The 144,179-nt window shown below is 42.7% G+C and overlaps 2 protein-coding genes across 6 annotated transcripts; one reads left to right on the top strand and one right to left on the bottom strand.

Moving 5' to 3' along the window:
* Positions 1–10,220: 10,220 nt before the first annotated feature.
* arl6ip5a (ADP-ribosylation factor-like 6 interacting protein 5a) lies at positions 10,221–56,253 on the bottom strand. 3 transcript variants are annotated; one of them, XM_080026468.1, is made up of 4 exons: positions 56,070–56,253; positions 16,027–16,112; positions 15,504–15,721; positions 10,221–12,521 (listed from the first exon to the last, which is right to left on the bottom strand). In XM_080026468.1, the coding sequence occupies exons 1-4, from the start codon at positions 56,151–56,153 to the stop codon at positions 12,346–12,348; spliced, it is 564 nt and encodes a 187-aa protein (XP_079882594.1). In that variant the 5' UTR covers positions 56,154–56,253; the 3' UTR covers positions 10,221–12,345. The 3 variants fall into 3 exon arrangements, with proteins under 3 accessions (XP_079882594.1, XP_079882593.1, XP_079882592.1); XM_080026467.1 differs by lacking the exon at positions 16,027–16,112 and having other exon boundaries at positions 10,221–12,518; XM_080026466.1 differs by lacking the exon at positions 16,027–16,112.
* A 164-nt stretch (positions 56,254–56,417) lies between these two features.
* Positions 56,418–117,153, top strand: trnt1 (tRNA nucleotidyl transferase, CCA-adding, 1). 3 transcript variants are annotated; one of them, XM_080025586.1, is made up of 8 exons: positions 56,434–56,472; positions 56,719–56,848; positions 61,105–61,298; positions 90,820–90,958; positions 91,145–91,271; positions 108,050–108,243; positions 109,912–110,165; positions 116,409–117,153. In XM_080025586.1, exons 1-8 carry the CDS (start codon positions 56,440–56,442, stop codon positions 116,652–116,654), a joined length of 1,317 nt encoding a protein of 438 aa, XP_079881712.1. In that variant the 5' UTR covers positions 56,434–56,439; the 3' UTR covers positions 116,655–117,153. The 3 variants fall into 3 exon arrangements, with proteins under 3 accessions (XP_079881711.1, XP_079881712.1, XP_079881710.1); XM_080025585.1 differs by lacking the exons at positions 108,050–108,243; positions 109,912–110,165; positions 116,409–117,153 and adding an exon at positions 106,172–107,520 and having other exon boundaries at positions 56,418–56,515; XM_080025584.1 differs by lacking the exons at positions 108,050–108,243; positions 109,912–110,165; positions 116,409–117,153 and adding an exon at positions 106,172–107,520.
* The last annotated feature ends 27,026 nt before the right edge of the window (positions 117,154–144,179 follow it).

Consider the following 144,179-nt stretch of genomic DNA (forward strand, 5'->3'; position numbering starts at 1 on the left):
ATGCCACAGAGTTTGACTAAAGGAACATTCCCAAAAAAGATGTTGTGTTGTTTCATCTGTAGTCTCGCAAAGCCAGACCAAACTACAGCACGTAGTATGGTCTGGAAGCACTCTGTTTAGAGCCGTCTATTCGGGTGGGGAAACCGGGGGAAACTGGGCTAGCCTGTTTGTATTTGTTTAAACCAATCACAATCATCTAGGGCGGGGCTAACCCCGGGAAGCAGCAGCGGTGTCCTGCAAAATAGTGCCGGGGGGGGACTTATTTTGATGGAACGTCTTCACGTCCAGAGAAATGGCTAAACCCGCAAACGCCACACAAAAACTATTAAAGACAAAAGGAATATACATAGTGTGTTGCTTTCTAACCAGCATGTCAAGACACCATACACTTTAGCCCCCGAGGAGCTCACGGGATAACTTAACCGGAGTTAACTAGCCACGTAGTGTTATCTCTGGTAACATCATCGGCGGTTGAGAGGACGGCTACGGCGGTCGAGTAGAATTTTTAGCATTCGAGAACTTATGTCACCACCTCCTATCGCTGTAGTCAGAGCCGTAGTCCGTCTGTTTACAGGCAGAACAGGGTTTTGACGTTGTGAGCGCTACACCAACTGCAGCAAGTAGCCGTAAGAGTTGCTAGGTGATAGTGGAAGCCGCTGGAATCTTTCCCCGTCGCTAAAACACCGCTGCTTAGTCCCTAATTCACCAAAGAAAGGGAATGGCGGATCTTAATCTAGCTGGTTATAAGGTCCGGTGCTCAATTCAAACCCCCACGCTTCATTTTCCAGAGTTTATGAGGGTATTTCTGCCCGGGGGTAGTTGTACAATGAAGTTGGACAGCTAGGCTAGGCTAATCTAGGCTGCGTCCCGGACCGCCGCCGCCAATATTATTATCCCGAAGTATCGCCACACTTTATTTCTGTCTACAGTAATGTGACTTCTCACACCCTGTGTGTGTGTGTGAGAGAGAGCGCTGCACATAAGCACACGGGTTGACTGTGAGCGAATTGTTTCCGAATTTGAGGGGGATCACAATAGGGGAAAGCCAGCAACCGGAAAAGGAGGGGGCTGCGTCAGGGCTGCGTAGCTTGCCGGCGCAAGCGAATAGACGCTGGCGGAAGTGGTCATGCCAGACTATTTCATCTGTGACGTGACAAAATGAGCAGAGAGGATCAACATCTAACATATATCTTACAATAACAGAATTAACAGGGTAACATCTGTGCAATAGTTTCAAAGACACCTCTCGCACCTTATTTGAGACAAAAAATTTCCTGGGTAATAACCATGTTTTTTCCCATTCTATATGTAAATACTGATTATTCCAATAAAATACAGAGGCAGTTTTACTAATTGTGCTTTTTTGTATTAATTCCCTTATACATCTATTGTTTGTTTTTACACTCAAAAAAGGATCTGAGTTTCCTATATAAAGCTCTGGCATAAAGGTTTGCTGGACAGTATCTCTTATTGACGATGAAAGTAGAATTTTAACACCTGAAGGAATTGCATCAAAAACAATAGCAAATTCCCGAGGAAGCACAGGAATGTTATATTCTGATAAAAATTCATTATATGTAAACAAATGACCCTCCTTATTAAATAGTTGACTGACAAGTAGAATTCCATTATCAACCCAATTCTTCAAAAATAACGACTTTCGTTTAAAACAATACAACAACAATATTTGGAACAACTTGGTTGTTCCAAATATAATATTTTTGAGGGGAAAAGTTATGTTTATACACTAGGCTTTAGCTTAAAAGTAGCTGTTTATGGAAATCAGAAAGTTTTATGGGAAGCTTTTCTATTTTAAAATTACATCTTAACAGAAAATTAAATCCTCCTAAGGCTTCAAATATATATGTTGAAATGAAATTCCATAATGAGGTTGGATTAGCTAAATATCTTTTTAACCATTTAATTTTAAAAGTGGAATGAAGAGTATGAAAATCTAAAACATTGAATCCACCATTGCTTAGTTTGTTAATCATAACATTTTTTTGAATGAGATGTGATTTTCTTTTCCATATGAAATCAAACAAAGTTTTATACATTTTTGTACATAAATCTTTGGAAACATCAAGAGCTGAGCTAGTATAAACCAGTCTAGAAAGGCCCTCAGCTTTGGAGAGCAAGACTCGACCAGTTATCGTTAAGTCTCTTTGGAGCCATGAATTGAATCTTTGCTGCAGTGAAGAGATGAGTGGATTAAAATTTTCATTCATTCTTGAGTTTTGTTCTTTAACAATTATAACACCAAGGTACTTAACTTTATACTTCACAGGAATACCTGAAACTTCTAAGTCATTGCAAGGCTTGATGGGAAGCAACTCACATTTGGATAAATTAAGTTTGAGACCGGAGGCTGCTGAAAACTTGTCAAATAAGTTTACTGCATTAACAATCTGAGACCTGTCCTGTAGAAATAAAGTCGTATCATCTGCCAGTTGGCACAAAGAGATTACCCTTCCAGCTATTGAGATGCCTTTCAAGCAACTATTCTGAATAAATATGGCTAATATTTGCATGGGAATCAGGAATAAATATGGTGAAACAGGACAGCCTTGGCGAATCCCTCGTTCTATTCTAAATCTCTTTGTGGTTCCATAGGGCAATTTAATTGAACTATTCCCAAAAGCATATAATGTGCGTATTGATTTTTTTAAATGTTCTCCAAATCCAAACATATCAAGGGCTTTAAATATGAATTCATGTTCTATAGAGTCAAAGGCCTTTTGAAAATCAAGAAAAAGAATGAAACTATCATCTAGCACTAAGTCTGAATAGTCTAATACATCAAGGACGAGTCTTATATTATCTATTATGTGTCTACCAGACATAAAGCCATTTTGGGATTCACCAATAATGCAGTTTAGAACATTTTTAATTTATTAGCTATACATATTGCAATAATTTTATAATCATTATTTAACAATGAGATGGGACGCCAATTATCTAACTTTAAGATATATTTCTGGGGTTTTGGGATTAAAGTAATTAGGCCTTGGCATAATGAAGAGGGAAGTTCTTCTTTGTTGATACTCTCTTTAAAGACATTAAAGCTACTACGAGTAAGTCGGCACGTTGGCGACACCTTTGAACAAAAGCGGTAGTATTTTTACGACGCCAGCTGTTTTCTAGCTCGTGCGGGGAGAGCAAGATTCAAATAATCAGGAAGCAATATGGTGCGTGTCCGTGTGTTGAAAGTGTGATGGCACCGGACTCTTTTCGGCTTCCAGAGAGTGGTTAGTGACACAGCATCAACTAATGCCAGTAAGTGCTAAACACACCTGATTGCAATGAGTTGATGCATTGTCACCTCTCACGTAGCTGAACGAGTCCGTGTCCGTGGGATGGCAGTTAGTTAGTAGTCTATGGATCACGATGAGGTAATGTGTTTATGTTGTTGTAAATAATGACTATTTCAGATGAATAATGGTCATCTGATGATGCTGGTGAGGCAAAGTAAACTTTGTTTTAGAAGGCTACCGCTCATTCATTTAGGAGTAAACACTGCAGTCTAGGTTCGCTCCGTGAAATTGTGTATACGTTGCTTGGCAACGCCCTCCCACCCGCCTATCACTCTCCCATTTAGCTTTTCTTCATTGCATTTTTTTTTTTTTCTTTGATGGTTCAGCCCCGTTATCAGTCATTATGACTACAAACAACTGTCTCAAACAAGGCTCCCGCTCCCCTTCCCTCACCTGGAGCCATAGGCTTCTCAATTCACGTTGCTGCGCCACACTGAAATCTGCGACCAATGCGGATATGTGACCATAGAGCATGCACGCGTGAACCGAAAATCGGACTGGGTGTACGACCAGATCAAATGCAGTAATAAAAACTATATAAAAACGTCTTTCTTTGCACTGATGGTCTCGTTTGCTGTTAAAGGTAATTTATGATTATGAGAGGAAACATGAGGCTGTTTAAAAGATATTTAAATGTTACTCGTTGCCGCTTTAAGCAAAAAAGGGGAAAGCTCTTCGGAAAATATTTTATAGAATTCAGAAGTCAATCCATCAGTTCCTGGTGATTTATTTACTTTAAGTTTCTTAATAGCATCCTTAATTTCTACAATAGTAATTGGAGAATCACAGATCGCTTGGTTAGCAACTCCAATTGTTTTAACATCCCCAAGGGAGTTAAAGAATTCACCCATCTCAGCTGGTAACAACTTTGATTCATATAGAGTTTTATAATAATTTTCACAAATGTTAGAAATGTCTGTGGGATTATCAACATCTGTGCCATTAAAAGAGTCTGGTAATTCCATTTTTGTTTTGCCTTTGTTTCTCTAGTTTAAAAAAATAACTGGAGTTCTGTTCCCCCTCTTCTAGCCACTTTGCCCTTGAGCGAATAAAGGCTCCTTTTGCTTTGCTGATATATAACTGATCTAATTTAATTAGCAATGTTTGTAACTGTGCTTTTTGACTATCAGACATATTTTCAGGTAAGATAGAAGATAGTGAGATCAAATTTGATATCAAAGTATTTTCTTCCCTTTTCTTGTCTTTTTTAACATTTGCACCTGTTTCCATTAGGATTTTCCTTCATTCAAATTTTAATAAATCCCAGTATTTCCCATAAGCCCTCTCATTTTCTGCCAGTCTAAGAAACTCAGTTATCTTATTTTTGATAATTAAATTTAGAGGTTCACTGAATAAGAGTGTATTATTGAGCTTCCAGTACGCAGGGGTTCTTTTATTTACTCTATCTGATGACATATTCAACGTCAAAACAATGGCTTTATGGTCCGTAAGGGGTGTGGGAATAATCTCAACTTTACAGTGCGAGTAGGGTAAGGATTCAGAAATTAACCAAAGGTCTATTCTTGATTGTAAAGAGCCAGATCTATTTTTTCCAGGTAAATTCTTTAGAGTTGGGATTGTTAACTCTCCATACATCAATTAAGCCCCTCTCATTCATAAGATCAGTTATAATAGAGTTTGTTGTATGTCTGCTTGGCCATCTGTCAACATTATCATTAACAGTAGTATTGAAGTCTCCACCTAAAATAATTTTCATATCAGGGAATCTTTGCAATAGGGCATCTATATTCGAGTTTAGCTTTTCAAACAGCTCCTTGTTTTCCTTGGTGTTATTATAGCCATAAACATTACCTATTAAAAAGGTCTGGTTATAAAGATAAAGAACCATAAGTGCATAATGTCCATGTGGATCACTTTGTGTAAGGATAATTTTTCCATTAGGATTAGTGTTCCTGCTGATCGCTGGCTTCCATGTGACATCCACAAGTCTTCTCCCCATTGGGATTTCCAAAATTTATTGTCCTCAACAACAGAATGAGTTTCTTGGATTAGACAAAAGTCTGCATTAAAATGTTTTGCATATAAAAATAAAGCCTTTCGTTTTGTAATGTCTCTCAAACCTCGAGCGTTAACTGAAAAAAACTTAATAACAGAAATGATTAAACAGAACAACTGTCACTCGCTTTAACCTTAAAACTGGTTATATGCAGACAGCAGAACTCATCCTCCTTTAACTTAAACGTGAGCATCAGATCAGTCAGTGAATTTCCTTGTTATCCACAAAGGCTCTCCCTCCGACAAAAAAGGCAATCTTCTTCTCTTGACGGGCTTGCTGGATTATTGGCCACAGCCGGCTCCTTTTATCGCGATCCTCTGCAGTAAGATCTTCCTTGAAGCGGAGATTTTTCTGCTTCAGATATTCAGAATTTTTGGCCATCTTCCAAATCATGTCACGAAAGTGCCTCATAGAGAACTGTATTATGACATCGCGGTCTTGTGCTTTGGCTGGGTTTTTCCTTCCAAGCCTGTGTACCGAATCGATCACTTCCAGAAACTTCTCATTATACCCCGGGGCGACATTTTGACAAATGTCGATAACTTTCATTCTCACCTCCTCCCCATCTACTTCAGGCAGACTGCGCAGGAGGAGATTCCATCTTTTCTTGTAGCGCGCCAAATCAAGCACTTTGTTTTCCAGCGACTGGATTTTTTCTTCAGCTTTGCTAACTCGATCAACAGTGTGTTGCATTGTACCTTTTATTTCTTGCATGTCAGCAGAGAGAAAGTTGATGGAAGACTTGAGCTCCTCGATAGACTTTCCAATCGAAGAGCCTTGCTTCTCGATAGCTAGCTTTAGCACAGCTACTATGTTGTCTGCCGTTTCTTTTTCCATTTTCCCTTTTTTTAAGAGAGGTATTTTCGTAGGAGAAACGGGTGGGCCACCTTCAGTTTTGCGTTTGGTAGAGGAGATGTATGGCATTACTGCAATTCCTCGTGGAAAAGAACTGATGCGTTTTCTTTAAAAACAAGTTGGAGGAGAGTTCCGTTTGAACAACTTACTCCGTCGTCATCTTGACGCTGTCCCCATATTGCTTTCATGTAAGCCCTGGCACGCCCAAGTGTATGACGTGGCGGCGCCATCGACCTATCAAGAAAGAGGGGGCGGCAACGGGCGGCAAGCGTAGCGGACTGGTAGCGGATGTAGAATCCTCATCCTGGTTCTGTAGCATTGTAAGCTAAAGGTTTTAGCCTTTTGCGAGCACAGTTGCTATAAGTCACTACCCCCCCCCCCCGATGAGTCGCTATATGTGATATTTAAATTACACTCCGCTTTTGGAAAGTAATATAGCGGTTAACAATTTCTTAACAAAGATTCCTCTGTCATCTGGTCAACCATTATTACCTAATGAAAGCTAAACCAAGCACTGTTTTGATAGCGTGTGTTACATCTTTATAGGTCCATGGTGCTTAAGTGAAATTCATTTCATTTAACTTTTATTTATCCTCGAGAGACCAATTGAGGGGTGAAATCAACCAAACAAATATTCAAATGCTGTGAGCTTTTTAAAGTTTACTTATAAGACTAATGTTGCAGCTTGAACAAATGGATCAATAAATGGTGAATCGCAATGATCGCAAGCAGAGGGACATGAGAGTTATTGAGCGCACACGTCAAACAGCTGAACTAGTCCTACAAATCCCTCGGCGACTTAAGTGTTAAAAAGTCACCAAAATGCCAAAAAACTATCAACGTCCTTCATGTTAAGTAAAAGAAAAAACCTCAGACACGAGAAGGTAATGGAGCCGTGCACTGAGCATGGACCTATAAAGAAAGCACTGAGCCTTCTCGGAGACCGGGCCGAAAACCGAAACATTTGTTTCACTACGACTCTGTTCAGCTGCCCACGGCTGCCCACTCCCTCCTCCTCCCTCGAAAACAAACTGAAAGCCGTTAAAAGCCGTTGGGCTAATAAAACGCTTGATGTGGCGTTTTGAAATGAAAAAACTTCAGTTTTAATAGTATATGGTCTAAAGATAAGTTTGAGCCTATGATTGATATCCAGAAAATGTTTGCGGCGACACAATCTTGTTCGCCGCTTGTATTGGTGTGGACAGGGAAATCTGCCTTAGGGCTACCATGAAAATAAGCTCCCATTCACAGCATGCAGTACCAATGGGTTGGCCACTAGTCCATGCTGTCTGCTCGGAGAAGGCAGCATCCTGGGGGCCTGGAGTACGTGGGTACAAAACAAAGTATTAAAAAGGCACTTCCGGTTTAACGGGAATAGAGCTGTTAAGCGGAAGTGGCTTACTTCCGGGACATGGGACCAGCATGGGACCTCACGGCTCGAAAAATTACAACGGTAGTCAATGGAAAGAAATGTATTATTTTCTGGTCCCAGTCATGAAATGCCTTCGATTACACATATGTTTTGTATGGATTTAGATTGTATTTTTTCATGCAAAGAATGGAACAATTTAGCGAGTAGAAGCTGGATACGGTCAGGTTTTGTGCAGAGCGCTTTTGTGCACTACAGCTCTTCGCTGCTCTTGACACTTATGATATAGGCTACGTCACCACCACTCGCACCCGCTTAGCTCAGAAACATGGCTGTGGCTGTGTCCGGACTGCCATACTAACGTCCTACTCATACTCATTTTGACTTCAATTTGAGTATGTGACGGTTGGGTATGCGAGTTTGGGTATGTGAGAAATTCCCGGATGAGTACTAACTTCCGGGAAGATTTTGGGTATGACTCGATTGTATACTTTTCCTACTCAACCGCCCCACAATGCATTGGGTCAATTCTACCCGCCCAGGAAAATGAAATATTTTCAAGCAAGTTGCTAGGCAACAACATTGTTTGGGGTTCCGCGATCTGACAACTGTACGTGCAGTCATTCATAAACTCTTACAATAGATAAGAGATGAAGATAAATACCTAACAACGTTAGGGTCACTAATGGCGCTTTTCCACCGCAAATGTAGCTCGACTCGACTCAACTCGACTCAACTCAACTTGGTTTGGTAGCAGCACGGGTCGTTTTCCACCGCAAATAGTACCTGCTGAACGTGGGCGGGGTCGTCGTAAGGGGCTGAAAGCCTACTCCGGAGCAAAGTAGCAGAGCAGAAATTGCGAGCAGTTGTTGCACTATTAACTGAACCAACCGCCAAAAACACGGATGAAAAATGTTTAAGAAATACCCCCCTTGTATCTGTTTGCTAAAATAAGTAGAAGAATATTGCTACGGGCCATTAAAAGGGATGGTTGTTGTCCCGATGTGTGACTCTGCCACACAGTCAGCTGTAGGGATGCGTCACGTACATCCCTATGCACGTAAACACGGGCATGATAAAGTTGACTGTTTAGTGCTTGTTTCAGGATACGTGTTTTCAAATGCAAGCCGTGTCTCAGCCTGAATATTTTATTGAGGTAATCAGTTCAGTCCGAGGCTTGTAATGTAGTCGCTCGTTATCATGTCTGTCCCAGCTGGCTACTATTAGCCTAGCTGCTAGCTGCCCTACATGTCTCCTCTCGTATGATAAGTAACTTCCCCAACAACCAACACTGGCTGAGCTTAGCGAATATATGGAAAATAAATTCAGATCTGTGATGCAAATCAAATGAAAGAGAGCCAGAGAAGGCTGCACGCGGCGTAAATACTCTCAAAAGTCCCGGAGAGTTGGGGAGAATAAACAACAGAATGAAGCCGGTAGTCTCTGGCCACTGATTGGCCAGACAATAGTCTCTGGCCAATCAGTGGCCGGCCGTCTGCCGACGTCACCTTTTAGCATCGGCTCAGCTCGCTTGGAACCTAGAGCGAGGCGATACCAAAAAAGCAGCCGCTACGTGGTACCAGGTACCATGAAATTGCGGTGGAAAAGCCAAAAATGCGAGTCGAGTCGAGCTGATACCATGCGGTGGAAAAGCGCCATATGTGAAATGAGTGAAGTGAGTCTGATAGTGGAGAGAGATCAGAACAGATTGCTGTTCCACACACCGCGGCTCGTCCAGCTCAACTCACAGACAGCTGAGTGCTGATGAGCCGGACAGAGAGCGTCGGAGGGATCCTCCGCCTCAAAACATAATTATAAAACAAGAGGTCTAAAACACAGATGATGAACACAGGACTGTAAAAATCTAGTTCAATATCTAACCTGTAGAGGGCGGTTATAAGCTTAACAGTGTCTAAACTGCCTGAATCTTATAAGAAGAAGAATAAATTCTTCATTGCTTGAGTATACTTCAACTGAAAACGTTTCGACGCAGCTCGCATACACAATCGATCTTTGAGTAGAGAGTATGCAGTATATAGATGGTGAGTATGTAGGATGTCGGACGCTAGTATGGCAGTCCGGACACGGCCTGTGTCTTTAATGCACTTTACCGCCTTCTTTCAATGACAAGACAAAAGTCTTCAGCGTGGCGAAAACCACTACACAAGTGGACATGTGGAGAGTTTCAATTTCTCGAGTGGGGAGATTGTTGGCGTTGTCCACGCCAGCCATTAGCATTAGCATTAGCACTGTCAGTCGAGAAGTGGAGGGAATGTGTTGAGGTGACAAGACTTGTAGTTGTTCTCGTAACATTTTTTCAAAAGCCGTTAGACGAATAATCATACAACATACCGTCAAACTCTTCACATGAAAAATGATCATTTAGACCCATACAAAACATATATGTAATCCAAGGCATTTAATGACTGGGACCAGAAAATAGTACATTACTTTCCATAGACTCCCATTAATTTTTTTTCAGCCGAGAGGTCCCATGCCCCGTAATTCCGCCACTTCCGCTTAACAGCTCTATTCCCGGGATCTCCCGGATGGAGGCTCTTTTTTCCCGGGAATTGAAAAGGGTCAATTCCGGGAATTTTCAGCAACCCTAGTGCAGAGGTCATGAAAAGGTTTTACAAAATACCACACGCTCCTTACAGGGCAATTCATCGCTTTTAATTGTTCATGAATGCAAAAAAGGTTAACAGGGACACTATATTACAGTGAAAAACAATTTTTAATACCCATCATCCTTAATATCTTCATGTTTCCACCAATCCTTAAATGCTGCTGCCACCAAATAATAGAGCATTACGTTCCAGATGGATTCTTGTTATCTGCAGTCAATTTTAAATGGATTCCAATACCGAAAAAACATGTTTTTGAAGAGCAGAAGTAGCTGACGCAGCGATTAACTCAGGATTGGAGGTGAATGACTACAGTGTAGAGAGCTGTTGAGTGGATTCATCTGCAATCTACTGCAGCCCATTGATTAGCATTGGGTTAAGTGAAGGGAAAGCAAAGTTAGCCAATCCATCACCCACAGGGCATTGTCAAGAATAAACAGTCACAATGGGTAGGAGGAATACTGATAGGCAAAGGGTTAAGACCTCTTACTCCTTTGAAGTCGTTATTTTAAATATTGACAGTGATCCGACTTTGTGTTCGGAGTCTTGTAGCTTTTGTCTAGTTTTTTTATTTTATTTGGATTTCAATACTTACTTAAAAGGTGAAGTAAGGGCTTCCGGTTTAGCATGTGAAGAGGAAGAACGTGTTGCGCCGGGGGCCGGGGCTCCTAAGCGTTCACTGCTTTTTTACATATCATACATATCACACACTACCCGAAAGCCATTTTTTTTGCTTGGTTATTGATATTGTTATTGTTTGGTGATGATGGGCCGCAGCAAGCAGAAGGAAAAGGGGCAGAATTCGCCGGAGAAAGAGGCAGCCACGATGTCGGACTGTCATGGCTGTGCTGCTAGCCGACCTAACAACAACCCTTACTACAACCATGAAAATGGTAGTGAGTGAAGCCTTGAGGCCCATTTCTGCTGCCTTAGATGCCGTCAAGTCGACCACCGACTCGCTCAACCTGAAGATGACCGCCATGGAGACAGCACTGTCTGACCACAGCGACCAGATCACCGCCCTCGAGCTGACATGTGCACGTTTGCAGTCTGAAAATACACAGCTGATGGCTAAGACCGAAGATTTGGAATCACGGTCACGTCGCAATAATCTACGCGTGATTGGAATCCCGGAGAAGACCGAGGGAGCAGACCCAGTAAAGTTTATGGCTGCCCTTTTTAACGAGGTCCTCGGCGCCGGCTTTTTCTCCTCTCCTCCAGTTTTGGATAGAGGTCACCGCATCGGTCCAGCGCGCTCGGCGGAGGAAGGCAGGGGGTCCAGACGAGAGTATTTATTGTCCAGTTCCACTACTTCAGCGATAAGGAGCGTGTTCTGAGACGAGAGAGGGACGCACAGCAGCTCAAGTACCATGGACAGAATGTTTACTTTTTCCCCGACATGACCGCCAACGTTTATGCGCCTACAATGGCGGAGCAGGTAAAAATCTTTCCTAATGTCTGTTTTGATGGTTTTTATCATGTTTTATCACACTTATGGATCTGAGATGATGCTAGAAGACCGCAGTGCATTAATGTGGTGACGTAGGGACGAGCGAGGGGACTGCTAACTGCAGTAACTGACAGGAAGTTAGCTAAAAGAACCATTCCGCTTACAGCACCTTTAAGTAAACTGTTCCAGTTTTTTGTAAGGAGTCACTATTCAAATACTTGAAACACACCAGCCTTTTGGAGTACCTTGGCAGCAATGAGTGTCGAGTGTGCACATTTTCATTCTCTGCAACTGAGTTTTGAACACTTGCATTGCTTTCACAGTTTTAGTGGAGCGTAACCAAGCAGGACTGACAGCGGTTTTCTGAGACCGATTAAACACACGTTTCATACCTACAAAGGAGGTGGCCGCCTTTTTTCAAAGGCTCATCGATACATGCATAGCAGAGATGTGAGGCAGCTGCTTAAATGTCCTTGTCACTCTTTTTAGAAAAGTGCCCTAACAAGTTCTGTGAGTGACATACCGTACACCCTAGGTAAAGTTAAATATATTAAGATTACAAGCTTTCTTTTCAAAACACACATAAGTGACACATAGGTAGACATATGAAACAAACAGAATTAAAGAGAATTTTGAAACATTCAAAAGAAGAGAAAAACAAGTCAATATCTTTGGCCAAAAGATGTTCGTCCATCGTGCAAGTGTGTATCCAGTCACTCCTTCAGTTTTCCCTCTAAGAAGCTCTGGATCTTTTGAAAGTTCTCCTCTTGCTGACCCAGAGCCTCAAGCAGAATGCCCATCGGTGACCTCTTCAGTCCAGCCCCTTCAATCTTGTTCTCCAGCTTATTCTTCATGTTGCGGAGGCGGAATGAAGCATGCGCACAGACTACTGAAAAGCAGATGGTAAAGTGACTGTTAAAATATTTGAAATGTTTGGCACAAACAAACATACATTTTAATGGTTCATTGTCAAACTATAATAACTGCCTTTGAGAACAGAATAGTGAAATCAAAAATATGTTTGCCTATAAGTTAAATGCACTGATCATTACACTAAAAAAAGATAGAACGATGAAATTAATGGGCATTTAAAAAGGTGGAGTCAGCAATTCTAGAGAATGCTTGTTTTTAAAATCACTGAATATCATCTCACGATATGCTACATGTACATACTCGGTGTGTGCTGAAAATAAAATCCAGTGTTAATACCCAGCATAGGCCCTGTTAACGGGCATGTTGCTAGCTACCGAGGGTCCTTTATGTAAATATACCCTTTGTTAACATACCAGTTTACAGAGCCTAGGCTCTGTATTAAAAGGTGCTCTGAGGAGCTTCAGTTTGTGTTAACCCATTGATGACGGCTGCTGCGCGATGCCACATTGCCTCTCCTGCCTGATACTGCATCGTGCAGCATTGTTACTCTTGAAAATCTAATTTTCATGGCATGCGCAACATAGAATGCACCGTCATTGGTTCAAATACACATGAGGTGGGTTTTGTTGATTTTTTAAGACCACGTGACCACCCAAAAGTTGTGTGGTTTGCCGAAAATCACATCAATCAAAAAAATAAAAAATAAAACAAAATAATAAAAAAAAATAAGCCGGCTGTGTCAGCGATAGTGTATTACATAACAGTTAGTGGCGTTTGGTGCGCAGAATCAAGGTCCACTATAGGCTACTGACGAAAATCACACTAAATATTTTATATTATTTATTCTTTTTTTTCTCCCCCATCTAATTTTGACGATTTTTAGAAAAATGTGTTGGTGTGTAATCGCTAAGGGAGCATGTTTAAATAAAACCTGTGAACCTTAACTTTTAAATGTATTTTATTTCATGTTTCTATGTGCTACACAGGCTTAGATATTAAGGTTTTGGTAGACTTGACAATTCGTACTATTTTTTCAGAAAACCCTCAGGCATTCTAGGCATGTATCCTAGATTGCCATAGTCATCAATGGGTTAATTATTGCACCCCCTTTTGACAAAAGCAGTAGTGTTTACTTTGCCAGCTGTTCATCCTGGGTGAGCGTACCCATGACAAAGGCATTATGAAAAACTATATAAAAATAGCACTCTGGTGTGATGGTCTCGTTTACTGTTACATGTAATTTATGACCATCAGAGAAGTTGAAGGGACAGTACAGACTTTAATCAGATAACTAATTTAACAGAAGTCTGTACTGTTTTTCACATTACAAAAACAGATACAGTGGCTTGCAAAAGTATTCATACCCCATGGAATTTTCCACATTTTGTCACATTAAAACCACACGCGTACATTTATTTTATTGGGATTTCATGTGATAGACCAACACACAGTGGTGCATCATTGTGAAGTGGAATGAAAATTAAATATGGTTTTAATTTTTTTTTATAAATAAAAAACTGAAAAGCATGGCGTGCATAAGTATTCAGCCCCCCTGAGTCAATACGTTGTAGAACCACCTATCGCTGCAATAACAGCTGCAAGTCTATTGGGGTATGTCTCTGCCAGCTTTGCCCATCTAGAGACTGATATTTTTGCCCATTCTTCTTTGCAAAATAGCTCAAGCTTCAGATTCAGCATCAGATTGGATGGAGAGCATCTGTGAACAGCAATTTTCAAGTCTTTCCAGATATTCTCAATTGTATTGAGGTCTGGAGTATAGTATAGTAGATCTGGCTGTATGTTTAGGGTATTTAACCTTCTGGAAGGTGAACCTCCACCCCAGTCTCAAGTCTTTTGCAGACTCTAACAGGTTTTTCTGCCCTGTATTTGGCTCCATCCTTCTTCCCATCAACTCTGACCAGCTTCCCTATCCCTGCTGAAGAACAGAACCCCAACAGCATGATGCTGCCACCACCATGTTTCACGGTGGGGATGGTGTTTTCTGGGCGATGTGCAGTGTTAGTTTTCTGCCACACATTGCACTTTGCGTTAAGGCCAAAAACTAAAATTTTGGTCTCATCTGACCAGAGCACCTTCCTCCAACACTTGCCACAAGCCATGCGGGGGACACAGCATATTCAGATGAGACCAAACTTGAAGTTTTTGGCCTGAATGCAAAATGCAATGTGTGGCAGAAACTAACACTGCACATCACCCTATACACACCATCCTCACCGTGAAACATGGTGGTGGCAGCATCATGCTATGGGGATGCTTTTCTTCAGGAGAGAAGAGGGAAGCTGTTTAGAGTTGATGGGAAGATGGATGGAGCCAAATACAGGACAGAAAACCTGTTAGAGTCTGCAACAGACTTGAGACTGGGGTGGAGGTTCACCTTCCAGAGGGACAACTAGCCTATAATACAATCAGATCTACTATTGAATGGTTTAAATCAAAGCATAGTCATGTGTTAGAATGGTCCAGTCAAAGTCCAGACCTCAATACAATTGAGAATCTATGGAAAGACTTGAAAATTGCTGTTCACAGACGCTCTCCATCCAATCTGATGCTAAATCTGAAGCTCAAGCTAAAGAAGAATGGGCAAAAATGTCAGTCTGTAGATGGGCAAAGCTGGTGGAGACATACCCCAAATAGATTTGCAGCTGTAATTGCAGCGATAGGTGGTTCTACAAAGCATTGGCACAGGGGGCTGAATACTTTTGCACGCCACACTTTTCAGTTTTTTATTTATAAAAAAAATGTAAAACCATGTTTCATTTTCATTCCACTTCACAATTATGCGCCACTTTGTGTTGGTCTATCACATAAAATCCCAATAAAATAAATGTACGTGCGTGGTTATAATGTGACTAAATGTCGAAAATTTCAAGGGGTATGAATACTTTTGCAAGGCACTGTAAATACTTAATTTATGGGATTCGTTTTCTCCTCTCAGTGCCATATAAGTCATAGTCCAACATTATCATGTTAAACTTACAAGCCAGGGGTAAAGTGATTGCAGACATAAACACCATGACACTCCCCATCATAGAGATTAAAAAGTAGCTGGCGACCATGACGGCGATCACAAACGCTGTGGGGTTCTGCCTCTTGAAGTTACTGATGACGGCTCTGTTCTCTCCGGCCCACACCGAACCCAGGAAGACACATGACACCACTGCCATTGCTGTGAACATCCCCAGAGGGTTCAGGAACCTGCAGGCCAGTAACAGACATTGAGACCAAAACAGCCTTCATACAATTCAAACCAGACATAGGCAGAGGGTTCCTGTGTTTGTTTGTGTCTGGCGCCACCAAGTGTGTACAAAAAAGTACTCCAACACAGCAAAATCAACCAATTGAAATTTTAATATCTTCTAATTTTTAAACTATTTATCTGCCAGTTTTTATTATCTCTTGAATGCAATCTCAATATTTTCTTACGCTTTAATTTTTAATGTATTTCTATGCCCCTATAAAGACAACTTGTGTCTGAATTCTGCTATAAAAAATAAACTTGCCTTGCCAAAGCTGAAACAAGAGTCAACCAATCAATGGTTTCTGCTTCTCCAACATGATGATTAGCTGATTTTTCGGAGGGTTTGGACTGATGGACAGATTAAACAAGGAATTTAAAGTCAATACCGGGGCTCTGGGTGATTATAATGTACATTTTCTAAAATTGCATTAATCAAATAATTAACATAATAATCTGCAGATTAGTTGAAGCCCTCAAATCCTGAAAAAATAAAACAGTATATCAAATCACAAGTTCACACGTATGCAATCATTTTGTTGTGGCGCACACACAAAAGAAAAAAAGAAGTTAACTTAACATATTCTCATCCATGTCACACATCTCCTGTTGTATTCTCCCTGGACAGACACCTTTGATACAAAAGCCTTTTCTGATAAATCCAGCCTTGGCACTACTACACTGATGTCATTGGGCCAAGTTTTATGACCTGTGTGTGACCAAGGGCTCACAAAACAAGTTCAACTTACTTACTCAACTTACTTGTTCACAAAGATATTTGGCTTAACAGACATTGGCGATATCTGAAACTTGCAACGAATAAAGCATATACGGTGCATCTATTTTTAGCGGGCCGAGCAGGAGCTGCGACCGCGTTTTTCAGAGCAACGCGGTTCCCAAGCCCTGCTGGGCAGGGAACCCTATTGTTTTTGTAAGGATTCTTATTAGGCCATTAGCTTAGCCCCCGGTCATAACTGCTTGCAGTTCTAGTTATTTTTGGTCACCTAGAAGTGTGTCCACAGCCCAAACCGTAAATGGTGCGGACATGCCACTTGCATGACTAGATCCAGGTCCGTGCCGTGTACGCAGACCACAAAATTCAGACATGCCGGCCACTAGGTGGCGCTACAACAAACGCAAACACTTTTGGGGTTATAACTCCCTCACCGAACATCCCTTAGTCAGGCCCGGATTAACCCCTTAAGGTACGGCCACACCGAACGTGTTAGGCGCGGTAGAGGCGTAGAAAATCGACATTTTTGTATAGGGAACCATTGGTTTAGGCACGATGATGCGTTACGCACGGTAAAGCGGTGCCTTGGGTGCGGTAGCCACGTTACCAGCGCGCCTACCGCATCAACGCACAAGTTAAATTTTTTTTACTTTTTACGCTCCAACGCGTGACACTTAGCCGCGTTAGCCAATCAGCTCGGAGAATGACCCGACGTCACGGACATCGGCACGGTGGGAGGACAGTGTACACAGAGGCTGAGAAACACCAAGGAGGAAATGTAGCGGGCGGCTGGTGCTGTATGAAGCCGCTCGGGGTTAGAAGACGTGGGGAAAGTAAACCAGGAGAATGGGCTTCCTGGTTAATTCAGTGAATATGTGCGGCTGTGCTTTAGCCGATAAACCAAGTTAGCACCGGTCAGATAGCATTAGTTAACTGACCCGGCTGTGTGCAGCTACCACCTCCATATAATGAACCCAAACATAACGGCTAAGTCCGGGGAACTTTCACGACAAGTACAGCGAAGCACCGGTGTTTATATCTACGCCAGCCACGGTCCCCTGTCACAGCCAGGTAGGGTAATGTAGGCTACTTGCCTTTATTTTGTACCGCCGTGTGCACACAATGCTGCTGTAAATATGTTTGGTATGGTGCTGCCTTGCTGTTTGAGTTCATTTCCGAGCGGCGTGAATATGCAATGCTGTTGTAAGGCTATTTGTTCCGTTCAGTTGCTGTTTATTTGTCTTTTGGCACAATTGTTGGTCGTGTTGTTTTTTTTGTGCGGACATGATCGCTGTTGTGTCTGGTCGCAGCCATGGTTAATTAGGGGAATAAATATACCAGGAGGGAGACTAGCTGCATAGGTGCGTTCGGCGCGTTTGCCACCGCACCCAACGCGTTTGGTGTGGGCGCACCTTTAGGGTGCCCCAGGGTGACTTCACATGAAATGCCCCTGTCCTTCAACTTTACACAAATATTTTAAAATGTACTATGGCATTAAGGCCACAGATTTACAAGAACGTGTAGCTAAAGACAAGTACAGAGTGACTCACCACACAGACTACTACAGAAACATTTATATCCAACCAAAAATCCTGACACTGACAGGAGTCTCATACTAGCCTTGCACTGATGCTCAAATCGGGGGCGACTGTGGCTCAGTTGGTAGAGCGGGTCGGCCCTGCCACCTGTGTCATAGTTGTTGTGTCCTTGGGCAAGACACTTAACCCACCTTGCCTTGTGTGAATGTCGATAGTTAGCCTGCTATCGATGTATGAATGTGTGAGTGAATGGTAACGTGGGAAAGGAAAACAGGTCTCCCTTGCAACAGAGTCTTCGGTCTCAATGGGATATACCTGTATAAATAAAAGGTAAAAAAAAAAAAAAAAAAAAAATCAGAATGCAACCCCCCATCACCAAATAAATATTTCCATAATAAATGACCTTAGGGCATACAAAAACAATAATTAGCATGCAGGTTTAACTCTCCTGTATAGATTTATTTAAAAGTGAAGACAACCTAGAGTCAAATTACTTTGTAGTGAAGTGATATCTTTATATCCTTAAGATTAAATCATAGCCTAATTGACATTGATCTAAATGGTCTCTGGGAATTGTAGGCTATGTTAAATGTTAGACATTAGCATAATAAAGTTCATCATGTCCATCTTTAAAAAAGGGATCTTTTATTAGGCCTATATACACTTCATCAACGTTACATTCTTACTCTGTTTTGATATTTAACCTACTTTAACTTTCTTTAGGCCTATCATATTTGTAATGCAAAGGGAGAAATACTAAACCTCCTTTGTTTGGATCGAATAGGATTGTTTTATCACTTAAAAGTATACTTATCTCGTAAAATAACAAGAAAGATAAAAATGTGTGGGGAATGGGGATATATCTTGTTTCTTGTTGTTTTGAAAATGGCGCTTACTTTTGAAGTGTTTACTCCTCTGGGTTTTATATTCTGCTTCTAATCGGTTATAGTATGTGTAGCTCTTCTACGAATATGTTTCTTTCTTTCAAATTTTTTTTTATTAAATCGCAGAGTAGCAAAGCAACTGCAGTACAATGGATTATACATTTTTTCCCCGTTTTTTTCCCCCCCGAACATACCCCACCCATATCCCACCCTCACACCCAATCACAAACAGTCCTGCATTAAAGGCCTACTTCACCGGTGGGAATATGAAGGTGTATTGAATTCTGAGATCCTATGTAGTATAAATGTGCAAAAAAAATAAAAATCGGTTCATCCTAGCCTGAGAAAAAGGCAGAAAGAGTGTTTTTTTTAACCCTATATTAATCTTACTGTGACATCACAGTAAGATAAATATAGGGTTAAAAAAAAATTACTTTGTAAATATTACTGTGATGTCACAGTAGGAGAAATCACAGTAATATTTACAAAGTAAGGTTTTTTTTTTTAACCCTATATTTATCTTACTGTGTCACAGTAAGATTAATATAGGGTTAAAAAAACGCTCTTTCTGCCTTTTCTCAGGCTAGGATGAACCAATTTAATTTTTTTTGCACATTTATACTACATAGGATCTCAGAATTCAATACACCTTCATATTCAAACCGGTGAAGTAGGCCTTTAAGAAATCAGTACACAAAACAATACACAACGTCAAAAGTAGCAGAAACAAAACAGAAACAGAAACACACACTTCAAGAAACAAAAACAAACAACCAATATGAAACAAAAAACACAAAGAAATAAAATTGAATCAAATAAAAGAGGGGAGGGGGTAGCTACTCTTCAACTATTGTGGTCGGTTTCTCAAAATAGTTTAGGAAGGGGCGCCATATTTTATGAAATTTAGTCTCAGATCCCTGGGTAGTGCAACGAATTTTCTCCAGATTAATACATGACATAATGTCTCTAATCCAATGTGAGTGGGAAGGAGGAGCAGGATCTTTCCATTTAAGTAAGATAGCCCTACGAGCAAGTAAAGAGGTGAAGGCCAGTACCTTTAGCTTCACTTGCCTGAATTGGGAGCGATGCCAAAAATTGCAGTGAAAGGGTTCGGCTCAATTTGATGCTGAAGTACTTCAGAAATTGTTTGAAAAACTGATGTCCAGAACTCAGTCAAGGTGGGACACAGCCAGTACATGTGAAAGAGTGATGCCGGTGCGCTCTTACAGCTATCACAGGTCGGGTCTACATCGGGGAACATACGAGCTAATTTAGTTTTAGATATGTGGATACGATGTACTACTTTAAATTGCACAAGAGCATGTCGGGCGCACATGGAGGTAGAGTGTATCCGATCCAGGACTGAATCCCTCATGTGATATGTGAAGGCAGAACCTAGGTCCTGCTCCCACAGGGTTCTTATAGCTGCTAATGAGGGGCTATGCAACTTCGAGATAAGGTTGAAAAACACAGAGATTGAGCCTTTTAATGTGGGGTTTACAGAAAGAAACAAATCGACATGATTGGCTGGCGGTTTATAAGGGAATTGGGGAATTAACTTCTGCGTAAAATGCCTGATTTGCAGAAATCGGAAAAAATTAGTCTTTTCGATACCAAAATGTTTTGTCAATTGAGAAAAACTAGCAAATAGATCATTAATAAATAAATCACCGATGCATTTTAAGCCTTTTTTATGCCAGATATTGAATGCACCATCCACCGTCGAGGGAGTAAACAAATGATTAGCTGCAATTGGGCTGAAAAGTGAAAAATTCTGCATTCCAAAATTCTTCCTAAATTGGGTCCAAATTCGAAGGGAGTGCTTAATCACGGGACTACTGTTGGGAATAGCCAAAGAGAGTGGAAGTGCGGCGCTTAAGAGGGCAGATAGAGACAATGGGCTAATAGCGCTGGACTCCATTGTTACCCAGACTGGGGCTGAGTCGTCCAGGTGAAAATGCACCCAATACACTAAAGAACGGATATTAGCAGCCCAGTAATAGTATTGGAAATTAGGGAGGGCCATTCCACCTGTTTGTTTGGGTCTTTGAAGAAAAGCTTTCCGTAACCGAGGGCGTTTACCATTCCAAATATAATTTATCATTAAAGAGTCAAGGGCCTGAAAAAAGGATTTGGGGAGAAAGATGGGGAGCCATTGGAATAGATATAGGAACTTTGGGAGTAATGTCATTTTAATTGAATTTATTCTACCTATGAGAGAGAAAGCCAGAGGAGACCACTTCGATAATATTTGCTTCGCCTGATCCAATAATTTGAGGAAGTTCGATTTAAATAGGTTTTTAAAATTTCTGGTAAAACATACCCCAAGGTAACTCAGCTGATCTGTCACCACTTTGAGTGGGAGAGCTGTATAATCAAGTTTAAGAGCTTCTTTATTAATCGGAAAGAGTTCGCTTTTACTCAGGTTAAGTTTATAGCCAGAAAACTGACTAAAGACCTCCAACACAGAAAGTGCCTCCGGTAAAGAGGTGGCTGGCTTGGCGACAAACAAAAGTAAATAATCGGCGTATGCCTTATGTTCAATTCCTCCTCTCCATATCCCCTGAATCTGTTTGTTACCGCGAATGGCAATCGCAAGTGGTTCGATTGCAATAGCAAAAAGGAGCGGGCTCAAAGGACAACCCTGCCGGGTCCCACGGTGCAGATCAAAACTACTTGAGTAACGGCTGTTTGTTAATACTGAGCCAGGGTTCGTACAGCTTTTTAAGAGTAAAATTCAAGCACTTTTCCAGCACTTTCAAGATAAAATGTCAACTTTTTCAAGGAAGCCGAAGCTTTAAATATATAAAGTATATGAATAAATGCTTATGATTTCATACATTGCCTTATCTGTAAAATGGGAGTGTTCATAATATAATGTGTATGGACAATCACCAAATTGCAGTATGGCCCTAAGGAGACCTTTATCAGTTTAGTTCATATGCCAAAAATGACCATCTATCAGGTTAATAACATCATGACTATACTTGAGCAATATCACATGAGATGGACCATATTGTCACTCTATATCAGTGCTGCTGTGATTCGGTCGAAAATGCCATAATGGTAATCAATAGGTCTTGATGTAGGAAATGGTTACTAATTAATAACTTATTTCACACACACACACACACACACACACACACAATGTAAGAAACATGTAAGAATAACAAAGGGCAAATACAGCCTTTGCACTCCTTTTTCCCCCCGGCTGAATTATAAAAATATGTATAAAAGTATGCCTAGATATTATATATTTAAATACATTCTTGAGCTTGTGTATGACCAGACATTTTCAATATTGCTAGGTTGCCAGATTACAGTTTGTGTATGTTGGTGTATTGCCAAAAAGTGATCCTCCCAAAACGGTCTTTCAGTCAAATAACAAAAGGTATTTAAGCCAATATATGTCCATGATTTCAGAACGTAAATGGGACTAAGTGGGCTCTGGTCCAATAAAGCATCAGTACAAATGGCTACATAGCGTTAACATGCTGAGACTGTGGACTGAAATCTCTTTTTGGCAGCCACCGCAACGACTGACAGCAAAGACCGTTCTCCACTTCGACAACTTCACAAAATTAAAATGTTGGATCTTGGTTCTGTAATTTATCACTACAGTGTGACTAATGGATTAGGTTATACAACTTGTTATGGGAGCTGCATCGAGCTAACCCCGCAGAGTGTAACATCACGTTACAATGAAGTAACCCCCGAGCTTACGTTATCTAGCTAACAACATGAATTTGGAGCAGGGCTCCAGACTAACCAACCTGCAACGCAGCTATTCAAATGTTTCCCAATTTGAACTATATAGGTCAACTGATACTGTATTGCCAGCATGTTTTAAAACACACTGACAACAGATGATACAGTTCATTGTGTTTTTGATTTTGTATCACCATGTGAAATCCTTCAGACATTCCTTTAGGAAAAGGCATTTTTTTTACCTATTTTCACCACAACCCCTTCTACATCGGATTTTTCCTCTATCCCTGCTTCCTGTAAGGAAAATCGTTATTGGCCCAAAAGTAACTAGAAACTAGATGAACTTATCAACTAATTTGCATAATATTACAAATTAACTAGGACGATTAACATATTTACACACTCACTTTACAAACTTTTTTGTTGCCATATATAATTATAAGGTTGTCTTTTTTATAGGAATGCAGTGGCCTATTGAAAGTGGACCTATGAAACAATTTACTAGTTTACAAACGTCACCTGGCAGCTGTTGTACAGAGCGGACACGGTGCTGTCTGTCTGTCTGCCTGTCTGCTGCAGGTGGCGGGGGGCTGCCCAAGTGAGTGCTGTCAGTGCCGCGGTGAGGAGGAGAGTACAGCCATTGCTACTCTGGTGAGCGCGGTTTAAAAAAAAAAGTTGCGAGGTGTCTTTGGCATTTAACAGCCTTATCGCTATGGCGGAAAGTCGGCAAATATAGCGGGGAAAGTCAGCAGTTTGTAACATGTTAAAGACAGCGGGACACTGAGAGGAGAGAAGGTCACGTCATCCGGGGCGTTGATTGTGTCGCTGATCACTCGCGGACTGTCCACTGTCTCTCTCTCAAAGCACAATAATTTAAAAACATTTTGTCTTTCGGTCGCGCGTGCGTTGTGAAATGGCGCTCGCACGGTCGCAAAAATTTGGTCGCAGTCTGGAGCCCTGATTTGGAGCAATACATTATTGAGAACTAGCAGGTCAGCTAATTGCTAACGGTGTTGAGCATCAATTTAGCATGCTATTTAGGCCTATTTGTATCAACAAGTCATTAACACATACAAACTCGGGATTTGGTGTAACTTACAAAGGAGAACATGAATGAACAGTCATCCAGAGTGACATTGTCTGATAAGTTTTACTGATTTACCTTTGGCATGACTTCTAAGTGCCGATTCCCCCATTGTGAACAGCTGGAGGTAGGCTACTTTTTGCAGACAGTACAGTCGCCTATGCCTGCCGGTTATTAGGGCCTCGTCATAACCAAATGGAAACGGATATTTGATATGGAAGTATCGGGAGCAATAGGTCCATGAGCAGCGACTCGTGGTTCTGGATAATTCCTGGAGCGATCGCCAGGTGTGGCGCGTGTCCCAGGAAAGAAAACACGGGGAGCAACTGCACTCGTGCATACAAGACGGCGGCTAAGAAAACATTGCGACAGATTTTTTATTTTATTCACAGAATAAAAAAAATTCAAATACGAGTTGAATTACGACACTAGTCAAAGAGAAAATCCAGCATTTTCCAGCACAGTGTTCAGATTTCAAGCACATTTCAAACCTTGAAAACACTCGATTGAAAATCAAGCATTTTCCAGACTTTCAAGCATCTGTACGAACCCTGTGAGGCAGAAGGGCATGCATACAAGTGAAAACAGGACCCAAACCGAATTTTTCAAGGGTGAAAAACAAATAATTCCATTCTACTCTATCAAATGCTTTTTCAGCATCCATAGAAGCGAGGCATTCTGATTCAATATTTCTGGGGGAATATAAAATTTTCATTAGCCGGTGGATATTATAAAATGATTGGCGTCCCTTTATAAACCCAGTTTGGTCGGGGGATATGATAGAGGGGAGAACATCCTCCAATCTGTGGGCGAGAATTTTAGCAAGTATCTTCACATCTGTATTTAATAGTGAAATTGGTCGGTATGATGCACAATCTAGAGCAGGGCTATTCAATTAGTTTTGAATGGGGGCCGGTTGGTGGAAATTATCCAAAATGAAGGGCCAGAAAAAAATGCCTAAAATTGATGAGCATCACATCAATAGCTACATATACTATAAAACACTACAACGACATAGGAGTGCATATATTGTCTTTATTTTATCAAATAGAGTTCACCAGCTTATCAAAAAAAAATCCCTATTTGATTAACATAGGTTGCCTGTTGTTTAAGTGTTTAACAATCTTATCAGTTCAGGAAAACACAATAGGCTAACTCTTCAACAGTTTATCAAAATACATAGAAATAAATGTACTCTAAGTGCAACAGCTTATCAAAATACAGGTAGGCCTAGGTTTACTAAGAGTGCAACAGCTTATCAAAAAACATATAAATAAATGTAGGCTACTCTAAGTACAACACCTTACAGTGGTTCCCCCCAAAAATGTGTTTGTCAAGGGGTCACTGTCCAGGGTCATGGGAGGCGCGGCAAAAATTTTGGCTGTATTTTGCTCAAAGATGCCAATGCACAGTACAGAAATAAACAACTGCTTATTTGAAAAAAAAACTACAGACACTGACTTTACAGTTGTGCAATTTTGTTTGCTATGTGAAGGTACAAATTTTGTGCAAACATGCAAAGTTCTACTGGTGCAATATTATGCACACTAAATACAAATAATGGACAATACACTTACACTGCGGTACAATCGCGCCCGCAAAGCTGCATACACAGAGCAGCTGATAGAGAAAAGCTTGGAGACACATGTGCACATCTATTTACTGCAGATCGCGGCCTTTCGTGCAGTTATGACCATGCAAAAGCAGACTTCACACGTGCTAGTACATTGATTGTGCACCACTAAAAAAAAAAAATTATTATTTTTTTTTTTGGGACGGTCGGTAGTCAAGGCGGGGGCCAGTAAATATTCCTTCGCGGGCCGCACCTGGCCCGCGGGCCGCCTATTGAATAGCCCTGATCTAGAGGATCTTTATCCTTTTTTAACAACAGGGAAATACAGGCCTGATAGAACGAAGGCGGGAGTTTACCTGAGTCAAATGAGTCTGAGAATACTGAACATAAAAAAGGCGACAATTCGGCTGAAAATTTCTTAAAGTCAGATGGAAGTCCGTCTGGACCAGGAGATTTGCCTGATTGCATAGATGTTATTGCTGCAATAATTTCCTTCTGAGTAATAGGTGCCTCAAGGCTATGTCTCAGGTCTTGAGAAAGGGAAGGCATGTTTAGATTATTTAAAAAGGTTTCCATCACCGTTACGTCTACTGTACAATCAGAACTATACAAATTTGAATAGAATGTTTTGAACTTTTCGTTTATCAATTTCTGATCTGATGTTGTACACCCACTGTCTGTCCGTATTCCAGGGATGAGTTGCTTCGCTCTAAATCCGCGCAGTTGATTGGCCAGGAGTTTACCAATCTTGTCACCATGCTCGTAAAAAGTACTTCTGCTCCTAAGCAACTGGTCTGCAACCTGACGAGAGGAAAGAAGGTTGAATTCTGTCTGAAGTTTTAAACGTTCTTTGTAAAGTTCAGATGAAGGTGAATTAGCATATTGTCTGTCTATGTTCAGAATCTGATCAGCAATTTCAGTTTGTTTCTGTTATTACAAACTTATTTTTGTATGCTGCAAATTATATAATTTCACCTCTCAAATAGGCTTTCAGGGCTTCCCAAATTGTTGCATTGGACACATCTGGTGTTTTATTTATACTCAAAAAAGTTTTAATATGTGTAGAGATGTGTGAAAGAAAACTCTCATCTGTGAGCAACAATGGATCCAGTCTCCACTGCCTTCTTGTATACTCAACGTCAGGGAAAGCCAGTTGAAGGAGCAGAGGAGCATGATCTGAGATCACAATACTTTCATAACTGCATGACTTTAGGTCTGACATCAATGAATTATCAACAAAAAAATAGTCAATTCGGGTGTAAGTGTGGTGGACATGTGAAAAGAATGAATATTCTCTTCCTGTGGGGTATAAAAACCTGTATGGATCAGAGAGGCTATAATCAGCAAGAAATGATTTGATATAACCTGCAGATCTGCTAAGAGTGGCAGGTTTGGGGGAAGAGCGATCTAAGACTGGATCTAGATAACAATTAAAATCCCCACCAAGAATAAGAGAATGGGAATTAAGATCGGGGAGTTGAGAAAAAAATCTCTTAAAGAATTCTACATCATCGACGTTAGGCGCGTAGACGTTGGCCAAGATGACTGACTTATTGTAAAGTTGGCCTGAAACAATAATAAAACGTCCATTTTTATCTGATATAATGTTTGAGGACTCAAAAGGAATGTTACTATCAATAAGGATAGCTGTGCCCCTAGCCTTACCCCTTAAATTAGCATTTACTTAATCGCCCATGGTCAGAGTCATGTAAGTGGGTTTCTTGAAGGAAAACTATTCCAGCCCTGAGCCGTTTTAGGTGGGTTAAGACCTTACCCCTTTTCACTTGGTGATTTAGCCCCTTGACATTCCAACTAATTCAATTAAGATTGCCCTTCATCTAGCTCAGTTATAGTGAGAATAAAAAGAGTTGCTCCGATAAGAAAAAGAGTAGCAAAATACAGAGGAAAAGAAAAACACACAAAAAAAAAGAAAACACAAATAACTGAAAACACAGCAGGTGATAACTTATCAGCTAAACCCCCAGTTAACACCACCCCATCCCACCCAGAACCCACCCCATATATTGCTCTAAACAGCAAACCCCAAAAGACCCTTACTAGTCTCACAACAAACATTCCAAGCCTTAACTTTCTGACCTGTGCTAGCTTCCCACATAAATCTTGTACAATTCACCCCATAACAGCTAGTAACACTATGAACAATCCAGCAAACTGTCAAAATGACAACACACTGAACAAACAAACAAACCGTGCTCACCCAACAAATTCGAAACACAAAAAAAAAGAACAAGGCGTGAGTTAGACAAGCTGTCCAAATGGCAAAAAAAAAACAGACACGCTTATCTAGCCGTTTTAAAATAGAGATACAAATAAAAAAAAGCGAGTGAGCTAGACAATACGTCAAAATGACAAGCAACAAGCACGTTCACCCAGCTAATTTACTCATTTTAAAAAAGGGAGAAAAAAATGCGTGTAGTAGGGGAGAACGGGGTAAGTAGGCACACTTTTTACTCTAGTGAGAATTGCTCATCACCAAAACATCTGTCAATAGCCATTCCTACATTAAATTGAAGCTTAAGGTGTTGGCTAGAAATGTGTGTCTCTCTTTTTTTCCAACTTATTGTAATGAAGAAGTAATTTACCATCAAAGACACTCTGACACATTGTGACAACCAACCCCATCAAGGGGTCGGTTGTCACACACTATGGGGTTGTTTGTCACAATGTTATCTTAATGGGAAAAATCTTAAAAAGAAGGCAAGGAGGCAGAACCCAATTTGAATGTTTAAATGCATTGTGAAGTTGATGTAATGGGAAAATTAGGCAATCGTGATACGTTAATAGTAGCATTAGGTTTTATTTCAATCATACAGCAAGGATCTCCGCGGAGAGGTCACTAATACAGACACAGAGATTGTATGAGCAAGAGTGACAAATTCTTCCTTAAAACGTCATGTATTTAAGGAACATTTGCCCCCCAGGGGGGAGGCGTCTAACAATGGTTCGAAGGGGAGATAGGTAGAGAGGCAGACAGTTCTAATGTGCATAACTTAACCATAGGAGGAGTTTGGGCATAGGACAATAGGAGACTGATACTTAAGCACATTGCTTTTCGACCGAAAGACAGACTAATTGTACATAACTTAACCATAGGCGTGGCTGTCCGAGTGGTCGTTGGGTAATCTACATTTCAGTTACAAACCACATGCAATATATCCAATAATATATCCAATTACACTTATAAGTCTATATAAAACAATGGTTAAGTAAGCATTCCAATATCTGAGTCCAGAGATATATTATATGCAAAATCTGCTACCACATTGACAAATAGGCCTACATAACGTTCTGTAGCCTTGGCAGCTGGTCTAGTTTGGGATGCACTGGGTTGTTTTGATTTTGTTGCCCTTTTTTCTTTTGCTTGCTAGCTGCCTTTTCCTGCTCTATTCTTTCCTTCTCTGGGGTGTCAGTGAGGATACAGCTTGACAATTTATTTCGTTATTGGGTTCCTTTTCTGGCTGCAGCCTTGAGATAACATGTGACAACCAACCCCCCAAAAAATTTGACGACCAACCCCAACTTGAATTTCTTGCTAGCATCAAGGCCAACAACCATCTGACAACTAATTAGCTTGCTAACCACAATCTAAACTATAGTTTACCCTTCACACTTTCTGAGGGTAACAAGTGTTTTGTTATAAACCCATTGTGTAAAAGCCTAGAAGAAAAATACTGAGAAGCAAAATGTTTTGAATTTGACATGAAAAACACAAAACATCCTCTCACCTGAAATGCAGCTGTCTTCCTCCAAGGAAGTCTATGTATGTGACCTCTGATCCCAATTCTGGACCTTTTTTATATCAACATTTCAGAGCTAGCGCGCTCTGGTGGCGAGATATAACGAATGTGACGTCCAACCCATGTGACAAATTACCCCGTTCTCCCCTACCATCAGTCTGAGAGTTTGGCTGGGGATATGAAAAGAGCATTTGTCCAAATTGTATACTCACAGCAGGCAATCGTATTCACTACGGACTCGCACCCAATGTAGATATGTAGTTAGATGTTTCAGAGACAGACCTCAACCACTTTCTCTCGCCGCTCTGGAGAGTAATGCGAAGCCTTGCAGGGTAAAGAAGAGAGGGACGGAGACCGCGCTGATAAAGCCCAGCCAAGACCCCCCTGTATTCAGCCCGCTGCTTCACGACCTCCGCGCTGTAGTCCTCGTAGAACCGGAGCTTGTGGCCGTGGTATTCCAGCTCGCCCTGTTTACGTGCCTCTCTCATGATCTGGTCTTTAATCTGGTATCGGTGGAGGCGTATGATGACGGGCCGCGATCTCTCGCCCGGGCCAGGTTTGGGTGCCAAAGTGCGGTGAGCTCTGTCCAGTTCCGGGGGAGAAGGGAGAACTTTATCACCAAAAACCTCGAAGAGGAGCTCGGAGAAAAAGGCGGTGGGGCGTGCACCCTCAAGTGACTCTGGTAAGCCCACAATACGAACGTTCTGTCTCCTGCTTCTCCCTTCCAAATCCGATAGTTTAGCTTTCAGCAACTTGTTATCTTCCTGCAGTGAGGATTCTCCTCGAGATCGGTTATACGTTTCCCCTGGCCTGAGACCACGGCCTGGATGTTGTCCAGCTTAGTGTCCATGCTGGCGAACGATGATTTAAACTCAGCGGCAATGGAATTAAACTCAGCGGCTATGGCTGCTCTATTCTGCTCGAGCAGATCCGGAATGGAAGCCATTGAGCTAGCACCAACGTCCATGCTAACCACGCTGTCCGATGACATATCTGACTCTGCCGAATCTCTTTTTGCGTTTTTCTTGCTTCTAGGCATTTCTCCAAAACAGTATCAGTGTTACCGGCAACACAAGCACAAAAAAAACGATGAAAATAGGGTTTAATCAGTTAGGTCTGAAATAGTTAGTGGGAGCTATAGAGCGATCGCACCTACCCCATGCTCTGTAACCCGGAAGTCCTACGAATATGTTTCTAATAGGCCTTCAAAATAATACTAGAAAACAAACTGCATCCGCAATAAAGACGCTTCTTCCGACGGCACATGCAAGTCGAGCCAACTCGGAGCTGTCGAGCTTCAGTCAGGCTTTTTGCTCACTCCCCCGTCTGCACTCGGCTACTCTCAAGCCGCAACTGGGCTCTAATGGGCCTAGTGTCTCTCTCTTTGCCACTCTCCACACCTTTGTAGGGCTGGCCCGAATACCATTTTACAGGCTTCGAATATTCGTTCGATTTTCCGAGCGAATATTCGAGTACTCGTTCTAAAAAAACACACCATCAAAACCAACATTAATAATCCAAATGTACACCCTGAAACCGAGTGTGTGAGCCGAGACAGTAAGCTGCGTAGTTTGTTGATACTTTAATCCATCCCAGGGCAGCTGTGGCTACTCTCGTAGTTTACCACCACCGGTATGACTGTGTGTGAACGAATTGAACCTGGAACCTTGTAAAGCGCTTTGAGTCACAGAGAAATAAAGCGCTATATAAATGCAATCAATTATTATTATTAATTATTAATAACTTTCGAACGGTAATAAAGTCGGAGTTCCTTACTTTTTCCCCGTGGAAGCGAACAGCTGTTGTTCCATTCCAAATCCGTAACCCTTACAGGAGCTTTTCAATTAATCCCGGAACATGCATCTTTTCGGGGATTTATAAATCCATACAAAGGTCCAATATTGATAGTCTTTTGTGTCCATATTATATCTAGGGATGCACCGAAATAAAAATTCTTGGCCGAAACCGAATAAAATTAAACAGTTGGCCGAAAGGCCGAAACCGAATACCGAAAGAGGCTTTTGCAGTTTTGTTTATTATTTAGTCAATTATTTCAACATTGCATACATGAACTCCCAAATGTTCTCCTCAAACATAGCCTACAACTAAAAAGTAACCCTAAATAAATAAATAAAGTAAAACCTTCAAATCTAAGAGTAAAATTAATATTTTACTAGGAATTAATTTGTGAACCACTCACTGATTTTTTACCTTGACTTATAGTTATATGAGGATGAATCTACAAAAAGATCGACTTATTGCCTTTCTTAATTTTTTGCAGTGCAGTGCAGGTTGAGTTGCTCTAAAAAAAACTGCACCACAGCTCCCACCGTAATGTCCAGACTTCAGAATTTGCATCAAAGCCCTGATCATAACAATGAGAGGCTTTAAACGATGTCCATGCTTAGGAGGTGATAGTAACTTTTTCGTCTGTAGACTGAAACTAACGGCGGGAGGCGGCTCACTGGACATGTAGTCGCGCTGTCAGTTTGCCGACATGGCTGTGTATTCAGGCTCGAGAAATGCAATCAGACCGTAGGAGCCTTTTCCCCCCAACAGCGCTAAAGGACAGGATATCTCCCGTTATCATTTTAGCTGTCAAACTAAAGTTTTTTTTGCGCGGCGGCCCTCACCGGCGAGGTGTCACTGTGAATGACACCGTTACCAACTGTCACACTGTCACAGAGTTGCACCGGGTGAATCGCTGCTTCGCTCGCGCAAGGCTTTTGTGTTTCTAAGGTGATTAAACATCAGTCTTGGACGAGCGTTTTAACTTTATGCTGCATAAAGCATTGCACTGTCTGCGCCGTGTTTCATCCAGTTGCTCCCACACTGGACTCTGACATTTAATTCATGCACGCTCCAAACTGCTCCTGCTGCGCGCTCACAAAGAGACGTGGACTCGCATACACGGTTACGTCTCTCTTTACTGCCATTTCCTGGTTTACAAGCGCGCAGCTCTTTTAAAAACATATTTCCTTAGTGTCATTTAGTTCGCCAATTTTCGGTAATGTTATTCGGCTTTTTAACTGTTTCGGGCCGAAACCGAAAATGACTTATTTTGCCTTTTCCGGCCGAACTTTTTCGGTGGCCGAATATTCGGTGCATCCCTAATTATATCCGTTATTGACCGCGTAGTCCCATGATGCAAGCAAGTCAGTGTTGATGATGGGCGATAGCAGCAATGCATTAGGCCAGTGCTTCTCAAATGATGGGGCGCCGTGAGTTGTCAGGGGGGTCGAGGGCTGCCTTGATTTTTTTTTTATGTGCTAGCAAGCGCGATGTGTGCTTGTGTATGGTCATATCCGCGCGAAAGGCCGCGATTTGCAGTAAATAAATGTCCACATGTGTCTCCAAGTGTAGGCTATTTAAAAAGAAATCAAGCAAGTAGACTAATAATAACATTAATGAATTATTGGTTATCTCATCACAGAAGGCCTATTGGCCTATAATAATAAAAAAACACCACACTATGTTTACAGTTTAAAAATGTTTTGAATGAAATGGAAACCTCAGTGAATCATTTGCTCTCGTTTCTGAGATTCACACAGACTGAGCGGTCTTGTTTAAATGTTACAAATTGAGCAAATAAACTGAACTTTTTTTGCTGCAGAAGTTATCTCAGCTCATTTTTGTTATCTAATTTGATAATAAGGTGATTATATGTAGAATGCTCGTGCCAGAAACGTATACAGTGGTTTTGTACAGATAAATAAATAAATATTAGCAGGAAACATTTCTGTCCCCTAGGGGGGGGCATGACAGAAAATAATTGAGAACCACTGCATTAGGCTACGAACGTAAACAAACAGCTAAGGTAAGCTAACGTTGGCATTACGCCAAGCATTAGGCTACTTTTCCTTCCAAAATCGCGCTAATGTTGTGTTATAGAGTTAAGAGGAACACATAATCTATTCTTCCTCCATCTCTCTCTCCCTAGAGAGAGAGATGCCGCTTTATTTTGCCTCGCTCTGGTAACATTACATAGCCTACAGCTGATATCACCGGTTGCGCTTTGAAAAAGTTCAAATAATTCGATAATATATTTTAAATTAAAGTCTAATGTGTATTTTACAATTGTTGTATAACTTGTGTATCTATCATTATTTGCTGACGAAATATGTTACAGTTTGAGGTGCTTTTGCAAAAAAGAATAAAAAAATTTTTTTGAAAAAAAAAAATAATAAGAATATTACGAATACTGAATTGAGCTCCGAATACTAATTTATCAAAACGAATAATTCGGGCCAGCCCTACACCTTTGTGGCGTCACATCGGCTTATAAAATCACCACAGCTACACATTAGCAGATAGAAATAATGGTCGATAAGCCTTGCCTTTTATAACTTATTCCTCCATTTCTTGCTGGCAAAAAAAAACTTCCGACTGAAGGAACATTTTGAATCTCGGCTTTTGTTTATATAAATTTGGCGCCGCTGCCGCCGTGTCTTTATTTGTGATTAATTAAATCATGACAGATTGCACAACAACCCCTTCATGAAAAAAAATATTGTGAAAAAATATTGATCTTTCATCATTTTAATGCAATTTAAAAAGGTCAAAATACACAAAATGTACCGAACGGACCCAGTGTAACTTTTTTATTCAATCTGACATTATACAAAAAGTAATAATGCACCAAATTCAATTTTCTCATCCATCGTTCAGATGGGTGAGAAAATTGTGACAGTTTTAATTATTATATAATTTCTATATTCATATTAGGCTATTTAACGAGGCTCGTTTGTGACTTTGTGATCACGCAAGTGAACAGTAACGATCGCGTGCAGCCGCAGAATGAGATAAGCTACATACAATACAATAGGTTTATTAATCCGAACACAGTTAGCATTAGCCTGCACTGCTGCAACAAGGCTCCAACTGACACTACGTAAAGGCTATTTACAGCTTCGTTTAAGAGGAAAAGACAAGCATTCGTTCATCTTCTACCTCACCATCTACTTTGTACCACCGTCCTGGCCACTTGGGACCCTTAACAAACTGACTTATTTTACTGTCTACTAGCACCATAACCGGTGGAAACTGTGTCTTGTTATTATTCACCGCTAGGTGAACGCCGGCAGTAAAACAAAAGAAGAAGAAACGCTGGGTGATCGCCGCCAGTAGGAGGTGAGAGGACGCTGGCGCGTTTGGCTGCCGCTTCTCCCTCTTGAATTATTTTATTTTTATTTGTTTCCTACGGCCCTTACCTGGGTCTTTAGACTACGCACTGGTGCTTCTGCTGCTGCTTCTTTCGGCGTGCAATCCTTGCTGGGTGACCACCGTTAACGTTGTGGTTAGCCATTGCTCGGTAGGACCGCTGCCTTCCAGCAGTCAGCCACCGCGTGACAACCGCTGCTATCCCCGACAGGCAGGCTATCCACCTGCTCACGGCTAGGACCGCTGCCACCGTAGCCCAGGCTCGGCTACTTCATCCGCTATGTTCCGGTTGGTATTCCTTTGCCTGCTACTTTCCTTCCATCTGTCACAGCAATCCACCTGCTCCATCAACCCGGCCATGGCTCTACGCTACACAACTTCACAACTTCTCCGGCTAAATCATCAAACGCCTCTCACTAAGGAACTCACCACTGCAATAAAAACCGCTGGACTTCTAAAACGACGCCGCTACATCCACCGAGGCTCCCGTCGAATGTTTATTCTCAATTCCATAAACGAAAACCATCTCACATCTCTCTGGACCGATCACAGCTACCGCACTTCCTCATTCCGTCATCACAACAATACACGTCATCAGAGCAACCTACCGGTGAATGACTTCAACCTCCGCCCGGTACCCACTTCCTCCACACACATTTCAAAACAAAAGCCTCTGAAAATAGCCCTGTTCAACGCAAGATCCCTCAACAATAAAAGCCTCATCTTAAATGAATTCATCACTGATAATAAACTGGACTTACTCTGTCTCACTGAAACCTGGCAAAAACCCCTGGACCACATTGCATTAAATCAAACCACCCCTGCTGAATATTCATACCTGGACAACCCACGCACTAAAGGCCGGGGGGGAGGAATTGCTGCCATTCACCGGCAAAACCTCAGCCCTCGGCCCCTCCACATCCCTGCTGCATCATCTTTTGAACACCTGGTCTTTAAACTCCCCGGCCCGCAACCTATCATCATCGCTGTCATCTACCGTCCTCCAAAACCCAACCCATCCTTTCTGTCAGATTTCTCAGACTTCTTCACCCAACTGTCCCTCATCTCTTCATCCATTTTACTCCTAGGTGATTTTAATATTCACATTGACTCCCCGGACTGCAAACAGGGTTCAACATAACTTTTTTTTCCTACTGGCCCGCCGGGCCAGTGGATCCGAGTTTTACTGGCCCCTTGTATATTTTCACTGGCCCTGCACACACTTTTTTTTTCTTCATAATTTAGTGTCAATAATCATAATACCTGTATTAGAAAAAGAAAGAAAGATAACCAGATCTAAAGGGAATATCTATACTGTAACAGTATAGATATTCCCTTTAGATTTGGTTATTTTTCTTTTAGTTAATTATATGAAATGTTGATATTGCTCATACACATAATATAAAACCAGGCAAACATATTGAATTAGAAGCCTACAACTGAAAGTATGTTGAAAGATTCGGCCAGTATTTTAAAGTCCAGTAGTTTGATGGTTGTTTTTATTCTTGAATTTGGGCAGTTTAATGAATAGTTCACCTGCAGAAGTCATGTTCAAACATAAAAAAAAATAAGAGATGAAGGTCTGATCATTCTTTGTGGTGTGGTAGGTTGTTTTTATTACTTTCTCTATATGCATTAGGGATGTGAATGTGTCGACCGAATGACCGGTTTTCCACTTGCGCTCAAGTTGACTTTAAAAATAGAATAGAAATCCGAAAATCAGTGGGTTATGCCGTTTTTTTAATGGGAGATTTCACCGTGTACGAGTTCACGTCTGGTCGTGAGCGCGCTGCAGGAGTGTCACTTCTCCATGAAGTGTCAGCTTCACATAAGAGTCCGGTGTGGGACCATTTTTTCAAACTATTGATAAAAAAACAATGCAGTGCAAAATATGCAGCATAAGTTAAACGCTCGTCTAAGACTATGACGTTAAATCACCTTAGAAACACACAATGCCTTCGTCCGATCACAGCAGCGTTTCACCGTGTGATCTCGGCAGCGAGTGAGCCGCTGCGCAGATGAACTGTGGTTTGTGGCTAAAATAATAACCGGGGATATTCTCCCCGTTAGCGATTTCAATGGGAAAGACTTCCGCGATCTGATTGAATGTCTCGAGCCTGAAAACACAGTGCCAAACTGCGCGACTATAGGAACTGTACAGTGAGCGGAGTCCCTCCGTTCGTTTCTGTCTACAACCGACACAATCACCGGATACGCATTCACAGCGTTTAAATAACGCCTCTCATTTGTATTACCATTGGGGCTTGGATGAAAATACTGTAACATTACGGCGGCAGATAAAGGAAAAGCGCAGTTATCATTTTCTGCACCTCAACCTCTGCTGTGGGAAGAAAGAAAGGGGCAAAGCAAGTCGATTGATTTGTCGACTCGCAGGCGGACGGTAGGCAGCTCTGCCAACGGAGCGAGAGTGCACCTGCTTGTTGCTCCGCCTAACGCCCACGCATCGGTTGTCCACTGGCCTTTCATTAAAACATATATTTTATATTAGGTTTATTATATTGAGTCTTAAATAAACACTGCTTTCATTACGCGACTCTCAACGCGCATTTCAATGAACCATGATGTAGTCTACAAAAAGATACTGAACTGTGATTGGCCAGTCACTGGCCCGGGCGGGACAGTGACTGGCCAATCAACTTGCCCTGCATATGATTTTACTGGCCCCGGGCCATCGGGCTATACGTTATGTCGAACCCTGTGCAAAGCTACAACCGACTTTCTGGATTTAATCAACTGCTTCAACCTGACCCAACACGTAAATTTCCCCACCCACAGCCATGGACACATTCTGGACCTGGTCTGTTCCATCGGCATCAACATAGGGAAACTCACACACACCGACCTCACCATCTCCGACCACCTAGCTATAATTATAGAAATCAGTACTCCCACTCCACAACCTAAACCACAACGCTCTATCACATTCCGTAATCTCAAATCCATCTGTCCATCTCCCTCTCCACATGTATATCCAACACCCTTGCTGACTCCAACCTCCCTGAAAACACAACTCAAACGGACCTCATCAACCTCTACAACCACACTCTGTCCACCAGCCTCAACCAGCTGGCCCCCATAAAAACAAAAATGGTCAAATTCACTCACTCTGCCCCCTGGTACACTCCTGAACTACACAAACTCAAAAAACAACACAGACAACTGGAACGCCTTCGCAATAAAACTGGACTCACTGTACACACCCAAGCCTACAAAGAGCACACCCTTCTGTACCGAACTGCACTCAATCAAGCCTGCTCCACCTTCTACTCCAAGATCATCCACTCCGGCTCCTCAAACCCCTGCACTCTGTTTTCCACCATCAACAAATTCCTAAAACCAATGGACAATATCCCACACTCCTTCACCCCAGACAAATGCAATAATTTCTTATCATTTTTCCACTCAAAAATTTAAAACATTCACAGCCAGCTCACCACCTCCTCTCCCACCTCCCCTGACCCGGAACTATCAGACCCCCTACCTACAAAGCAAGGTTTTTCCTCTTTCTCACCCATAACACCATCTGACCTCACCAAAATGCTAACTGGCATCAAATTCTCCTCCTGCCCCCTGGATCCCATCCCCTCTGTCCTTGTCAAAGCCTGTCTCCCTAATCTCACCCCGCTCATCACTGACATTTTAAACTCCTCCCTCACCTCTGGTACGGTACCCCCTTCTCTCAAGCTTGCTGCCATCACACCCATCCTCAAAAAGCCCGGCCAGGACCCTGAAAACCCTGACAACTTCCGGCCTATATCAAACCTCCCATTTCTCTCCAAATTACTTGAACGTTCTGTCGCCATCCAGCTCAAACACCATCTCCACTCAAACCAACTATATGAAACATTTCAATCCGGCTTCAGAACTCATCACAGCACAGAAACAGCTCTACTCAAAGTTACAAATGACCTCCTGCTTGCATCTGACTCTGGCTCACTCACCTTTCTCCTCCTCCTTGACCTCAGCGCCGCCTTTGACACCATCAACCACACCATACTCCTCAGTCGCCTGCAATCATCCATTGGCATCACCGGCTCCGCACTTTCCTGGTTCAGATCATACCTCTCAGACAGATTCCACTTCATATCCATCAATAACTGCAAATCCATAACCACCCCAGTCACACATGGTGTTCCCCAAGGTTCCGTTCTGGGTCCCCTTCTGTTCATCCTATACATTCTTCCCCTTGGTCACATCATTCGCCACCACGGACTACAATTTCACTGTTACGCCGACGATACACAGCTTTACATTTCCACAGCAACCATCACTCCTGCCATTCTCTCCACCCTCACAACATGTCTCACTGCAATAAAAACCTGGATGAACAACAATTTTCTCAAACTCAACTGCAATAAATCAGAAATCATCATCATCGGCCCCAAATCCCGCCTCCCCTCCACCCAAGACTTTTCATTATGCATTGACGGACACTCAGTCACTCCCTCCCCCCTGGTCCGGAACCTTGGAGTCCTCCTTGATCCCACTCTCTCCTTCAAATCCCACATCAAAAACATCACAAAAGTATCTTTCTTCCACCTCCGTAACATTGCACGCCTTCGACCCATTCTCTCCCCCTCCACTGCAGAAACACTCATTCATGCCTTCGTCACCTCCAGACTGGATTATTGTAACAGCATCCTCTACGGCCTCCCCTCCACCCACCTCCACAAACTCCAATATGTCCAGAACTCTGCTGCCAGATTACTCACCCACACCCGCTCAAGAGAACACATCACTCCCATCCTCAAAAAACTTCACTGGCTCCCAATACAGCATTGAATTAATTTCAAGATCTTGCTCATCACCTACAAAGCCCTCAATAACCTTGCCCCCCCTACCTCACCGACCTCCTCAAACGTCACTCCCCCACTCGCCAACTCAGATCATCTGACACAAACCTTCTGACCCCCATCACAAGATCAAAGCACCGTACCACAGGAGACAGAGCTTTTGCCATTGCTGCCCCAACCCTCTGGAACTCCCTCCCCATAAACATCCGAAATGCAGACTCAATCAACTCATTCAAAAGCCAACTCAAAACTCACCTCTTCAAGAAAGCATATGACCCCTGACCCATCCCCATCACACCTGACCATTTCAAACCTCTTTTTGAATCTGTATTTTGTTTTTCCGTAGTTTTTGTTTTGTTTTTGTTTTTCTTATGTAGGCCTATTGTATATTCTATGTGATGTAAAGCGTCTTTGAGTGACCTCCAGAAAAGCGCTATATAAATCTTATCAATTATTATTATTATTATTAAAAAAAAACAAAGAAGAAATTTCGTATTTCCGGTGGAGCTCCGTTTCTCCATGGGTCTGCAAATAGGTACTCTTGACAATGCCTGCGACTTAAAAAAACTAGCCTAGCCTTCAAACCAAACCGGAGGACTCTGAAACTAAATATTCTGGGCGTGAAGAGGACAATCTGGACGGGAGTGACGTATCTTTGCTGTGGACAGGTTGTGCGGACCGGGACCCTGTCCTATTCTAATGCACCACCTCCTGCAAAACGCACTCGGGTACAGGTAAGACTTTTAACGTATTTGACTATATTTCTGTTCACACAGTATGCAATTATAGCTGCTGTCAGGGGGGGCACCTTGCTAAACTGTTTCAGAAACAAACTAATGCAGCAACCGTATGTTTGGAATGTGTTTGTAATGCAACTAAAGAAAAAACTTTTCATCAGACCATATTTTTTAGTGAGTGCTCACAGCTAACATTTCACTTATAGAAGCCTAACTGTTGTATTTTATGATGACATTTCAGAATCCGATGTCTACACCCTCCATGTCAGCTGGCTGTCTCCAACTCAACTGCAACCAGTGCCCACACCAAGGCGGCTGCAGTGATGCTTCTGAGAGGAAATCTGTCCCCTACATCAAATTCAGGAGCATCCCATCTAAGGCTCTGCTAATATGTCCTCACACCTCAACCTGTGCCCTATCAGCCACCAGTCACTCATTTAAGGCTAAATTGTAAATATTTTTTGTTTATAGCTCATCTTTTGTATCTTATATTTATCATGTTCGTAAATTGGACAGTTGGTGACAATGGTAACACAGTGATTGACAGGCTGACTGAAATGCTCGAGCTGGACAGAAACTCCCCTCTCCCAACCCAACACCCCTCTTAAAATACACAAACCGTTTGCCTTTACTGTCGCGACCCCAAAAAAAGTTGGTCGCGTACTGACCCCCCAAAGGCCCATTCTGAGCCAGGAAAAACCCTGGTTTCCCCATGTGTTAATTTGAGAAGTCACTCGTAAATTGAGCAGAGAAGTGATGAAGATATTTTTCCTTTTTGTATTTTGAACCGGGTATTTTGCAGAAGAAACCTCATTCCCTCACGGTTATGTGCAGCCAGCGAGGTATGTGTATAAAGTGCATAACGTTTATTTTCGGAATATTTGCGTTTACTTTTTACAGTGTATGTATGTGAACGTGTCTATGTTTATATTGTCATACTGTTTAGTTTGACGGTGGATAATTGCTGTGGATATTGAAGTGGATGATCGTGGATATGATGACGGTGAGATGACAAGGAGCAGCAATAAAACCATCAGTATCGAGAACCATGGTGTCGTTTATTTCCTGGAGGGAGTGATAGTCGAACTCGGACCTGCGTGAACGTTCCAGAACCTGCGTGCGTGCCCGGACCTGCCCGTGCCCGACAACTCATCAAGACGAGATACACAGATAAGCCCATGTTTGAATAAAGGACACTCACGTTCAACAGTTTTTTCATTAAGAAGTCCATAAGCCAGACACTAAAGTTTGTGTTCTGAAAGGTGACAATAAGTTCAAAAACTACAAGGAACATTGTGAAGCCTTAATAATAATACTGTGGTTTAAAGTGTATAAAGGGGCATTTATTGATTTTGTCAATTGAAGAAAAATAAGTGATAACTTGAAGGAAGAAAAGTATTGTATATATTTAAAGCAAGCCAATATTTAAGTATTTGTGAAGTTTTATTATTTTCTAAGCCTGTCATTTAAATGTGACCATAAGCATTTTTCAAGTGTAATTGCTATGTGATTTTGCCAAGCTTTTACAACTTTGTTCTCTTTAAGAGGTTATTCTGAAGGATATTAACCTAATTTATTTTGACTGTTAAATTCAGTATTTGTGAAAATATTTGCTGCTACCTACACTGCTAATGTTAATTGCGTACAGGCATTCACAAATAATTCAAGATGTCAGAAACAAGTGAAAAAGCACTAGTTGAAGTAGCCGACCTACAACAAGTGTTAGAGATAAAGCAGACAGAAGAGTCTAACATCGTACAACAAGCAGTACAACCCGAAGAGCCTCGTCGAAGTGAGAGAGCTCGAACATTAATAGAAAAGGGAAGGGAATTCCAGAAAGAAAAGGTGAAAGAATTGTCACTTCGCTTTGAGAGCATTTATGACTGCTGGAAGGTCCTGACTAAAATGGCTAAAAAATCTGTAATCAAACAAGACCCAAGTAATATCCTGCAAGAACACATTGAAGGTATTCAGAGAGAAGAATCTGAGCTTAACTGTGTTTATGATGAATACACAAAGATTGACAGCCCAGCTCATAACATAAGACGCAAGTTGGACAAATGTGCATCAGTCACCAAGATCGTAATACAGAATGCACAGTCTCAAATACAAGGAACAGAAGAGGAGCTTATTTGGCCTGATACTAGCTCTGTATCTGCATCCTCAACCTCTAGTGTCTCATTTCCTGCCTCTAACCGTTCTAAAGCTAATTCCATTCGCTCTGGTGTATCTGCATCCAAAATACAAGAAGCTGCAGCTGAGTATGCACACACACGTGCTGTATTGAAGATTATGGCTGAGCAAGACAGCCAACAAGCAGAGCTGCAGAGACTTGAAGCTGAGGAGAAATGTATAGTTGCAGACCAAGAAGCAGCTGCAGCAACTCTCCGTCTTCAAAGAGAAAACGAAGAAATTGAGCGCAAGATAGTGAGAGAAAAACAAGACGCTGCTCTTCTAAAGAGACGGTATGAAGAAAACACTGCAAGAAGAAAGTCAGTTGAACATTTGAAAAGAGAGCTTGAGCGTTTGGAAGAGCTAAAGAGGCTAAACGCAGCCAAAGCAAAGCTTCAAGTGTATGATGTAAGTGAGTTTTATCCAGCCCAAGACTTCGTTCCACAGAGCCAAGAGGCTGAACTGCCTACACGTGTGCATGCTATCGAGCAGGTGAGTACTGCTGATCAGCATCCACCACCATTCAGAGACGCGACTCCAAGAAGTGTGCTCCCAAACGACATGGGAGACCTGGTGAAGGTTTTAGCTGAAGCTATATCAGCAAACAGGCTACCAATTCCTGAGCCGACAATCTTTAGTGGAGACCCACTCAAGTTCAATCATTGGAAATCATCGTTTCACACACTGATTGAGAAAAAGAACATCCCAACCGCAGAGAAAGTCTTCTTCCTTCAAAAGTATGTCGGAGGAGCTGCAAGAGAAGCTATAGAAGGTCATTTTCTGATTGGCTCAGAAGATTCATACCATGCAGCTTGGGACCTGCTCAATGAGAGATATGGCCAACCCTTCGTTATTGCCAAGGCTTTCCGAGACAAACTACATGCGTGGCCAAAAGTGGCTTCACGAGAAAGTGCTGATTTGAGGAAATGTGTTGACTTCTTACGCAGCTGTCAAAGTGCTATGGCTAACAATGACAGCCTTCATGTTCTTAACGATGGAATTGAGAATCAGAAACTTGCAGCCAAGCTACCTGACTGGCTAAAGCTGGGAACACACCGCATTGGCCGCCTGCGGCGGTTGGCCGCGTGAACGCAGGAGGTTCGCCGCTTGGTCATATTGGGCCATGTTCACCGCAGTCGCCGCCACGGCCAACCGCCGCCTCATCGTAGGCGGCGGTTGGCTGCGTGACCGCAGGAGGCTCGCCGCTTGATCATATTGGGCCATATATTCCTGACGCCGACGCCGAGATCAGACCTGTCACACTTACGGTGCAACAACAACAATAACATGGTCCAGCTGTGCCAAAAAATACAGATGTAGGTTCACTGTGTAACCAGCGGCAGTCTTGTCACAAATATCATTAAAACAGCCTGAACACGCACCCCGATCGCAAATACACACACATTAACAGCAATTCAGCAACATACTAAACACATTAACAACAGCAGTGTGTGCTCAGCAGCACAAATAAAGGCAGACATCAGCCTACCTGAAAGTGAAAGTGTGCCGGCTGACGGAGGACAACACCGGTGCTTCGCTGTACTAGAATTCCACACGGACACTGCCATCAACTTTGGGTTCATATTATCCTCAGGAGCAGCACACAGCTGGGTGAGTTTCACTATGCTAACCGGCGCTACCTTGGCTAAAGTACAACCAACAGCTAAACAGATGCAAAATACACATATTTGCAGAATGTATTGGAAGCCCAATGTCCTCACTCCACACGCCCACCTCGTCTTGCAGACCACCACCACCGGGCAATCTCAACGCTGATTGGCTGTGGAGGCGCGGCGCCCGGCGGCGCTGCAGAAAAAGATGAAAATTTTCATCTTTTTCTGCGGCGCCGTGCTCGCCGCACAAGCCTTCGATTCACGCTCCTTCGATGACACAATTTCTATGCGCCGCTAATGGCCGCGCTCCCGATTCACGCGCCTCTCATGAGGCGCGGCCACGCGCCGCGCAAGCCCCCGCCGCCGATTATTGGGTGGACGCGCGGCCACGCGCTAGTACATTGACTTTGTATGTAATCTCGCCGCACGGCCAGTGCGGTGTGTTCCCAGCTTAAGTCCTAGATGGAACCGAAGAGCCACACAATATCAACTTGAACATGGTAGGTTCCCAGACTTCAGTTATTTTGTGACGTTCCTTTCAATGGAGGCTAGCATTGCTTGCAACCCCATTACGTCTTTCCATGCATTACGGCAAAGTGAATCTGAAAAGCCAAAGTTCACAAACCAGAACATGATGACCTCCAAGAACCAAACTGCAGATGCCAAGATCTTTACAACAAACACCAGTGAAAGGAAGATGGTCACATGTGTGTTTTGTAAGAAACCAGGGCACAGCCTACACAAGTGCTACAAGTTATTAAGTGAGAAGCCAGTTGCTGAACGCATCAAATTCATTCAAGGTGAAAGACTGTGCTTCGGCTGTTTGAGTCCTGGCCACCAATCCAAAAGTTGCAGTAACCGGATGGTCTGCGATACGTGCTCAAGGAGGCACCCCACGTGCCTGCACGAAGAACGTTCAAAAAGAGAACAAGAACTAAAGAAAGAACAATCCAAGGAAAAGGTTCATGCCAAAGAAAGAACTCAACCACAAGACATCACTAAGGAAACAACATCTAACAGAGTGGTACACGATGGTAATAGTACACAGACATCAGCTATAGTACCTGTCTACGTGTCAACACCAAGTGATCCGAACAATGAAGTTCTCGTTTACATACTGTTAGATTCACAGAGTGACTCTTCATTCATTCTTGAAGAAGTGGCAGATGTTCTTGATACAAACACAGAACAAGTGAAGATAAAGCTATCTACAATGTCGTCAAAGGGGACAGTTGTACACTGTAAAAGACTCAATAGCCTACAGTTAAGGGGCCTATTCTCCTCCAAGAAGATAACAGTGCCAACCGCTTACACACGCGACTTCATCCCTGCTAATCGCACGCACATCCCAGTGCCTGAGACTGCAAAGGCATGGCCTCACTTGGAGCATCTTGCAGAACACATCGCGCCTCAAAAGAAGTGCGAAATCGGTCTGTTGATTGGGTACAATTTCCCACAAGCACTCATGCCAAGAGAAGTCGTCTGTGGAGAGGAAAACCAGCCATTTGCCCAGAAGACAGATTTAGGTTGGAGCATTGTGAGTTACGGCCACCCAGGTGAACACTACGGTGATGCTATTGGAGTAAGTCATCGCATCATTGTAAAACAAGTTGTGCCTGAAGTGAAATCTATCGTCAAGCTTAAAGGAGAAGTCCAATTTGTTTGCAATACCGAGGTCAGTGAAATGGTCACCCCAGACGATGTGATTAAGGTGCTTGAGTCCGATTTCAGTGAAAGAGGCTGTGAAGAGACAACCTTCTCCCAGGAAGATCTTCAGTTCTTGGCTAAGCTGAAATATGGAATCAGGCAGAAGCAAGATGGTAATTTTGAAATGCCTTTGCCTTTCAAACAAGATCAACCAAGTCTACCAAATAATAAATCATGTGCTGTCCAACGCCTAGTGTCCTTGGAACGAAGGCTCAGAAGAGACGAGCAATACTGCACTAACTACGTGGGCTTTATGAAAGATATCATTGCTCGTGGTGACGCAGAAAAGGTTCCAGAAGAAGAGCTTGACAATCAACCTGTCTGGTATATCCCCCACCACGGTGTATACCACCCCCAAAAGCCTGGGAAAATACGTGTGGTCTTTCATTGTTCTGCTAAATTCCAAGACACGTCACTGAATGACCACCTTCTCACCGGTCCAGAGCTCACGAACACATTGGTGGGAGTCCTTTGTAGGTTTCGCAAGGGCCCGATTGCCATCATGTGTGACGTGGAAAAAATGTTCCACCAGTTCCATGTAAGGCCTGAACACCAAGATTATCTCAGCTTCTTATGGTGGGAGAACGGTGATCTAGGGTCTCCGCCCTCAATTTTTCGGATGAAAGTTCACCTATTTGGGGCAGCCTCCTCACCTGGCTGTGCCAATTTTGGATTTAAGCATCTAGCCACTCAAGGTCAGGATAAATTTAATCCCAGCACTGTTAAGTTCATCCAAAGGAATTTTTATGTTGACGATGGACTGGTGTGTGCGATGTCTGACGAGGAAGCAAGAGAGCTTTGCAGATCAGGCAACCTAAGACTACACAAGTTTGTCTCCAACAGCAAGGAGGTGCTGAAGTCAATACCGACGGAAGAGTGCGCTGAAAGCGTCAAGGACATGGATATGGCCTTGGGAGAGCCGCTCATGGAAAGAGCTCTTGGCGTTCAATGTTGCGTATCCTCTGATGACTGTCAGTTCAGAGTGACGGTCAAGGAGAACCCAACTACCAGAAGAGGAGTGCTTTCTACAGTAGCTTCCATCTATGATCCGTTGGGGTTCGTATCACCTTTTATCCTCCGTGGAAAGCAGATCTTACAACAACTATGTCGAGACGAAGTAACTTGGGATGAGCCACTCCCAGAAGAGCTGAGAGCGCAGTGGGAAATATGGCAAAAGGACAAAAGAGATACGAAGGTTAACGACATTGTCATCCTTCAGGAGGACAGTTCTCCACGTAACCAATGGAGATTGGCAAGAGTGACAGAAGTGTATCCAAGCAATGATGGAAGGGTTCGAAAAGTGAAACTGTTGATCAGCGACTCTACCTTAAATAGTCAGGGAAGACGCACTTCTAAGCCTGTCTACCTAGATAGGCCTGTACATAAGACCGTTCTACTGCTAGAAGCAGACTAAATGTCATGGTTTCAATTTGAGAAATACAGTATTTTGGTTGACTGTATGGTTGAAATTCATGTGTGGAATGTTTATATTGTGAAGTGAAATGACAGGTGTCATTTGGTGGGAGTTTAACTGCCATAAATATTATTTCTGTGATTATTTAATATTTTGTTACATTTATGTATTTAATTAGTTTTTCATGAATATTGAGTTTGTAATATTAGGTAGGAACTAAAGTTCAGTTTCCGTTGCACATGCACACTTTAAGGTGTTACAGCCAATGCACGTGAGCACAAACATTTCCCCATGTGTTAATTTGAGAAGTCACTCGTAAATTGAGCAGAGAAGTGATGAAGATATTTTTCCTTTTTGTATTTTGAACCGGGTATTTTGCAGAAGAAACCTCATTCCCTCACGGTTATGTGCAGCCAGCGAGGTATGTGTATAAAGTGCATAACGTTTATTTTCGGAATATTTGCGTTTACTTTTTACAGTGTATGTATGTGAACGTGTCTATGTTTATATTGTCATACTGTTTAGTTCGACGGTGGATAATTACTGTGGATATTGAAGTGGATGATTGTGGATATGATGACGGTGAGATGACAAGGAGCAGCAATAAAACCATCAGTATCGAGAACCATGGTGTCGTTTATTTCCTGGAGGGAGTGATAGTTACCTTACCTTGGACTCCTGTCTACACCCATGTTCACCACTACAGACTTGTTGGTTGGAGGCTGAACAATAGTTACCGATTTTGATGCACAGATTACTGTATGTCATATTGTTTTTAAAATACAATTTATGAGGTAAATGTTATAAATTCACAAGGATGCAAGGTAGGTTCATCATACTGATAGAAGCACAGGAAAAACACAGATACACAGAAAAATAACTAAGCTATCAGTTTTCTTACCAAAGCTAGCCAGAATATATTTCAATTAAGTACTTAAGGTCACATTTCTATATGGATAGCAAAAACATTTGCTTATTTATTAAGTCTGTCCTCAACCTTTTTCCCCAGTAGAAATTAGTATTTCTCTAATAGTACTACAGTTGAACAGCACTCTGGTTAGTAGACAAACCACATCAACCAACTTGAGTTCAAAGTTTTAATCGCAAAAATATGAACAACTATTTATAAAAATAAAATGTGTAGGCTCAGGTCATTCTGGTCACAGCTGCTCGATCTTGTTTCTTGATAGCCACGGTACTGCTCATCAGGTGCATGGTCAGGTGATGGGTCTCTCTCTTTGCACGCCAGGAAACGGCATGAATCGGCGATATTGTCTATAAAACATTGAGCAAAACATTAGTAAGGCAAGCTAATTTTAGCCTGCAGTAGCTTACAGCGCATACATGAAAAAGAACTGCAAGGTTATGTCACGTTAGCTTTGCTGCCCATGTTACCAAAAATAGGAAAACATAGTGCCAATAATACATTTTAGAACAGGATTCAAAACTCTAAGGTATAACACTTGTGCCGTGTTTACGCCCGGGTCACATCCTACGTCTGTGCAGTGCATCTAGCTCGCAGCTTTTTTCCCCCACACAGTCAGTGTCTCACTTGATGACAATGAGTTTTTCTTTGATAATTCCCATTAATAAAGCGCTGTGTGGCTGCTCTGATCTGCTAACACAAGCGCCAAGAGAAAAAAGAAAGGCAGACGCAAACGCAAGATGTGTGATGAATGAGTAAAAATAAAAACTTACTGTGTTGTGGTCGACGTCCATCTCTCCCCGCGGCCTGTGGCTGGCGCCTCCAGTTCACCTTCTCAATACTGAAATATGTCTCCAGGGTCCCTCTGTCCATAATGTGGAGCAAAGCTACAGTGAAGTTTCTAATGGCGCTTTTCCACCGCATGGTATCAGCTTGACTCGACTTGCATTTTTGGCTTTTCCACCGCAATTTCATGGTACCTGGTACCACGTAGCGGCTGCTTTTTTGGTATCGCCTCGCTCTAGGTTCCAAGCGAGCTGAGCCGATGCTAAAAGGTGACGTCGGCAGACGGCCGGCCACTGATTGGCCAGAGACTATTGTCTGGCCAATCAGTGGCCAGAGACACCGGCTTCATTCTGTTGTTTATTCTCCCCAACTCTCCGGGACTTTTGAGTGTATTTACGCCGCGTGCAGCCTTCTCTGGCTCTCTTTCATTTGATTTGCATCACATATCCGAATTTATTTTCCATATATTCGCTAAGCTCACCCAGTGTTGGTTGTTGGGGAAGTTACTTACATATGAGAGGAGACATGTAGGGCAGCTAGCAGCTAGGCTAAATAGTAGCCAGCTGGGACAGACATGATAGCGAGCGATTACATTACAAGCCTCGGACTGAACTGATTACCTCAATAAAATATTCAGGCTGAGACATGGCTTGCATTTGAAAACACGTATCCTGAAACAAGCACTAAACAGTCAACTTTATCATGCCCGTGTTTACGTGCATAGGGATGTACGTGACGCATCCCTACAGCTGAATGTGTGGCAGAGTCACACATTGGGACAACAACCATCCCTTTTAATGGCCCGTAGCAATATTCTTCTACTTCTTTTAGCAAACAAGGGGGGTATTTCTTAAACATTTTTCATCCGTGTTTTTGGCGGTTGGTTCAGTTAATAGTGCAACAACTGCTCGTAATTTCTGCTTTGCTACTTTGCTCCGGAGTAGGCTTTCAGCCCCTTACGACGACCCCGCCCACGTTCAGCAGGTACTATTTGCGGTGGACAACGACCCGTGTTGCTACCAAACCAAGTTGAGTCGAGTCGAGTTGAGCCAAGTCGAACTACATGTGCGGTGGAAAAGCGCCATAACAGTACACGCTGTGAATCCACCAGTTCACACTGGCTCGGGCTCCTCGTCCTTGCTACTCGTCCTCACCCACAAGCAGCTGCTGGTGCAGCAGCTAGCTTTTACTCTTCCTCCTGTTTGACTAACAGCTCTCTTCCTCGCTGTAATCAGGTTTATACAGGTAGACACAAATTTCCGTTCACTGCAGTAAACATTAAAAATCCACTTCAGGGGGGCGCCCTTAGCTCAGTTGGTATAGGGCGTCCCCCCCCATGGGCCTCGGCCAGCAGCGGACCCGGGTTCGATTCCAGCCGCTTCAGGCGTTGCAAATGGAAAATGTCCTTGGTCGGAGTTTTTCGGGATGCTTGTCGCTAAGCGGGGAAGAAACATGGCGGACATTGTGTTTACATCTCGGGCGCGAGCTCCCGCCCCCCTCATTCCTTATTGGTGGGCATAACAATTTGCGGAACTAGTGGTTTGCGGTGACACTGCATCAACTCATTGCAATCAGGTGTGTGTAGCACTTACTGGCATTAGTTGATGCTGTGTCACTAACCACTCTCACGGAGCCGAAAAGAGTCTGGTGCCCTCACACTTTCAACACACGGACATGCACTATATTGCTTCCTGATTATTTGAATCTCGCATGCCCGGCACGAGCTAGAAAACAGCTTCACGACAGCTGGCGTCGTAAAAATACTACCGCTTTTGTCCAAAGGGGCTGCCAAGGGACCAAGTTACTCGTAGTGGCTTTAATGATTTTTTTTTTTTTTTTGCAGGGGTGCACATAACTGGTACGCAAGTACGCATGCGCGCCTATAATCAGTGATGCGTAACGTCACTTGTGTCACTACCACGCTTTTGCGTAACTAGCCGTGAGGTCATCAAAACAAAACTACACGTGTATCTTGTCACCACTCAATGGAGTAGAATGCTGTGGAAGATGTCGAAAAAACAAAATACATTGAGCAGCTACTTTGGCATTTTGCCACCTGCAAAGAAAAGGCAAACGGAGCCGGAGCAGAAGAAAAGAGTTTTTTCCGAAAAGTGGCTCCAAGATGTGCCGTGGCTCGAAACTAATGATGAGTGCACTGAAATGTGGTGCAAAATATGCCGCTCACAACCACAGCAAGCAAACCGAACAGGTGCGTTTTATATATGGTCAAAAAATGTCATAAAGCTAAACATGCTCGCTCCCATGTCTTCTTATGCCGAGGATATTCCTTTACTGAAGCGGGTAGTAGGAGTAAATGTCGGGTGCGCATATCACTCACGTGAAGGGGGGACACGGATAATGCAGACCATCGCGCAAACCATCACGAGGAGTTGCGACTCAAGTTGAAGTCGGCTGAATTTTGGGAACTGCTTTTTGACGGATCTGAGGACATCACAAAAACCGAGCAGGAAATCGTTTACATTGTGTCCGTGTCCAGCAACAGAGAGTTTAAGTCTGACTTTCTAGGGCTGATTGAACTGGATGCCAAACTGCGCAGGCAATAACAGACGGGCTTGTGAAGCTTTTTTAGGATGCAGGCTTGGATGACTGGAGGACAAAGTTGGTCGCCGTGTGCACGGACGGGGCTGCCGTCAACGTCAGTGTGTACAACGGAATTGTGCCAAATCTACGCCGGCTGGCTGCGGTTGGAGACTCCCTTGTCCACATTCTGTACACTGCGCACACACTGGAGAACTGCGCTAAATCAGCTGATCGCAACGTTCCTTACTGTGAGACATTCAATCGCTGCGTGGTCAAGCTTCTGCAGTTTTATTTACCAAAAGGGTGAGCAAGTGCATTATCTACAACACAAGAAGCTGAAGCAGAGGACGGTGAAGGAGACACCGAAGAGGACAGTGAGGAAGACTGCACTTATTAAAACAAAGCTACATGTGGGGTGAGTACCAAACACCATCTCCTGGTACTCACCTGAGTAACTCACTAAAAAAGTTATGTGCACCCCTGAATATAAGTGTTAAATCGCTCTTTATTCATACAGTGATCACTTACATGGTGTGCGCGTTTCATAGAGCCGATCTCCCAGTCACTCGCTCTGCATGTAATCGGCAAATAAACTTTTCGGGGATCCCGAAACTGGTATCCAATCAGAAGAGAGAACACTACAAACCGGCACCTGTCTCATTGCCGGTGCATGTGCAGAGTGACAGAGGGGCGTCATCTGAGATGATGCTAGATAAATCGCTGCTCGAAAACCGCAGTGCATTAATGTGGTGACGTAGGGACGAGGGAGGGGACTGCTAACTGCAGTAACTGACGGGAAGTTAGCTAAACTGACCATTCCGCTTACTAACCTTTAATCATTTTAATGCAGTTTAAAAGGTCAAAATACACAAAATGTATCTAACGGACCCAGTGTAACTTTTTTTTAATAGGGCATAAGGGTTAAAGTTAAAGGCTGATCGCAGCCTGACAGTTTCCATTTTATGCATTTGGCATTATATTATTGAGTTTACAAAACTGATTTATAACAAACAAACAAGTTTTATAGTATAGTTGTTTGAAGAACTGTATAAAGAGACCAGCAAACATTAGAAGTTCAGTGAATACAAGTTGACCCTGTGATCTTTCCAACACAGAAAAACAGTAATCTGTGTGAAAACTAGGGGTGTGAACGTGTACAAAAATGCCTAACCGTGTACACGACAATTTTTTTTTCGTGTACACGGTTAACCGTGACGTCATTGTCCTCGTGCCCCCTGCCGTCTTGTAGGCGCGCGCGCGCACACACACGCGTTCGTTCGCCTGTAAACACACAATTGACATGAACTACGCTCGTTTACACACCTCTTATAATAGGTCCATGGCGCGCGCACACACACACACACACACACACACACACACACACACACACACACACACACACACACACACACACACACACACACACACACACACACACACACACACACACACACACACACACACACACACACACACACACACACACACACACAAAATCGCGCTTCATTCATTTCCTGATTAATATAGCCTATCGCTTTCTACATGTCCACGTTAAATGCATGTTGAACAGGTGTTATAAAGTTCGGGCTACTTACGAGCGTAGTTCACGTCAACCGGGTAACTTTAATCTTTAGGTTATCTTTCATCACTCTTCCGTGGCTGTGAGTCGAGCCCCAGCACGGCGACTACCCGTGTGTGTGTGTGCGCCGATACACACACACTCACTCACACACACTCGCCGAGGGACAGAGATTCTCGGCAGACTAGCTTTTATCCTCCCCAATTAGTTTATTAGTGATGTAAAATCAATAAACGCGTGTCTCCAGAACATATTCAAAAACTTTGAAATTTGAAGAAAAAAAAAAAAAAAAAAAAAACGGTTTTCGTTTATTGATTTTTCCTAAACGGTTATGATTTACTAAACGTTTACACGTGTACACGTGCACACCCCTAGTGAAAACCAGGTCAAAAAGTGAAAGGAAAATCTACATTTGTAGGACAATATTGCTGTGTTAGACGGTTAATTAAGTAAAGTTAAGTCTTTATTTTGTCAATTATACACACATGGCAATCGAAATTACATTTCGCTTACCCCTCCTACATCTCTAACACACATGTCTCCAGAACATATTCAAAAACTTTGAAATTTGAAGAAAAGAAAAAAAAAAAAAAAAAACGGTTTTCGTTTATTGATTTTTCCTAAACGGTTATGATTTACTAAACGGTTACACGTGTACACGTGCACACCCCTAGTGAAAACCAGGTCAAAAAGTGAAAGGAAAATCTACATTTGTAGGACAATATTGCTGTGTTAGACGGTTAATTAAGTAAAGTTAAGTCTTTATTTTGTCAATTATACACACATGGCAATCGAAATTACATTTCGCTTACCCCTCCTACATCTCTAACACACACGCATCTGTACGGAAGGGGATCATCGCTTACGCCTCGTTTCCACATATGTCACTCGTGTTTGTTTTACAGAGGTTGCTTCTATTGTCCAACGGAAGGAAATCTCAAGAGAGTCTGGGCGTCCGTGTCTCTGGCGATGCCACAGCGATCGCGGGCACTCTCACTTGTGTCATTAAACTAATAAATCTGACTGTATTTCATATCAAAAGGACACAGATGATGACTGTATTTAATATCAAACTGATAAAAAACGATCCGACTGTAAACAGTGTATCACGTATATAAATTATTTAATATTTTAGCAGAATAACATTCACTCTGATTCACAAAGTGTTATGAACTACTATATGAACAAGTACTTTTTAATCATCAAACTGACTTGACAATCAACATTAACTGAGTGGAAGGACATCGCATGTAAGCTAACCTAGCAAAAATGGTAAAATGGTAAATGGACTTGACTTATATAGCGCTTTCTAGCCGATTTTCTCAGCCCCAAAGCGCTTTACATATCTTACCACATTCACCCATTCATACACACACTCATACACCGATGGCAGTAGCTGCCATGCAAGGCGCTCTCTGAACCATCGGGAGCAATTTGGGGTTCAGTGTCTTGCTCAGGGACACTTCGACATGTGGCGGGGAGACGGGGGATCGAACCTCCGACCCTGCACTCCAGAGGCGATCTCCCTACCCACTTCGCCACTGCTGCCCACGGTGTGTCCGTAATCCACGTAAAAAGTTCAATTATTTGAACGTATATAATACGGATACCGGACAGAAACAGGACAGAAATATTACGGAGGGGAGGAGTTTCGGAGGCAAACGGACATTACGGCAAACGGCTTCACACATGTCATCAGACAGTGTGGAATCCTTAGACTTTTTAGAGATTTTAACCTAAAACATTAGGCACCGCAAAATAGGTCTGTGTAAAAGCAGATTGTTGAACTGTTTAGAAACGGGATAAAAGTAGCATAATTAGCTTTTTACGAAACAAACTGAATGCGTTAGCGTTGTTGGTTTAGGTATATTGAGAAATATTCCAAAACTGGATTATCTCCCTTAGAGAAATTGACCTGCTGTTTTCTCACAGCTTTGCTGCTCTGCAACAGCTGACGAGACAAACGGAACACGAAGCCTCAATGTCCATAGCAACCATATGTCATACAACTCTACGGACGGACCATGACGGTTGCTGCACTATTTTTAATAAGCTGGGGCCTCATTTATAAAGCTTGCTGCGCACAAAAACCTTGCATAGACAGGCAGAAATGGCGGTAAAATGTGCGGTGGCAAAACGTTGGTATTTGTATTGGTATTCCCACGCCAACTTTTGACCATGCGTAGAGCTCACGCAAGGTTTTCCTGACTTGGAGAATCAGCGACCCTCAATGGCAATGGCAACACCATGAAATAAAGCTCAGTCATCAGAAAAACACACACCTATTACTGTGAAATGCATGGCACCCAATATATTTAATCAATTATATGTATGAGCGTACCTATAGTTGCGAATATAGGCCACTGTAGTATATTGCATGCAGTTATGATGTTGGTTGATTTACTTATCAAGTATGTCTTTAAATGTTTTGGTTATATCTTTTAATTTAATCTTATAGCGCTACTCTATAATAATATACGTCGGGAGGTGTGTCCGGGACTTGAGTGGCCAGCGGGAGAGCAAGTCAAGCCAAGAGAGGCCCCTGGGCTTTAGTTGGAAACAAAGTGCCAATTTAAAGGCCTACTTCACCGGTTTGAATATGAAGGTGTATTGAATTCTGAGATCCTATGTAGTATAAATGTGCAAAAAAAAAAAAAAAAATCGGTTCATCCTAGCCTGAGAAAAGGCAGAAAGAGGGGTTTTTTTAAGAATTTTTTTTTAGAAATATAGGGTTAAAAAAAACACTCTTTCTGCCTTTTCTCAGGCTAGGATGAACCGATTTCAATTTTTTTTCGCACATTTATACTACATAGGATCTCAGAATTCAATACACCTTCATATTCAAACCGGTGAAGTAGGCCTTTAAGCCCAGATATCTGCGTTAAACCTGCAGTGTGTAGAATTTTGGGTTTTATTTCCTAGCAGATTTTGTAAAAAGTAATTATAATATCCATAAGTAAATTTAATTTAGTGCATAATAGCTGAACATTTTTTTTTTAATTATTTATTTTTCCCTTAGAAAGGGTCTCATATATGTCCATATTTCTGCATATTTTGGACCAAGGCCTAGTGCCGCCATCTTGAAAGTGTCATAGTTGGAATGTCATCAGGTGCAATGTTTAAAATTTAGAATTGTTCTTGTCCTTGAAGGCCACTGTAGCTTCTGTTATTATTCTAAAGGGGTGGGGTTACCCAGGGAGTGTTGCATTCTAGAACTTTGTAGAACTTTCTTGATGATGTCATATTACACACTGCACCTTTAAATTGTGTCTGTGCTTGTACAATGCTGAAATTTTTCTTTCTCACAGTAGGTCTATGAGTAGGCTACTGTATAACAGAACAAGCAAAGTAGCCTATACATCCTGTTTGTACCCTCATTTAAAATGCATTTAGGGTAAAAGTAGGCTACATCCTGTTTTACACTAACAGGGCAAAACTAACGAAAACAACGACATACAACTTTAAAAGACAATACAATTCAACTGTAGTTCAAAATTTTAAATAATTTCCATACAAAGAGCCACTATAATTAGGCCTATATCAAATCAAATGTCAACACAACATATCCCTCATGTCACTTACCCAACAATGAGGAAAACAACGATGGCCATAGCAAAATAATTCGTCTGATAGTAAAGCAGGTTGCTGACAACTCTGTTGTTCCATTTTGCCAAATCTTTAAAGTCTGGTTTGGCGAATCTTTCCGTGTTGGGGAAGAAGTCGTCCCATAGTCTTAGCGGTGTCAGCTCTACTTTAGCCATTTGCCTCCTGCTCGGCTCGGTACGACTGCGACGGAAACAGCCGGAAAATCAATCGACGTAAGCTCCGAACTTGAGTCTCGCGAGAAGACATTGGCTTATATATTCTCATAAACCCCGCCTCGAGAGCATCACAAAACCTCGCGCTATTGGCCAGCAACCACGCGTTACGGAAACACTTCCTGCGAAGCTGCATGACAGAGAGAAGGATAACCGAAACGACAACTGTAATGCGTTGTATGTTCATAAAATCTCCTATTGAAGTGGCAGGTTAGTTATGTGTGTTATATTTGCTTTGTGTGCCTTAACATGTCGATTTTGTTCATGTGCTAGAAGTGTGTGAACAGCGTGATAAGTGCACGCGGACCTCTAGAGCTAACGAGCATGTAGGTGACATGATGCTAACTGTATAAAAGCTTGACAGACAATCATAACAGATGCACGTGACGAAATGTTTTGTTGTTTTTATTCAGATGTGGAGAAGAATATTGAGTCCTCAAGTGATTGGTAGAACAGGTTTCTGTTGGAGGAGTCTCTTCACAATGAAGCTGAAGACCAGTGAGTTCCAGTCACTGCTCAATGATGGACTAAATGGACTTGCAGGTGAGATTATTACTCCTCGTTTAGCCGTGTTGCCTAAAGACATGTCGGCAGTGGCGTTTCTCGGTGTAAAAAACAGGTGGGGCTCACACCAAAAAGGGGTGTCTGGGGGTCCCCCCCAGGAAACATTTGAGCTTCAAAGACACTGTTTCTCGCATTCTGGCGATTTTATAAACACAAAATGAGTTGTTCACATCATTGTGCACTTTCAAATTTTAGCCAAAGAAGGAAAGGATTGCTCCCTTCATCTTTACTAACATTTAAGTAAAAAATAGACAGGAGAAAATTCAATGTGCCGCTACAGTCTTTGGCCTCTTGACAGCCAGATACAGAAATTTCAAGGTGGAGTTTTCCTTCATGTTGAGGTGATAGCTGACTATTATCGTTTCTCTTGCGTGACATAACCTACACAGTACACTTGAATGAGGACTGGATCTTGAACGATCAAAAAATGTATATCAATTTCAAATAGATTATATAAACTGCAAATATTAAATTTTTCTCACGTGAAGCAAAAACTTCCGGTGGCTCCAGCAGCAGCTGTGTGGAGTGTGAACCTCAAACTGCATCTTAACTAACTGAGTCAAGTGACAACACAGCATCGGACTAACTTAGTAAAGCCTCATTCACGCAGCCTTTGTGACGTTATGGTCACCGAGTGGACTCAATGTGGCTACACATCACAGACAATCTGCTGAAGTACTTCTTCATTTTCTGACGACAAAACAGCTCAATAATTCCTAATAAAAATAAGAGGCTTTATTTAAACGCTTTCCATGCGCAGGTGGTGGTTATATTAGCATTGTAGGCTGTAGACTGAAGTTCCTATCGTGCAGTCAGTTCGGGGACATGTCTCTGTGTATCCAAGGTTAGGGACAAGCAATCGGATCGCGATTTTCAGAGAGAAGCTTTCGTTTCAGCACTGCTATATAATTAACTATGAGCATAAAATAAATGCTGCATCTCAAATGCCTTGGACAGCAGCGAGGATGAGCCACTCGTGATTGCTAACTTTCTGACTTAACAGCTTCATGGAAATAATATTCTAAAATTCTTCATGTTAGAAATTCGTTAAAGCAAGTCATTTGGTGCTTTTAATGCTGTGATTTTAAACAGACAGATTCCATTCAGTAGGTAGTTTGCGCGCTGCAGGCTGCTGCGGTGTCAGATAAAGGCAGGCTAATAAAATCACAGATAACTCTTTAGTTTTCAAAGTAATAATATATGTTACGTATATAAAAAAGCTCTCACTCTTCACAACATACACTCCGATGGCATCGGCAACAACAACAACTATTGCTGATGATCGCCCATAACATAATCACAACCAGCAGCACACAAACCTTCAAATGCAATGCTACTGACACATGAAAACACTGACACTCCGACTCAACGCCATGTTCAATAGCAATTACAATCGATAGCAAACAGAATAGCATTATTTCACTCACCAAAGCACTTATTAGGCTATTTGAAGAGAAAGGCGGCCCCGTCAATACAGCAACGTTCACTCGTCCAGCATAGACAGCATCCAGCTGACTATTGCTGCTCTCATCTCATCCTCTCAGAAAGGTTTTTAAAATCCTTGTATCCCGTCCTCGACAAAATACCTTCTCCACCGAACAGCAAACAAGGGAAGCAGAAGAGTGCCTTCTTATGATCGATAGCCGTTAGCCTCCTTTAGCATAGCTACCACTCCACATTATAGGCTATTGTCCAGTGGATCGTGGGTACCAAGCGGTTTTACTAGCCACCAATTTCTCTTCCAGACTAAAGGTCTCAAACATGTGCTCCAAAAATTATCTACTTCATTCATGTTGTCGACTCGTTTTCGTTTGTGTGCCTCTGACATCTTTGTGTTAGCAAAGTTATCCTTCTCCGTCCTTCTCTTCTTCGGGCTACATGACTTTTCGCGGCACTACTGTCACAGTATTAGTGGAACGAAGCAATGACCATATACAGTATGTCCTTTCCCTTTCCAGGGGCAGCGCCCGTTGAGGTAAAATAATCTCCGTCCACTATAACAGAGAAATACTACGAGCACGCGCATTCGCAGTTATTCACGTGCCATACACATTGCATTGCGTTTAGGGGCAAAAGGTGATCTTGTCCCTTAGCCCTTCGGCCCAAATCTGACTGGCTCACACGGCTGCCGTAGTCTTACTGCAGAGACCATGGACATGGCAGAGACACAAATCAGACAAACGCAATCTGCCCAGTCGCCACTGCATGTTGGGTAGAAATTAGGGAGCATGTTTTTTTTCGACTATGAACTGTTCCATTCAGTGCCAATATTTGTCAAAAATAATAAGTAAGAAATAATTTGTATAGTTTTATAATGCCAACAAATGCATATCGACTATATTATTTTGTGATGTCAAATTAAGAAACTGCCTCAAGATCAGGCTATATTAATTCTAAATCGAAAGGCATTTCCCCAAGGCCGTTTACTACTACTTATTATTGTTCTGAAAACAGAATTTATATATATTTTTTTAAATCATTGTTTTCAGTTCGAACTCTACAATGTTGCTTTTTGAGCTCTAACCGCTCAAGAACTAAAAAAAAACTGTATCCTACATTTCATATAATTCAAACGGTAAAACAATTTTACGAAACCTTTGCTGTCTTGTTACATTACACCTCTGGTTTGATACACTGGCTCCATTAGAATTCTCCCCAAACTGAGATCATTCGAATTCGATAGGCAAAGTGAGAACTGCAGTTAAAAAAGCAATTGCAATTAAAAATTTTATTCATGGCAATGCAATTCATTCATGCAGGAAAGCTTAATCTCTGCTTCTGCAGTGAGATTGCTCATATTTCCAGAAACCTATTTCCTATAACTTTCAGTGGCGTGGCGTGGGGATTTTTTTTGAGGAAGCCAAGTGAGACAACACCTTTAATCTACATGTTTATTGGAAGGTGGGGGACAGAAAAGGGTAGGCTACGTAGCAGCTTGTATTTAATGTAACTACAAGAGCTATTATAGCGCCTGGTCACTTTACCAGGATTTACACACGCCTGTAATCTGTCCGACACCGCTCGTTCGCTCTCTCTCTCTCTCTCTCTCTCTCACTCACACACCTCCTTATCGTCTTATTAAATTATACATTTTATTATAAATGCAACCCCCACCCCGACCGGAATGCACAACTAGCCGCTTAATGCCCAATGCAGATTCGAATTCATTCACAATATAATTAGGGGACGTTTTAGGCTATTTTAAGTTTCACGTTCACGTGAGACACGACTCACACAATCAGTTGTAGGTGCTTGACATACACACATACTTTCGAGACATCCTTTTCGTTTAAGAACTAGGCCAAATATTAATTACAGCACTATAGCCTACTTAAGACAACCCAGAACAACTTCAGTGGATATACAGTAGGCCTACCAATGCAACTTAATCCAGGCAATCAAGGCACAATTAGCAATAAAATAACACAAAACACAACACACATAGCTACACAGACAGTTAAGGGAACAGTTAACCCGCGCCGGGAGAAGGTGTGTATTTTACTCACTATTTGTAGAGGAAGGCCATTAGCTGAAGTTTGCTGCTACCAGCTAGCCACTCGGTGCAGACATAGTTCTCCTCACGGAAAGTGCGATAAACTTTCTTTCTCTCCACACGCCTTGGCCTGCCGTCAGATTTGATTTTTAATGGCTTCTCAATTGGCAGTTTGGTAAAATAATTTGTTACTAAATACTCAAAATCTCCACCCTCCATAACTGTTCTTGCTAATATGATAACAATGCAAACATGCTAATCTCCCGCTATTGTTATTGTTGTTAAATTTCAGTGACGTTGATAATGATGCTTTGATTTGATTGGTGTGAAGCCAAAGGCCGAGTGGCTTCCCTTGGCACCCTCCTGACACCCTCCTGACCAATCACAGGAGGGCAATGTCCTCACCTGATTGGTCAATTCTTTTTCTTTTTTTTACCAAGGGAAGCCAGCTCGGCCTGGCTTCCCTTGGCTTCCTCGCAGACATACAGTGTGCAGTGTCGTGTTTCGCCGCGTCTTCAGAATCTAAATGTAAAGGGGCGCTGTTTCGCGCATTGTGAAATGCTCAACGAGAGGAGAGAAATGGGGAAGAAATGACAGCAACACAGCACCAAAGATTACCGAAACTGTTAATATAAATGTTTTTATTGGATGACAACTACAGCCTTAAAAAACAGGGAAGCCTGGCTTCCCTTGGCCTCTGGGAGAAAACGCCACTGATAACTTTGAGTTGTATTCTTTGCAGAGTTGTTTAAGAAGAACCAGTATGAGCTGAGGATAGCTGGAGGTGCTGTGCGGGACCTGCTGTCTGGAAAGCAGCCCGAGGATGTGGACTTTGCCACCACTGCAACTCCAGAGCAGATGAAGCGCATGTTCCAAAGTGCTGGGATCAGGATGATCAACAATAAAGGAGAGCAGCATGGGACCATTACAGCACGGGTAAATCACCAGCTATAAACAGATATTGAGAAAATATGTGACCACATACATCCAAACTAGGGCTGGCCCGAATAATTCGAATACTCGTTTTGTTAAGTTAGTATTCGAAGCTCAATTCAGTATTCGGGATATTAGGGCCCTATGAAATCCGTTTTATTTTTTTCCAAATTCCGTTTTATTTTTTCACAAATTCCGTTTTTTCCGTTTTAATCTCATGACTTCCGTTTTTTTACAATTAACACTCATTTTGTCATCAGAACGAGTGTCTAATTATTGCAAACAAATAATATTCTAACAATTTAATCAGATATAAGGCTAAATTTAAAATACATCACAACATTGCACTGTTTTTTGTGCTTAAAAAAACGAAAAAACAAATTTGTTGGGTATAGGCAGGGCTGTACAGTGCGACAGTTTTGATCGCATTTGCCACTGAAATTGATCACGTGCGATGATGAATACAATTCCTCTCGCACGAGTGCTAATGAGGAGAGGCTGTCTTTGAAACACAGAGGAGTGATGCACAACACTGCTTAGAGGGCTCTACATTAACACTCGCCAAATGCGGGTGAATGTAGTCTTAGGCGAGTAAGTTATTAAGTCTACCCTCCACTTTGGCTGGTGAAAGATGTGTGCTCGGGATCTGTGCTCGGCGATTATAGCGTCTAACTTCACCAACGGTAAAAACCGGAAGGACACGGCTCTTAACGCAGTTAAGTTAGCGCGTGTGGAAACGGAACATTTCCTGTGCCCCTTCACAATAAAAGCCTGTTACTAGCCAAATGCGAGTTGACTTTTATTTTGAAGCAGGTAAGAACAGGAAGTTAGCGCTTCACAGCCCTGCAGTGCGCTAGCAAGAAAATCAACTGCTTCAGCTGCAGAGAGCAGTCAACAGTAGTCTATTTAAACAAAGTTTGACACAACCTATTTAACTTGGCCTAAATTGTATAAATATGTTTACTAATTTATTTAATAGGCTATTATGTTCAATGTTTTAAAGTTTGGTTTTCATTAAAAGAATGAAATGTTCTAAAAATGTTTGTTATTATTAGCCTACTATAATAATTATATTTTTATTTAAAAAATATATAGATATAGACATTATTTTTATAGTTCTATTGGGGGAAATAATTCTGAATCAGCAAACAAATTGCCATTGGCAGGTTAGACTCTTTTGTCTAAATTCCAATCAGTGCACCCCTATTCATTCTTCTATAATTATTACTGCACACACTAGGATATTCATTGAGAATCTCAAATAAAACCAAGATGACATGCTCAAAGGTAAGTAGAGCGAAATGCAAGGGTTAGGGTCATGCAAATTTTCGATCATACTTTGTGTGCTACCAAATTTATTTTTGTGCTACTGAATTTTTTTGCTTGCTAGCACCAGTGCTACGACTTTAAAAAATAAGCGTACAGCCCTGGGTATAGGCTATAACAGAAAATAAGTCATTCATTTTGTGCTTCAAGTGAAACATTAAATATTATTTTTACATAAATAATAAAGTCCTTATAAACTTTTCAAGAGCTGGACTAGAGTGAATATTGGACAGGCTTTATAGGTCCATGGCTTTTACCTGTGGGACAGCGCTTCACCTAACAGCTGGCTGCAACACCAACCTACAGTCTATTGTGCGACGGATAGCTAGTTATCATTAGCATCAGCGTTAGCCGACATCACGGCAACAGCTGAATAATGTAACACATTACACAAGTTACACTACATGAAAACAACGGGCTGTAGATGCTAGAGTTATAATTGCGTGTAGGAAACATTGTTGAGACTGGAATTTCGTACCACAGCGGCCGTTCCATAATACAACACTCCCTTTAGCAATGGCTGAATATAAGACCTCCCTGTGCTGTGTATCTGCGGGAGCGAGTGGCATTAATAACTTAAAACCAGTAAACGTTTAACATGATTACGTTCTTTTAGATGCTTTAATCATATGCCGAATTTATAAACAGACCATATTATTAACAATGAATTAAGTTATGTACATGTCAGAGTTACGTACATGGATACATTCATAAGTAAACATTGAATAGACATATTTGTGAAGGGGGTTTGGCGCTGTGTGTTACATTTAGTCCAGGCATTATATGACCTGACCTTAAACAAATTGCAACAGAAACCATTGCAACTGTTTTTGACTCATGAATATGTAATAAATAACATACTAAAAGTCTTAAGGAATCCATGTGGTGGAAAGTTATTTTTTAAGGGTTTTCTTAACCATACCTTTTATGCCAATTTTCGGCTTCCTAAAGTACTGTTTTATGGTAGAGGGGATATGTGCCAAATTGTTAACCTTTTCAGAAAAGCATGAAACTTGGTACACTTATACAGTTTGGGGCCCTGAGCAGTTTCAGATATTTAGCCATTGCAAAATCTAATCATGGTTGCCGTGGCGACCATTTTACTTTCCGCCATAGCCTAATTATGCATTTTTCCTCATAACTCCTGAACCAAACATAATAACACATAACTAGTCATGTCTAACCCTATGTTTTCATGGTCAGGGATGACAATGATACCACATACAACATCAGAAACAGTGAAGGTCAGTAGTTAAGGGTGAAAAATGAAAGCCCAATATCCGAAAACATCGCTGTGACTTTATAATTTGGGCCTATGTTGCATAGACATTGTGTAGCATTTTATGAGTTTTAATTTTGTTCTCTAACAAAAGACATAGGCTTAAATGTTTGTAAAAAACTACAAAAAACCCACAATTTCCAATTGTGGCCCGTGTTATTTTTATTTATTTATACATAGGCCTACATTCCTTTATGATACCTACACAAATAGTTCAGTGCTTTCCAAATCAACCGACAACTTTGTTTAACAAGAGATATGGTGTTGGATGCAATGCAAATCAATTATTAACTATTAGGTCATTTTATTCATTTTATTTAATTTTCTTGCCATCACTTTATGAAAAGTTTTCCGGATCCTAAAAAACAATGTCAAGTTGTTTTTTGGTAATTTTTGCCTTTATTGGTTAGAGAGAGAGAGAGAGAGAGAGAGAGAGAGAGATCAGAGATCACATGACCCGACAGCAGACCTGGAACTCATATGGAAAACAGCCATCCTGTTTGTCTCACAAAGTCCAGCATGGTTTAGTATGATGCACAGCATGGCAATAACTCGGGGAAAACAACATTTGTGTTTGTGGTTGATATGAGACATAGTGACACCAAGTGCATCTACTCCACATGTAAGTGCCTATGTGAACGTGCCCACTGCCACAATTCCACCCCAATCATCACATTTAATCAACCACTGGTGGAAGGCCTTTCTTATGAAAGAAGCTGAGCCAGAGGTTATGTTAGTGACTTTGGGGCTTCCACACTGATATTAGTTTTTAGGGGTCCATTGGGCATGTTATGGCTGGTGCTGGGAAGAGGAAGTGATGGAGATTTTGTGGATTTTTTTTATGCAGCCAATGCCGTTGTGCACATTATGACAGGGAAGAGGATAAGATTGACTAGCATTGATGGTGTCCTCAATGGCCTGAATCTGTGTGATGCACTTGTTGTGACTCCCCTTCAGCTGCATACAACATATAGTGATGCAGAGATGTCATCAGCGGATGATACCTGCTGGAGATCGATTAAAAAACTCTGGTGTCAATCTATGCAAAGCTGACAGAGCGATGTCTGCAGAGAAGGCTTGCCATTCTGATGTGATTCTCGGAATAAGATTTCTCAAAGGCTAATCTGAATCCTTAAAATCCATTGGTAGACATATTTAGCAAGTTTCTGAGAGCTGAACGTACTGGGAATTGGGAACTTCACTATGGAGCATTATCAGAAATGCTTCCTTTCATGGCAGTATCAGGGCATAATCTCTACACACAATCAGCCCACATCTACAGTATGTGCAGTGGATGTGCAAGGTCCATTTGGAACATCCAGATTTGAACCAGATATTTCTAGAGGGATTCCATGTGGTCAGATGGAGTGATCGCCTATGGGCTGGCATGTCTATGGATCTTGAGCAGGTTCTAATGACAGTATGAAAACCATTGGTGGCCTCACAAGAGTGCTGGGGATGACATAGCTGCAACATCTGACATGGCTTCACTCCATGCCAGCTTGTGCTGAAGTTAACTACGCACACGGTTCTGAACAATCTCCAAGAAAGACACAATTACAGGGGGCTCTCGTGGCACAGTGGTTAGAGTGTCCCCCTAGAGGCCCAGGCCCCACAGAGGACCCAGGTTAGAATACGGCCTGGTTCAGTTCTCTGCATGTCATTCCCCTCTTTGCCCCATTTCTACTCTGTCTCTTCAAATCTAATTGAAAAAAATCTTAGAAAGACACAATTACTGCTTGGATCCAAGCTTGTGCAGTTTCTTGCACCTATCCTCAAATGTTGCTAGGTCAAACGCCATCGGAAACAGCATTTTGGTTAGCATGGATGGACAAACTACTGCTGAGAACACGTTCAAGAAGAGGGGTCGGGTGATCACCATCAGTACAAAGATCCTCAGTGAAGATCGATTGTGAAGCAGTGCAGACACATAATTGCTGCAAAAGGTTCACAAGAACTGCACATGCAAGACAGACTGTAACAACTGAAAGTGCACATGCAAGAAGCATGGCATTGAGTGCTCTGTTGCATGCGGTACCTGCAAATAATCTGGGGGTGCAAAATCATCTCAGGTAGGGGGTGATGATGAGGAAGACAATGAGGAAAACCACACTGTTTAAGAAAACTTGCTCCAAGGATTTATACAACTATTACATAAACGTAAAAGTCTATCTGAATACTAAGTTGAGTTTCTTTTATTAGTCAATTACACAAGGCTACATTGAAATTAGTCTTTTCTCATCACCCCTCTCAAGTTACCACACTCCAGAGGGGGTCAGAGGGTAATGCATACTCATGGTATGCATTGATTTACCCCTTTCACATTGCATTAGTGCTCTGGCTGCACTTTGAACTAGTAGTACGTCTGTGCACCAAAATATTTTCATATTAAAATGTATGTTCATCAGTTCAAAAATTTATCAATTTGTGCCAGTTTAGCATTCACAAATATTTGTGTTTTCTTATATTGTTATAGTAGGCTATTTTACAAACATTTAAGCCTATGTCTTTTGTTAGAGAACAAAATTAAAACTCATAAAATGCTACACAATGTCTATGCAACATAGGCCCAAATTATAAAGTCACAGCGATGTTTTCGGATATTGGGCTTTCATTTTTCACCCTTAACTACTGACCTTCACTGTTTCTGATGTTGTATGTGGTATCATTGTCATCCCTGACCATGAAAACATAGGGTTAGACATTACTAGTTATGTGTTATTATGTTTGGTTCAGGAGTTATGAGGAAAAATGCATAATTAGGCTATGGCGGAAAGTAAAATGGTCGCCACGGCAACCATGATTAGATTTTGCAATGGCTAAATATCTGAAACTGCTCAGGGCCCCAAACTGTATAAGTGTACCAAGTTTCATGCTTTTCTGAAAAGGTTAACAATTTGGCACATATCCCCTCTACCATAAAACAGTACTTTAGGAAGCCGAAAATTGGCATAAAAGGTATGGTTAAGAAAACCCTTAAAAAATAACTTTCCACCACATGGATTCCTTAAGACTTTTAGTATGTTATTTATTACATATTCATGAGTCAAAAACAGTTGCAATGGTTTCTGTTGCAATTTGTTTAAGGTCCACCCCTATTTTCTCACAAAATGCCTGTACTAATTAGCGATCCTGCAGCCAGGCTCTACTTTTCACGGCAGTAGTTTGGTCTTTAGATGTCGCCAAACCAAAACTCCCTAGTTCTGCTTTAATTTCAACCGTGTTGTTTCCCTTTGCCTTGGAAATTGAATTTCACCAAAATAATGGCGAATTCCGTGACATTCCGTGTTAAACAGTAGATTCCGTTTTTATTGCCCGATTCCGTGATTCCGTCCGTGTTTTCGTTATCGCGGAAATCATAGGGCCCTAGGATATTTCTTCTTCTTTTTTTTTTTCATAATTATCTTAAACTGCAATAAATGTTGTCAGCAAATATTAATATTCAGGGACGTATTCACAAAACATTTTATCTTAGCGGTTAGGTTTCCCATAAATTTGTTCACAATTAGCTTACAATAGCGCCACATAGGCCTATTCATTTTAAATTTTACAATCATTTGAATTAGATAACATATCCTCATTGAAGAGCTGCACGCCATGCACTCTCACTGTATTTCTCTCAACGGCGGACTATGAAGCAATAGTCAGACAGCGACGAACCGGGAAATTCACCATTTAGAAACAACAGTCGGCGAAATGGTAAAGTGCATGCGGAAGGAAAAAGGCGAGACACAACTATACAGTAGCGGACCTTAAGGTAGGAAATGCCGTACATCCCACCCGCTCTGCACTACAGTCACTCTAACTTTTTGGCTGACCCAGGATCAGTAGCTGTGGGCAGCCAAACATCAATCAAGTTGTATTCAAGAATGCACAACCTATGGATTCACCAAATAAATGCCATTTTATAGCCTATATTTGCTCAAAGACATAGCAAAGAGACAGACAAATGTAATTATGTTGAGGTAGGTATATACAGTATTTTAGTTTGATTTTAATTTATTTTCAGTTTTAAAACCATAATTTGGATTTTCTTTTTGATTAATACAATTTTAATTTTTTTAAATGTATACTGTTTATTTATTTATACCTTCTGTCATTTATCTTTCCGTTCATACATCAATTTACAGAGAAAATTAGAATTTTTCAGGCATATTTCGAATGGTTGAATTAATTGTGATTAATCCACAGCAACCTGTGATTAATCTGATTAAAATTTGTAATTGTTTGACAGCCCTACTATTAATACAGTCCCCTACAAAAGTATTGGAATGGTGAGGCCAATTCCTTTTTATTTTTGCTGTAGACTGGAAACATTTGGGTTTGACACCAAAATATGAATATGAGACAATAGATCAACATTTCAGCTTTCAATTCCAGGTATCTGGATCTGATTCACAACTGAGAAGATAGCATTATTTGTAAAGGAACACCACATTTTTAGGTGAGCAAAAGTATTGGAACAGATAGACCTAAAATAAATTAAAATTAATAAGACTTAATATTTTGTCACAAATCCTTCGCTTGCAATAACTGCATCAAGCCTGTGACCCATTGACATCACAAAACGTTTGCATTCTTCTTTTGTGATGCTTTTCCAGGCTTTCACCGCAGCCTCATTCAGTTGTTGTTTGTTTAGGGGGGTTACTCTCTTCGGTCTCCTCTTTAGCAGGTAAAATGCATGCTCTTTAGCGTTTAAGTCTGGAGATTGACTTGGCCAGTCTAAAACCTTCCATTTCTTGCCCCTGATGAACCCCTTTGTTGTTTTTGCAGTTTTTTTGGATCATTATCTTGCTGCATGATGGAGGATCTTCCAATCAGTTTGGTTGCATACTTTTAAGTTAATTTTGCTGCTGCTATCATGTGTTACTGTGTTGTTGTCAAAATGAACCTTTTCCAAAGTGATGGAAAAGCTAAAGTTTGGAGAAAGAAAGGATCTGCTCATGATCCCAAGCATACAAGCTCATCTGTGAAACACAGTGGAGGCAATGTCATAGCTTGGGCTTGCATGGCTTCTTCTGGGACGGGCTCATTATTCTTCATTGATGATGTAACACATGATGGCAACAGCAAAATGAACTCAGAAGTTTACACAAACATTTTGTCTGCCAATTTAAAGAAATATGCAACCAAATTGATGGAAGATCCTTCATCGTGCAGCAAGATAATCACCCAAAACACACTGCAAAAACAAAAAAAGGAGTTAATCAGGGCAGGGTTTTTCCTGGCTCAGAATGGGCCTTTGGGGGGTCAGTACGCGACCAACTTTTTTTGGAGTCGCGACTATGTGCAACAGTAAAGGCAAATGGTTTGTGTATTTTAAGAGGGTGTGGGGTTGGGAGAGGGGAGTTTCTGTCCAGCTCAAGAGCATTTCAGTCAGCCTGTCAATCACTGCGTTACCATCAACCTGTAGATATGAAGTCAAAATACTAATAATGACTAGGCCTACCTATTTAATACTTTAATTGTTTCTAATTGATCTAAACCATGGAAATTACAAGAAGAAAGAAACAATCATAATCACGATTATTTTGAGTAATCGCATTGTGTTATCACGAATATTAAAGACAGTTAATCATTGATTTAAGAACATTATGCATTTATTTTACTTTTAACAAGGTTTTTTTCTAATAACACCATGACTTTGGACTTTAAACAAAGGCCTAATTGAACTGAAAACGGGGAGAATAGAAATAGGCTAAATAAGTGAAACATATTTTGAATAATTTAATAAAATAAATATGTCAAAATGAAAATAACCAGTTGTAAATGGTGTTGATAGGGCACGTCTTTTGATGGCATTAAATGTAAGGGCATGATTTATTTATGTCATGGAGCTGGCTGGATAGGCAGTTGCATTGTAGTGTTGACAGTTGTGGTGGCAGGAATCAAGGAGCTTTAAACTTCCTGTGTTTTTTATTCATTGATTGCTTGGTCATAGACCACTATGATTCGACTTAAAGTGAATAAACAAATTGGTCGGGATGTTTAGAGGTGCAGATCAGGTCGTATATGCCCTTTTCTCTCTCTCTCTCTTTCTCTCTCGCGGTTGCGTTACTCCCGTGTCCGCGCGTGACATATCTTGCACATTATTTTAGTTTGTTGTGAGTCTGAAGTGTTTTCAGACAACATAATTAGTTCAACCTTTATTCTCGTCATCTAGAAGTTTTTCAAAACACCCGGTAATGCGCAACATCTCCCTCCTACTCTCTGGACGAGCCGATAGCTAAACTCAGGTAAGGGAGGGGCCGAGCGGAGCTCACGGCTCGGCTGAAAGGGTGCGCTGCATTTAACAGCCTGCATGCCCCGGCGTGCGGAACAATGATAGTTTAATAACGATTATTTTGTTTTCATGATTGAGGGAAGCCGTAATAGTAATCGAAAATGAAATTCAAGTTATTGCCCAGCCCCTCAAGAAGGATGACTTAAATTGGGCTGAATTTGGAGAGGTTTTAAATAGCTTTGGCGCTCCTGATTTTCCTTTGGCGCTGGATAAATCCGCTTTGGCGGGCGCCATAATTTTCTCTATGCAGGAAAAACCCTGCAGGGACAAGAAATGGAAGGTTTTAGACTGGCCAAGTCTATCTCCAGAGTTAAACCCTATAGAGCATGCATGTTACTTGCTAAAGAGGAGTAACCCTCCAAAACAAACAAAGGTGAAAGCCTGGAAAAGCATCACAAAAGAAGAATGCAAAAGTTGTGATGTCAATGGGTCACAGGCTTGATGCAAGCCCCAACCTCAGCAATTTTTACCAGCATCCAATAAGGAAGTGACCACAACTGTAGTAACCGGAAGTGCCACTGGGGGGTGGTGCCAAGACCGACCTTTTCTTTGACTCACTTGTTAGACAGGCCGTTTTCAAAGTCTTATTAAACCTTTTTACAGCCTGGCCCACAAAACCATTTTAGTCTGTATGTTTAGGTCATATCTCCATGACAACACTGAGGGGGTGAATTTTTTTGGACCACGCTAGTTTATATTCTTTTGGAGGTTAAAATGTATTTGCACGATCTCTTGAGTGACAGCTCTCCGCCCGTTGTCCCTCACTTTGCGTTGGAGGTATACGTCAGCTATCTACCTCCCCCTCACAAAATGGCGACACGCACAAACCAGGATTATTGGATGCCATGTGAATAACTGAGGTCAGCCCGGATGCTACATCCATTTTATTTACTATCTATGGATTGATGCAGTTATTGCAAGAGAAGAATCTGCAACAAAATATTACGTTTTATTCACTTTAATTAAGGGCCGAGCACCGACTGGTGCGAAGCCCTATTGAAACCGCCAGGATTTTTATTAGGGCCCGAGCACAGACATGTGCGAAAGCCCTATTGTAATCGGTATGATTATTCTTCCCTATTATTCTTTTTATTTATAGTCATTTTTGGCACTTTTCACCCACTTCCCCTCATGCATTAGTTGAAAAAGTTTGCGCACCCATCAGACCTGCAAAAAATTGCAATGTATCAGTGGTTCAGGATTTGATCTCAAAAATTGCGCCCCCTATGGCCAAAAACTGTTTTTCAGGAAATGCATGCTCAAAAATTGGGCTAGAAGCCTGAAATTGCCGGACAACATGTAATGGCCCAAGGCGCACATAAATGCAATTTCATGTCCAGGGCCAAAATCAACAGGAAGTCGGCCATGTTGGATGTAGTGCCTAAAACCGCCAAAACCATCTTTTCGCATTTCGACGAACTCGTCCTAGAGTTTTAACGCCAGCGACGTCAAACCACTTCTCAAACCCAAAAGACCCTTGCCCGATAAGGAATTGCGAAAAGATTTCAAACTTGTCCGAGAACCAGGGATCTTTTTGGGGTCAAAGTTCGCGTAAATACGCACCTCATGAAACTTTAATTCATCATAACTCAGGCTGTGTTATACCTAGCTGCACCAAATTACAACCCCAAATGTATCTTTGCAGGCCCCACAAAAAAGCCTCTTGAAGCCCCGCCCCAAAATCAACAGGAATTTTTTTAATATGAAATATGTGCATTTCTGACTCAAAAATCCTCACAAAGTTCAAAAATTCCTAGCTCCTAGCAGGAACATATTTAGCAAAACGACCAGAATAGGGACACTCACAAGACATGGAAGATATACCAAAAAAAAATTTGTTTGATTCCGAATAACTATGACGAGGTGGGAGCCGATATTCGCCAACATGGCGGCAAAAGTCAGAACTCCACATTACTCTGCAGGATTGCAGAGCAGAGTGAACTCATAACAACTTTTTGTGCAAAAAAAACATGATAGGGTATGTCCTCCGACATGGAAGATGACATACCCGAAAGCTCGTTTTAATCGGAACCACCGTCTTGCAGCACCGGCGCCTGATTAGCTAAAAAACATCACAAACGCACGTCATGAACCCTTTGATTGATCATAACTCAGGCTGTGTTGTACTTAGAACCACACAATTTCATACAGCAATGTACAATCCCAGTACAAACAAAAAAGCCTCTTGACGCCCCGCCCCAAAATCAACAGGAAGTGTTCTTTTTAGCAATATTCGCCCAAAAAACAGGAAGTTGCCCTAACTCCACCATGCTCTTACTTAGGACAGCTAACCACTAGATGGCAGTGTTGCATTACAATTAGAGGGAGTGAAGACTTCTCTAAACATTTCTTAATCTGTGAGGTAACCCTTAAAGCAAAGTCCTGGAAAAGCAATGAAAGTATCCTGGCAAATGATAAAATGTTTTTCTTGTCTGAGAGTAGAACCGGTCTGGACGCGAAATCCTTTGGGTTTGAATGAAGCCCCGTTGTGTGCTCAGAGTTGGAGAGGGTGTATCACGTGACTTCCGGGGGAAGTAGAGGAATTCTGGGTATTGTAGTTATCATAGGCTACCATCACCCAAATTTCTTGGTAACCTTTATTTTACCACACATAATAACCAAATATCAGCCATTTCAAACATTGCTGTTTGCAATTTCTATTGAAACACTAAGAAGGTGACTTCTTTTGAAATTATTAGTGAACATACTGAATGGTGAAAGCTCTAAAATACTTTTTTATTGTTAATCATGGTGTCTAACTGAGAGAGGCAGGGTTGAGGGTGCCACGCAATCTGCAAAGGTCTAAAGTTGCATCTTTAATACAAATTTCCCAGCAAACAAAAACATAAGAGATGGACCCTTACAGTAAAAGACAACTTTACAGGAATTGATTTATTTATTAAAATTATAGAATATTATAACATTTGTTGCAAATGTTATCAACAAAATATTAAAAACAGTTTTTCACAATTGCTTATATATCATATGACTCATTGAACACTGGTGTGCAGAATGGAAAACACTATAATATAATTGCAAAACACTATATGAATGCTTCATCAATAGGATTATGCCTTTGCATGTTCATACATTTTCACCTACAGTAACAACATATACTTTACAGTTTTTGCCAAATGCTACTACACATGTTGTAGAATAGTTTATTTAGCAATTTCAAACAAACAAAATGAATAGGTAGGAGTGAAGTTATAGCAATTCTGTGTGTCTGTATAAACTGTAAGAAAAAATTACAGTAAAGTTATCAAACAATGGTAAAACAAATCCAGTGTTTTAAGGAATTGGACAGATGGATTATGAATCCGTGGCCTTCACAGTTTCTCGACATCATTGCCACGAAACAGGAAGTCGCTGTAATTTCCCTCTGCACCGTCCCATGCGCTCCAAACTTCACCCGCCTGCTGAGAGCCCAGGCCTGAGGTCGTCCTCGCGTCCGTTTCGAGCGCGTCGCCGACACTTCCGCGCTTCCGGCGTGCGGCATGTGTGGGCGAGGGCCCGGTCATCACTGCTTGCAGTTTTAATTCTTCTTCTTCTTTATTATTTTTGGTCATTTTTGGCACTTTTGAGCACTTTCCCGTCGTGCAAAAGTTTAAAAACTCTGCGGGCAGGTCAGACCTGCAAATAATTGCAATTTATCAGTGGTTTCAGGATTTGATCAAAAAAAATTGGCCCCCAGGGGCCAAAAACAGTTTTTCAGGAAATGCATGCTCAAAAATTGGGCTAGAAGCCTGAAATTTTAGGACATGTATTCGCCCGGGCGACACCTATATGCAATTTTATGTCCTGGGCCAAACTCAACAGGAAGTTGGCCATTTTGGATTTAGTGCCTAAAATCGCTATTTTACAAAATTTCACTTATCGCCGAAAGGCTCCTAGAGTTTTTACGCCAGGGACGTCGAACCACTTCTCAAATACTCAAGACGCTTGCCCGATGTTAAATTGCGGAAAGATTTCAAAATTAGCATAGAACCAGGGAGCTATTGGGGGTCAAAGTTGACGTAAACATCATAAAAAACAAACCTCATGAAACTTTAATTCATCATAACTCAGGCTGTGTTATACCTAGCTGCACCAAATTTAAAACCCAAATGTATCTTTGCAGGCCTCACAAAAAAGCCTCTTGAAGCCCCGCCCTAAAATCAACAGGAAGTCTTTTAATTTGAAATATGTGAATTTCTGACTCTCAAATCATCACAATGTTAAAAAATTCATAACTCCCAGCAGGTACATATTTTGCAAAACGATTCCGAATAACTATGACGAAATAATGGCGAATATTCGCCAAAATTGCCTCAAAAGTCATAACTCCACATTACTCTGCAGGATTGCAGAATCACACAACCGGACGGTGTAGAAAGTCCCATCAGTTAAATATAGTAATCCAGTTTTCAAATCAATGTTAAAATCAGCAGGATATAGAGCTACACTCAACAAAAATATAAACGCAACACTTTTGTTTTTGCTCCCATTTTTCATGAGATGGACTTAAAGATCTAAAATTCATTCCAGATACACAATATTACCATTTCTCTCAAACATTGTTCACAAATCTGTCTAAATGTGTGATAGTGAGCACTTCTGCTTTGCTGAGATAATCCATCCCACCTGACAGGTGTGCCACATCAAGATACTGATCTGACATCATGATTAGTGCACAGGTGTGCCTTAGACTGTCCACAATAAAAGGCCACCCTGAAATGTGCAGTTTTGTCTCACAGCAAAATGCCACAAGCATTGAGGGAGCGTGCAATTGGCATGCTGACAGCAGGAATGTCAACCAGATCTGTTGCTTGTGCATTGAATGTTCATTTCTCCACCATAAGCCGTCTCCAAAGGCGTTTCAGAGAATATGGCAGTACATCCAACCGGCCTCACAACCGCAGACCACGTGTAACCACACCAGCCCAGGACCTCCACATCCAGCAGGTTCACCTCCAAGATCGTCTGAGACCAGCCACTGAGACAGCTGCTGAAACAATTGGTTTGCATAACCAAACAATTTCTGCACAAACTGTCAGAAACCGTCTCAGGGAAGCTCAACTGCATGCTCGTCGTCCTCATCGGGGTCTGGACCTGACTCCAGCTCGTCGCCGTAACAGACTTGAGTGGGCAAATGCTCACATTCGATGGCGTCTGGCACGTTGGAGAGGTGTTCTCTTCACGGATGAATCTCGGTTTACATTGTGCAGGGCAGATGGCAGACAGCGTGTGTGGCGTCGTGTGGGTGAGCGCTTTGCTGATGTCAATGTTGTGGATCGAGTGACCCATGGTGGTGGTGGGGTTATGGTATGGGCAGGCATCTGTTATGGACGAAGAACACAGGTGCATTTAAAGGCCAGGACACACCAGCCCGATAATCGCCGTCGTCAAAAAAAAAGACGAATCTGTTTGGTGTGTGCCGTGACGTCGGCCGACGTTGAGGTCGTCGGGCTTGTTTTGAGCCTGTCGGCCGCCGATTGAACATGTTCAATCGGCGGCCGACCGTCTTTCATCTCGAATCAGTGAAGCCCGGAAGTGAGGCGGGTAGCACAAACGGCTAACAACAGCTAGCCATCGTTTTAATGTGTTTGTTCGTTTCGTTTTGCGAGTACTCACATGCATCAACCCTTGTTGACTGCTCGACACCATGCTCGACACTCTCTGCTAAAAATTGTGCTCTTATGGTCCATAAATATAAATACGTATTTCTATCTATGTTTATGCTCTAGAGAGCTGTCCCATCATTTCCGGCTCTCGTATTTTTTCGGGCCACAATACAGATTAGCGCCGCCTGCTGTTGTGGAGACATTACAAGCGCGGGACGTATGGAAAATAAGCAGTCGTCTCGGTGTGTTTTTGGGCCGCGACGGAAAGACTGGAGCTTCCTGAAACGGCGACTCCAGTTTTTGGGTAGTCGGAACGTGTCGGACTGGTGTGTCCTGGCCTTTACTGATGGCATTTTGAATGCACAGACAGTGGTTGACACTAACGCTTGCCCGCTTGCCCGGGGCAAGTGAAAATAATGTTCGGGCAAGTTGATATTGCTTTTTGGTTGCCCGACCGGGCAAGTGGATTTTAGATGAGTTGTCAGTAGTCTAAGCTATTTATTCATGTGTCTCACTCACTCACTCACTCACTCACTCACTCACTCACTCACACAACAGCCTGTGTGCGCGCAGTTTCGCTGTCTACGTTCCGAAAGCCGGCTCTATTAGGCTACGGACCTGGTTCCGCTATATTCAAACCCCAGAAATCAATAACGTTTGAGCTTATCGATACCGCTATGGAGTCCAGTAGGTCACATGATGTAATTTTAAATATCGAGTAGAGTCGGGTCATCTTCAACTAATTAGGCCTACTTTGGCGAATTATTCCATCACTGGTCTGCATCATAGACTGTAAAAGTGTTGTACCTTCGACTGTCTTGAAGAAACTCCTTCAACCCGCTTCAACTCTGTCTCCAAAAAAAAAAAAAAAAATCCGTCCGCTGAGTCGCTGCCGCTGCAGACCATGCTGCAGACGGGCTCGGCACCGTCTCATCATTCATTCAAAGCAGCGGTGATCAACAAACGCAAACGAGAGACCAGAGCTGCCAAGTCTCACTCACACTTGGCCGTGAGACACACGTAAATCAACCAGTTCACACTCTCACACGCCACACCTCAAATTTCTCACGCGGAGAAATTAAACTCCAAAATAAAATTTTATTTTAAATTTCTTATTTTGAAAAGCTAACAGACATGAGTGCCGTGACTTCCTCTTTCTGAACACTCGCTTAACGTTATGCTTTGATGTGCACTGTGCATTCGAAGCGGGAGGCGAGCATGGACATATAAAGGAGGCGAGCCCACTACCCGCACCTTCTCTTCCGAGGTGTGTGTTGATAGCGTGCCAAGTTACCGCTGATAAGAATTGTGTCCCCGCCGGCCGGTGAGCGCGCATGCATCAAACCTATTAACCCTTAAATCTCACTCAAGTAAATTCAGAAGATCTTTGGATCGTTTTGTATATTGTTTTTGGTAATTTAGTTTGAAAATTAGGTTTGCAAATTAACAATTGGCTCATCCGCCAATAAAAAAGCTTTTATTCTTCTGTGTAATGAACTGTAGCCTATGTATTGCACTTTTATAGCACTTTTCATAACACAAATCAAGGTAGCCTAAGAGGAGGGACCAAGTAACCCAGATGTTTTATTTTAGCTTAGTAGTTTGCATTGGTGTTGAACTGTTCCCTAATTTTTTTCTTCTTTGAATAAAGCCTAATGCTGCTAGTAAAATACCACCAGCCACTCAACCCTCAATAGTAGACATGATATAGAATAATTACCTCTATTACAGTTTAACCAAATGTTTTAACAATAGGCTACAGGAGATATTTGAAAGCACTACACATGCATTGTAGGCTATTCAATTAAATTTGTGTCAGCGAAACCGTGACACAAATTTACTTTACATAAAAATGAATGCAGAAAAGGCACACATTGCTTCATAAAAATTCACCAGAATGCAGGAAATTAAGTGTTTAATGCTCAAAATGTTATGGGGGGGTGACCCCCAGACCCCCAATTATAATATGTCCGCACCCAATGTTTAATTAAAACCTGTCCTATGAATTCGTATATTTTAATAAGATTTTTGATGTTTTATCACATTTTCCAATTGTCTTTTATTTCTGATTTATTATGAACAATATGTAAACTTGCAGGACACTAGCAAAAATGATTGGGTGGGAAAGAGGACACGGTTTTGGGTCCCTCGGCCAAAAAAATCTCACTCCAAACTTTTGGTGAAACTTGGCAGCCCTGGAGAGACTGTGTAGCAAGTCCCGCAGTTAAAAAATGTGATAGTTTTTAAATCCATATTAAAATCTGCAGGATAAGAACTAGTTGGCTTTAAAAAAAAATCGCAAACGGTTCAAATGTGATGTGTTCAGGTCGGCTCAGTAAAATGATTATTAGGCACAGGTCAATAAAATGACATCATGATGTGTTCAAATGTAACATCAAGAAAAAAAGAAATTTAAGTTTTTCGTGAGAAGCTTGAATAATACAGTTTGGGTGAAAAACTTGTTTCCCCAGCAATATAACATTATTAGTAGGCCTGAATATGGAATTATGACCTGTTTAAAGTCCTATCCTTACCTCTTATAAGCAATTAAAGCAATAATACCAGTTCTCTTTTAACAAAATAATAGAAAAGTATCAATAAAGATTTGGATTGTGGAGTCTTTATAATGGTATCAATATGAATAGAAATTAATGATCCCCCTCCCTACTTACAGTATAACTGGGCAATAGCTTTAACATGGTGGACTTTAATAATTTTATGGCAGACTATCACTTTTTCGCACAATGTGACCGTTTTAAATAAGTAAAATAAGTTAAATTTTTCTGAACACTTTTGTGTGGAAGCTTACCTTCAGCTTGACTCTGAGCTAGACTGAGTTTTCTGAGACCCCCAAAACCAGGCCAGGTGCATGGCAAAAAGAGGCCCTTTCACGATGCTGCAGCAGGACCAAGCTCTTGGTGTAGTGTGATGTCATGATATCTAGGCTTATATGAATTGTTGTTGTTTGTATGTGGTCAGGATGAGACTAGTAAGCTGTGTTTGCATTTAAGAGATACGGTTCGCTGAAATGTACAATTTAATTAGCCTATATATATCATTGTTTAACAGTTTTTTTGGGCAAGTGAACACGACATTCGGGCAAGTAAACCATTACCTGTACTTGCCCTATGGGCAAGTGCTTTTGAAACCTTAGTGTCAACCCCTGACAGAGATACCGTGATGAGATCCTGAGGCCCATTGTTGTGCCATACATCCATGAACATCACCTCACGTTTCAGCAAGATAATGCACGGCCCCATGTTGCAAGGATCTGTACACAATTCTTGGAAGCTGAAAATGTCCCAGTTCTTGCAAGGCCAGCATACTCACCGGACATGTCACCCATTGAGCATGTTTGGGATGTGCTTGACCGGCGTATACGACAGCGTGCACCACTTCCCACTAACATCCAGCAACTTCGCACAGCCATTGAAGAGGAGTGGACCAACATTCCACAGGCCACAATTGACAATCTGATAAACTCTATGCGAAGAAGATGTGTTGCACTGCATGAGGCAAATGGTGGTCACACCAGATACTGACTGGTTCTGAGTCCCCAGACCCCCAATAAAGCAAAAAAATTCACATTTCAGAGTGGCCTTTTATTGTGGACAGTCTAAGGCACACCTGTGCACTAATCATGATGTCAGATCAGCATCTTGATGTGGCACACCTGTGAGGTGGGATGGATTATCTCAGCAAAGCAGAAGTGCTCACTATCACACATTTAGACAGATTTGTGAACAGTGTTTGAGAGAAATGGTAATATTGTGTATCTGGAATTAGGGCTGGGCGATATGGGCTAAAATCAATATCTCGATATTTTTTTACTATATCTCGATACACGATATATTTCTCGATATATTTCAAATCTCCTCTAGAGCACATCCTAAATGCTCAATTTAATACATTTTTTGCATAACATCACACCAGTAATATGATTTAAATCAGGGGTCCCCAAACTTTTTTCACTGAGGGCCACATACAGAAAAATCTACGAAGGGCCGGGCCACTTTGCAAAAATAACACATTTATCAGGACATGTAGCTGCTCTGATGTTTAGTTTCATAGTGTCTTCGTAAATTGTAATCCTTCTTCACGGCAACACTTTCCTTGCACATTAAACGGACACATTTCCCCTCTTGTTTATATGCCAATGATACACCCAGTGTTTTCTGCCTTTGCGTCCAATGTCCAGCAGGGTGAAAATAGTATCCAGCCGAGGTCCCGACCCTCCTAGAGGGGTCCGGGGGTATGCCCCCCTGGGAGATTTTTTAAAGTTTTTAAAGCGAAATGCATGTATCTGGTGCACTTTGAGAGGGAAATTAAGAGGCTAAATCTGAAGAATTTTGTATGAAAAAAAAATGGAGACACTGTGTCACAGTGTTAATTTTGGCAGCAAATTCTGATTTAGTCTTAGTCTTTTGAATATCACACCATTTAGTCTTAGTCCTATTCTAGTCATCTAAAATATTTTAGTCTTAGTCTAGTCTAGTCTACTAAATATAAGCAGATTTTAGTTTGACTAAATCTACAGCGGACTTCGTCGACTAAGTTTTTCTTCATTGAATGGTATTAAGGTTTGAATATGCAATACAGACACAGATTTAATGGTTGTAATACAAAACATGTATTCTATTTCATTAGTAATAATCTCACATAAAATCAGTGTACCTGACTGGATAGGGGGGAGGGGGGGCTTTAAGAGCCTGTGCCCGGGGGTCCATTATCTCATGTCTATGAACCAACTGGATTCCACAATCTTTTTTCTTTTTGCGGGGAGCATGCACAAGCATTACTTATAAAAAAAAATAAAATAAAGAAAATATTTTAAAAAAGTGGGGGGCCCCACACTAGGTCTTGAAACGGGCCCCGAGATCGTTAAGGCCGCCCCTGGGCAGCAGCACGCAGTTGAGGTGCTGATAAATTTGAGCAACTGCGCCTTCCTTTAAGCAACACTGCTGCCGCTGTGTGTGTTCGGACTTATTTTGCATCAAAGCCTTTTAGATAATACAATTAGAGGTTTTAATTGAACGCTGTCCATGCGTCGGAGTTGATTGTAACTTAAAAACAGAAACAAACGGACGGAGGCGGCAGTTTCACATGGCTCTGTGTATTCAAACTCGAGACAGAGCCTACTACAAACAGATCGCGGAACTTAGCCGTTCCCCTAGACATCGTTAACGGGCAGGATATCCCTGGCTATCATTTTTGTCCATCATACCGCAGAGTTTTTCAGCACAGCGGCTCACTCCACCCGCTCGCACCTGCGCGGTCTCCCGTCGATTTTCACCGACACAGTGTTGAATTCGCTGCTTTGCACTGATTGGATTTCTTCCCAACTTGTCCCACAAAAAGAGTAGTTCTGATTGGATCTCTTCTCCATTCGTCCCGCCCTAACAGTTTCGTCTAGTTCCTATTCGTAGACTATAGTGTCAGTTAAATTTGTCTCAGTCTTCGTCATCACATCTGCCTTTTTATTTAGTTTTTATTTAGTTTACGTCCGTGAAAAAGGTTCGTAGACGAATATTTTTCGTTCTAGTCTTAGTCTACGAAATTAACACTGCTGTGTTGCATAGATTTTCCATAATAATATTAATTTAAAATAAAATATTATGCAGGGTCCTCTGGGATGGGCTTGTTGCTCATTTTCTTTTATGGGACATATTTTTCTGTAATATAATGAGTGCATTTAAATTATTTAAAAATTAAAAGCGCCATATTACATTATATTTTTAAAATGTGCCACGGGCCAATCAATCAGTGTTTGACACCCCTGCACTAGTGGGTTAACTAAGAAATGCAAAAAAAAAATAAAAAAAATCAAAGGGCCATATTACATTATCTTTTTAAAATCGGCCGCGGGCCAATAAAAAGCGGGCCGCATTTGGCCCGCGGGCCGTAGTTTGGGGACCCCTGATTTAAATAGTCCCTGCAAAATGTGTCTGCACTAACGATGCATTAGGCTACATGAAACAACATATTGTTTATATTATTTAGTGCTTTCTATTGGAACAATTTGATACTTGCACATGGCAAAGAGTTTGCACATCGTATTGATTATTCCACATCCTTCCACTCCCATACAATGGATCCAGCATTATTTTATTTGGAAACAGTTTCTTCCATCTTCTGTTAATCTGTAAACTGAGAACACTAATTATGACTCATTACAACCACTTACTAATTGTTTATCACCACTAACCCCCTGAAGATAGCAGCCCAACTTTAAATGCAGAACAGGTTTTGCTCCATAATAGTAGTATATGTGTATAAAAGGCTCTGACATTTATAATGGTTACTGTCGCTTTAAGAGCAGTTGCTCCTATAGTGTATAAGTTAAGTTTCGTTTTCTGCCTGTTAGTCCGAGAGAGAGATTCATGCGAGCGCAACCAGCAAGTGGCTCATCGTCCCTCTGTTACCTGCCTTATTGTTTAATTCTCCTGTATTGAGTTCATGAAAATAAAACTGGAAGACAATCGGAGGATTTAAATAAATATCCTACGGCTGAGAATAATATAGTCTAAAGAAAGCAAAGTCTCATCATCATCATTCCTTGCATTCTAACCGATGCACCATTCCTGGATGCTATTCATACTGATCTAGCCCTCCTGCATTATCACTAAAACACTATTTTTTATTTTAGAAAATAGGCCTATACTCGCAAATGTAGCCTACTTTACATAGACTTTTAGTTAATAAACGGTGTGCACCTCCCTTGGTGCTGATAAGGACCTATTATAAGAGGCTGCCCGTAATAAATGTGATGCCGTGGTTGTGTGACGTTGGACCAAAAACTCTCCGTGAAGTCGGAGTAATCGCATTCCTCTCATGAGGACCAGGCTCTGTACAGCGGTCGCTTATGCTGTCAAGCGCCCGCCTCCCCCGTTCTTTTGCAGGTGTAGCCACTAGCCTTCCTCTCATAAGGACCAAGACCCGGTTTCCCGATAACGTCCTCTCTTAGCGAGCTACGAAGACTCCTACGTTATGACTTACCAAAGTTGTTTACCTCTGTAGTCGTGGTTCCCGAACGGTGTCTTAGGAGAAACACTCCTTACGTCGTTCGTACACTGCTGAAATCGGTTGCTCCGAGTTCGATTATCCATTTCCTGCTCATTTCATGCGCAGCTGCATCTGTATGCTGTCTAATCAAATCTACTCGTGCATTTCTAGTGTAATATAAAGTCACAAATTAGTTTGTTGAATCATCATCTGTGTTTTGGAACTCTTGTTTTATAATCTAAGTATCTTTAAGAACACTAATCACGTTACTTGGTGGGTCAGTAATGAAACTGAAAGTAGATATAATATTGCCAATAGCCTATATAAATAAAAACAGACTGCCCAAACAGCGTCCAAATGAGCTAAAATCCTAAATACAATAAACAGTAACATGGCACACTTATTTTAAGGTAAGCTCTAATTGATTATTCATTTATTTTTTTGCACGTTTACATGTTTTGAGGCGGAGGATCCGACGCACTCTGCCGGGGCTCAGCTAACGGCTCTCAGCTGTCAGCTGAGCCGGTGTGGAACACAGTGCGGAGGTTCTAGTGTTAACCATGTCGAACATACTACCATAGCCTATACTAATTTAAAAAAAGATATAGAAACAGCGGAGGAGATGAAGATTGTTTACAGCAATTATTTTCATCATGAATGACTTGTGGCAGTTCCATGCGCAACAGGGATGTCACTCGTGTCCGTTTTACGCATGGTGCTTTACGGAAGGAAATGTGGGGGTTTGTATCTCTGGCGATGCCACAGCGATCGCAGGGACTTTCACTTGTGTCATTAAACTTATACATCTGAATTTCATATCACAGGGACACAGCGATGACTGTATTTAATAACAAACTGATAAAAACGATCCGACTGTAGGCTATAGTGTATCACGTATAAAGTATTTTCATATTGACGGACATCGCATCCAATCAGTTAATAAGACTAAAAAGTAGGCTACTTGTTCATATAGTTTGAACACATTGTGAATCAGAGTTAATGGTATTCTGCTAAAATATATAATAGCCTAAGCCTACTTTAAATATACGTGATATACACTATACAGTTGGATCGTTTTGAACAGTTTGTTATTAAATACAGTCATCGCTGTGTCCGTTTGATATGAAATACAGTCAGATTTATTAGATAAATGACACAAGTGAGAGCTGAAACATCCCTACGGTTGAGCTAAGAAGGCTCTGCAGGCGCTCCAGACCAACCTTACCAACGTATGACGTACGAAAGAGATTCGTAGCAAAGAACGTTTCGGGAAACAGGCGAAACGTTAAGTAGGAACTCTACGTAGGGGTTACGAATGACGTAGCGTTAAGAAGGCTCTAAGAAGGCTTCGGGAAACCGGCCCCTGGGCAGGCTGTGCTGTGTACAGCGGCCGCTAATGCTGTCATGTGCGCCCGCCTCCCCCGGTCGTTTGCCTGTGTGCTTCTTCTCATAAGCATGGACCTACAAAAAAGGTCCATGCTATGAACGACGGCCACCATCGCCGTCTTTCGTGCCCCCTCCACCCGCTCGTTCGGCTGTCATAAGAGCACAAGAGCCCTCGTCTTTTTCTCCCCCTCTCGTTGTTTTCACATGGCGATAAAAGCATGAAGTAAACACACACAGGGCGCACTGCAGACTACGTCACAGGTGCGCGCCCAGGAGACTCTGGTTGGGAGGGGGGAGTGAGTGAGTTGCTAATGGATGTGAGTCTGTGAGGCAGAGAGCCACAGGAAAGAGCGAGAGAAGCGAACACCAGCGAGTTTGCCGGTGGCGGCGGCGGCTAAAGAAAACACATTACGTGCCAATTTGTATTCGATGGTCGAGATAGGGTCATTTTATACATCCCCTGGAGAACATCTCGCGATACATCGCATATATTCGATATATCGCCCAGCCCTATCTGGAATGAATTTTAGATCTTTAAGTCCATCTCATGAAAAATGGGAGCAAAAACAAAAGTGTTGCGTTTATATTTTTGTTGAGTGTAGTTAGCTTAAACAAAAGTTGTTAACGGTGCCAAATGTGATGTGTTTAGGTCGGCTCGGTAATATGAATATTAGGCAAAGGTCTATAAAAGGTCATCAGGTGTGTTCAAATGTAACACAAAAAATAAGAAATTTTAGTTTTTGGCGTGAAACTTGAATAATGCAGTTCTGGTGAAAAACTTGTTTATTCCGCAATGTAGAATATTTAGTGAAGATGGTTTATGACCTGTTAAACGTCCTATCTTGAGCTCTGATCATCTTATGGGCAAATAAAGCAATAATACCAGTTATCTTTCAACAAAATAATAGAAAAGTATCGATAGTGGTGTCGATAAAGACTCGGATCGATAAGGAGACTCGATAATGGTATCGATATCAATAAAAATTAAAACTGCGAGCAGTGATGACCGGGCCCTCGCACCTGGCCGGCGTCGGCGCTCCGGGCGACCGCGTGGGAGAACGCGCCGCAGTCTCCTCCTCTTCGCAGCACGCGGCACAGTAATACCTGTCACCAGAAGTGTGGAAGTTGACGCGACGCGCTTGATACGGATGCGAGGAAGTCCTCAGGCCTGGGCTCTTACCAGGCGGGTGAAGTTTGAAGCGCATGGGACAGTGCAGAGCGAAATTACAGCGACTTCCTGTTTCGTGGCGACGACGCAGAGAAACTACGAAGGCCACGGAGCCGATAGAACCGGCTTCCCGTGTTAACGTTGTCTCTAGACCTCCCTGAGCTGCTTTGAGTTTGATTTGATCCAAGTTTGTAGGATGTGTATTTAAATAACCAAAATGCAGTTTTTACATTGTCCAGCAGGTGGCACTGTCTTCCTACTTAATGTAATGTAATATTGCCATCTAGTGTAAGTAGAGAAAAGTCAAAAAAATTAACACTAAAAAATAGCAGACTTTCTGTGGATAGAGGTGAACATGATTTTATTTGTAATTGTACAGACTGTATGAGAATATATTGTGTTATAATATTTTAACTTACTGCAATGCTTCATAATTGAAAATGTGTAGTTTATCCTAGAGTGTTGTTAAAGAAGAATGAGTATAATGGAGTTAGAGTGTCTTCCTGTTTTGTGGCGAATAAACCAAGTTATGGCAAAAGCATCTCAGCCGATTGAACCAGGATCCCGTGTTATCATGGTGGCTGTCTCCAGAACTCCCTGAGCTGCTTTGAGGTTGATTTGATCAAGTGTGTAGAACTTGAAGGTAATTAACTTTCATGCAATATTTACTTGACCCAGTAGTTGGCGCTCTCACTTTTTCTTAATATTATTATGTGGGCTTACTCAGGCCTCGGGTCTCATTAAGCATATTAAATGTTGAGAAGATCAGACTGAGTATAGTGGAGTTACAGCTACTTCCTGTTTACTGGCGAAGACGCCAAGCTACGGCGAAGGCGTTTAGACAGGTGGCGCTCTCACTTTATATGAATATTAGCGTGCGGGCCTCCTCAGGCCTTGGGTGTCATTAACCATAACACATTTGGAGAAGATGAGACAGAGTATGGTGGAGTTAGGCCAACTTCCTGTTTTTTTGGTAAATATTTCAAATTAAAAGACTTCCTGTTGATTTTGGGGCGGGGCTTCAAGAGGCTTTTTTGTGGGGCCTGCAAAGATTACATTTGGGGTTTAAATTTGGTGCAGCTAGGTATAACACAGCCTGAGTTATGATGAATTAAAGTTTCATGAGGTTTGTTTTTTATGATGTTTACGTCAACTTTGACCCCCAATAGATCACTGGTACTACTGTGATTTTGAAATCTTTTCGCAATTTACCATCGGGCAAGCGTCTTGAGTATTTGAGAAGTGGTTCGACGTTCCTGGTGTAAAAACTCTGGGACGAGTTCGTCGATATGTGAAAATTTGTATTATGGCGATTTTAGGCACTAAATCCAAAATGGCCGACTTCCTGTTGATTTTGGCTAATGACATAAAATTGCATTTATGTGCGCCTTGGGCCATTACATGTTGTCCTAAAATTTCAGGCTTCTAGCCCAATTTGAGCATGCATTTCCTGAAAAACTGTTTTTGGCCATAGGGCCGTTTTTTTGGCCCGGACTCGAAACCAACGATAAGTTGCAATTTTTTGCAGGTCTGATGGGTACGCAACACATTTTCAAGTTATGCATGACGGGAAGGGGGTGAAAAGTGCCAAAAACCATTAAGAAAAAAAATAATAAGAATCCTGGCGGTTTCAATAGGTCTTCGCACCGGTCGGTGCTCGGGCCCTAATTAACGATCCCATCCCTAATTATGAGCCGTGTATTCAAATGTTTTTAGTTCTAGATTGTCATTATTCATAACCCCTGAGATATGTGGCTATTGTCTACAGATGCATATATAGGACGTCTCTCTGCTGTTTTCTCATCTCCGCAACTTCCGCAGATAGGAAGTCGGGTGATCTTTAGATTTGTCGACTGGTAGCCTAGCAGCCAGATGCTAGTTGTCACTAGCTCTGCTACAATTTCTCAGTCCGTTGATCAAATCAGTCGTTAACCAGGCAGGGGTCTTTACCGTTAGAGCAATCAGTCCAATGTCTGTAGTCCAAAATCGGAGGTCGATAAATCCAGAAAATAGTCCAAAAAGCCAAACACCAAACAGACAGAAAACTACAAACTTACTGACAGTGTTGTTAGAAGAAAGGGGGTTGAAACACTGGTAAAAAAAAGCCCCTGTCCCAACCTTTTTGAAATTTTTTTAAATTTTTAAATTGTATTTTTGTTTATATTTTCATGTATCAGTTTAAACAAATACATATGATGTATTTGTACTGTTATTTAGGGCTGGCCCGAATACCATTATACAGGCTTTGAATATTCTCTGGATTTTCCGAGCGAGTATTCGAATACTCGTTCTAAAAAACACGCCATCAAACCAACATTAATAATCCCAATATACTCACTGAAACCGAGTGTGTGAGCTGAGACAGCAAGCTGCGTAGTCTGTTGATGCTTTAATAACTTTCTAACGGTATTAAAGTCGGAGTTCCTTACTTTTTCCCGTGGAAGCGAACAGCTGTTGTTCCGTTCCAAATCAGCTGTCCTCTGTTCCAACGTAACCCTTACAGGAGCTTTTCAATTCATCCCGTAACGTGCATCTTTTCGGGGATCTATAAATCCATACGAAGATCCAATATTGAAATTCTTTCGTGTCCATATTATATCCATTATTGACCGGGTATTCCCATGATGTAAGCAAGTCACTGTTGATGATGGGCAATAGCAGCACCACGTAGCGAAAGTAGCCTACACAAACAGCTGAGCTAAGCTAATTTTAGCATTACGCCAAGCATTACTTTTCCTTCCAAAATCGTGCTAATGTTGTGGTATAGATAGGGATGGGAATTGATAATAATTTAACGATTCCGGTTCCGATTCTGCTTATCGATCCGATTCCTTATCGATTCTCCTATCGATTCTCATTGGGTGAGAGAATAAGTACAAATTAGTTTGTTTGTATTATCTCTCTTTAATATCTGATCAGAGGTGTGTCTAGTGTGTGCCTTGAAAGATTATCAAGAGTAGGCTATTTAGGATTAGGAAATTGTCAATTTTCACATTAATTGGTCCAAACAAAAAAATAAATGTTTGGCTTTTAAGCCCAAATGCCATTATGTGCCCTAAAAACTAAAAACACAGACTGAAAACAGTCAAGGAAGAGCTTGTGCTTTTTGGAATATTAACAGTCTTTTGAAAAGCAGCAAGTTATCTAGCATCATCTCAGAAGTGTGATAAAACATGATAAAAACCATCAAAACAGACATTAGGAAGGATTTTTACCTGCTCCGCCATTGTAGGCGCATACACATTCACCGATCTGTTGCTCTGGCGTGCACCGGCAGTGAGACCATGGAGTGTATATACTATATATGAGTGAGACGAGTTTCGGTTTGTAGCGTTCTTTCTTCTGATTGGCTAAAAATTTCGGGATACTACAATAAGTTTATTTGCCGATTACATGCAAAGCAGCTGACAAAGAGATCGGCTTTATGAAACGCGCACATTATGTAAGTGATCACTGTATGAATAAAGAGCGATTTTACACTTATATTAACATAAATAAACCGCTTTCTTCACCTTAAGTGTGTCTTACTGTCTTTATAAAGTGTATTGTTAAACGTTTTCTTATCACCGGACCGCCGAGTCCCGCTGTGTGTTGTTTTGGGTTTGTCGCCACCACCGTGCGTAAGGCAGCATTTTAACAGCTGATGAACGAGAGTAAACAGCGGGCCTTTGGCAGCGGTTAAGAAATCCTTTTTGCTTTATGCTGCTCTCGCCTTTTTTATGTATCTCCCCATTTCACTTCCCCACACCTAGGCCTACACACACGTTAATTCTCATACATTTTATGTTCAAATCCAAGTGATGGGCAATTCTGGTGCCGACTAGTAAGGCAGCGGACGTTTAACCGTCAGGATCGCAGTCTGCGCACTTGCTTGTGCTCGTGCTCGTGCACGAGTCGTTTGACGAAATGGAAACTTTACAATTGTTGCAAGTGGCCGTATTGTCGCCTTATTGTGTGAAATACAACCACACTTCTGCCTCGACGTCATGTTTGCTGCGTTCTGAACCAAAACAAAGCAGCGCGTGTCTGAAGTCATGACGCATTTGCAACGAGCGGAACAGATAAGCGGCATCGTTAAGCAGGCATGTTAACGATTCCAAGGAATTGGTTGACTCGGCATCCCTAGGTATAGAGTTAAGAGGAACACATAATCTATTCTTCCTCCATCTCTCTCTCCCTACTGCGCTTGGTGCCGCTTTCAGTTTGCCTCACTCTGGTAACATCACGTAGCCTACAGCTGATATCACCGGTAGCGCTTTGAAAGGTCAGCGGCCAAAGTTCAAATAATTCGATAATATATTTTAAATTAACGTCTAATTTGTATTTTACACTTTTTGTATAACTTGTGTATCTAAATATTATTTGCTGACAAAATCTGTTGCCATGAAAATTGTGGGGGTATTTTGCTCAAAGATGCCAATACGCACTAAAGAAATGAACAACTGTTTATCTGGATACAAAAATCTAACCGACACTGACCTTACAGTTTTGTGCAGGTACACATTTTGTGCAAACATGCAGACAGTACAAAATACAAATAAAGAAAAGTGATGCGATAGCCTATAATTCTTTAATGGTTATTATTAGCCTACTTGCTTGATTTCTTTTTAAATACAGAGGTTATAGGTCGTTTTGGAACATGTATTTCCCAATAAACATAAAAATAAAGCAGCATTGAAAATTCAGAAAAGTTGTAAGACTACACTACACTAGCATGCTGTTTTAAAAATAACTCAATAGTTGAAATAATAAATACAATGTGGTTTTCCCTGAAAAATAACTAAATGCATTTCTCCAAAGGTCAATGACAGTAACAGTGTGGAACTTTTGTAAACTTATTGAAACTTGCCTGGCCCATCACTGTCATGCATTCATCAGACTTTTCTCTATGCAGTTCATACCGATAGATAGGTTTTGTTTCCATGGTGATGTAGAGTCTTCAACTTTACTAGTTTTGCAAAGCACTTCTTTCTGTTTAATGTCCCTGTACCTGAATCCTAAATATCTCCATAGAGCAGCACTGCGTTTATTTTTCGCCACCTGCCCGTTTATGCTCCCACATGCATGCCGTAGTCACCTGTGTCGCGTGCACACACACACACACACACACACACACACACACACACACACACACACACACACACACACACACACACACACACACACACACACACACACACACACACACACACACACACACACACACAGCAGCTGAGAAACGCTTTGCACATTTATTTACCGCAAATCGCTGCCTTTTTGTTGGTCACTGATATGCTACATTGTTCTAATGCTAAATGTTGCTTCACCCTGTTGGTGACACAACTGTATATTTCTGTGACCTCTGAAATTATAGCCATAATGAATTATAGACACAACTGTATATTTCTGTGACCTCTGAAATTATAGCCATGCCATGTGTAAGAGTCTTTGCTTTGCCTGCTGTCAACTGTTTTCTGTTCACTGGTGGTCTTTCACAGCTACATAACGAGAACTTTGAGGTGACCACGTTGCGAGTGGATGTTCAGACAGATGGACGTCATGCAGAGGTGGAATTCACCACGGACTGGCAGAAAGATGCTGAGCGCAGAGACCTCACCATCAACTCCATGTTTTTAGGTATTGGTGTGTTCATCGTCCGCTAAATGAAATTAGCCTGATGATGAGTAATAATGACTCAAATCTGTTCATGATATGGAGATGCCCAAGATGTGCTTCAGGTGCATTCTGTGGACATGATTGTTTATGAAAATGTTAACACTTGTTTAACAATTCTTTACCATGTTTTGTTGACTTTTTTTTCAGGGCTTGATGGCACATTATATGACTATTTCAAAGGCTATGAAGACCTGCAGAACCGGAAAGTTCGGTTTGTTGGCAGTGCTGAACAAAGAATCCAAGAGGACTATCTGAGAATACTGCGTTATTTCAGGTGGGCTGCACTGTTTCACTTTTAACTTAGTTTTAACCAAAATATACACTCACCGGCCACTTTACTAGGTACATCGGTTCAATTTCTTGTAAGCACATATAACTTATCAGCCAATCACATGTCAGCAACTCAATGCATTTAGGCATGTAGATCTGGACAGGACAACTTGTTGAAGTTCAAACCGAGCAACAATGGGTGGAAAAAAGGGGGTTTAAGTCAATCTATCAACTTTTTTTGTCATTACACATACAGTATCTCACAAAAGTGAGTACACCCCTCACATTTCTTCGAATATTTCATTATATCTTTTCATGGGACAACACTGCAGAAATGACACTTTGATACAGCGTAAAGTAGTCAGTGTACATCTTGTATAACAGTGTAAATTGACTGTCCCCTCAAAATAACTCAACACACAGCCATTAATGTCTAAAGTGCTGGCAACAAAAGTGAGTACACCCCTAAGTGAAAATGTCCAAATTGGGCCCAAAGTGTCAATATTTTGTGTGGCCACCATTATTTTCGAGCTCTGCCTTAACCCTCTTGCGCATGGAGTTCACCAGAGATTCACAGGCTGCCACTGGAATCCTCTTCCACTCATTCATGACAACATCACGGAGCTAGTGGATATTAGAGACCTTACGCTCCTCCTCCTTCCGTCTGAGGATGCCCCACAGATGCTCAATAGGGTTTAGGGTCTGGAGACATGCTTGGCCAGTTCATCACTTTTATCCTCAGCTTCTTAAGCAAGGTAGTGGTCGTCTTGAAGGTTTGTTTGGGTTTGTTATCATGTTGGAATACTGCCCTGCGGCCCTGTTTACGAAGTTTGAGTGCACGTGCTCAGCGTCATATCCAGAGGTTGGCTTTGGAAAATAGACGTATTAGTGCTGCCAGCAATGCTGCAGGGCTTGAAGGGTGGGGGTCAACCTGTCGGTGCTCAGACCATACGCCGCACACTGCATCATACTGGTCTGCATGGCTGTCGTCCCAGAAGGAAACCTCTTCTAAAGATGATGCAAAAGAAAGCCCACAAACAGTTTGCTTAAGTCAAGCAGAGTAAGGAGATGGATCACTGGAACCATCTCTGTGGTCTGACGAGACCAAAATAAACTTATTTGGTTCAGATGGTGTCAAGCGTGTGTGGTGGCAACCAGGTGACGAGTACAAAGACAAGTGTGTCTTGCCTACAGTCAAGCATGGTGGTGGGAGTGTCATGGTCTGGGTCTGCATGAGTGCTGCCAGTACTAGGGAGCTACAGTTCATTGAATGCCAGCATGTACTGTGACATATTGAAGCAGAGCATGATCCCCTCCCTGGTCGTGAGCGCGCTGCAGGAGCGTCACTTCAGCATGAAGTGTCAGCTTCACATAAGAGTCTGGTTTGGGACCATTTTTTCAAACTATTGATAAAAAACAGTGCAGTGCAAAATATGCAGCATAAGTTAAACGCTCGTCTAAGACTATGACGTTTAATCACCTTAGAAACACACAATGCCTTCGTCCGAGCATAGCAGTGTTTCAACGTGAGATCTCGCCAGTGAGTGAGTGAGTGAGTGAGCGAGTGAGCCGCCGCGCAGAAGAACTGTGGTTTGTGGCTAAAATAATAACCGGGGATATTCCCCCGTTAGCGATTTCAATGGGAAAGACTTCCGCGGTCTGATTGTATGTCTCGAGCCTGAAAACACAGAGCCATGTCGGCAGACAAACTATTAAGTGCGCAACTATAGGAACTGTCCAGTGAGCCGAGTCCCTCCGTTCGTTTCTGTCTACAACCGACACAATCACCAGAGACGTATTCACAGCTGTTAAATAAAGCCTCTCATTTGTATTACCATTTTTGCATTACACCTTTGATGCAAATAGGCTACTGTAGGGCTGGGCGATATGACGATATCATATCGGGGACGATATGAAAGTGTCTACCGGGAGAGATTTGGCCATACCGTTTATATCGCGGAGAAAAAAAGTTGATGTGGCGGGAGCATAGCAGGGTTTTTCCTGGCTCAGAATGGGCCTTTGGGGGGTCAGTACGCGACCGACTTTTTTTGGGGTCGCGACAGTAAAGGCAAACGGTTTGTGTATTTTAAGAGGGGTGTTGGGTTGGGAGAGGGGTGTTTCTGTCCAGCTCAAGAGCATTTCAGTCAGCCTGTCAATCACTGCGTTACCATGGAGCTCACTGACGCTTATGAAATCACAATAAACAACCTGTAGATATGAAGTCAAAATACTAATAATGACTAGGCCTACCTATTTAATACTTTAATTGTTTCTAATTGATCTAAACCATGGAAGAAGGTAGGGCTGCTCGATTATGAAATAATCATGATTATTTTGAGTAATCACATTGTGTTATCACGATTATTAAAGACAGTTAATCATTGATTTAAGAACATTATGCATTTATTTGACTTTTAACAAGGTTTTTTTCTAATAACAGCATGACTTTGGACTTTAAACAAAGGGCTTATTGAACTGAAAACAGGGAGAATAGAAATAGGCTAAATAAGTGAAACATATTTTTAATAATTTAATAAAAATATGTAAAAATAAAAATCACCAGTTGTAAATGGTGTTGATAGGGCACGTCTTTTGCTAGCATTGAATGTAAGGGCATGATTTATTTACAGTCATATGAAAAAGTTTGGGAACCCCTCTCAGCCGGCATTATAATTGACTCTGCTTTCACAAAAAAAATATAAAAGTGGTATGTCTTTAATTTACCAGGAACAGCTAAGTACTGGGATGTTTTCCAAACAAAGATTTTTTGAAAAGCAGCATTTGGTTGTATGAAATAAAATAAAATGTGAAAAACTGGCTGTGCAAAAATATAGGAACCCTTGTGGTTTTGTTGATTTTAATGCCTGTAACAGCATGTAAAACTGATGACTTTAAACACAAAGTTGGTTGGATTATGTTGTTAAGCCTTGAACCTCATAGAAATGTCTGTTTAATCATGAGAAAATGTATTTTAGGTGCCTAAATGCAAGTTGCACTTCTCTTTGACTCCCTGCTGAAGTGAGACAGAATGGGATCATCAAAACAGCTCCCAAAAGATCTGAAAAACAAAGATTGTTCATGGTCATGGTTTAGGGGAAGGCTACAAGAAGCTTTCCCAAAGGTTTCAATTGTCAATTTCGACTGTAGGGAACGTTGTCAGGAAATGGAAGGACACAGGCATAGTGGCAGTTAAACCCAGGCATGGCAGACCAAGAAAAAAACAGGAGCGGCATAGGTGGAGGATTGTGAGAATGGTTGCACACAACCCACAGATCACCTCCAAAGACCTGCAAGAACATCTGGCTGCAGATTGTGTATCTGTACATCGTTCAACAATTCAGCGCAATTTGCACCAAAACATCTGCTTTTTATAAAGACCAAATAACTTAATTTTTGTCTCATCAGTCCAAAGCATTTTCTTCCAATATGAAGCTGGCTTGTCTAAATGAGCTTTTGCATACTCCATGCAACTGTATCTGTGGCGTGGGCGCAGAAAGGGCTTCCTTCTCATCACCCGGCCATACAGATGTTTTGGTGCAAATTGCACTGAATTGTAGAACCATGTACAGATACACAATCTGCAGCCAGATGTTCTTGCAGGTCTTTGGAGGTGATCTTTGGATTGTGTGCAACCATTCTCACAATCCGCCGCATATGCCACTCTTGTACTTTTCTTGGTCTGCTAGACCTGGGTTTAACTGCAACTGTGCCTGTGTCCTTCCATTACCTGACAACGTTCCCTACAGTCGAAATTGACAATTGAAACCTTTGGGAAAGCTTCTTGTAGCCTTCCCCTAAACCATGACAATGAATAATCTTTGTTTTTAAGATCTTTTGGGAGCTGTTTTGATGATCACATTCTGTCTCACTTCTGCAGAGAGTCAAAGAGAAGTGGAACTTGCATTTAGGCACCTAAAACACCTGTTATCATGATTAAACAGACCTTTATATGAGGTTCAAGGCTTAACAACATAATCCAACCAACTTTGTGTTTAAAGTCCTCAGTTTTACATGCTGTTACATGCATTAAAATCAGCAAGACCACAAGGGTTCCCATATTTTTGCACAGCCAGTTTTTCACATTTTATTTAATTTCATAAAATTAAGTACTGCTTTTCAAAAAATATTTGTTTGGAAAACATCCCAGTACTTAGCTGTTCCTGGTAAATTAAAGACATACCACTTTTATCTTTTTTGTGTGAAAGCAGAGTCAATTATAATGCCGGCTGAGAGGGGTTCCCAAACTTTTTCATATGACTGTATGTCTCATGGAGCTGGCTGTATAGGCAGTTGCCTTCCTGTGTTTTTTATTCATTGATTGCTTGGTCATAGACCATTATGACTCGACTTAAAGTGAATAAACAAATTGGTCGGGATGTTAAAAGGTGCAGATGAGGTCGTATATGGCTTTTCTTTCTCTCTCTCGCGCGGTCCGTCACGTTACTCGCGTGTCCGCGCGTGACAAATCTTGCACATTATTTTAGTTTGTTGAGAGTCTGAAGTGTTTTCAGACAACACAATTAGTTTTACCTTTTATTCTCGTCATCTAGAAGTTTTTCAAAACACCCGGCAATGCGCAACATTTCCCTCCTACTCTCTGGACCAGCCGATAGCTAAACTAAATCAGGTGAGGGAGGGGCCGAGCGGAGCGCATAGCAGAAGGGTTTGCTGCATTTACAAGCCTGCATGCCCCAGCGTGCGGAACAATGATAGTTTAATAACGATTAGGCCTATCCCCGAACTGATTTCTACCATAGGCTATATTTATACACGCCGAAAGTTTTTTTATTGGAAATTTACCTCAAACCTGATGTAGGCCTACCGGTAATCTGACGGAATCCGAAAGTTCTGTGGGTCTGAGTCATGGTCTGAGTTCCCTGTAGTCAGCCTGTCACTCACTGTCCGACGCTGCCGTTACTATGGCGATCACGGACTCGCGGGAAACTTCGCTGGACGAAATTAAAAATAACTCGTGGATATAAAGCCAAAATGTTGTTGTTGAACATGTCAAATGAAGCGATTTTTTTTATTTTTTTACAACTGAGATTGCAAGTAATATGACTGGAATGGCGCGGAAATGGAAACACATTTGGAGCCGTTTTAAGTAGATTTTTATTTATTTATCTATAAAAAAAAACACACTTTGGCGCTGAGGATTTTCCTTTGGAGGGCGCTAAAATTCCTTTGGGGGGCGCCAACATTTTTTGAATGCAGGAAAAACCCTGCATAGATGGAGCAGGAGGCAGCTGTCCCTCCGAGTCCCTATAGTTACACTGCAGTTACACCGCCGTGCCACACGGGGGCTCTGCAGCAGAGTTCTGGGCTGCAATACAGCTTCTCTACCCTCAACAGAAGAAGCCTCATCTGTTGCTCTAGCTGTCTAGCTCTGGTGCGCCATGACAGTTAACAAATCAACTCCGTGTCACGGTGGCAGAGCAGCTGGTTTTAACGGTCAAAAATGTCATCGGGTAAAGGAAACTTGCTTGCTGCTTCAGCGTGCTGTTGCCGTGACGCAGAGTTGGCTTGTTTTAAGCCGCAAACTACATGGGTTAGCTCTCGTGAGCTAGCTGGCTAATAATGACATCTTTAGCCTACTCGGGGCTTCACCCCCGTGCTGTTATTGTTGGAGACAGCAAACAAGGCTGGTTTTATGTAACTTTAAAATATGTCAAACTTGAAAATATTATTTGTGTTGAAGCTGGAGTTAAAGTATTACCAGATATTTGCTCATTAGTTAATTTTGACAGCTTTTTTAAATGAAGATGAGCAAATACTGCAGGAAAATTCAAGTCTTTCATTATATTGATATAGGCTACTATCAATTGGAAAATGTAGGCTATTTGGTTGATGCTGTCATTTTTATTTTGCACTGACTGACTAAAGCCAGACTGGTGTGGTATTTTGCACTAGTTTTTCTTTTGTATGGAAATTTTAATTCCAAGCAAAAGATGAAAATAATCTAATGTGATTAATGTTCAGTACGGTTATTGTAATCCATTGAATTTTAAGGAAAAATACTATATCGTGATATATATCCATATCGTGATATAAAATGACCTATATCGTGATATAAGATTTGGTCCATATCGCCCAGCCCTAGGCTACTGTAACATTACGGCGGCAGCTTAAGGAAAAGCGCAGTTCTCACTTCATTTTCTGCACCTCAAGCTCTGCTGTGGGAAGAAAGAAAGGGGTAAGTCGATTGATTTGCCGACTCGCAGGTGGACGGTAGGCAGCTCTGCCAACTGAGCGAGAGTGCGCCCGCTTGTTGCGCCCCATGTCATTATTATTATTATACTACCTATGGTCAAAACGCCCACGCATCGTTTGTCCACTGGCCTTTCATTAGAATATACAGTCATATGAAAAAGTTTGGGAACCCCTCTCAGCCAGCAGTATAATTGACTCTGCTTTCACAAAAAAAATATAAAAGTGGTATGTCTTTAATTTACCAGGAACAGCTAAGTACTGGGATGTTTTCCAAACAAAGATTTTTTGAAAAGCAGTATTTGGTTGTATAAAATAAAATGTGAAAAACTGGCTGTGCAAAAATATAGGAACCCTTGTGGTTTTGTTGATTTTAATGCCTGTAACAGCATGTAAAACTGATGACTTTAAACACAAAGTTGGTTGGATTATGTTGTTAAGCCTTGAACCTCATAGAAATGTCTGTTTAATCATGAGAAAATGTATTTTAGGTGCCTAAATGCAAGTTGCACTTCTCTTTGACTCTCTGCAGAAGTGAGACAGAATGGGATCATCAAAACAGCTCCCAAAAGATCTGAAAAACAAAGATTGTTCATTGTCATGGTTTAGGGGAAGGCTACAAGAAGCTTTCCCAAAGGTTTCAATTTTCAATTTCGACTGTAGGGAACGTTGTCAGGAAATGGAAGGACACAGGCATAGTGGCAGTTAAACCCAGGCATGGCAGACCAAGAAAAAAACAGGAGCGGCATAGGTGGAGGATTGTGAGAATGGTTGCACACAACCCACAGATCACCTCCAAAGACCTGCAAGAACATCTGGCTGCAGATTGTGTATCTGTACATCGTTCAACAATTCAGCGCAATTTGCACCAAAACATCTGCTTTTCATAAAGACCAAATAACTTAATTTGTCTCATCAGTCCAAAGCATTTTCTTCCAATATGAAGCTGGCTTGTCTAAATGAGCTTTTGCATACTCCATGCAACTGTATCTGTGGCGTGGGCGCAGAAAGGGCTTCCTTCTCATCACCCGGACATACAGATGTTTTGGTGCAAATTGCACTGAATTGTAGAACCATGTACAGATACACAATCTGCAGCCAGATGTTCTTGCAGGTCTTTGGAGGTGATCTTTGGGTTGTGTGCAACCATTCTCACAATCCGCCGCATATGCCGCTCTTGTACTTTTCTTGGTCTGCTAGACCTGGGTTTAACTGCAACTGTGCCTGTGTCCTTCCATTCCCTGACAACATTCCTTACAGTAGAAATTGACAATTGAAACCTTTGAGAAAGCTTCTTGTAGCCTTCCCCTAAACCATGACAATGAATAATCTTTGTTTTTAAGATCTTTTGGGAGCTGTTTTGATGATCGCATTCTGTCTCACTTCTGCAGAGAGTCAAAGAGAAGTGGAACTTGCATTTAGGCACCTAAAATACCTTTATCATGATTAAACAGACCTTTATATGAGGTTCAAGGCTTAACAACATAATCCAACCAATTTTGTGTTTAAAGTCCTCAGTTTTACATGCTGTTACATGCATTAAAATCAGCAAGACCACAAGGGTTCCCATATTTTTGCACAGCCAGTTTTTCACATTTCATAAAACTAAATACTGCTTTTCAAAAAATCTTTGTTTGGAAAACATCCCAGTACTTAGCTGTTCCTGGTAAATTAAAGACATACCACTTTTATCTTTTTTTGTGTGAAAGCAGAGTCAATTACAGTGTTTCCCCTACCATTATACAGGCCTGGCGGCCCCGCCAGGCCAACGGGACCCCCCGCCAGGCCAACAGCTGCCCGAAAAAAAAAAAAAAATGTAAAAAATGTAAAAAAAAAAAAAAAATTATTAATTTTTTTTTTTTTTTTTTTTTTGTCTGCACGGCGCGATGCGCGTGTGCATTTGGAGCGCACATGTCAAACAGGGAAACTGACGAGAAAGAACCTTCCTTTATAGGTCCATGGCATACATTGGAGATATTTAGGACTCAGTAACAGGGAGTTGAACAGGAAAAAGTTCTGAGCAAAACTTAGAAAGTTAAAGTCGCTACGTCGCCGTGGCAACCAATCTGTATCAACAGCAGAGACAGCGCAGCAAGTTATCTTGAAAACAGCAGGCTATTGTAGCCCTACAAGCTTTATTTTTTGGTATTTTCAATGCTACTTTATTTTTATGTTTTAAATTGAGAACTAGGCTACATGAAATATAATGGTCGGAATATGAAATTTGGCTAAATTTGCACACATTTTGATTGATAGGCTAATCATGATGTGTAGCCTAGGTTAATTCATTTATTTTAAATGAATATTTAAATAAATTAAAGAAAATGTTTCATGATCCAGATTATTCCAGAAATTAATACTAGACAGGACATACCTGTCTATATTAGGTCTTAGTGTTTATTGTATTTTACTTTCATATCCATGTGTTTTTCTTCAATAGTTTATATGGCTTGTGTCTCCAAATTATTCCAGAAAATTGTTTTAGGCAAGACATATGACAGCTGTTTACAGAGCAAAAAAAATAAAATCAGATTTAGCTTCTCAAGTGCACCAGATGCATTTAAGTTTAAAATGGTAAAGGTTTTCTTCCGCAGGGGCATGCCCCAAGACCCCACTAGAAGGTCCATTCTCCCCCAGCAGTCTCAAAAAATCCTGAGGGAAACACAAAATGTACAAACGTACCGAATGTGAAGGCATAACCCTATGCCCTAATTAGTAGCGGGCTGTCAAAAGAGGCTCATCCATATTACGGTTAGTTTTGGTCAATTTCTACAATAAATTTGGTACGCACGCCACGCGCAGACTCTTTATCAGCTTTAACCACCGGGCCTAAAAAAAATTCTAGGGGAAACACTGAATTATAATGCCGGCTGAGAGGGGTTCCCAAACTTTTTCATATGACTGTATTTTATATTAGGTTTATTATGTTGATCCTTAATTAAACACTGCTTTCATTACGACTCTCAACGCGCATTTCAATGAACCATGTAGTCTATAATAAGATACTGAACTGTGATTGGCCATTACTGGCCCGGGCGGGACAGTGACTGTCCAATCAACTTGCACTGCATATGATTTTACTGGCCCCGGGCCAGCGGGCCATTGGGCCATTGGTTCATTGGTTATGTCGAACCCTGTAGACTGGCCAAGCATGTCTCCAGACCTAAACCCTATTGAGTATCTGTGGGGCATCCTCAAACGGAAGGTGGAGGAGCGTAAGGTAAGATGAGTCTGGATTTTGGTTGCGACATTCAGATGGTAGGGTCAGAATTTGGCGTAAACAACATGAAAGCATGGATCCATCCTGTCTTGTATAACGGTTCAGGCTGGTGGTGTAATGGGGCAACAGGTCGACAGAGGACGCAGTGTCACTAGCCCTCCACTCCACCCTGACACACCTTGACCAGCGTGACAGTTATGTGCGGATGCTATTCATAGACTATAGCTCCGCCTTCAATACCATCCCCCCCCATAAACTTGCCACCAAGCTGGACCACCTGGGCCTCAACACACACCTGAGCAGCTGGGTCCTGGACTTCCTCACCGGCCGACCACAGACTGTGCGAATGGGGAGACAGGTCTCCTCCAGCATCATTCTGAACATCGGTGCACCACAGGGTTGTGTGTTGAGCCCCTTCCTCTTCTCCCTCTACACTCTCGACTGCAATCCCACCCACGAGGCCAACACCATATTGAAGTTTGCAGACGACACCATGGTGGTAGGCAGGATCTCAGGCAACAACGAGGCTGCCTACAGGACAGAGGTGGAGAACCTGGTGAGCTGGAGCCGAGAGGACAACCTGATCCTCAACGCAGCAAAAACGAAGGAGATGATCCTGGACTTCAGGAGGAAGACGAAGCCCTTCGTCCATCACCCCATCACCATCGACGGCGACATTGGAGGTTGTGCAGAACATCAGGTACCTCTGGGTCAACATCAGCCACGACTTAAAACAACAAAGGACTTCAAAGGCTTCACTTCCTGAGGTGCTTGAAGAGGGCACGTCTTCCACAAAAGCTGCTGGTGAGCTTCTACAGGTCAGCCATCGAGTCGGTTCTCACATACTGCATCACTGCATGGTACTCTTGCTGCACCACAGACAACGGGAAAGCTCTCCAGCGCATCATTAAGACCGCTGAGAGGATCACTGGCACCCAGCTCCCCAGACTTGAGGACATCTACCTGACCCGCTGTACTCGGAGGGTCAAGGGCATCCTCAGAGACAGCACAAACCCTGGACTCTGCCTCTTCACCCTCCTGCCCTCAGGAAGACGATACAGGACACTGCCTGCCCCCACTACAATACTGCAAAACAGTTTCTATCATAGAGCTGTGACACTACTAAACTCCACTCCCACTCTACTGCCACACTGATACTCCCCATCTAATCTCATACACACATGATTGCACTATTGCACTTAAGGATTTGGACTTTTTAAAACATTTTACTTAGATATATATATTTTTTTATATATATATATATATATATATATATATATATATATATATATATATATATATATGTATGTATGTATGTATATATGTATATATGTGTATATATATATATATATATATATATATATATATATATGTATGTATATATATGTATATATATATATATATAATTTTATTTATTTATTTTTTTTGGAACTGTGCAACTGGAGGAGGACTGCTCCAAACAATTTTGTTGTCTTGTACAATGACAATAAAGATTATTGTAATGGTGTCGGGGATATTTTCTTGGCACACTTTGGGCCCCTTAGTACCAATTGAGCATTGTTTGAACGCTACAGCCTACCTGAGTATTATTTGCTGACCATGTCCATCCCTTTATGACCACAGTCACAGTTAAGGCTACTTCCAGCAGGAAAATGCACCTTGTCACTAAGCTCAAATCATCTCAAACTGGTTTCTTGAACATAACGATGAGTTCACTGTACTCCAGTGGCCTGCACAGTCACAAGTTCCAACCAAATAGAGCCCCTTTGGGATGTGGTGGAACGAAAGATTTGCATCATGGATGTGCAGACGCCAGATCTGCAGCAACTGCGTGATGGCCCCCGCTCCCCCGGTTTCAGCTACATCTCCTAACCATCTCCTAATCATATCACAGAACTCACCCTCCCCTCAGTATCATCCTTTGAATTCATCGTTTTCAAAGCCCCCTCCTCCACAACAGTTATCCTCATCTACCGGCCACCCAAACCTAATCCCTCCTTCCTTTCCGACTTCGCTGAACTCCTCACACTAGCATCAACCCCACGCCTGCTGTTACTTGGTGACATTAATATCGACATGGACTCCCCCACCTGCAAGCTCTCATCTGAATTCACCACTTTAATGGAAGATTTCATGGGTGGGTAAGGTGACATGCCCAACATGTCACCTTACCCACCCATGAAAAAGGAGACATCCTTGACAGTGTTTCCCGCAGGCTTTTTTTCAGCAGCGGTGCTGTGGACCCCGAACCCTCTAGGGGGGTCCAGGGGCATGCTCCCCCGTCCTAATTTTTTTTGTACCCTTTACATTGGAATGCATGAATCTGGTGCACTTTGAGAGGAGAATATGCACTTAAATCCTATTCACACAGTCCTGTGTATTACTGTAGATAGGATTATTGGTGTTGTAACTTTGCCTTATGTGTCTTCATTTACAGATTTTGACATTTTTGTATAGAAATTAATATTTAAACAAAAAATCCCACAACGCAAAAATAATTTGCACAATTTATTTACAGATGTTTGCCTAATGCTTAAACACTAAAAGTGGTTGCTATGCCCAAAGCATCACAACCTCTGACTTTTGTAACCATGCCCTAAACAAAAGCACCAACCCTACAAACACAATAAGTGCTTTGCACTGTTTGGAATTCTCCAACACACTTCTTTCAAAACACTACACACTGTTTTTTTTTACATAAGACACATTGTTCAAAAATGTAATCTCCTGCAATCATGGGCAAAACACATTTTTAAATTACAACCCACAACTAAAATTTGAAAAGAGCACAGACTCACACACATGAAAAATAAAAAATAAACCTAATTGAATACCAATCAGTGTGAGGCTTAGCATTACAAATAGACCTCAGGTGAGCTCAGCTCCTTTGTGAGACAGTGAGAGTCAGGGGAAGAGGACAAGAGAGAGAGGCAGGAGGATGAGGACAAAGGAGACAACAGACGGAGAACTGTGAAGTTCTCCGTCTGTTGTTTTTTCTAATGTTAAATGAAAACCATAAAGGAACCATGGCCATGTAGTACAACCAAGGCTTGAACCTGGGGATATCAACTCAGTTAGGGTCCCACCCAGACAGCCTGTGGCGGGTTCTAGATTGTGCTGCTGATGCCCCTTGCTCCACTCCCTGCTCCTCTCCTTGTAACTCTCCTTGTTCAGATCTACCACTGCACCCTCTCTCTTGTTCTCCTTGCTTCTTTCACTTCTCTTTCCTCCCTTACTTGGTCTACCTGTATTTTCTGTAATAAACTTGAGCACTTAAACAACAAGTAAGAAATGCTAGAAATATTATTTGTTTCCTTCAAATTACCCTATATACATGTATTTGTAATGTTCAAATAATATCACCTTGCATTATGCATTCAAATCCAAAGGAAAATTCTCATTAGCTTGAAAGTTTGCTTCCCTAATTTGCTTTACTAACCTCAGCTCCTTTCCCATTGTCCCCGTCTGCCTTTCTTATTCTAATCACCCAGCTTTTTAGACTCATCTGCAAATGTAATATATATTATTTAACTATGTATATATACATTGTGCACAGTGCATACCTTAAGAGCTTGTACCAGCCTTTTAAACTCTGAGCCCTAAGCCATTTTTGAGATGTTTTGGTTCGCCTGGCTTTATTCTCTCATTAAGATTGCATTCATCACCCCTATAATGCATAGCTGTCGAGCTATCATTTATTTGGGTCACAACCTGGACTATCAGAATATGTGTGCTGCAGTGATGTCGTTTGAATGTAGGAAATTATCAATTAGACAGTAAAAAAGCAAAAAATATCTCACAATTATTTATTGATATGACACAAAAAGGCAAATTGATTAAGCTTGTTATTGCTTAAAACACTTCTTCTTAGTCTTGGGAGTCAAAAAGTGATGAGAAAATTCTAAAATAAATATAAGTTATACACAATAGAAACTATTCATGCTCTTTTAAAAAGTCCATAGGCTTTTTCCCTGCATTTATGCTAATGACCACATGCTTACAGGCGATTAGCATAAATCCCTAACTAAAATACGCGATGAAAACGGATTTTATATGGCAATAAAGAACAACATCGTATCTAACCGTATGGATTAATTTTTCAAATTTCCCGAAAATACCTAGGCTACAAACTCCTGACTGGATAAGCTCCTGTAATGTAGTGATCCAAAAAGAGCGACAACACACACACACACACAATGTAGTCTACTAGAGGAAAAACGGAACGGAGGTTGCGGTTTATAGATAAAATAAAATGACGATTGGGCTCAGGGGGTTTTTAACACTGGTGGTCATGTAGCGACACATTCTAGCAACTTATGCTGGGTTTACACTAGAGGACTTTTAAAAGACTTTGAAAAGACTGAAGACTGAAACCCTCTTACATCTAAAGACAATCAACTCACACCTGAAGACAACTAGTCATTAGTTTTCAGTCACAGAGTGAGATTTTGAAAAGACAGGGGTCTCATGTTGCAAGACTACAACTAGATTCCTTTTGAGATTAATATAATTTCCGCAAACGCGATTTTGATTATTTAATTAAAAACAAGTTAATTCAATATTCCGAGCGGGGGACTTCCTTTTAGTTATTTGACCAGCTTTATTTGCTGATCTCATACCCCAATAACTTTAACTCCTAACCCTGTATTTGACGGTAGAGTGTTCAGGTTGCGTGGCTGTCAGCCTGGTTCGCCACCGAGGCTTCTATGAAAAAGTATCAGAAATATGTGTCTCACCAGGCGGACACAGGTCGCGACTAATGCCGCTCCTCCTGCTTCGTGCTTGGTGCATGCGAGAGTGTGACAGTGTTTCCGTAATTTTGCTTGAGCCAACCCCCAAAGACTAGCGATAATATCAAACATGCCTGATAATGTCGGAACGTCAAGACTGGAAGAAGACTGGCTGAAATCGGGTCAGAAGACCACCATACACCAAACGACTGAGATTACGTGCGCGCGCCACAACTCCAGCACGACTCCAGTGATTTCAGTCCGACATTGGAAGATTGTCTGCGACTGTCAAATCGCGTGAAAAGTCGTGTAGTGTAAGCCCAGCATTACTCTCTCTCTCTCTCTCTGTCTGTCTGTCTGTCTCTCCCTTTCCTTCTTTCTTCGCTCTTCCGCTTCACTCGCTGCTAGAATCAATGTAACTTTACAACCGTGTAGCCTACTACTGCCAACAACTGCCACACTCGCTGTTAGGTTATATTTCTTCTTTGATGTTGGCTACGTGATGATGTGCTGCGCAATTTACGTTACGCGCTGCCCATTTTCTAAAAGGAGCTACGTACCAAAAAAAAATAATAGAAAATGAGGGGCAGAAGGATTTTTATAGCAGTGGCGCGGCTCAGTGAACGTGCGGGAAACACTGCTCGACCTTGTCTGCTCTATTCCCTGTATTCGACCTCCACACATGCCTCTTTCCCCTCTCTGATCACAAACTTATACGGTTCACCATCCTCTCCCCCACCCCCTCAGAGAAATCAACTGCCGTAACCTCAAATCCATCGATCCCCACCATCTCTCTGACCTGCTCTCCTCCACCCTCCCCCTGGACTCAACCCTCATCTCACCTGATGAGCTCACAAACCACCTTAATTCTACCCTGTTTTCCTCCCTCAACACCGTGGCCCCCCTTAAAACCAAAACTGTCTCCTTTATTACCTCCTCACCCTGGTTCACACCCGCACTCTGCAAATTGAAACAGACGGGCCGCCAACTCGAACATCTCTCCAAAAAAAACTCACTCACAGTCCACCATCAAGCCAACAAACTCCACCTCACCGCCGCCAAGTCTGCCTACCTCTCCGCCATCTTTTCTGACCCCTGCCAAAACCCCAGAACCCTCTTCTCCACAGTGAGCAACCTCCTCAAACCCTGGACCAGCACCCTCTCCACCTCCACTCCAGATCTATGCAACTCATTCCTCCAGTTTTTCGCTGACAAAATCACAACCATCAACCATTCACCTTTCCCTGTACATGCACCCCCTGCACACTCAATGCCCCCTCCCCTACCCATCTCTCTGGACCTGCCAACCCCTCCTCCCCATTGCCATCTCTCCCACTTTGACCTGGTTACCCCTCCTGCACTCTCCAAACTTATAAGCTCCTCCAAAGCTACTACCTGCTCCCTCGACCCTCGACCCCCTCCCCTGCTCAAGTCCTGCCTCCCTGTTCTCTGCCCCTACCTCACAAAGCTCTTTAACTCCTCACTGTCCCATGGAACTGTCCCCTCTGCCTTTATAAATCTGCTGCTGTCACCACCACCCCCCCCCCCCCCCACCCTCTCAAGAAACCCAGTCTCGACCCCTCCTCCCTCAGTAACTACCGCCCAATCTCCAACCTCCCCTTCCTCTCCAAAACCCTTGAACGCATAGTCACCAAACATCTCCAATCCCATCTCCATGCCAATAACCTCTTTGAATCCCTCCAATCTGGCTTCCACCCCCTCCACAGCACAGAAACTCTCCTCAATGACCTCCTCACCTCTGCCGACGCTGTGTCCCTCAACTTCCTCTTCCTCCTTGACCTGAGTGCAGCCTTCGATACCGTAAACCACAGCATCCTGCTCACCAGACTCAGCAACCTCTGTATTGAAGGTACTGCACTCAGCTGGCTTCACTCTTACCTCTCAGACAGATCTCACTTCATCTCCCTCCACAACCACACATCTGCCACAGTCACCGTCACAAAAGGCGTTCCCCAAGGTTCTGTAATCGGCCCCCTCCTCTTCATTTACCTCTTGACTTGGTCAATTACTTTGCCATTTCTCCATGGATTTCCACTGTTATGCCGATGACACCCAGATTTACCTCAGCACCAAATCCCCCCACAGCCTTCTCTAGGGCAGCTCCCAGGCTCTGGAACAGCCTCCCCCAACATATCCGTGACTCTGTCCCTCACCATCTCTTCAATCCCACCTCAAGACCCATCTCTTCTCCTCTGCCTACCCCTAGATCACCCACCAACCCAAGCCCCATCAAATTTCCTTTTTCCTTTTGTTTGTTTACTTTTGTGCTCTTATGTAAAGTGCTTTGAGTGTGAGAAAAACGCTATATAAATTAAATATGTTCTTATTATTATGTCAATATCGACAAAAACCTCTGAGCAATGTTTCAAACACCTTGTTGAAAGTATGCCACAAAGAATTAAGGCATTTCAGAAGGCCAAAGGAGGACCAATCCGGTACTTGGTGTACCTAATAAAGAGACCAGTGAGTTTGTTTATTTATTTATTTTTCTGTAATTTGGCATGATTTCTTTATTGACAAATAGTAAGTGAAAGATGAATATCTATGTTTATATTTGTTTGACTTAAAAGCACTTTTGACCTTGGCCCTTTAATGTCCCCCAAGGTTCTACGGCAGAGTTGCTGCAGAGCCTGACGACCATGAACCCGAGACGCTGACTGCTATCAGGGGAAACGGCCATGGACTGGGGGCTATATCAGGGGAACGAATTTGGGTGGAACTGAAAAAGATGGTTGTTGGTAACCATGCTGCTCATCTGCTGGAGTTGTTGTACAGTCTGGAACTTGCCCAGTACATAGGTGAGAGGGGAGACCGGGATTTTACAAACACTTTATGGAATCGCACCCTAGATTAGTGTTACTCATTGCGCAGCTCGCATGCGGCTTTTATTTGTGACACGCACGGCAGTAAAAAACTACTCTGATATGATCATGTAGTTAATTGAGATATTTCATAAAAAGTGGCTGCTCTCTTACAATAATTAATAAAAAATAAATCAACAGCGGTACAACATTTGTTCTAAATACAGTCTAAACATAAGTGCACTCTCAAGGCTCACATTTTTTTTCTTTTAGACGAAGTGAGCTACTGTAGCCTAAGCCTACTAACTAAAACAACACAACACATTAATTGTGTTTTGATTACAAATGTAGGCTATTAAAGATGGGGTATATGATTTCTGATTGGTCACACTTTGACCAATCAGAGCGAGGCTCCGATTCTCTGTTCTTATTGGCTGTTGGGACTGTCCATTCACTTTGGCACGACTTTGTTGGTGTAGAGCGTGTCAGGGAGGGACGATAGGGGAGGGACCAAAGAAAACAAGTGGAGCGGTTGAGGTATTTGGATTCGAATCTCTTCGAAACTGCCATTTTCTCCCCAAATCCTCCACCCCAGCTTCAATTTCTATTTAACTGGTCCACCTTCAGTTTCACTTTCGTTTTCCTCTGCGTCAAACTGCTAGTTTCATCTCCTTGTCAAACAGCTGATGGCCTCTATCAGTCTGTCTGACTTTCTCTCTTTCTCTCTCGACTGCACTCTGTCACCGACAGCATCTGCAAAAAAAATAAAAAATACCAATTTTTGCAAATGCTTATCAAGCATTTATTTATACATAATACAGTGTGTACTTTAATTAAGATTAGCCAAGATATTCCAACTTGCTTTGTGTAGTTTTGCTGAAACTCCAAAAATGGTGGACTCTACATAAAAAGAGCATACTGAATATTTTGTTAGTGGTGCTAATTCTCTTAATAATGCCTTGTTTCCACCGAGTAGAGCGGCTCAGAGCGGAGCGGCTCAGAGCGGGACAGCTCGCCAACCCTACCATTACTGGTAGGGCGGGGTTTAGGCTGGACTGCGATAGCCGCCGCCAGAATATGGGTCAAACTATCGGGCTGTGGAACAAGCCAGCGGTCTCTCGTTTTTGCTTGGCCAAACCGGCCGCTTCTTTATTTATTCCCCCGTGTTGTGAGCGTATTACGCCGGTAAAGGCACAGAGACGGCTCGGTGCAAACCGACAGAGACAGTGAGTGAACATCGCTGGCTGCGCCTGCGGATAGTCTAATGGTTTGAGAGAACATGTACATGTATTCTAGTGGGGCAGGAGTGATCATTGAGGGGGATTATTTTTGTGTGACTCTATAAACTCTATAATTTATTTTTTAATTCAAATATTGCAGAGTCTGCCTTAAGATACACCTATATGCATTTCTGTATATTTCTTGCTCTTTTAAATTAGAATTTCTTAAACCTTCCTAGCCTTACACGTAACATCACCACCAACAAAGAAATGTATAATAATTATATCGTATTGGACAGTATCGGTATCGGCCGATATCTGAACGGAACTAAAAATAGTGGATCGGTGCATCCCTATATAGTTTTAGGTAAGAGTTTAGGGTTATCTGCTTTTGTTAGTTACCTGTTTTTTAAAGTCAGTCCCTCTCGTCCCTGCTGCTCTACAGGTTTACCTCCAGATGGGGAAGTTGAGGAGATGAAGCGAGTGTGGCAAAACGCCAAAGAGCACTCTCCCAAACCCATGACCGTCCTTGCTGCTCTCTTCCAGTGTCCAGAGGAGGTGGACAAGATGGACGTCAGGCTTAAGGTGTCCAGGGAGGAGAAGACTCTGGCTCTGTTCCTGGTCAAATACAGACGTGAGCTCCGCATGAGTGAAGACCTGCCGGACAGTCTCAAACCCTTCACTGACTTCATCTTTGACGTAAGTTCCAGCCTCGAACATTTAGTCCTTGGAAACAATCAGATGTCAATTGTTAATTTTTCATAATTACAAAGGAAGTATAGATGTATAGTGGGACACTTAAAGGAACAATGTGGTCTTTGATTTATTTTTTTAAGCAGAAATGCCAAAACGTCAATGTTCCAGCTCAAATATGACATTCTTTTCTTCTAAGACATTGAACTATGATGACAGAAAACTCTTTACTTGACATGTTATGTAGTTGACTTCTGTCACCTAACAGGCACAGTCTAGGAGATACTGGTAGTTTTCTTCCGGACCATTTTCCTAAGTACTCCAAAACAAATCTCCAAAAGGGCTGAATACATGGGCATTGCCAAATACAGTGTAATAAAGTGCCTGCTTCTTTCTGACATTTCCAACATAAGTTGTTATTCATTACTCCCATTCTATATAGTCTTAGTGGTGTAAAATAGTACCTGTGTATCATTTTATATTGGGTAAATTTCCCTTTGGCTTCCCTTATGTACTTTCCATTGTCAGATATAATTTTCAACCATGTATTGTCCTCAATTATACATCCTAAATCTTTCTCCCATATTGCTTTTAGGTTATGACAGTCAAAGCTAAGCAATTGGTTGGTTTTCCTGTAAAATAAAGAAGCTCGTTTGCACTCCCCAGGTAGTTTGAAGTAATCCATAATGTGGTTCCCATCTCCATACTGAATCTTGGAGGTAATACAGCTCCTGATTTGAAGATACTTCCAAAAATGGTCTTTTCCCTTTAGCTTATATTTTCTCACTAAGTCTGAGTATGATATAAACACATCATCTTCAAATAGATCAGCAATGTTACATATACCACTACTATGCCACTTCTTCCAAAATACTGATGTTTGAAAGATCTTTTAATTAATTATATTTAAACACATTTTAAACATATTTGTGCATTTAAATTTTTTTTTGTTGACATTTTAACATCTTTATCTAAGTATGTTTTTGTTTTCCTTTTTAAAAATACCTTTGAACATCTTAATCCAGTGGTTTTTTCCTGCTTCCTTTAAGCATGGATAGTAGTGACAGAGTGTGCAGCAGAGTGAAAAAGATAGGCAGACAGACCTGCCCAAATGATTGACTATTGTTAAATGTCATTCACACACCCTGTGTTTTTTCGCTAGTGCCTCCAATGTCCTGCTGGGTGAAAATAGTAGCCAGCGGAGAACCAGACTGTCTTAGGGGGGTCCGGGGATATGCCCCCCCGGGAGATTTATTTTTACCTTTTTAAAGTGAAATGCATTTGAGAGGAACACTTTGAGAGGAAAATTAAGAGGCTAAATCTGAGGAATTTTGTGTGAACAAATAATTGAGACGCTGGGTCGGATGAATTAGCAGCTATTGAAGAAAGACACATGGATTTTCCATAAAAATATTAATTTAAAATAAAATATTATGCAGGGTCCTCTGGGTTGGGCTTGGTGCTCTTTTTCTTTAAAGATCTCCTTTTATTTTCCTTTATGGTCTTAATTTCTTGATAAAAACTGCTATAGAGCAACCTGACACGAATCACATCACAAAAAACCATGTAGATTTTCGGGACACTCTTCCTCGCACCCTAGCGCACACTGCAGTCTCTCTCAACACTCAGCTTTGCGCTTCTCCGCTCCCTCCCCCCCCTCCTGCAAACCCCACTCCGTTGTGATTGGTTACCTTCCTTCCGGAACACTTTCAGTGGCGCGAGGCAGACTTGAGCAGGAAGGTGGCAGCATTACCATACATGGAAACATCCGCTTGTGTGACGAAAATAATGTTTGGAAATTCTGAACCGCTTTGAACACGTGACTTCTCGACCGGTTGCCCTAGTGTTTAGTGCTCTGCACAGACACCCCAGACGGTCAGCAGGGAATACGTCTAAATGCATGTACGTAATTATTTGATACGCTAGTATGGTTAAACATGACTATAAATCATTATAACAACGTTTATAGGTCATAAAAGTCAAAAGGTATAATAGGTCCACTTTAACAAGACATATTGCTCTGTAATATAGTGAATGCATTTAAATGCAGTGAGAGGAACGAAGCAGAAGAACTCTTGTCCAGCTATCTTTATTTCCACAGACAAGGCTGAAATAGGCTATAGACTATACACAGTGCATGGGCAACTGACGGCAGCCCCATTTCCAAATGTTTTTAAATAAACACACTGTGCTAGGACGTGAACGTGACGTGATCAGTTAAAGGAATACTTCACCCATACGGAACCAGCGTTCTATCATTATAAAATAACTATTATAATATAATGAATGAGGTTTTTCTTCCCTCAGTCTTCCCTTAGTCTTCCCTTGGCCCAGCTGCCCTGTTAATCCTAACCCTTACTGTGATGTCACAAGAAGGAAACTGTAGGGTTAGACAGTGAGACCATAAAACACTCTTTCTGCCTTTTCTCAGGCTAAGATGATCCGATTTATTTATTTTTTGCACATTTATACTAAATAGGATCTCCGAGTTCAATACACCTTCATATTCCAACCGGTGAAGTAGGCCTTTAACCTTGGATTATCTCCCACATGATCTGATTCAATTATTAGGCTATTAACTATTCTAGACCAAAACATTGTATTCCTTTTTTTGTATGATAAGTTAGATTTGGTTAATATGATGTTAATATCAAAAACACAAACTCAAATTTTTTTTTTAGTTTTTTTCACATATTTATCCGCGCCCCCACTGCCAGAACTCCGCGCCCCACAGTTTGAAAACCACTGGGCTACAGCACCAGTTTTAGACGGAGAGAAAAAAAGAGGGCCTGAGGGTTCCTGAAAAAAAGCTGAAGCCACTGCGTGGCGAGCAGCTACATTGACCCTGTAGAATCAGGCAAAGGTGCACGATGAAACCCAGGAGGCCGCTGCACAAATGTCACTTAGGGGCACTCCTCTTAGTGCTGCCCAGGAAGTGGAGACACTCCTGGTGGAATGGCCTCTGATGTTAGGAGGCAGTCCTCTTGACCTGTATGCCTCCTAAATTACCTCCACCACCCACTTGGAAAGCCTCTGTCTGGACAGTGCTTGCCCCTTCCTCGGGCCCCCGTAGCAGACACACAGGCCATCAGACTGGCGAAAACCAGCAGTTTCCTGTATGTAACATCTCAAGGCTCTCACCGAGCGGAGTAGTTCTGCTGAACTAGCTTCCTCATACGGTGGGTGTGAGGGGCCATAAGCTGCTAGCTCTGTGACCTTATTACAGTGGGCCGAAGGCAGCCTCTTTGGGACAAATGATGGGTTAGGCCACAGTGCCACACCTGTGCCGTTCGAGCTTGTACACTGTTCACTCACTGACAAGGCATGAAGCTCACTCACATGCTTGGCTGATGCAATCGCTAGAAGAAAGGCAACCTTTGCTGACAGCCATTTCAGTGGCGCCTGATCCAGGGGCTCAAATGGAGGGAGACAGAGGGCTCCAAGCACCAGATGCAGGTCCCATGAGGGAACCTTGACAGCCAGTGGGCGGTTCCTCCGCTCGGCTCCTTTTTAGAATTCGGATCACCAAGAATGAGACCCCACCGTCTGGCTATCAACCTTAATGTGCCTGGATGAAATAGCAGCCACATAGACCCTTAAAGTGGAAGCAGATGGCTTCCTTTCCAGTAAAGACTGCAAAAACCTCTCTCTGAGCCTCACACCACTCCGCAAATATCCTCCACCTGTTAGCATAAAGTGCCCTGGTGGAGGGAGCTCTTGAGTCTATGATGGTTTGAACTACCTCCTGGTCGCATGCCATTAGAAGTGTAACAGGCCCCTTAAGGGCAAAACCCATAGCTGCAGGCATTCTGGTTTGGGGTGCCAGATGTGGCCCCCCAGCTGTGAGAGCAGGTCCTGTCTCTTCGGCAGGCACCATTGATCTCCATCCAGCAGCCTGTACATTATTGGAAACCAGGGTCTCCCTGGCCAGTTTGGGGCAACCAGCAGGAGTTTGTGGTTCCCCTTCTGAACTATCAGTGGAAATGGCGGGAAGGCATAAAGGAGCTGACGTGGCCATGGATGTGCCAAGGCATCCTGTCCCATCGGACTCATCTCTGACAGAGAGAACCAGAGAGGGCAATGTGTTTTGGACTCTGAAGCCAACAGGTCCACCTCTGCTGTGCCATATTTGCTCCATATTGCCTCTACTACCTAAGGCTGGAAAAGTAAGGAAGAGCCCATACAAGGAGTTGCTGTGCAACCTGTGATGACTGAGCCGACCTTGTGCCCCCTTGATCGTTCACATTGTAGAGAGCTAACTTGTTGTCGCTCCGTACCAGAACATGTCTGCCTCCCAAAAATGGCAGGAATTGGAGCTCGAGCACATCTATGTGCTGGGCCATGTGCTGCGCACTCAAGAGCCCTCTCAACGCCCTGTGCTGCCATACTGCCCCCCAGTCAGAGGGCGAAGCATTGGTCACCACCACCTCGCGGCGTGGGGGGATCGAACCCAGTGTGACACGTTTGGCAAGATATGCCCTGCGTCTCCAGGGTTGTAATTTCAGGAGGCATTGACTGGACACCCTGACTTTCCTTGATCCGTCCAACCTCGGATCTAAGTGGAGGTTATTGGTCCAAACAAGTGAAGGAGGCCCTGTGGCACTATTGACATTACTGACGTCAACAGCCTGAGAAAAAGGCTCCTAACCCGAAAATGCAGGAGGAGCTGTAGTATGGCTTCTTCCCGCCGCAAAGACGGGAAGGCAAGCATCTGGACGGAATCCAGGGTTATGCCAAGGAACAGTACCTCTTGGCTGGGTATTAGACAACTTTTGTAATAATTGACTGTAAGACCCAACCTTTTCACATGGCCTAGGAGGGCCGTGGTGTCCTGCTCTGCCCTTTCCCGGGTCGGAGCGCAAATAAGCCAATCGTCAGGAGGGTGCCAGGGTAGATACTTCCTGGCTGAGGGCCTGTCGCCTTGTGGGATCACTGACTGTATTCAGTCTGGTCCCCCTGAAAACTGTGGGCCGGCGTCGGAATTGGAGATTGTACCCCTGGGAAAGCATGGCCACCACCCAAGGGTCTTTAGTGCAACTTTCCCAGCAGATGAGGTGCTGCTGGGAGAAGCGTCCGATGACCGGCCCTGAGCCTTCAGGGTCTGCCCCCACGTCCTCTTGGGACCCTGGGGGGGCGAGACCCCGACCCCTCTGTGCCCGGGATGCTGGCCGTGTGGGAGCCCGGCAGGGTTGAAAGGGTCGCTCAGGAGCAGGTGAGGTCCTGGTATAACCACCAGGACGTGCTGGCAGCAGAGGACGATTGGTACCATTACCTTGTTGAAGCTGCTGTTCTTCGGGATGGCTCTGGGGACTGGGCCAGCCATACCTGGCGGCGAGCCAGCGTAAGCATCGACATCAGCCTATCAAGTTCTCTGGTCATGAGCGCAAACGTCTCCAAAGACGTATCTCTTAGACTGCACTGAAGTCTCTGCACTGGACGATTGCAAGGACTGAGACAGGGCCAGTATCAAATGGGAAAAGGTATTCCCAATGCGGCCCATACGTGCTGCTGTGTCATAGCACTTCGTTAGTAGGTCATTCGTAATGCGACACTGTGGCCTGGGACAGCAAGCATTCGGCCTCAACACCTCCTCCAGTGCCACAATGAGAGAGGCAATGGTCGAATCTACGGCTGGCATTCGGTCAAGTCGATGCTTGCTGGCATTCTGCATCGAAGCCAAAGCCCTGCTGTCACTGGTGTGATGAGATAGAGATCTGTGGTCTGGCCAGCATCTGTGAAGCTCCTCCATATATGGCTGGTATAGTAGGGAGGCACAGAAAAAGTATCTTGTGGCGAGACGACCCTTTAGAATGCACTAGCTGGAGTGCTTGCTGCTGGAGCGTGGCTCGAGCCATGAGGTTGCAGGGCTACCAGCAAGGAGTCACCCGTCATCCCCGGTCACATGTGACATCGTTTATATTAAATACTCCACCTGCGCATGCGCGATCGATAACGTCCAGTGTTAAGCACTGCCTTTGGCGTAAGAATGTAATAGAACCCCAAATTTCATGAATTACTGTAAACCCTTCAGGAGTTGGGAATATTTCAATCAAAAGCTGATGGGAGTTATGGTGTTGTTAGCCTCTGTTGTCAGGCTCATGTCGACTATATAACAAACATATACAAAAATAAATAATAAATCAAGTTTTAAACTGATTGTTGCTTATTTAACCATGAAAATAAAATGTTATAGAATACTGGAAATATAATATCAAGGTCTTTAATTCCCACAAAATGGATCTTTTTCAGAGTCGGGAGCTGGATACCCAGAGTAAAGTTTGTGAGCTTCTGAAGTATCGGGGTGAGAAGAAGCTGCTGGCAGAGCTCAGCAGATGGTCGGTTCCACGGTTTCCCGTCAGTGGTCATGATCTAAGGAGGATGGGCATCACCACGGGCAAGGAGATCGGAGCCACCTTACAAGAGCTCCGCGATATCTGGAAGAAGAGTCGCTATCAAATGGACAAAGATGAACTGCTCAGTTGCGTTAAGCCTTGATTGAACAGAGGTGTTATTGTGTATCAGTGTGATATTGTTTAGGATATATAACACATTAATTGTGCTGCTCATATATTATTATTAATATATTTTTTTGAACAGGGATATTGCTGCGAAAAGGCACTACAAGAACTGAAATGTGCATGAATTTCATTCAAATTTAAGGGCCACCTGCATCGCCATGTGACTCTGAAGAGATAAAAGTCAAAATGCTCTCGGCATCCCCGCTGCCAACATATGGGAAAATATGTCATGAACGATGGCAGCTAATTTCATGTTCAATTACCTTTTATGCAAATTCCTTGGTACTGATGCCAAGCCAACTGAGATCATAACTTTGACTGGTGGGATGGAGAAGGAGAAAACATAATGGCAGGAATGGATGAAATAAAATGTTGGCTCAGTTACTATAGAGAATTATTTTCATTGTTAAAACTATAATGGAACGCAAAAGTTTTGTTTTTCTGTACAGAACATTTTTTATATAAAAAGGTTTGACCTTTTATTGAAAAGGTTGACATGTTGATTATTTTTTGTGAAGGCACTGTGAAGAACATAGTGATAAATGCATATTATGTGAATCTCGCTCCTGCAGAAATAAGGAGCTGTATAGCTCTCGCTATATGCCTGGACACACATACTTACAAACTCCCACAGCCACTATTTTTATCTTATAGGAATTATCTTTTGAGGGCATTTGCCAAAGTTACCATGCTGCAGCCTGTGGTATATTGAGGGCCCAAGCACCGACTGTTGCGAAGCCCTATTGTAATCGGCAGGATTCTTATTATTCTTCTTTATTATTTTTAGTAATTTTTGGCACTTTTCACCCCCTTCCCGTCAGGCATAACTTGAAAAACTTTGCGTACCCATCAGACCTGCAAAAAATTGCAACTTATCGTTGGTTTCGACACCGGGCCAAAAAACCGGCGCCCCCTGTGTCCACAAACAGTTTTTCAGGAAATGCATGCTCAAAAATTGGGCATGTATTGGCCCGAGGCGCACCTAAATGCAATTTTATGTCCTGGGCCAAACTCAACAGGAAGTCGGCCATTTTGGATTTAGTGCCTAAAATCGCCATATTACAAAATTTCACATATCGACGAACTCGTCCTAGAGTTTTTACGCCAGGAACGTCGAACCACTTCTCAAATACTCAAGACGCTTGCCCGATGTTAAATTGCGGAAAGATTTCAAAATTACAGTAGAACCAGGGAGCTATTGGGGGTCAAAGTTGACATAAAAAACCAACCTCATGAAACTTTAATTCATCATAACTCAGGCTGTGTTATACCTAGCTGCACCAAATTTAAACCCCAAATGTATCTTTGCAGGCTCCACAAAAAGTATCTTGAAGCCCCGCCCCAAAATCAACAGGAAGTCTTTTAATTTGAAATATGTGAATTTCTGGCTCGAAAATCATCACAATGTTAAAAAATTCACAACTCCTAGCAGGAACATATTTAGCAAAACAAAAACTCTAGGGACACTCATAAGACATGGAAGATACACCAAATAAAGTTTGGTTTGATTCTGAATAACTATGACGAAATGCCGGCCAATATTTGCCAAAATTGACGTAAAAGTCATATCTCCACATTACTCTGCAGGATTGCAGAGTAAAGTGGTAAACAACTTTTTGTGCAAAAAAAAATATGATAGGTTAAGTCCTCAGACATGGAAGATGATATACCCAAAAGCTCGTTTTAATCGGAACCACCGAGCAGCACTGACGCATCATTCGCCAAAAAACATCAAAAACGGACCTCATGAACCCTTTAATTGATCATAACTCAGGCTGTGTTATACTTAGAACAAGAGTTACGTATGTAACTACGGTTCTATGAATTCTGGATGACCGCCAGAGGCAGTGCTTAACACTGGATGTTATCCTTCGCGCATGCGCAGGTCGAGTATATAATATAAACAAAGTCACGTGTGACCGGGGATGACGTCGGGACGCCCGTCTATATAAGTCCACGTCACTTCCCAAAATGTCCCTTCAGAATCTTCTCGCAAGATTCCGAGTGACAGAGAACTCTGGCGGTCATCCAGAATTCATAGAACCGTAGTTACATACGTAACTCTCGTTCTATTTCATTCTTACTGACCGCCAGAGGCAGTGCTTAACACTGGATGACTATTACCAACGTAGTCACGAGGAATCCTGTACCCACCTATTAGGAAGGGCCTGAGGGTTCCTGGAAAACAGCTGCAGCCACTGCGTGGCGAGCAGCTACATTGACCCTGTAAAATCGGGCAAATGTGCACGCTGAAGCCCAGGAGGCCGCTGCACAAATGTCACTTAGAGGCACTCCTCTTATAGGCCTTTCACACCAAAATTAACCAAGAGTCAGTTCCAGGCTGGTGTTGGGGTCAGTTCAAAACTGGTTACAGCCTTATCCCAGTTATGAACCGGTTGGTTTCACATCGACCGGAGACAGCCATGGAGCCGGCAAGAGAGCAACGTCATGACGTCACTGTAAACGTGTGTGTACGTCACCCGACGCCGCTGCTCTTGTGGCTAACGCTAAAGCTACCGCTAGCTTTAAGCACAACAACAGCGGCGAATACGTCTTATTTTTACACGTGTTGGCTCTCGCTTTGCTTTCTTAAGCAAACAGGACCCATACAGCGTATTCTCGCCGGTCAATTTGATCGCTACGTTCGGTAATTATGTTATGTTTACGTCTCGTAGTAGCGGTGTTTTTAAATATGGCGGGCATGAGGTTTGAGTTGCTCTGGTTGGTCAGGATAATCCCTCCCCCAGCCGCTGGCGCAAGCAGTTCTTATCAAGCCCAGCTCAATCCTGGGGTATGAGTTCCCCCGGTTTTTACGGCCCGGAGCAGGCTCTCTGGCGGTGTGAAACCAAAACACTGGCTCTAACTCCGAACAAGCCCAGAACTAGCGCCGATTTTGCGGCGGTGTGAAAGGCCTTTTAGTGCTGCCCAGGAAGTGGAGACACTCCTGGTGGAATGGCCTCTGACGTTAGGAGGCAAAGGCAGTCCTCTTGACTTGTATGCCTCCTCAATTACCTCCACCACCCACTTGGAAAGCCTCTGTCTGGACAGTGCTTGCCCCTTTCTCGGGCCCCCGTAGCAGACAAACAGGCCATCAGACTGGCGAAAACCAGCAGTTTCCTGTATGTAACATCTCAAGGCTCTCACCGGGCAGAGTAGTTCTGCTGAACTAGCTTCCTCATCCGATGGGTGTGAGGGGCCATAAGCTGCTAGCTGTATGACCTGATTATAGAAGGCCGAAGGCAGCCTCTTTGGGAAAAATGACGGGTTAGGCCACAGTGCCACCCCTGTGCCATCTGAGTTCCAGCGTATGCACTGTTCACTCACTGACAATGCATGAAGCTCACCAACACGCTTGGCTGATGCAATCGCTAGAAGAAAGGCAGCCTTTGCTGACAGCCATTTCAGTGGCGCCTGATCCAGGGGCTCAAATGGGGGGAGACAGAGGGCTCCCAGCACCAGAGGCAGGTCCCATGAGGGAACCTTGACAACCAGTGGGGGGTTCCTCCGCTGGGCTCCTTTAAGAAATCGGGTCACCAAAGAATGAGATCCCACCGTCTGGTTATCAACCTTAATGTGCCTGGATAAAATAGCAGCCACATAGACCCTTAACGTGGAAGCAGATAGCTTCCTCTCCAGTAAGGACTGCAAAAACCGCAGTATCATTGGCACTGAGGAACTCTCCGGTACCTCTCTCTGAGCCTTACACCACTCCGCAAATATCTTCCACCTGTTAGCATAAAGTGCCCTGGTGGAGGGAGCTCTTGAGTCTATGATGGTCTGAACTACCTCCTGGTCGCATGCCATCAGAAGTGGCTCGGGCCCCTCAAGGGCCAAACCCATAGCTGCAGGCATTCTGGTTTGGGGTGCCAGATGTGGCCCCCCAGCTGAGAGAGCAGGTCCTGTCTCCTTGGCAGGCACCATGGATCTCCATCCAGCAGCCTGTACATTACTGGAAACCAGGGTCTCCCTGGCCAGTTTGGGGCAACCAGCAGAAGTCTGTAGTTCCCCTTCTGAACTCTGTGTAGGGTCAACCCTATCAGTGGAAATGGTGGGAAGGCATAAAGGAGCTGACGTGGCCATGGATGTGCCAAGGCATCCTGTCCCATCGGACTCTTCTCTGCCAGAGAGAACCAGAGAGGGCAGTGTGTTGTGGACTCTGACGCAAACAGGTCCACCTCTGCTGTGCCATATTTGCTCCATATTGCCTCTACCACCTCTGGGTGGAGTCTCCACTCCCCCGACGGAGGTTTCTGGCGTGAAAGAAAGTCTGCCACCGTGTTCTGTGGCCCTGGAAGGTACATAGCCCTGAGGCTGGAAAAGTAAGGGAGAGCCCATACCAGGAGTTGCTGTGCAACCTGTAACGACTGAGCCGACCTTGTGCCCCCTTGATGGTTCACATTGTAGACAGCTGACTTGTTGTCGCTTCGTACCAGAACATGTCTGCCTCTCAAAAAAGGCAGGAATCTGCGGAGCGCTAAATACATAGCACGGAGCTCGAGCACATTGATGTGCTGTGTCATGTGCTGCGCACTCCAGAGCCCTCTCACCGCCCTGTGCTGCCATACTGCCCCCCAGCCAGAGGGCGAAGCATCGGTCACCACCACCTCGCGGCGTGAGGGGATCGAACCCAGTGTGACCCCTTTGGCAAGATATGCCCTGCGTCTCCAGGGTCGCAATGCCAGGAGGCATTGACTGGACAGCCTGATCTAAGAGGAGGCCATTGGTCCATACTTGGAACGGCCGCAAGTGGAGGAGGCCCAGGGGTACTATTGCCGTTACTGACGTCAACATCCCCAACAGCCTGAGACAAAGGCTGTACCTTACCCTCCTGTCCTCCCGAAAACGCAGGAGGAGCTGTAGTATTGCTTCTACCCGCCGCGGAGACGGGCAAGCAAGCATCTGGACGGAGTCCAGGGTAATGCCAAGGAACAGTACCTCTTGGCTGGGTATCAGACAGCTTTTGCCATAATTGACTGTAAGACCCAACCTTCCCACATGGCCTAGGAGGGCCGTGGTGTCCTGCTCCGCCCGTTCCCGGGTCGGAGCGCAAATAAGCCAATCGTCCAGATAAGGGAAGATTTGCATTCCGGTGGCTTGCATTGGTGCGAGTACCGCACGCATGCACCTGGTGAAGATCCTTGGGGCTAGCGATAACCCAAATGGGAGGACCCTGAACTGGTAGGCCCGCCCTTCGAATGCGAAGCGCAGGTATGGCCTGTGATGTGGTGCAATTGGGACGTGAAAATACGCGTCCTTTAAATCTATTGACGTGAACCAGCTTTGCCGTGTCACGGCCTGGAGCACTTCTGCTGTCTTTAACATGTGAAAAGGCAATACTTTCAGAAAACTGTTCAGCCCTCGTAAGTCCAGTATAGGGCGAAACCCGCCCTCTTTTTTTGGAATTAAAAAATACACTGAGTAAAACCCACCTTGCTGTGTCCGAGGATCTACGATCTCGATGGCCTTCTTCTCCAGGAGGGTGGATACTTCTTGGCTGAGGGCTTGTCGCCTTGTGGGATCGCTGACTGAAGTCAGTCTGATCCCCCTGAAAACTGGGGGCCGGCGTCGGAATTGGAGATTGTACCCTTGGGTTAGCGTGGCCACCACCCAAGGGTCTGTAGTGCAACTTTCCCAGCAGTTGAGGTGCTGCTGGGAGAAGCGTCCGACGGCCGGCCCTGAGCCCTCAGGGTCTGCCCCCACGTCCTCTTGGGACCCTGGGGGGACGAAACCCTGACCCCCGCCCCCTCTGTGCCTGGGGTGCTGGCCGTGTGGGAGCACGGCGGGGTTGATAGGATCGCTCAGGAGCAGGTGAGGTCCTGGGATAACCACCAGGACGCGCTGGCGGCAGAGGACGATTGGTGCCATTACCTTGTGGAGACTGCTGCCTTGGTTGGGGTGTAGGTCCCCGAAGGCTAGCGAACTGCTGCCGTGTCTGGTTAGCCTGAATGCCACGATTCAAGGCCTGTTGTGCTGCCGGGCCAAACAGCTCCCCCGGAACTACGGGGAGAGTGCGGAGGATTCTTCGGCATGGCTCTGATAATGGGGCCTGGGCCAGCCATACCTGGCGGCGCGCCAACGTAAGCGTCGACATCAGCCTACCCAGTTCTCTGGTCATGAAGGCAAAAGCCTGCAACGACGTATCACTTAGACTCTGCACTGAAGCCTCTGCACTGGACGCTTGCAAGGACTGCGACAAGGCCAGTATCAAATGTGAAAACGAGTTCCCAATGCGGCCCATACGTGCCGCTGTGTCATAGCACTTTGTTAGCAGGTCATCCGTAATGCGACACTGTGGCCTGGGACAGCGAGCATTCGGCCTCAACACCTCCTCCGGTGCTACAATGAGGGAGGCAATGGTCGGCTCTACGGCTGGCATTCGGTCAAGTCCATGCTTGCCGGCATTCTGCATCGAAGCCAAAGCCCTGCCGTCACTGGTGTGATGAGATAGAGATCTGGGGTCTGGCCAGCATCTGTGAAGCTCCTCAATATATGGCCGGGAGGGAGGCACAGAAAAATTCTCTTGTGGCGGGACCCGCCTAAAGAATGCACTAGCTGGAGCGCTTGCTGCTGGAGCCTCATCCAACCCTAACCGTGCCAGTGCCATTCGGATCACTGGCTTAACCGTGGCCAGGGGAGCCTCTGAGCCTGCCCTAGACCCACTTCCTGCAATCTGGGAGTCGTCTTCAGAAGCCTGGTTAGAAGCCTCTACTTCATCCTGTCCCGGCCTGTCTTCGTAGAACTGGCTACAGGAGGCCCTCGTAGACAGGGCATCTTCATCCCCTTCTGGTGTGGTTGGAGCCTCCGCCTGAGGGATAGACCCTTGGGGTGACGCCAACCTGACTGGCTGAAGGTTAAAGAGCAAACCCTTAATCTCAGCAAACTCTGACACTAGCTTGTCCACTTTGGCAGCATAACGGTCAGTCTTCTTAGTCCTCTTCCTAGGCGGGGCCGCCCTGGGTGGGGAGCGTACTCGTACCTCTGGTTCTTTCCCAGGCAGGGGAAGCTCACCTTCAACCTGAGGTCCTTCCACCTCTGCTAGTCTCGCCACCTTTAGCCCATGTGGCATGAAACTGCAGTTCATGCACTGATTGTCAGACAGCCCCTCCCGCAGGTGGACCACACCGAGGCATGCGGGGCATTCATCATGTCCATCTGTAGTTTGCAGTGGAGCCATGCAAGTGTGGCAACCATGTGAGCCTAACATGGTGGTGGGAGGTGTGGGGGGTAGAATACTACCACACCGCTCAACCCGTGGATAGGCTGTGTGATATTGAGGATTAATGCAATTATTCTCACTGCTATCCCAAAATAGTCTCTTTCCAGAGTGAATCAGTTACTACAGAGCGAAACCACCCATTAGTAATAATAATGCAACAAAAGAGCAGCAAACCGCTCCATAGTAAGCCAACTGAAACTAGAAAATCCCTTTTTTTTTCTTTTAAAGGTAGTTTTCTTCTTTCTTTTCAAGTTTACTTCAAAATTAAATCATAATTTATTTAATTTATCTTTTTATCTCTTTTTTCTAATCTTTTACCCAATAGCCTTAACCATACTGGGGAGCTTCTGCTCTTAATTTCAACCAAGGGAGTACATGCTTTAACGAGCGAACACACCCGTCAGGGAGCCTTTAATTAACTGAAACAAAAAGTTGCCACACAAGGCAGCAAACGCCGGTACTGGCAATCTCTGATGCAGCCTTGCAGATCCCTGCGAGGGCAAACAAAAAACAAGACGTAAGATTAAGCGGAAGGCCGAAAACCGGATCCCCTTAATTTACTTAACAGCTAACACCTAGAGATACTTACCTTTTCCGCAGCTTCCGCTGGGGAAGGCGCTGTGTCAGCCGAGCGTTCTCTGCGAGCCGAACTCACCAGCGGAAAAACACCGGTACGCCCGCGATCAGAACATAGCCGTGTGTGACTAATTGCAGCCCTTGGAGGACGAATCCGTGGCTCCAACCCTGAGGTTGCAGGGCTACCAGCAAGGAGTCACCGGCTAATATTGCTCTTATTCAAGCTTATTTCTTACTCTAAACCTGTATTCGCTACAGCGAGAAGATACAAGGGACATTTTGGGAAGTGACGTGGACTTATATAGACGGGCGTCCCGACGTCATCCCCGGTCACACGTGACTTTGTTTATATTATATACTCGACCTGCGCATGCGCGAAGGATAACATCCAGTGTTAAGCACTGCCTCTGGCGGTCAGTAAGAATGAAATAGAACCACACAATTTTATACAGCAATGTACAATCCCAGTACAAACAAAAACCTACGAACTTGATCAAATCAACCTCAAAGCAGCTCAGGGAGGTCCAGAGACAACGATAACACGGGATGGCGGTTCCGTCGGCTCCGTGGCCCTCGTAGTTTCTCGGCGGCGTCGCCGCGAAACAGGAAGTCGCCGTCATTTCGCTCCGCGCCGTCCCACGCGCTCCAGACTTCACCCGCCCGGGGAGAACCCAGGCCCGAGGATGTCCTCGCGTCCATATCGAGCGTGTTGCAGCCGCTTCCGGCGGCGGGCTTTGCCCCGCCGCGCGCTCCGAATAGGAGGAGGCCGCGGCGCGTGCTGTCGCCCGGAGCGCCGAGGCCAGCCGGCCGTGACGGCATCCAGCACGAGAGTGCGAGGGCCCGGTCATCACTGCTCGCAGTTTTAATTAGGGCCCGAACACCGAGTGGTGCGAAGCCCTATTGTAATCGGTATGATTTTTATTCCGACTTGTTTTGGCACTTTTCACCCCCTTCCCCTGGTGCAATAGTTGAAAAACTCTGCATGCAGATCAGACCTGCAAAAAAATTGAAGTTATCGTTGGTTTCGAGACCGGGCCAAAAAAACGGCGCCCCCTGTGGCCACAAACAGTTTTTCAGGAAATGCCTGCTCCAAAATTGGGCTAGAGGCCTGAAATTTTAGGACAGCATGTATTGGCCCAAGGCGCACATACATGCAATTGCATGTCCTGTGCCAAAATCACAGGAAGTTGGCCATTTTGGATTAAGTGCCTAAAACCGCCATATTACATAAATTCGCATTTCGACGAAAGGCTCCTAGAGTTTTTACGGCAGGGACGTCAAACCACTGCTCAAGTACTCAAGACGCTTGCCCGATGTTAAATTGCGGAAAGATTTCAAATTTACAATAGTACCAGGGAGCTATTGGGGGTCAAAGTTGACGTACACATCACCAAAAACGGACCTCATGAAACTTCAATTCATCATAACCCAGGCTGTGTTATACTTAGCTGCACCAAATTTAAAACCCAAATGTATCTTTGCAGGCCCAACAAAAAAGCCTCTTGAAGCCCCGCCCCAAAATCCACAGGAAGTCTTTTTTTTTATTTCAAAGGTTTTTTTATTAAATGTTAGTAACGAAATTGTAGCACAATGAATACAAATTTTTTTCCCGAACATACCCCACCCACATCCCACCCTCACACCCAACAACACGGAGTATACACTACAAGAAACAGAAATAAACAATCAATATGAAAAATTTAAAAAAAAAAACACATAAAGAAATAAAATTGAATCAAATAAAAGAGGGGGGGAGGTAGCTAGGAGAGAACGGGGTAAGTAGGCACACTTTTTACTCTACTGAGAATTGCTCATCACCTAAACATCTTTTGATAGTCATTCCTACATTACATTGAAGCTTAAAGTGTTGGCTTGAAATGTGTACCCCTCACTTTTTCTATCTTATTGTAATAAAGAAGAAATTAATCATCAAAGACACCCTAACACATTGTGACAATCAACCCCATCAAGGGGTCGGTTGTCATACACTATGGGGTTGTTTGTCACAATGTTATCTTAATGGGAATAATCTTGAAAAGAAGGAAAGAAAGTAGAACTAAATTTGAAAATGCAATTGCATTGTCAAGTTGACAAATAGGCCTATATAACTTACTGTAGCCTTGGCAGCTTGTCTGGTTTGGGATGCACTGGGTTGTTTTGATTTTGTTTCCCTTTTTTCCTTTGCATGCTAGCTGCCTTTTCCTGCTCTATTCTTTCCTTCTCTGGGGTGTCAGTGAGGATACAGCTTGACAATTTATTTCGTTTTTGGGTTCCTTTTCTGGCTGTAGCCTTTGGATAACTTGTGACAACCAACCCCCCAAAAAATTCAACCCCAACTTGAATTTTTTGCTAGCATCAATGCCAACAACCATCTGACAACTAATTAGCTTGCTAACCACAATCTAAACTATAGTTTACCCTTCACACTTCTTATGGGTAACAAGTGTTTTGTTATAAACCCATTCTGTAAAAGCCTAGAAGAAAAATACTGAGGAGCTAAATATTTTCAATTTGACATGAAAAACACAAATAGTCCTCTCACCTCAAATTCAGCAGTCTAACTCCAAGGAAGACTATGTAGGTGACCTCTTATCCCAATTCTGGATATTTACATACCAACATTTCACAGACAGCGCCTTCTTGTTCCGAGATATAACGATTGTGACAACCAACCCGTGTGACAAATTACCCCGTTCTCCCCTACTCTTCTATAGTTGTTGTTGTTGTTTTTTAAATAATTTAGGAAGGGGCGCCAAATTCTGTCAAATTTATTCTCGGATCCCTGGGTAGTATAACGTATTTTCTCTAAATTCATACATAGTGGCCCTCATTTATCAAACTTGCGTGGAAACTGGTGCAGATTCTGGCGCAAATACCTCCCTACGCCAGGTATCGCGTGGGATTTATCAAACAGTCGTATCTCGCCAATCTCAGCGTACGCCAGGCCATTATTGATAAATGCGGCGGCTGAAAACGATCGTATCACGCCCCTATATTTTCTCAGTTTAGAGGCCTCGCCCAGAGGTTTTACGACATGGATATGCGCATTACGGCACAGAAGAGGAACTTCTCTGAAGTAGAAATTGACAGAATAACAGCGAAAGTAGAAAAAAAAGAGTTTCATTTCGGAGCATTACAAGCGGCATCAAAGAACGACAGAAGGCAGCAGTTAGGAAGGAAATAACTGCTGCGGTCAACAGCGTTGGTGTTGACAACAAACGATCTCCAGCTGAGGATTTTGCATTTTAGGTTTACATCAGTAGGCTACTATCGCTCAAATGCTATAAAACAGCATATACAATTATATGTCGCCATTTCTTTACATAGATGAAGAAAAAGTGGTCTGACTCAAAAATCGCCACTAAAAAAAGCGTGTTGCTGTTCTGAGATGCAACCAACTGGGGGTGCGGGCATAATATAAGTGGTAGAGGAGAAAAAGACGCACCAACTGTCCGATAATGGTCCCCATAAAATAAATACAGGTCTGCAGAGATTTGAATGATTAGAATGTATTGGCCCTTTTAGATAGCACTACTCAAAAGGGTTGTAAAAACTAAAAATAACACATTTTGCGTTTTACTGTATGACGGCACGAGTGGTCAGCCCGGCCGTCAGCTGCACAAGCCGACCCGGCAACAATCAGCTGTGAGAGCGCCCACTGTCCTGCTCCACCAGCAGATCGGAAAAACGTGCCGGTTAACGGTGGAAATAAATCGCTCGCTTAAGCGATCAATGACACATTAAAAAGTGCGTCAAATAAATAAAATGTTAAGCTGAATGTTGTGCCGTGTATTTTTTATCATAAAGAGCAGTGTAGGCCAACTACATATTTAATACTGTGGCTAACATTTTGAATGAATGCAGCCCCCGTGCCTCAGTGTCCCCCCAGCTGCTCCAGACGGAGACAACTGCCCTTACGCAGTCCCATGCAGCGCTCCTAAGTGGCCGGTGTGTGCACTATTGAATCAGTGCTCCTACTCAGTTGCACACCATAAGCTGCACAATTTTAAGTGATTAATATCTTTATTTCGGTCTGAGCAAACACTGCATTTGTATTATCTTCTAATAATTGTCCAACAAAGTAATCGGCTACCCGGCACAGCCTGCACTGCGAGTCCATGCTGTTTACAAACTTGCGTACCCGAGCTGAGAGCTGAGGGGTATACTACGAAGCGAGATTAAGGGCTGAGCGAGGTCTGTTGAGTCTAAAGCGGTCTAAAGCCAGAGTTTTCAGTATCACGAAAGGTGGCTCTCTTTCTACCTGGCTAGATCACCGTGGTAACAGAGGCTGCACGGCTAACCTGCTCAGACCAGTTTTTGTTTCAGAGTTTGAGCTTAAATTCGGCTCTTATAGAGCGCTGCCCTTCAAGGAAACTACACATTTAGAAATCCCGCGGACCTGACAATATTGTCTGAGCGCTACATTCTCACTGAGGAAGCTGTTACATCTAAATTTATTGATCAGTAGGCTAAGTTAATGAACGAAACGAAGCCGTGACATTAGGCTTACAGCAGAGTGAACTGTAACATCGCGCTGGGGCTTTTTGCCACATGCATACAGTTATTGAACATGTAAAATAGCCCACACCTATACTGTATGCAGCGCCACTCTATGCTCTCCTCTCAAATGATTTTACCTGGCGATATACACACACTGGCTCTTAATAAAGCGTTCTATAAAATCACAGTTTGCAACATTATTTCACTGTGGGCTTTCTTTTCATAAGTAGCGATTACAGTTGGGACGTGACAGGTGACAGCTGTCACAGTTCGGACATCGTTGCAGACTCGCAGGTTAAGCTTCTCACAGTAGCCTAGATTCATATTTGTCCAGACTACAGGTTTTTTAATGTAGGCCTATTGGTATTTGTAAGATTCAAATAAAAGGCTAATAGTCTAAATCAAAATTGTATTCATTATGATGTGGCCCAAAACTAAATGATTTTCCATAGGCTATTCATTTTGAGACAGTGTCAGACTTAAATTACATTCTTAAGTGTGGGACTATAGGCGTAGTGCTATAAATATAGCAAAGTAGCCTATATATATATTAGGCTAAATGGTAGGCTATAGTGTTTAAATCCGAGTTCAACGTTTCATTGTTTTATAATGTCACGTTACGCACTGCGAGAACGATCGGCAAGATAAATAAATAATTTCCATGCTGGCAGCATTCCACTCTCCTTAGCCTATTTGCAGTAATAGTTTTTTTCGGCTCTCTGTTTTCTGCTGTAATAATTCAGACTGACAAACTCTTCCTCTTGAATGAAGTTGGCGACACACTTTTGTTTTACTCAGCTGCTCACAATCAGTCCGTTTGTGTAAAGTTAGCGGCACAAGATCAGTCCAGTCTGTGCGGAAGCAGAGTCAAATGACGGCCAAACGCCCCCTCTCATGGGGACGCGCACAGAGCCTGAAGCTGAAACCCTCGTTCAACATAAGAGGTTGATAACTGCCTTCGTGATACCGGTTAGCTCTGAGCGAGGGTATGTGTTATGTTGAACCAGATCAAAAAAAGAGAGCCGGGCTCTGTTGAGTTTGCTTTGTAGTATACCCCTCTGGTGTGGGATTTGAGCGTATTCTACGCTCACGTCCATATTGATAAATGCCGAGGTTTGCGTGGAAATGTGCGTACACCCACATTTCTATGGAGGACGATACCTGTCATATGTATAAATAAATGAATAAATACTGGAATAAATAAATAATTAAATACACGAATAAATACATAAATAAATTATTAAATACATGAATAAATAAATAAAAGAAGGAATAAATAAATACATAAATAATCAAATGTCATTTATTTATTTATAGATTTATTTATTTACACATTTATTTATTTATACATGTATTTAATTATTTATTTATTCCTTATTTTATTTATTTATTTGGGTATTTAATTATTTATTTATTCATTTATTTACACATTTATTTATTTATGCATTTATTCATTTCTACATTTCCACATTTCCTCATTTATTTATTTATGCATTTCTGTGTCCATATGCTAATGAGGTAGGAGGGACTTGCCTCAGTCTCATACAGGATTGGTCACAGGGTACGGATCTAAAGAACCAATCACAAGCCTGCGCGTTTTCTCCCCTCTGTGTACGAGCCTGAGCGCATTCACGGAGGGCAGAGAAAGCGTTGTTGCCATGGTAGTGCGTGACAGTGGACTAGACCTAGCCGAGGACGAGGTAGCCTAACAAGCTTGCACAATGGAAGAGAAACAAACCGGTAGACAGAAGTTACCACTGCCACCGTTACTTGCATAGACACTTGCCCCTACTCACCGTTTACAAAAGGCAAAGAAAAGAAAGCCAGAAGCTGAAAAGGCATCAAGAAAAGAGCAGTTAGGCCTACATACAGCTCGAGGACAAACGCGAGTCAACATTGGAATCACTGTTCAATGATGGCAACAGCTGAGGAAGTTGAATGGCTTGACAAGTGACGCCATGGTTGCCGTCTTTCTCTTGTTGGACAGGTAAGCCTTTGTTTCGTTTCCTGTAAAATGTGTGTTATGGCGAAGTCTAGCCAAGGAAGCTATTTATGTTGCGTTAGCCATATTAGCCCGATGCTAACGTTAGCTTCCCAGTCGTTCTAGGCTAGTAGGCACATTACAAGCTGCATTAGCTAACGTTGCCATACTATATTATTAGTCTAATGTTATGTGGTCGTCAGCGTCTGAACATGTGTCATTTTAGTATTGGCTTTTCAAAATGTGCTGATGCAGTGTGTTTTTCTTTTTTGAAGTATTGTTTTATAGTTATGACAACAAGGCTAATTCCTCAACACTTGAAACACCGATCGATGAGACCACCTCCTCCTCCATTTCTCGACAAACAACAATGTCTCATTCACTGGTAAGAACACACCTAATATTATAATGCTAACTGTTTAAAACAAACATGATAAGGCCTACTGTTAGTAGTGTTTCTCACAGCAGTCAGGCTAGCACATAAGATGGACTGGTAACAGAAATGTAAAGAAAAAGTTCGGCAGTATTGCCAATACAGCATGTTATTTATATCACAGTTTACCCACGTTCATGCATATTTTGTGTAGTACATTACACCTTTTTTTTTTATCATTCATTGTTTTGCTTGTCAGAGCTCACAAGATGAGTTTTTTTTTGCAAAACTCTAAGGATTGCATATAAGACATAAACCTTACCAGCAACTTTGTGTACTGAGATGCCATGTACCATGAACACACAATAGCCTACCTATTAGAGGACAATACAAAACTTTATTCAATAAATAATAATCATGTATTACTTTACAGGCAAGAATTCAGCTCTGCTTGACATGCGACACCCCAGCCTCATGTTGGACCTGCTAACATTGGCATCAGCAGATCCTCCTCCATCGGGCCCTCAGAAGACAGATACACCCACCTGGTGCGTCTGCCAGAGCTGCAGAGAAGTGCCAACAGATGTGGAGCGCAAGTGCTGTGGGCAACAACCTCACTCCTGTATCGCAATGATGCCCCACATCGAGGCATACATTTTGCAAGAGGGGCACCTAAACACGATGTGTTTTGGATGACCATCCAGACCCAGCGGAGATTAAAAAATAATTTCGCTATGCAGCATACTGCCAATTTGTTGTGTGGCAATATAGGGCACTGGGAGCAGGGAACAGAGTGGTCATACCTAGTTGCTGTGTGTAGAAAATAAGAGACCGCTTTCCAGATCCACATGGACAATACAAAGGCTTTATACCCAACAGGTTGCAATAAACAAAGTTTAATTTTATCTGTACTTAAAAGTTATTTTAAGAAATCTTTACAGAAAGTGAAGAAAAAGGAATATTAGACTGTTCATAAAAATAGCAGTGTCTGCATTTTTCTTTACAACTCAAACATTTACTGTATCAACTGAAAAATGCATGAAGCTTTAGCTTTCCTATGAATCACTGAACTAATATTTAGTTGTATAACCTCTGTTTCTGAGCATCTGTGTTGCAGGGAGCCGACCAACTTATGGCACCTGTGAACAGGTGTTTCAGCCCAAGACGATTGGACTACATTCCACAATTCCTCTGCATTTCTTGGTTTTGCCTCAAAAACAGCATTTTTGATGTCACCACATAGGTTTTCGATTGGATTAAGGTCCAGGGATTGGGCTGGCCACTCCATAACGTTAATCTTGTTGGTCTGGAACCAAGATCTTGTTCGCTTACTGGTGTGTTTGGGGTTGTTGACTTGTTGGAACACCAATTTCAAGAGCATTTCCTCTTCAGCATAAGGCAACATGACCTCTTCAAGTATTCTAATGTATCCAAACTGATCCATGATCCATGGTATGCGATAAATAGACCCGACACCATAGTGTGAGAAACATCCCCATAACATGATGTCTGCGCCACCATGCTTCACCGTCTTCAAAGTGTACTGTGGCTTGAATAGTTAGTCAGACGACCCCCAAACACTGAATTCAAGCCACGGTACACTTTGAAGACAGTCTGAAGACAGACTTTGGCACAGACATCATGTTATGGGGATGTTTCTCATACTATGGTGTCGGGTCTATTTATCGCATACCATGGATCAGTTTGGTTACATTTAAATACTTGAAGAGGTCATGTTGCCTTATGCTGAAGAGGAAATGCCCTTGAAATGGGTGTTCCAACAAGTCAACGACCCCAAACACACCAGTAAGCGAACAAGATCTTGGTTCCAGACCAACAAGATTAACGTTATGGAGTGGCCAGCCCAATCCCTGGACCTTAATCCAATAGAAAACCTATGTGGTGACATCAAAAATGCTGTTTTTGAGGCAAAACCAAGAAATGCAGAGGAATTGTGGAATGGGCCCAATCGTCCTGGGCTGAAACACCTATTCACAGGTGCCATAAGTTGGTCGGTTCCCTGCAACACAGATGCTCAGAAACAGAGGTTATACAAAAGAGGCTGTTTGGACTTTTCAACCACCACCTCATCCCATCATCCATCTCAGTCATTCAACAACTTGGACTCCTACGCCGCCGCCGCTACATCCACAGAGGCTCCCGCCGTGGGTTTGTTTTGACCCAGCACGGAAACTCCATCCCATTCGTCCGGTTACCTGCAAGCTCCGTCGCACCTCTGCCACGTCATCAGGACTCACCCGCGGCCGCTATTGGACCATTCATCGCTTCTGTCAGGCAGCAGCTCACCAGGCAGGACAGAAAACATGGACTGGATTTCACTGCTGTCCTTTCCCCTCACCCACACATCACTTCACCAAATGGCCAATCATTTATATACTCAACCACCACCACCCCTCCACCCAGTTTCCGCCCCTCTGCACAGCTAACCTGGCTAACCTCAGACCTCTCCAGCCTGCCCCTATCCCATCACCCTCTGGCTGTGCCAACTTTGCCCTCCTCAACACCCGCTCACTCAACAATAAAGCCCCCGCCATACATGAACTCATCCTCGACAATAATCTGGACCTCCTATTACTTACTGAAACCTGGCAACAACCCAATGACTTTTTCTCCCTCAACCAAGCATCTCCCCCTGGTTTCAGCTACATCGCCAAACCCCGCCCTTGCCGCTGTGGCGGTGGCCTCGCCGTCATCCACAAACATAATTATTTGATCAGAGAACTCACCCTCCCCTCAGTATCATCATTTGAATTCATTGCTTTTAAAGCCCCCTCCTCCACGACAGTTATCCTCATCTACAGGCCACCCAAACCTAATCCCTCCTTCCTTTCTGACTTCACCGAACTCATCACATTAGCATTAACCCTCTCTCCACGCTTGCTGTTACTCGGTGACATTAATATCCACATGGACTCCCCCACCTCCAAGCTCTCATCTGAACTCACCATTGTACTGGACAATTTCGATCTCACCCAACATGTCACCTTCCCAACCCATGACAAAGGACACATCCTCGACCTTGTCTGCTCCATCAATCTCCCTATACTCAGCCTTCACCCATGCCCCTTTCCCCTCTCTGATCACAAACTTATACTGTTCACCATCCTCTCCCCCACCCCCTGCCCCCGCCCCCTCAGAGAAATCACCTTCCGTAACCTCAAATCCATTGATCCCCACCATCTCTGTGACCTGCTCTCCTCCACCCTCCCCCTGGACTCAACCCTCAGCTCACCTGAGGAGCTTACAAACCACCTTAATTATATCCTGTCTTCCTCCCTCAACACCCTGGCCCCCCTAAAAACCAAAACTGTCTCCTTTAATACTTCTTCCCCCTGGTTCACACCTGCACTCCGCAAATTGAAACAGACTGGCCGCCAACTCGAACGACTCTCCAAAAAAACTTCACTCACAGTCCACCACCAAGCCTACAAACTCCACCTCACTGCCTACAAAGACGCCCTCACCGCTGCCAAGTCTGCCTACCTCTCTGCCAACTTCTCTGACCCCTGCCAAAACCCCAGAACCCTTTTCTCCACAGTGAGCAACCTCCTCAAACCCCGGACCAGCACCCTCTCCACCTCCTCCCCAGATCTCTGCAACTCATTCCTCCAGTTTTTCGCTGACAAAATCACCACCATCAACCATTCACTTTTTCCTGTACATGAACCCCCTGCACATTCAATGGCCCCTCCCCTACCCATTTCGCTGGACATCCCAACCCCTCCTCCCCATTGCCGTCTCTCCCACTTTGACTTGGTTACCCCTCTTGCACTCTCCAAGCTTATAAGCTCCTCCAAACCTACTACCTGCTCCCTTGACCCCCTCCCCACTCCCCTGCTCAAGTCCTGCCTCCCTGTTCTCTGCCCCTACCTCACTAACCTCTTTAACTCCTCACTGTCCCATGGAATTGTCCCCTCTGCTTTCAAATCTGCTGCTGTCACCCCCACCCTCAAGAAACCTGGTCTCGACCCCGCCTCCCTCTGTAACTACCGCCCAATCTCCAACCTCCCCTTCCTCTCCAAAACCCTTGAACGCATAGTCACCAAACAACTCCAATCCCATCTCCACGCCAATAACCTTTTTGAATCCCTCCAATCTGGCTTCCGCCCTCTCCACAGCACAGAAACCGCTCTCCTTAAAGTCTTCAATGACCTCCTCACCTCTGCCGATGCTGGTTCCCTCAACTTCCTCATCCTCCTTGACCTGAGTGCAGCCTTCGATACTGTTAACCACACCATCCTGCTCACCAGACTCAGCAACCTCGGTATTGAAGGTACTGCACTCAGCTGGCTTCATTCTTATCTTTCTGACAGATCTAACTTCATCTCCCTCCATAACCACACATCTGCCACAGTCACCGTCACACAAGGTGTTCCCCAAGGTTCTGTACTCGGCCCCCTCCTCTTCATCATTTACCTCCTCCCCCTTGGTCAGTTACTTCGCCATTTCTCAATGGACTTCCACTGCTATGCTGATGACACCCAAATTTACCTCAGTACCAAATCCCCCCACAACCCCCCCATCTCCCACATTGAATCCTGCCTGTCTTCCCTTACACTCTGGATGAAAAATAACTTCCTCAAACTCAACAGCAACAAAACTGAACTCCTCCTAATTGGCTCCAAATCCACCCTCAGCAAATTTACAACCCCCCCCCCACACTCACTATTGATGGCACCATGGTCTCCCCCTCCCCCCAGGCCCGCAATCTTGGCGTAATTTTTGATCCCACCCTCTCCCTTGAACCCCACATCCGTCACACTGTCAAAACCTCCTTCTATCACCTCTGTAATATTGCAAAGATTAGATCCTCCCTCACACCCCATGCTGCTGAAAGACTCATCCATGCCTTCATCTCCTCCCGCCTTGACTATTGTAATTCACTCCTCGCCGGCATCAGCACCACCTCCATCAACAGACTCCAACGTGTCCAGAATGCAGCTGCCCGTCTCCTCACTCACACCAACTCGTGGAACCACATCACCCCAGTCCTCAAAAAGCTCCACTGGCTCCCCATTTCTTTCCGGATCAATTACAAACACCTGGTCCTCACCTACAAAGCCCTCAACCATCTGGCCCCCCCATATCTCACTGACCTTCTCTCCCCCTATCAACCCCCTCGGGCCCTCAGATCCTCCTCAGCCAGTCTCCTCTCCACCCACACATCTAAACTCTGCAGCTTTGGTGACAGAGCTTTCTCCAGGGCAGCTCCCAGGCTCTGGAACAGCCTCCCCCAACATATCCGTGACTCTGAGTCCCTCACCATCTTCCAGTCCAAACTCAAGACCCATCTCTTCTCCTCTGCCTACCCCTAGTTCACCCACCAACCCAACTCTACATGACATTTTTGTTTGTTTATTGTTTTGTTTTTGTAAAGCGCTCTGAGTGAGAGAAGAGCGCTATATAAATAAAATTTATTATTATTTATTATTATTATTACAACTAAATATTAGTTCAGTGATTCATAGGAAAGCTAAAGCTTCATGCATTTTTCAGTTGATACAGTAAATGTTTGAGTTGTAAAGAAAAATGCAGACACTATTTTTTTGAACAGTCTAATATTCATTTTTCTTCACTTTCTGTAAAGATGAAGAAACATTTGACTAAAGTTTCTTCATATTTGGATTTGGAATAGAATGTGCAATGTCCCCAATGCATTTGAGTGTTTGGAAATAAAAGCTATGATAAGGTACATAGATTTATATTTCAATGTATTCCCAGGAGGAACTGAAGATACTAAGTCCTTTTGTTTTTATATTATGTTCGAATAAAACATGTCAAATGACTTTTAATTTGTTATTATTACGGATATCAAGACATAACATTTATCATCTCAGTAAATGTTGCACAAAATAATTACAACCAATGTTGTGTGACAATATTTTTTTAATTCAATATAAACATGGTCATAAACTTTGTCCAGGGGTCCAGTTTTCGTAGACAAGTCTGGTCTGGCTCTGCATGCGGCTGCATCAGCTGTGGCAACTTGTATTTGTGGCAGTGACTGTCCTTAGGAGAGAATATCAGAAGACAAACACAATGAACAACGGTATTAGTGGTTTAACAGAGTTGCAGAGAAAATCCTTCATGACGTGGTTTATCCTTACACTTTGATTGCATAGAGAAGCGCTATAAAAATCCAATCCATTATTATTATTGTTGTTCTTCAGATAATAGGTTGACCAGCACTTCTGGATCTGTAATATTATACCTCATGATGGTTGGTGGAACCCGGACACAAATCTTTACACTTTGGCATTCCTTAGACCAGGAGCTAAATGGATTTTCATGTGCTGTGTTACATAGCAAAGTTAAACATTTATGATCATACAACAGGGCTCCAGACTAACCTTTTTTACTAGGAGCACTGGCACCCCTAACTCAGAATGTTTAGGGGAGCAAGCAGAAAATGTAGGGGCAAACATTAAATAGACCTGCAACGCATCTATTAAAATGTTTCCCAATTTTAACTATATTAGGCCTATTGATATTGTATTGCCAGCATGTTTTGGACCACACTGACAACAGATGATACAGTTCATTGTGTTTTTGATTTTGCATCACCATGTGAAATTCTTCAGACATTCCTTTGGGGAAAGGAATTTTTTTTGCCCATTTTCACCACAACCACTTCTACATGCGAGCCCTCTGATTTTTCCTACTCTATTTCTGCTGACTCCTGTAAGGAAAATAGCCTAGTTATTGGCCCAAAAGTAACTAGTAGGAGCTAGATGATAATATCAACTAATTTGCAGTGTAGGCTATGCTATTCTGAAAGAGGCTAAATTAATAGAAAATGCTGACCAGGTAGTTTACAAATTAACTAGGCCTATTTACATATTTACAAACTCACTTTACACACTTTTTTTGTTGCCATATAACTACAAGGTTAGCTTTTTTATAGATATGCAGTGGCCTATTGAATGTGGACATATAAAACAATTTGTGTTCACAAACGTCCCCTGACACACGGTGCTGTCTGCTGGAGGTGGCGGGGGCTGCTCTCAGACTGCCCGTGTGACTGAGTGATGTCAGCGGTGAGGAGAAGACAGCTCCGTTCCTACTCTGCTCTTGTGCGCGCAGTTTAAAAAAATAGCCAGATGTCTCTGGACTCTAACAGCCTTATCGCTATGGCGGAAAGTCGTCAAATATAGCGGAAAAAGTCGCCAGTTGGCAGCATGTTACAGTTTTTCTCAGTTGCTTTTCTCAGATCAGAATGAAAATTCTCATAACTATTAGTTCAACCTCCGCAACATTTAGTCATTTGAGCACATCATACTTACCTGTATAAATAAAGGTTAATAAAAAATAGAGCAAAAGGGACGGTGTGAGTCCACAAATGTACTGCACACACTGGGGTTATGAAGACAAATACACACACACACACACACACACACACACACACACACACACACACACACACACACACACACACACACACACACACACACACACACACACACACACACACACACACACACACACACACACACACACACACACACACACACACACACACACACACACACACACACACACACACACACACGGGTTTAATGACAGCATTTGCTTGTTGTTATTGCACGGCCACATTCTTTAAGGGGATTTAAACTCAGACATTCAAAAACAGTTACAAAAAAAAAAAGGTACAAAACTTTTGATGCTTTTAATAAGACAACTTCAAGGACAGACCATGGTCGAGAGGCATTTGCAAACACACTTTCATGTTATGTTCAAACAGAAGTAGATACCAGATGGAGGGAGTGGAGAGTACTGGGGCCGGTTTCCCGATAACGTCATCTCTTAGCGCGCTACGAAGACTCCTACGTTATGACTTACCAAAGTTGTTTACCTCTGTAGTCGTGGTTCCCGAACGGTCTCTTAGGAGTCTTCTTAAGAAACAGTCCCTACGTGGCTCGTACACGGCGCTGTCCAGTGCTGAAATCGATGGCTCAGAGTTCGATTTTCCATTTCCTGCTTATTTCATGCGAAGCTGCATGACAAGTCTTTGCGAATAAAAGATTACTAGAAATCCTTCTAAGCCGAAACATTTATTTAACACCTCTTGCTTTATAATCTAAGTATCTTTAAGAACAATAATCACGTTTCGTGGTGGGTCAGTAAGGAAACTGAAAGTAGAATATCGCCAATGGCCTATATCAATAAAAACAGACGGCCCAAACAGCGTCCAAATGAGCTAAAATCCTAAATACAATAAACAGTAACATGGCACACTTATTTTAAGGTAAGCTTTAATTGATTATTCATTCATTTTTTCACACGTTTACATGTTTTGAGGCGGAGAATCCGACGCACACTGCGGAACACAATGCGATGGTTCTAGTGTTAACCTTGGTCGAACGTATTACCATAGCCTATAGGCCTACTGATTTAAAAAAGGTAGCCTAGGCTATAGAAAAATATAGAAACAGCGGAGGAGATTAAGATCGTTTCCAGCAATTATTTTCTTCATGAATGACTTGTGGCAGTTCCATGCGCAACAGGGATGTCACTCGTGTCCGTTTTATGCATGGTGCTTACGGAAGGAAATGTGGGGGTCTGTAGTAGCCAAGCCTATCTGTGGCGATGCCACAGCGATCGCAGGGACTTCACTTGTCATTAAACTTATAAATCTGACTGTATTTCATATCAAAGGGACACAGCGATGACTGTATTAAATATCAAACTGATAAAAACGATCCGACTGTAGGCTGTAGTGTATCACGTATAAAGTAGCCTATTTTCATATTGACGGACATCGCATCCAATCAGTTAATGCTGATTGTCAAGTCAGTTAGATGACTATGTAGGCTACTTATAGTTTGAACACTTTGTGAATCAGAGTGAATGGTATTCTGCTAACATATAGCTTACTTTAAATGTGATATGTACGCTATATACAGTTATCGTTTTTAACAGTTTATTTAATACAGTCATCGCTGTGTCCGTTTGATATGAAATACAGTCAGATTTATTAGTTAAATGACAAATGAGAGCTGAAACATCCCTACGGTAGAGCTAAGAAGGCTCTGCGGGCGCTCCAGACCAACCTTACCAACGTAGGACGTACGAAAGAGATTCGTAGCAAAGAACGTTTCGGGAAACAGGCGAAATGTTAAGTAGGAACTCTACGTAGGGGTTACGAATGACGTAGCGTTAAGAAGGCTCTACGAAGGCTTTGGGAAACCGGCCCCTGTCCTATAAAAAGCAGAAAGCAGTTATAAAAGCAGTGGAGCTGAGAAATAAGTTGTCAGGAGGGATGGCAATATGTTCTACTAAATATAATTCTACATATAGTACCTATGAAATGCACACTGGGCAGCATTTGGAGTATTTTGTTTCCGGTTGTTTAACTAGTTTGTTTAAGAAAATAAACCTAATTTTGAATATCTCCAGTTAAGAGTTTCCTAAAAAATATTCATCATGGATTAATTCATATGAAAATGACTGTAATGAATTTACGTGACATTTATCTATTCACAATACCTATAAATAGTAAAACTCTGATCAATTAGAGTGGGGTCTTAACTTTTTTCAGAGCTTTCTGTGAAGAAAAAGTATATGACAAACTGCATAAAAATGTCCAATTCTGCAGCGCCCTTAAACCATATCATAAACAATTTTCAAATACAATTAGACCCAGGTCCTGAAACAGCGTGCACACTGGGAGAGATGACCAACACAAGGACAGACATGACAGGAATAATGCGTGAAGATGGTTCCCACATCCACATACGTAAGACAGAGAGAGTGAGTGGAAGGAACGGTCCCACGGCATGCTGTGGGCACAAAACAGACCAAAGAGATGAAGTGACATGGCCTCTCCAATGTTCGGACGCACAAAAAAAAACACAAGTGAATTTCAAGGTGACAGCTGGGACAGAAAATGCAATGAAGTATGGTCACGGAAATACACTCAACAAAAATATAAACGCAACACTTTTGTTTTTGCTCCCATTTTTCAAGAGATGGACTTAAAGATCTAAAATTCATTCCAGATACACAATTGTACCATTTCTCTCAAACATTGTTCACAAATCTGTCTAAATGTGTGATAGAGAGCACTTCTGCTTTGCTGAGATAATCCATCCCACCTCACAGGTGTGCCACATCAAGATGCTGATCTGACATCATGATTAGTGCACAGGTGTGCCTTAGACTGTCCACAATAAAAGGCCACCCTGAAATGTGCAGTTTTGTCTCAGCAAAATGCCACAGATGCCACAAGCATTGAGGGAGCGTGCAATTGGCATGCTGACAGCAGGAATGTCAACCAGATCTGTTGCTCGTGCATTGAATGTTCATTTCTCCACCATAAGCCGTCTCCAGCAACTTCGCACAGCCATTGAAGAGGAGTGGACCAACATTCCACAGGCCACAATTGACAATCTGATAAACTCTATGCGAAGAAGATGTGTTGCACTGCATGAGGCAAATGGTGGTCACACCAGATACTGACTGGTTCTGAGTCCCCAGACCCACAATAAAGCAAAAAAATGCACATTTCAGAGTGGCCTTTTATTGTGGACAGTCTAAGGCACACCTGTGCACTAATCATGATGTCAGATCAGCATCTTGATGTGGCACACCTGTGAGGTGGGATGGATTATCTCAGCAAAGCAGAAGTGCTCACTATCACACATTTAGACAGATTTGTGAACAATGTTTGAGAGAAATGGTACAATTGTGTATCTGGAATGAATTTTAGATCTTTAAGTCCATCTCATGAAAAATGGGAGCAAAAACAAAAGTGTTGCGTTTATATTTTTGTTGAGTGTACATACTGTCACTCAATCTGATTAATGATAAAAAAAATAATGATTTGGTAGCTTTGCTTTGATTAAATGTATATTTTTTTTAAAGGTTGGATTCAAATCTGTGTGCCAATGCAAAGGGGAGTTTTATGTAACGCAAACATTGGTGATAGTGATAGTACCGCTCCGGGGGAAATTCTGATTGTCATTGAACGACAATGACAATCAGAAATGTTGGGTTGAAATTACCTGATGTATTTTTGAGTTCTGCCTCTAAAAAAGAACAATTGTAGGTTAAAAAAAAAAATGTTTTGGGGGATTATCCTGAGGCGATGTGCTGAATTATGATCTGCAGCGTTCTTACCGATGGGCAGCTTGAGTTTCTTGCGTAGCGAAATGCGCCGGGACCTGGAGCGTGAGCGGCGGTCGGTGGTGGTGCCGGAGTGGGCGGTGGTGCATTTGGGAATCTCTAGTCACATCGGGAACCCATATTAATGTTGAAAAACATTATTTAGAGGTGACCTTTAAAAAAAATTACAAATGTGTTAAATTATTTTGTGGTCATTTTCTGTACAACACTGCGACCTGTGTGTTTATTGTGAAAGGGAGAAGGAGCAACATGAAGAGTTTACAAGTTTTTTCATTTTTCTAAGCAGAGAGGTGGAAGCCTGGACTGGACACACAGTAGATGGTGCTATATGGAGAGGCTGTGAGGTGGACACTCACTGTTCGGGGGTCTGAGGGGGGTCTGCTGGAGATGTAGCTGCGTCACTCATCTGCAGCACTGGACACCTGACCCTTCTCCCCGGACACACCCGCCTCTGACCTACACACACACACACACACACACACACACACACACACACACACACACACACACACACACACACACACACACACACACACACACACACACACACACACACACACACACACACACACACACACACACACACACACACACACACACACACACACACACACACACACACACACACACACACACACACACACACACAAATACACGCACACAGACAAAGCACTCAGGCCACCTGATTTAAACACAGACTAACCTTACTGATGCAGTAATATGGCTGAATCCAAACGTGCACACTTAAGCGGCCTTAATTAAATATTATATACTTGAAAAAAGTTACTCTAAGTATTTCGGTCATAATATGCATCCAATTATTCATAGAACTATGTAGATATAAAAGATGTCAAGCATATCAATATGCAATTCATTATCTTAACTCTGAAGCCTGAATGATGGGGTCAGGTAAAACAATACTTCCACAGCAACAAGTGAAAGATCTGTTGTCTGTCTATTGGCAGTGTGTACGACGTAACAACAATTCCAGAGGGGGCAGGTTGGGATTCAGCCCCATCTCATGCTAGTGGATGTTGAGGACTAGAGGACCTGCAAACTGGGCAATCTTCAACCATGTCTAGCAATCCTTTAAGCAGAACTTGACCATGCAGGAAGTATGCAAAATTAGAAATAAAAGTCATAGGTGGTCTCATCTTTTTTTTTAAGGTGATGCCTAGTACTGCTACAGCCACCTCTTTTTAAAAACAAATAAACAACATATCAGTCACTCAGGCCAAAAAAATAAACAGATGCAGACAGGACAGAAATAAAACACAAGAAAACAAAAAGACAGCTAGCGGTGATGAGAAGCGTAGCTCTGATTTGGCATAAAGTCGGCATGTGGTTTTGGACTAGGGACAAAACGTGATGTAATTGAGAGCATTTCTAGGCCACCGATTGGGCTGCTACCTCCTGGGGGCGGGCTGTTTGCTCTCTTCCTTCTCTTCAGGTTTCTTGGTGGTGGCGACCTTCTCGGCGCTGTCCAGGAGCGCGCTCAGTGCCACCCGGCGGAACACGTTCCCTTGAGCCTCCTTGATGAACTGCACCAGCTGGCGTATGTCACAGTACAGACCCTGGTGGGGGAGTGCCAGAAACAAGTGAGATGGAAGGATGTGTGTATGTCGAATGGTGTGTGAAATCGGGCCTAGACTCAAACTGACTTTGCAGTTAGCGTCAAACAAGACGTCCCTGCGTTTCCTGCATTTGACCA

This window comes from Ammodytes marinus (assembly GCF_949987685.1).
Source record: "Ammodytes marinus genome assembly, chromosome: 4".
Classification (NCBI taxonomy): Eukaryota; Metazoa; Chordata; class Actinopteri; order Uranoscopiformes; family Ammodytidae; genus Ammodytes; species Ammodytes marinus.

Bases quoted from the DNA above. Each gene is read 5' to 3' on its own strand.
- arl6ip5a (XM_080026466.1), bottom strand. From the start codon at position 56,248: ATGGCTAAAGTAGAGCTGACACCGCTAAGACTATGGGACGACTTCTTC. The intron at 15,722-56,069 runs GTAAGTGACATG...ACTGGCCTGCAG, and splicing joins GTTGTTTTCCTCATTGTTGG to GTTCCTGAACCCTCTGGGGA. The intron at 12,522-15,503 runs GTAAGTTTAACA...TCTGCTTTTCAG, and splicing joins AATCACTTTACCCCTGGCTT to TAGTCTGTGCGCATGCTTCA.
- trnt1 (XM_080025584.1), top strand. From the start codon at position 56,440: ATGACAGAGAGAAGGATAACCGAAACGACAACT. The intron at 56,473-56,718 runs GTAATGCGTTGT...GTTTTTATTCAG, and splicing joins GGATAACCGAAACGACAACT to ATGTGGAGAAGAATATTGAG. The intron at 90,959-91,144 runs GTATTGGTGTGT...CTTTTTTTTCAG, and splicing joins CATCAACTCCATGTTTTTAG to GGCTTGATGGCACATTATAT.